The sequence below is a fragment of the Phoca vitulina genome, unplaced genomic scaffold, assembly GCF_004348235.1.
Source record: "Phoca vitulina isolate PV1807 unplaced genomic scaffold, GSC_HSeal_1.0 scaffold5, whole genome shotgun sequence".
Lineage (NCBI taxonomy): Eukaryota > Metazoa > Chordata > Mammalia > Carnivora > Phocidae > Phoca > Phoca vitulina.
Window position 1 is genome coordinate 55,258,062 of NW_022589708.1, and position 144,179 is coordinate 55,402,240.

The following is a 144,179-nucleotide window of genomic DNA, read 5'->3' on the forward strand; positions in this document are numbered from 1 at the left end:
GAGTGTAATCTTAAAGTTAACTGATTATGGATGGTACTCACATCTACAAAATATCTTCACAGCGACATCTAGTGTTTGCCATACGATGACACCATAGCCTAGCCAACTTGACACAAAATTTGACCATCATAGGGTAGAAAGAATTAGAAATATTTTCCTTATACATAATTATAGGTTTTGGTTTCTCAAAAGCCTGTATTTTGTAATTTAAAACAAGATATTAACCCAAAATGCAAAAAGGACTAGCTTGGGATACAGATGTCCGATTTATGGCAAGTGGGGGAAGTGGGAGTTGCAGTATATATAATACTTGATTTATATTTTAAGTATATAATGTTTCTAAAAGTATATTAAATGTCTGTCAAACTTAAAATTGAGCTAATAAGGATGATGGGAAACTTTTGCTGTTTACTTCAGTTTTTAACTACTTGCTTTCTATTCAACATACTGAATACTTCTGTGATTAAAAAACAATTTAGCCTTTTTTTTTTTTTGACAGTAGGGGGACACCTCTATAAAGAGTGCATCATGTGGGCTGTGGACTTAACCTCTAAACTCCTGGGTTATTTTACATAATTCTTAGTCTTTCTCTGACCATACTGACTTTCAAGTTACACTGTTTCATTGCATTATATGGTAGAGACAGCTACATTCTTAAGAGGTTTTGCTTCGTTAATTGTAATTAATTATTACAAATATATTGCAAATATTATTACAAATACATTGCAAATATATTTCTGAAACACTCTACAATTCTTTTTTTAAAAAAGATTTTATTTTTTAAAATATCTATTTATTCATTTTAGAGGTGGGGAGGGGCAGAGGAAGAGGGAGAAACTTAAGTAGACCCCTTGCTGAGCGCAGAGCCGGACACAGAGCTGAATCCCATGACCCCAATATCATGACCTGAGTGGAAATCGAGAGTCGGCCACTTAACGGGCTGCACCACCCAGGCACCCCTATTTATTTTATTTGAGAGAGAGAGAGTGTGTGTGTGTGAGCATGAGTTGGGGGAGGGGCAGAGGGAGAGAGAAAAATCTCAAGCCGACTCCCCGCTGAGCCCCAGTGGGAGCTCCATCCCTGGACCCTGAGATCATGACCTGAGCCCAAACCAAAAGTCAGTTGCTCAACTGACTAAGCCACCCGGGCGCCCCAGCATTCCACAGTACTTTATGGGAAGGGAAGCGACTGAATATAAGTTATTGCTTGTCTCCACTGAATGTGTGTGTGTGAGTGATGAATACTCTAGACTTAAAAGGTATCCACATCCTACAGTTAGGGCCAGAGTTCCAAACATCCAAGGACTGCTTAAGGCCGCTGGCAGACTTCATTCTTAATTATATCCCTGCTTTAATTTGCTGTACTACTGTGTGCTTTTTTAACCTGATAATTTGCCCATGGTAGATAATTCGGTAAATACTTGTTGTGTTAAATGGAAGCAACCTTCTAAGATTTGCTTATTACTTCTGGGATGCTTATGTGTGTTATCCCAAGGTCACCAAAGAGCCTGTGACAGTTGGGATAAGAACACAGTGGGTGGGGTTTCCTACGGATTGCTTTATTCACCGAGTCTCTCTGTGATGCTCAAAGAAATCAAAACCTCTGTCAGCTCGTGTTCCATTCAGGCTGAGATTAATATTTAAACATTATAGTAAAATACACATAAAATGAATTTACCATGTAAGTGTATAATTGTGTGGTATGAAGTACATTCATCTTGTCGTGCAACCATCACCACCGTCCCTCTCCAGAACTCTTTTCATCTTGAAGAATGGACACTCTATACCCATTAAATGAAACTCCCCTTCTCCTCTCCTCCCACCCTCCAGCAGACACGATTATACTTTGTTTTTGTGATTTTGACTACCCTAAGCACCTGATATGTGGAATCATACAGCATTTTTAAAAAAGATTATTTATTTATTTGAAAGAGAGAGAGTGTGCGCGCATGGGGGGAAGGGCAGAGGGAGAGGGAGAGAGAGTCTTAAGCAGACTCCGTGCCCAGAGCCCGATGACGAGAGGAGGCTCCATCTCATGGCCCTGAGATAGCGACCTGAGCCAAAACCAAGAGTCAGTTGCTTAACCGACTGCACCACACAGGTGCCCGAGTATTTGTTTTTTCGTGACTGACTTATTTCACTTAGCGTAATGTCTTCACGTTTCATCCACATCGTAGCATATTGCAGAATTTCCTTCCTTTTAATGACTGAATAATATTCCATTATGTGTGTAGACCACATTTTGTTTATCTTTTCATCTGTCAATGAACACTTGGGTTGCTTCCATGTTTTAGCTGTTGTGAGTAATGCTATGAACGTGAGTGTACAAATATCTCTTTGAGACCCTGCTTTCAATTTTTTTGGGTATACACCCAGAAGTAGAATTGCTGGATCATATGGTAATTCTGGTTTTTTTTTTTTGAGGAACTGCATATTGTTTTCCGTGGTGACTGTACCATTTTACATTCCTACCAGTAGTGCACAAGGGTCCTAATTTCTCCACATCCTGGCTAACACTTGTTATTTTTTGTGTTTTCAGGAGAAGCCATCCTACTGGGTATGGGCTGATATTTTTTGTGGTTGTGATGTGCATTTCCCTGCTGATTAGTGACGTCAAATATCTTTTCATGGCTTGCTCGCCATTTGTATATCCTCTTTGGAGAAATGTTTATTCAAATCCTTTACCCATTTTTGAATTAGGTTGTTTGTTTTTTGTTGTTGAGTTTTAGGAGTTCTTTATATACTCTGCATATTAATCTCTTATCAGATATATGATATGCAAATATTTTCTCCCATTCTGTGAGTTGCTTTTTTGCTCTGTTGCTAGTGTCTTTTGATACACAAATTTTTTTAAATTTTCATGAAATCCAATTTGGCTATTTTTGTTGTTGCTGACCTATCCAAGAAATCATTTCTGAATCCAGTGTGGTAAAGCTTTTGTACTATTTTTTTTTTAGTCTTATTGTTTTAGTCTTTATTGTGTTAGATTTAAGCCCTTGGTCCATTTTGAATTAATTTTTTTAAATTTTATTTTTAAACAATCTCTACACCCAATGTGGAACTCAAACTCACAACCCTGAGATCAAGCATGCGACTCCCACAACTGAGCCAGTCAGGTGCCCCATTTACTAGTCTCAATTTCATTTATCTCTGCTGTAGTCTTTATTATTTCCTTCATTCTCCTAGCTTTGAGTTTAGTTCTTTCTTCTTTTTCTAGTTCTTTAAGTTATAAAGTTAGGTTGTTGATCTGAGATTTTTCTTGTTTTTGAATGTGTTTATAGCTATAAATTTCTCCCTTTGCACTGCCTTCTCTGCATCCCATGTTTTGGCAAGTTGTATTTTCACTTTCATTTCTATCTGAGTCCTTCCCTCCCTCCCTCCCTCCTTCCTTCCTTCCTTCCTTCCTTCCTTCCTTCCTTCCTTCCTTCCTTCCTTCCTTCCGAGAGAAAGAGAGTGAACGTGCGCACAAGCAGGGGGAGGGGACAGAGGGAGAGAGAGAATCCAAAGCAGGCTCCCCCTTCAGCATGAAGCCCGACATAGGCCTTGATCCCATGACCCTGAGATCATGACCTGAGCCAAAATCAGGAGTCGGTTGCTTAACCAACTGAGCCCCTCATTTGTCTCTAAGTATTTCTAATTTCCCTTCTGAGTTCTTTGATCCATCGGTTGCTTAAAAGTGTGTTGTTTAATTTCTATAATTTTGTGGATTTTTCTGTTTTCCTTCCTTTTTTTTTTTTTTTTAAAGATTTTATTTATAAGTAATCTGTACACCCAGCTTGGGGCTTGAACTCACAACCCTGAGAGCAAGAGTCACACACTCACTGACTGAGCCAGCCAGGCGCCCCTTGTTATTGGTTCCTAATTTCATCCCACTGTGGCCAGAGAAGATACTTTGACATTTATTTTTTTTTAATCTATTGAGACTTGATTTGTGACCTACACTGGTTTTCCTGGAAAATGTTTCATGTGAACTTAAAGAGGATGTGTATTCTGTTGTTGTTGGGTAGTGTTCTGTATATGCCTGTTAGATCTAGTTGCGTTATTGTGTTAAGTCCTTCATTTCCTTATTTATCTTCTGTTTAGTTGTTTTATCCATTGTTGTGAGTGGGCTATTGAAGTCTCCAACTATTACTGTAGAACTGTCTCTCTCTCTTCAGTTATGTCAGTTTTTGCTTCAAACATTTTGATGGTTTGTCATTAGGTGTGTAAATGTTTGTAATTGTTATATATTGTCTTGTTGTATTGAACCTATTATTAATATTTAATGTTCTTCTTTCTCTCTTGTAAGTTCTTTTGACTTAAATCTATTTTGTCTGATGTTAATATAGCCATTCTTGCTCTCTTTTGGTTATTATTCCTATGGAATATCTTCTTTTTATTTTCAGCTTGTTTGGTCTTTGGATCTCAAGTGAGTCTCTTATATACAGCATATATTTAGATCTTGTGTTTTATTTTTTTAAGATTTATGGGCGCCTGGGTGGCTCAGTTGGTTGGGCGGCTGCCTTCGGCTCAGGTCATGATCCTGGAGTCCCGGGATCGAGTCCCGCATCGGGCTCCCTGCTCGGCAGGGAGCCTGCTTCTCCCTCTGACCCTCCCCCCTCTCATGCTCTCTCTCTCTATCTCATTCTCTCTCTCAAATAAATAAATAAAATATTATTTTTTTAAGATTTTATTTATTTATTTGACACAGAGAGTACAAGCACGGGGAGCAGCAGGTAGATGGAGAGGGAGAAGCAGGCTCCCCACTGAGTAGGGAGCCTGATGCGGCGCTCGATCCCAGGATGCTGGGATCATGACCTGAGCCGAAGGCAGATGCTTAACTGACTGAGCCACACAGGTGCCCTGGATTTTGTGTTTATAATCCATTCTTCCAGTCTTTGTCTTTTGAGTAGAGAGTTTAATCCATTTACATTTGAACCAATTATTAAGGAAGGACTTTGTCATTATGTTGTTTTCTTTATGCCTTATAATTTTTTGTCCGTCATTTCTTGCATTACTGTCTTCTTTTGTGTTTACTTGACTTTTTGTAGTAATATGTTCAAATTCTTATTTCCTTTTATGTATATTCTATAGAAATTTTCTTTGTGGTTACCATGGGGATTACATTTACATTCTAAAATTATAACACTTTAATTTGAATTTGTACCAGCTTAACTTCAATAATGTACAAAAACTCTGCTTCTTTACAGCTCTGTCCCGTCTTTTGGTCACAAATTACTTTATACTATGTGTGTCCAAAACAAACGCAAACTTTAAAAAAAAATTTTTTTTTAAGATTTTATTTATTTCTTTGTCAGAGAGAGAGAAAGAGAGTAAGTAACAGAGAGCACAAGCAGGGGAAGTGGCAGACAGAGGGAGAAGCAGGCTCCCCGCTGAGCAAGGAGCCCGATGCAGTACTTGATCCCAGGACCCTGGAATCATGACCTGAGCCAAAGTCAGATACTTAACTGACTGAGCCATCCAGGCATCCCAAACTAAAGACTTTTAAAATGCATTAGTCTCTTAAATCGTTTACAAAACATAATACAGAGTTATAAACCAAAGTTACAGTAATACTAGCTCTTACACTAATAATTAAAAAAATTTTTTTAATAACACTTGACTTTTAATTGCTCATGTATTACCTTTATTGAGATCTTATTTTTCCACATGGTTTTTTGTTTTTTTAAAGATTTTATTTATTTATTCATGAGAGACAGAGAGAGAGAGAGGCAGAGGGAGAAGCAGGCTCCCAAGGAGCAGGGAGCCCGATGCGGGACTCGATCCCAGGACCCTGAGATCATGACCTGAGCCAAAGGCAGACGCTTAACCATCTGAGCCACCCAGGCGCCTTCCATATGGTTTTGAGTTACTGTTCAGTGTCCTTTCATTTCACCTGTGGGACTCTCTTGAGCATTTCTTACAGGGAAGATCTAGTGGTCATGGCTCCCTCAGTTTTTGTTTATCTTGGAATATCTTCACTTATTCCTCACTTGGAGGACAACTAGTGTGATATTATAGTTGAATGCCATATACCATACTACCATACTCTTTATAGGTAGAAATCAATATTTTTACCTGGAGAATAAGAAAGAAGGATTAAATACAAGTTAATCTTTTTTTTTTTTTTTTTAGATTTATTTATTTGTTTGAGAGAGAGGGAGAGAGAGCGAGAGCATGCGCACGAGCAGGGTGAAGGGCAGAGGGAGAGAAGCAGACTCCCCACCGAGCAAGGAGTCCTTTGTGGGGCTCTATCCCTGGACTCTAGGATCATGACCTGAGCCAAAGGCAGACGCTTAGCCAACTGAGCCACCCAGGCACCCCCAAATAGAAGTTAATCTTGTCAAGGTTAATTTGTCTTTAATTCTCAATAATTGAAGTAATAACACTGAACAAACCTGATATTTATCTAGTGGGTGAGGGTGCAAAGAGTATTCTTCATAAAAATAAATCATTTTTGGTAATATATGTAGATGTCTAGATACCAAAAGTTATGCAATAAAAAATCCTTTTGCCCTGTGCTCCCTGCCCCTCACCATTTTTTTTTTCTGCAGAGGCAACTGGTTACCTTGTGTGTATGTGTGTGTGTGTGTGTGTATGTATCCTTCCAGAGCAATGGATTATTTCTTTTTTTGGTAAAGATTTTATTTATTTATTTGACAGAGAGACAGTGAGAGAGGGAGCACAAGCAGGGGGAGTGGGAGAGGGAGAAGCAGGCTTCCCACTGAGCAGGGAGCCTGATGTGGGGCTCGATCCCAGGACCCTGGGATCATGACCTGAGCCGAAGGCAGATGCTTAACGACTGAGCCACCCAGGCGCCTCCAATGGATTATTTCTAAAAACTAATAATAGCATACAATGTTCTGTGCCTTAGTCTCACTTAACAATATATCAACAATGTATCCATATTGACATTTTAAGAACTACCTATTCTTTTTGAAGACCAGTTTATAAATCACTCTGAGGTTGAGCCATATTTATTTAGCGAATTCTCTATTGATGAATATTTAGATTGTTTCCAATTCTTTTGCTACTTCAAAAACAATACATGAAGAATCTTTGTGTTTTTATCATTTTTCACATCCGTAAATATTTCCAAAGAATGAAGTCCTGGGTCAAAGTAATTGCAATTTTTAAAAAAAGATTCATTTATTTATTTGAGAGAGAGAGCAAGGAAGAGAGAATGAGCAGGGGCAGAGGGAGAGGGAGAGAGAATCCCAAGCAGACCCCAGCTGAGTATGGAGCCCCACATGGGGCTCGATCTCACCACCCTGAGATCATGACCCGAGCTGAAACCAAGAGGCAGACACTCAACCAACTGAGCCACCCACGTGCCCCACAGTGTTGTTTTTTTTTAAGATTTTATTTATTTATTTGAGAGAGAGAGAAAGCGTGAGTGGCAGGGAAGGGCAGAGGGAGCTTGCTAATACCACTTACTGTATTGAATATAGAAGGGTTAATTGGCCCAGGCTTTGTGGAGAGTAACTTAGTATCTATTAAAATTGCAATTAGGGACGCCTGGGTGGCTCAGTTGGTTAAGTGTCTGCCTTCAGCTCAGGTCGTGATCCTGGGACTGAGCCCTGCTTTGGGCTCTCTGCTTGGTGGGGAGTCTCCTTCTGTTCTAATATTTTTGACTTTGTATATCGTGTTTTTTTTTTAACCATGTAGAACTTTGTTTTATGTAGTCAAATTTATCAAATTTTTTTATTGCTTCTGTTTTTGTGATGTAGTAGATTAAGAACATGGATCGTGGAGCTCAACTGCTCAGATTCAGATCTTAGTGCTGCATGTTTCTGGGCGAGTTACTTAACCTCTCTGTGCTTCAATCTCTCATCTGGGAAGGTGGGGTAATAATAGGACTTGACTCCTAGAGTCCTTCTGAAAATTAAAAGAGTTAACATGTGTAAAGTGGTGGAGCACATAGGAAAAACTGTGTAAATGTTTACAGCTGTATCAGTCAGGATAGGTTAGGGGATGCCGCAGCAGCTAATAGCCCCGACACCTCAGTGGCTTGTAACAACATTTGTATCTTAAACACCCCACATGTGCATGAAAGGTCAACTACAGCTCCATTCTATATTGTCTTCCCTTGGACCCAAGCTGATGGAACTTACTTTGGTATATGGTCGGTCTGTGGCACAGAGAAGAGATCATAGTAAAGCACATACTGGCTCACGGTGTCTACCTGGAAGTGGTACACGTGGCTTCTCACATTTTATTGGCCAAAGCAAGTCCCATGGACGCTCTTGAGTTCAACAAGAGCAGCATGCATTTTCCTCCTGGGGCAGGAACATCCAGACAAGGCCATCATAGGCAAGGAAACTGGCATGTTTAAGAGACGATTACACAGTCTACTGCAGCCCTTCTCATTCTCTTGCATCCTGTGGGGGCCTCCACACCAAGATTGTAAAAACTTCTTCCCGACTGTGTCCCCCGAGGAGGGCCCAGAAGATACTCCCTTCAATGTGGTATTGTGAAATGTGCTGATGGGAACAGCCGCATCAGAAAGTTCAGAAGCTTTGCAGTGGGTGTCCTCTGCAGGCTGAAAATGACGATGATCAATGCTGCCACTGAAGTAGACTTCCTGATCTCAGAGGCCAAGTGGCAGTGTTTCATGCCAGAGACAATAGGCATGGTCACTGCAATTGGCGGCGGGCCCACAGTGGCAAATAGAACGCTTTGACTTGTGAGGATCTTCGATGGAGTCCCTAGCAATGAAATCGATGGTCAGCCTGCTAAAAACCTAATTTGATTTACATAATCGGAACTTGCCAGGTAAGCAGAGATCTAATTTGGGTCACAATCATAGAGTCCTGGCCTCTCACCCAGTTCCAAGGTCTGAGCTGGTTTACAGACCTGGAACCCTTTGACACTGCTCCAAGCATATACTCAGAATCTTTCTTAAAGCCCCAAGAGACCTACGGCCATGACCATGGGCTCCTTTGGAGAACAACAACCAGCACATTTGAATTTACTGCTCTGACTTACTTAGGAAGGAACTCGTAAGGCTGCCAGTTTGGAGTGAGGCCCAGAGCAAGAGAAGGTCTTTGGGTATCTGGGCTGTAGTACATGCTGCTCTATCACACGAACGCGCCTGAAGACAGACAGGGACAGACAGGGATGCTGTATGGGGAGTTCAGAAAACCCCAAACCCCCAGTAGAGAATTGCTGTGCACGCCCCTGGAGTTTGAGGGCAAAGCCAGACCCTTTGTTGCAAATAACTATTTTTTTCTGTGTGAAACAGCTCTTGAGTTGTTACTGGCCTCTGACAGAAACAATGTTTTGTTTTGTTTTTTTCTTTTAAGATTTTATTTATTTGAGAGAGAGAGAGAGAGAGCATGAGCAAGGGGAGGGGCAGAGGGAGAAGCAGGCTTCCCGCTGAGCAGGGAGCCAGACGCGGGGCTCGATCCCTGGACCTGGGATCATGACCTGAGCTGAAGGCAGACGCTTAACCAACGGAGCCACCCAGGCGCCCCAGAAACTGAGCATTTGATCATGTTGCTTGAGCTGCCCATCCTGAATGGCAGGGATGAGGATGGCTCATGATAGCCCAGAGAACAGAGGAAAACGATCTCTCGTTTTTTAAGTATGATGGGGGAAAATGGAACAATCCTCGAGTACTCCCAAGCCCTAGCAGTGTTAGACAATGGGGTGGAAAGAGCTGTGAAATCCTGGAGGCAGCTTCTCCTCCTCATAGTGACCCCTGCATGGTGCAGGGCAGGGGGCGTGGTGGGGGTGGTGTGCAATCGCAGATTCTGTATCCAATGGTTGTAGGAGCTACAGTTGGGCCTGGAGAGGGTCTGGCAGTTTGGATACAACTCCAAGCGACAGGGTGCCCCTCAGTGCTCAGCTATGCTATCTTGCCTGCGGAGGGCTTCTCTGCTCCCTGGGTGAAGTCCAGCTTGCCGTCATATGCTCCTGTGGCACCCTGTACTTCCTCTTCCTAAAGGATAATTTTCAGAGAAAGGTAACAGCATGTCTCTTATACAGATATATATTAATGAAATGGAAGTATACCAGACAGGGAAAGAAAAACTATGAAAAAGAACTAGGCAGATTATAAAAACAATCTGAGTTTTAAAAAATGATCATATTTAAAAAATATAATCTTTGGGGTGCCTGGGTGGCGCAGTCGGTTAAGTGTCTGACTCTTGATTTCAGCTCAGGTCATGATCTTGGAGTCGTGGGATCCAGCCCTGCCTTGGGCTCCAAGCTCAGTGCAGAGTCTGCTTGAGGATCCTCTCTCCCTCTCCCTGTGCCCTACCCCCTGCTCATGTGTGCTCTCGCTCTCTCTCAAATAAATACATAAAAATAATCTTTAAAAATATAATCCTTAAAACGGAAAAAATATTATTGGAATTAAAATAGAAAGCAAATAGTTGAAGAGAGAATTAGTACACTGGAAACCAGATCTAAAGACATTTCTTCAAATACAGCATGAGACAAGGGATGGAAAACATCTGGGGGACAAGTGAAGACTAACCACCTGGGCTGGGATCGTGGATTCAAGACTTCCAGGCCTGGCAGTACGGAGGTGCTGTTAGAAGTCTGAGTGGTCCGAAGATTTTCTTTCCCAGTTCTCTTCCAGTGATGCTCCTGATTGGGGTTGTCACACGGCAGCTGTTCACTTCTAGCTGGTGCCTGTGTATTGTTCAAACCGTCTGTTAACTGGCCTAAGTCTTCTCTTCCTCTGGCCACAGGGCAATCCCAGTGATGCCGTGGGTGTGGCTTGAGGGCGAGGCAGCCATGCAAGGGAGGCTGAGCCACCTCGTCCTACCTCCAGCAAGCACCTGCACGTGATCCTGTGTAAACCACAGCACCTCCACATACCTCGTTCCACTGCCAGGCACCCCACCGCCTGCTGTTCATCTTACTTCACACTCAGTTAAACCTCAAGCCCTGTGGATTTTATCCTACTGTCTCTTCCAGGCATCCTCCTTTCTCCATGGACTCTCCTGCATTCAGTCCTTCTAGACAACTGAAACAGTCTCTACTGCGTCCCCACCTCCCGACGGGCCTCCTGTCATTGCATGTGTCCTTCTGTCCAGGACCTTTCTCCATGGCCCATCTGGCAATGTCCTCCCTGCTCATTGTCTTCCTTAGCATGGCATCCAGGGTTTCATAGATTTGTCTCTATGCACTTCTTGGGCTTCATCTCTTGTCACTTTTCTAAACTCAACTCCAAATTCCAGCCATACTGGACAATTTTTGACTTCCTGAAAGTGTTCTATATTCTCGCTTCTAGGCATGAGCACATGATGTTTCCTTTGTCTTGAAAGGGTTTCTCCTACTCTATTTGCCCCACTGCCCTTCTGATACCAATTCATTCAAAATACATTTACTGAGCACCTACTGTATGCCAAGCACAGTGCTTAGATGTTCTTTCCTCCAGAAAATAAACCTTATCTTCCAAGAATGGATTAGATGCTTTTCTTCTGTGCTTTATGTAATACCATCTCATGGTACTCCAATGATATATTAGAATCATATATATGATCTATACAATCATATATTGTATTGTACTTTTCAGTACTTTGTTGTCTCTCTCACTAGATTGTAAGGTCCTTGAAGGCAGGGAATGTTCTTATTTAGTATTGACTACTCAGACTTGCTAGCACAACACATAGTAGGTACACACTAAATGTTTAATAAGTGGATGAGTTCATGAATGAATTGGTTCTGTTTTGAGATCCCTAACACTATAACACACACACACACACAACATGCATGCATAACAAAAATACATAGGAGTAATTAGTATATGCACACTGTGACAAATAATGCACACTCATTTAACAATATTAAAAAAACAGAAAATACAAGTAAAATGGAAAAAATTTAAGATGACTGTCTAATAGGCCATCAAACAAGTTTACCATGGTTCTAAACTTAAATTGCTTCCAAATGTTTGTTGGTATCCCATGATGAACATCTTTGTACATAAAGTTTTTTAAAATATTTAAGATTACCAATTTTTTAAAAAGCCCAGAAGAGGGATGCCTGGGTGTCTCAGTCAGTTGGGCAGCTGCCTTCATCTCAGATCATGGTCCCAGGGTCCTGGGATCGAGTCCCACATCGGGCTCCCTGCTCAGTGGGGAGTCTGCTTCTCCCTCTGCCTGTCGCTCCCCCTGCTTGTGCTCCCTCTCTCTCTCTGACAAATAAATACATAAAATCTTTAAAAAAATAAAAATAAAAAGCCCAGAAGAAGTAGTTCTAAAAAATTTAAAGACAACTGATAGATATTTTCAAAGATGTTTTACCAATGTTTGTTCTCCTCACCAGCATGTGATAATGATTTTTATTGCACTTGTTTTAATTTTATGACTAGCGAAGTTGCAGCTCATAGGTTTTTGAGGTTTAAATATTGAAGGCAATTATGTCTGTCTTCAAATATGACTTGACTCTAAATATTGATTCTAAATTCTAAGTGGGGGACTGTTTGGTCCAGGACAGCAATTCTTCTTTTAACATGAAATAAAGCCTTAGCTACTGTTTAAATAAATTATCAAAGTTTAAGGTGATTTATACAGTTCACTGATGTGTGAATGAGAAATTGATAAAGTGAGTAAGCAAGGAAATAACTTGCAAAAGCAAACAGATCTTCAAACACTTGATAAAGCTACAAATACCATCCCAAGAGAAGTGGTTCTAATAGGCTGGAGGATTATACATGAAGAAATTCAGCAATTCTAAATTAACAGGCTCTGAAAATTCAAGAAGGAGTTGCCGGTGTGCATAAGAAAATTTTCTTTTCAATGATTCCATTTTGCAACTTTATTGTAAATGAAGAAGTCAAATGGGGCATGATCTGAGAAGCCTGGTTTTTATCCTTCCTCCTCTTCAGTGTCATGGTTTAGTGTTTTAGCACTTGAACTACTCCTGCCTTATAGTAGATAGAACAGAACATACCAAAGCTTCAAGCCTTTCCCTCTTGGAGGTGTTTCTTTGAACTTGTAATGCTCACCCTTAAGACTCATCCTTGCTAAAATGTCCCATTACAGAAAAGGACTAACTGGTTCAAATGTATGTCCTCATGTCACTCACTTTCATAATGTTGGTGTAGAGGGGAGAGAAAAGGTCTTGTCAGGTATCCTGGTTGCAGTGATAGGTCTGCCCTCTACCAATCATTAGCTTAAGTAGGTCACAAACCTTGCTGGGGTTCAGTTCTTCATTCATTCATTGGAGATGATATCCACCAACTTTCTCCTAGAGTTAAAGTGAGAAGCAGATGAGAGGTACTTTGTAACTATAACATGGGCTAATTTTGCAATGTTGCGTTATGAGCAGGGGTCCTTTTCAGTGTTCAGATTTTAATAATTGAGTGGGGTTGACCAAGGTGAATCTTCGCAGTACCCACTTTAAGGAGGTCTTTGGATCCTATGTCCATCTCTTCTGCTTTCCCACCCCTTCCCTGACGTGGAAAAACCCTGCTGCTTGTCCCTTAGACATTTTTTCCATCATCCGCGGCCCATTCTAAGACACTAATGGATGAAAAGCCTGAAGAAGCAAAGGCATGGCTCTGGAATGTAGAGTTTCAGATTCTTGCAGCAGATGACAGGGAAGTTTCATCACTGTCTATGCCTTTAGGGCAGCAGGACATGGTGCAGCATTTCTCAAACTAGAGCCTGTGAACAAAATTTTAAAATGTGTGTTTTCATTTCATATATTTAAACAAATATATACATATTCTGGATCATCAACATGACTATTGTATAGCTTAGTGTTGCCACGTAATTTCAGCTTGCACCCTCCTTGTTTGTATATATAGACTATTATAGTTAAGCTACTAAAAAAGGGGGTGCCTGGGTGGCTCAGTGGGTTAAGCCTCTGCCTTCAGCTCAGGTCATGATCTCAGGGTCCTGGAATAGAGCCCCGCATCGGGCTCCCTTCTCAGTGGGGAGCCTGCTTCTCCCTCTCCCTCTGCCTCTCCCCTCTGCTTGTTCTCTTGCTTAAATAAATCAATACAATCTTAAAAAAAAAAAAAGCTACTAAAAAAACAGGGATTGAGTTCATATACACATGGTAGATACAAGCCAGTTAAGGGCACATGATATTAGGGATCTAGCCTGACTGAAGGCTTCTTGGTGATTCAGATGGCAGGGGAATGGAGCATGTTGCTGGTATGACGTAAGCACAGGGAACCCCAAAACAGCTGTGTGGCAGCAGTCCGCCCCATCTTCATGTTGCCAGGGGCAATTCAGTTTCCTGGGAGGACAATGGCATCCATGTCATTAGTGATGCTCCTTGGACTGTTACTGGTTTTATACTTTTATTGATATGAAACTTGTAAGTCTATTTTGATGTAAACATACAAAGCTCATGTCAGGTTTTCTTCTTGTACATACTTAAGAAACATCATACAACTATTTACATCAACGTTGGGAATCTAATTTTTTTAAAAGGGCTTTGCACATCACTCAACTTGGAGAAGCTCTGAGGTAGTACGGAGAGCATCAGCCACAGAAGTCAGGTTATCTAAGTTCTAGCTGGGCTGTGATGTTCGTTAGTTTCGTCAGTCACCTGGAGGACTTTGGGCTGCTCATCTCACCTCTGTACGCCTCAGTTTGCTCCTGTGTGGAACGGAGGGGTTTGATGATACGATTTTAGACTCTCTTCCAGCTGTAAATTCTGTTCTTTAAGAGGTCAAAGCCCTCATTCAGGAACGCGGCCAACTACTGGCTGGTGCTATTTGTACTCTGAGAATGAAGGCTGAAGTCGCTGTGCATTTAGCCAGAAACCGTGAAGACCATCAGGAGGCTGCTTCTGGCCACTCTGACCTCCATGGAGGAAGGAAGGGGCCTCCCTAACTGTTGTTGACTCAGGGGCAAGGCACACACCTTGGATCACCCTGTTGTACGACGATGATTCCTTGTGCGGGGGTTGGTCATCAGAATCAGGGCTTCTCAATCCAGTGAGCTTCCCTGTCCGGAGCCCCACCCCACTTGAGAACCGGGTTGAAATAGACCCTCCCCTTTGCTGTTGGACTGCATCAGATCTCTCCAGGGTGTGGCACAGAAAAATGGCTGGCAAGCAGCTGAGGAACTTATCCTTGGAATGTGCTCGGTGCATTTCTGGAAGATGCTCACAGGCAGAGGGACAGCTGTGACCAAGTCCTGGAGGCTTTGGAAGGTCAGCCTGGAGAATTCCAGAGGGATTAAAATCTAAACAACTTGAAAGTTTCTCCTCCCTCCTCCCTTTCTTCTTCCTTCTCTCCCCTCCCTTCTTCAACAACTAAACCTTACTGTGCACATCCTGTGTTTGAGTCTAAGGCTTTCATATATATATATATATATATATATATATATCTCTATATCTTTATTTCCTAAATTCCTGAGATATATATATATATATATATATATATATATATATGTATACACACATCTCATTTTATCCTCACCACACACCCTATGCAGCAAGTACTTTTATTATTTCATTTAGTGCACATTCTCCTATCAGAACACTGAGGCACAGAGGTTCAAGTTGCCCGTATTCATGTGTGGAAGAGATCCAGGGTACACCCTTTGGCGGTCGGGCTGTGGGCACAGAGGCAAGGACAGGCAAAAGCTGGCCCACACCCTGGCCCACAGACCCTGGGGTAGGCCTGGCAGCTCTGAATGGTTGGGCTCAAGCAACAATTGTGGAATCAAGAAAGAGACCGTAGGCCTGCGTTCTCCAGCAGGGAGCTGAGCCGTGGCTGCCTGGAATCGGCCAGAAATGGACAGGAGTGTCCCCAGGCAGCCCATTACCGATGTGCAAGGGCTACCTCAGCGCGCCTCACCCGGAGTTGGCGGGGTCGCCCTGGGCCGGAGTCGCAGTCGGGGTCCGGGGAGAGCGCGGGCTCTTCCCCGCGGCTGTCTGGAGTGGAAGGGCCGGCGGGCCCGGGCGCGCAAGCACCGGCGCCCGCGGATCATCAGCCGCCACCTGGGGGCGCCCCTGAGCCCGGGGCCACCGTCTCTGCCCGAGCCACTAACCCCAAGTACGCAGAATTGGGGCTTAGGAGCGCGCGAGGGAAGGGAAGCCGGGACCCAGCACCGCAGAAACCGCCGCGTCCCTGGCCCCGAGGGCCACGGGAATTTTCTTTAGTAAGCTCACATCCCAGTAAGGAAGTCAAAATAAATAAATACGTAAAAAGCTTAAAAAATGTTTTTCTCCTCCTTTCCCTGCTTAGGGTTGTCGGTTGTAGTCAACAAAATGCCAGCCACACGTAATGAAATTTGCAGACGAAAACGTAAAAATACAGGCTATAGATGAGGCTGTCTGCATGTTATGCCATGCTGTAATCATGAAAGTTCTTTAATTCGAAAAAGAGCACATATGTTTTAGCTTTTTGTTGTTTTGTTTTTATTCACACACAGAAAGGTTCACATAGCAGGCTGTTAGTTTTAAAATACTGAGAGCTCCAAACCCTGTCTCCACCCATAGGAGTCCTCCACAGATCATCAAGACCTCCCCTCCCCACTGTCCCCTGCAAGGAGGGGACCTGCTCTGGTGTGTGTTGGGGGAGGAGGGCCCCATTTCAGACCTTGGGCCAGGGCTCATTTATCTTAGATTTAGCACGGGTGCATGTTAACAACTTTTGCAGGTTTTACACCTATAATCGATCGGGTCCCTGGCAGTGGAAATGCAAGCTGAGTGAGTACGTGTGCGGAATTAATAGGAAAAGAGGCACACTAGGATGGGTTTCGAGCACTTGGTCAACCCCCACCCCCCACCCCAAGGCCTAACATGCCTCTAGTTCCTATCTTTCCCCTCCAGTTCCCCAGCTGTCGCTCGGTTCCCAGGCTGCTGTCATGTCTATGCCAATATTCTTCATGTCAGAGGACAGTTGTAAATCTCTTTTCCTCCACCCTTTTCTGTCTCACCCCCAGTCTGTGTTCATTCTTTAACAATTCTTTTTCAAAAAACAATCTTAAGGGGGCACCTGAGTGGCTCAATGGGTTAAGCGTCTGCCTTTGGCTCAGGTCATGGTCTCAAAGCCCTGGGATCGAGCCCCACATTGCGTTCTCTGCTTGGTAGCGAGTCTGCTTCTCCCTCTCCCTCTGCCTCTGTGATCTCTCTCTCTCTCTTTCTCTGTCAAATAAATAAAATCTTAAAAAAAAAATCTTAAAGTCATGAATACCCTTCTATTTGCTCTGCCAATCCAACTCATAGGAGATAGCTACTACTAACAATTTGCTATACTTATCTTTTCAAACCTTTTTTTTTTCTGTGCATGTGTGTGATTTTTTAACTAAATGTGGGATTATATTTATATTGTTCAGCAGCTTTCTTTCTTTCTTTTTTTTTAGAGAGGGAGAGAGAGAGTGGGTGGGGAGGGGCAGAGGGAGAGAGAGAATCCTTAAGCAGGCTCCACGCCCAGGGTGGAGCCCAACAGGGGGCTCGATCTCACAACCCTGAGATCATGGCCTGAGCTGAAATCCAGAGTCTGACGCTTAATTGACTGATCCACCCAGCTGCCCAGGCACTTGCTTTCTTAATTCAACAATACGTGATCAATCTTCTTCCATGTCATTGCTTACATATCTACTTCATTCTCCCTTGCCCCAATTTTATCGAGGTGTAATGAGTATGTTGCATGTGCATATGTATACTACACATGTTTAAACTGTGCAGTTTGACCTGTTCTGACATATGTGTACAGTTGTGAGACCACGCCCACAGCAGAGATGAAACATTTAGCAATAGGTAACAAGATAATGTTTGGTAAAACCAGGATATTTCCATCACTTTCAGAAGCTTCCTCATGCCTCTAGATAATCCATAGGTTGCATAGAATCAGAATTGATAAAACATTTCATTCTTTTTAATGGTTACCAAATTCGGACCCGTGTGGTAGATTCAAAATCCTGCCCGTTCTTTGCTACTCCTTCCATTGAGAAGCGGAGTCCATTTGCCTTCTAGACTCTGGCGTGCGCCTGACACAGAGTGCCGCAGAAGTGATCCGTGACTTCTGAGGTGAGGTCAGAAGCCTCTGGGAACAGTCTCTCCAAGCCTCAAGCCTCTGTAAGAAGTCCAAGTACTCTTCATGCTGGAGATGGCCCTTGGAGAGACATGTGAGGATGTAGAGACGTGTAGCCAGTCCCCAGCGGTCCAGCCAGTGGCCATTCGAGTCACCCCAGCTATGGCTCCAGACATGGTGAGCAGAGATAGGTCTTTTCTGATGTGCCCTGTAGACATTTCTGATGCACACAATTATGAAAGATAACAAAATGGTGGGTTTTTTTAGGGCACGATTTTTTTGGTTTGGTCTGCTAGGTAGCAATAGATAACAGGAAAAAACTATTCCTTTATCGAAAAATATTTAGGTTGTGTCCATTTTTCCTCCATTACCAACTACCCTCTATATGTACTTTTTTTTCTCATATGTAAAAATTTCTCTAGGATAGATTCTCAGAGATAGAATTGCTAGATCAAAGAGCTATCTTGGGGCACCTGGGTGGCTCAGTCGGGTTAAGTGTCCAACTCTTGATTTCAGCTCAGGTCATGATCTCATGGGTCATGGGATTGAGCCCTGTGTGTTCAGTGGGGAGTCTGCTTGGAGGTTCTCTCCCTCTGCCCCTCCCCCCACTCACAGGCACCCGCGCTCGCACGCATGCGCTCTCTCTCAAATAAATAATAAAAAAAAAAAGAGCTCTCTTCTTTCTCTCTCTCTCCATTTCTCTAGCCTCTGTTTTGATACGGGTTGGCAAATTTCCCTCTAGAAAGAGCATATAAAAGTGGCCTTTTCCCCTCACCCTCCCAAATGCCTTTGACAACTTTCTTCACCATCTTGTGTTTCATTTGCTTATCTCTAAATGAAAGAGAATAACTCCTATGCTGTCTTACTCATAGGATTTCAGTCAAGAGATCAAAAGTGAAATCTGAGTAACACAAAATGTCATCTATTGAGATGTGGGACCTTGGTCATTTGGGTATGAAATTCCTCTGACCTCATCTTTGTCCTTTTCCCAAGATAGCCGATGCAATCCTGTCTTCTTATTTTCTCTTGTACACACGTGCGTGCACGCACACACATGCACTATGAATACATATGTGTATCTTATATGTATATATGTATATATACATTCACTATTATCAATTTGAATGATTTATGGGAACGATTAGCAATTCTTGAATCAAATACATTGTAAGAATTATAAAACTGTAATTGTATTTGTCATGGCCTCTAGTGCTTCTGGGAATAAGCTAATCACCAGCTGAAAGCAGGAAATAACTTGACTTGTAATACAGAGTATAAAAGTTCATTCATTTTAGGAATTTTGTACTTTTTTTGGAGGGGGGACTAGACAATATTTGTCCATACAGAAAAGAGCACTATCGTCTGAAGCAGAAGAATTCAGTATATTGTATACCACATTTCTAGTATAGTTTGAGCGACCGCTGCATTGTTTACAAGTGTATATCTCTATGCTAGTGCTCTGCAAAATTAAAACACCCCATGCAAACTGCTGCTACTCTGTTTCCTTGCTCTTGTCTCCCTCCCACCCTTGCAGGGCCAGCTGGAGACTGCTGGGTCTTCCAGGCACTGCTTCCTCAGCTCTCTCAGTTCTTTGATTCAAGAATAGATCAAGCATTATTGTGTTGCATATCTATTTTCCTCTCCCCTCATTTGACCTCACAGCAGCTGATTAAACATTCAGCCTTGACCCAAATCTTTTCCATGGGTACCGTGACCTGCATTGCATCCCTTTATGTCGGTTTGAAGCCTCAGAAATTCCGCAGGTGAAATTAGAAACTGGCACCCACATTCAGAGGGTAATGAGAGACCGAAGACGGTGGCAGGCCACTCCAGGTCAGTAGGTGGCTGTCTCAATAAGCAAGGGAACTTACATGGGCCACCTGGGTGGCTCAGTTGTTAAGCGTCTGCCTTCAGCTCAGGTCATGATCCCTGGGTCCTGGGATCGAGCCTCGCATCAGGCTCCCTGCTCGGCGGGAAGCCTGCTTCTCCTTCCCCCACTCTCCCTGCTTGTGTTCCCTCTCTCACTGTGTCTCTCTCTGTCAAATAAATAAATAAAATAAAATAAAAAAAGAAAATTACTTTAAAAAAAAAAAGAAAGGGAACTTACATATGAGGCTTGTCTTAGGCAGCTGGGAGACGAGTAGATCTCTGCACCTGCCTGACAGAATCTTAAAGTTTATATAGAGACCTTCACTGGGTTCAGTCATGTATTCAGTCCAGGTGGTCTCAAAAACATATTGCTCTCTCAAGGCTGCATCCTTGAAAACAGCTCCCACTCTGGGAGTGGTGGGCAGAAGTTACAGTCCAAGGACAGGGGAAGAGGTGAGGAGCCTTTGATGACCTAAGTCCAGCTCTCAGGTCAACTGGTGGTCATGTCTTCTCGATGATCTCCTCCAACACTTAACATCACGAATCACCAGTTACTAAAAATATTTTAAGGAATTAAACATAATATTTAGAAGAAAGTAGAGTGATCATGGATTTAGGAAAATCTGCAATAGAAACACATTTGGGAGAAAAATATGCTTATATTTGGATGAATATAAAAGGATGATGTTTGGTGAAGAATTGACATCACAAAACTCAACAGAATTAATTTTATTTCTGAGATTTTTGGAACTAGAGGTCAGTCTGGCAAGAAGAGAGTGTGTGTTAGGTACTTTGATGAGTAGATCCACATGTCTCTATGTATCTACAAGATGATTTTCTTTAGGAAATAGTGGTGGAGTGGTTTGATGGGGCAACAATGCTCTGAAGCTGGGTTGAATGATAAAAAAAAAAGAAAAGAGGGGCGCCTGGGTGGCTCAGTTGGTTAAGCAGCTGCCTTTGGCTCAGATCATGATCCCAGGGTCCTGGGATCGAGCCCCGCATCGGGCTCCCTGCTCAGCAGAGAGCCTGCTTCTCCCTTTCCCTCTGTCTGACACTCTGCCTACTTGTGCTCTCTATCTCTCTGTCAAATAAATAAATAAATAAATCCTTTAAAAAAAAAAAGAAAAGAAAAAAAACATAATTAGTAATCCCAATCACCTACATTTAGGTAATTTTAGACTTCAGAAAAGTTGCAAAAGTAGTACAGAGTTCAGGTGTGCCCTTCATTCAGCTTCCCCCAATGTTATTATCTTACAAAATCATGTACAATAATCAAAACTGGGAAATTAACATTGGTACAATAGTGTAATCTAAACTGCAGACTTTATTCAAATATCTTTATTTTATTCTATAGTTTTCCCTTTTTCTGTCCCAGGATCTAATCTTGATTCCTACACTGCATCCAGCTGTCATGCCTCCCTCATCTCCTAATGTAACAGTTCCGTGGTTTTTCCGTGTCTTTTATGATCTTAACACTTTTGAAAAATACCGGTCACTTGCTTTATGGGATGTCCCTCAATTTGGGTTTGTCTGATGTTTTCTCATAATTAGAATGTAGTTTCGCATTTTTGGCAGGAATACCACAGAAGTGATACTGTGTCCTTCTCCTCAACTTATCATGTCAGGAGTTTCATGATGATGACGTTGACCTTTTTGGCTTGGTTAAGGTGATACTTGCCAGGTTTCTCCACTGTAAAGTATCCGACCCCCTCATTGCTATTAATAAATACCTTGGGGAGATCATTTGATACAATGTGAATTTGTTTCTCCTCAAACTTTCACCCACTAATTTTAGAACCCATTCTTAGATTTTGTCTGTCAATTATTACTATTTTCCTCATTCTATATTTATTGATAGGAATTCGTCTGTAGAATTATCCCTTCTCCCTCATTTACTTATCCAAGCATTTATTTATGTCAGTATGGACTCACAGATATTTATTCTATAAATTATAGAACTTTTATTTTACAAATTATCCAATACTATATTTGTTTTTAATTATTTGTCAAAACTACAACATGATTTAAAAGACAGAATAGTGTTTTTTTAAAGATTTATTTATTAGAGAGAGAGAGAGAGAGAGAGAGTGCATGAGAGCAGCGGGGAGGGGTAGAGGGAGAGGAGAGAGAGAATCCCAAGCCGACTCCAGGATGAGCATGGAGCCCTACCCCTGGACCCTGAGATCATGACTGCAGCCGAATTCAAGAGTCCAGGGCTTTCCTGGGCTTAACCGACTGAGCCACCCTTGGATTGAATAGTATTTCAATTACATGTCTGTGCCATGAATTAATCCAATTCTTCAATGTTGGACATAGATTTTATTTATTTATTTGAGAGAGAGAGAGAGAACAAGCAGAGAGCGGCGGGCAGAGGGAGAGGGACAAGCAGGCTCCACCGAGCAGAGAGCCCGACATAGGGCTTCATCCCAGGACCCCGGGATCATGACCTGAGCGGAAGGCAGCTGCTTAACGACTGAGCCACCCAGGCCCCCCGAGTTATTTGATACTATTAAAGATTTTTCATATACAGAAATCTTTGAGTTTTTATGTGTTTTCATAACTTGGTTTTCTAACAGCAGAATTATTGGATGTTGGAAAAGTTTATACTGGTGGTTGTGATCTAGGCGGTGAAAACTGTCAACATGTCTACACGGAAATCACACGGTCCACACACTCCACCCAGACTAGTCAGCTGTGAACTGAGGCTGGAGATCCTGGAGTTCAGGAGGACCTCTGCCGGCAGGATCAGGTAACTCAATTGTCAATAACCTGAAGAACACGTAACAATAAAGTTATTGAAGTTGAGAAAGAGACTTCCGGTAGGGGCATTCCTATTTCCGTCAGGGCCTATATTCTTTACCCGCTTCTTCTATATCCCAACCGGAAATATTTGTACCCCGTTTAGAGCCACGTCTATCCTTGCCTCGGTCCCGCCCACACACAGTAGAAGCATTTCCGGGGTCAGGTTATTCCGCTCCGCCCCGCCGCCGGTGCCTTGCTGGAAGCCCGGGCTCCCCCGGAAGTGGCCCGGGCCTCTCTGTCGGGGTCCCCACCACCCCGCTGCTGCTGAGGGCCACAGGGGCAGCGGCAATGGCAGAGGCGGCGCTCCTGCTGCCGCCTGAGGCGGCGGCAGAGCGCGACGCTCGGGAAAAGCTGGCTCTCTGGGATCGGAGACCCGACACGACGGCGCCGCTGACCGACAGGCAGATGGACTCGGTGCTGGAGCTGAAGGCGGCGGCAGAGAACCTGCCCATTCCGGCCGAGGTGAGGTGACCTGCTGGAACCGGGCTGGGGCGGCAAGGAGGCGGGGCTGGGCTGCCTCTCCGGCGCGCCCGCGGACCCCGGCCTTGCAGACTGTAGCCCGGGGGCTCTCCTCCCTCCTCCCGTTTCACGGTGGCGGCTCGGGTGGGAGAGGCCCCCTCACCTTCCCGGGCTGTCAGGCCTCGCACTGCCGGCGATCGCCGACTCTACTCTTGGGCGGGGACGGCTGCGGGGGCGTCCAGTGGCTGGTGTTGGCTGGCACCCAGCCCTTCACCTGCGGCGTGGGACGGTTGGCTGGGGGTGTCCCTGCTATCAGCTGAGGCATATTCCTGCTGCCCACCATCTCCCAGGAGAGGGCACCGAACCCGAAGAGCTTTGCTTCAGGACAACCTCCTTCCTATTGGTACTCGTTTACCACCTTAATGAGTAACCCAGCTTCCTTTTTCCATGGGGGCACTTGGAGAGACACAACTTGATCCTGAGTGACGGTTTCATTCATCGCACATTGAGCAATAAGCTCTCCATCAAGTACAGGTTATGGGAGATCGATTTATCTGACCTGTAACAGAGCCATAAAAATGAATTTTCTTTGAAAGCTGGGTCAGTACATTAGGTAACGCTGGTTTTCGGTGTTAGTGTCAACGTTTGTAATCTTAATTAAAATATTATGTATATTACCGCTTGTGTGATTCAGTTCAAGTAGTTACAATACCAAGAAGTACATATTATGAATTGTCAGATGTTTGGCAGGCTTTTTTCTGGTTTTGAGAGCCAGGTTTAGGATTACTATTTTATTAATAATGATGGCTATTTTTTATGTTGGAAGCGCTCCTTGTACACGATTTGGAATTGTGTCCAAAGGCAGATTGTTTTTAGAGACAAAGTTTTTTTTTTTTCTACCCTCAAATATTAGAGGTTGAGAACTTTGACTTGAAAGTTCACTTTCATTGTTATGTGCTCCACCGTAAAGTACAGGTGTTCTTTATTGTGTTTCTCTGTCCACCTGTAGGATGCTATGCTGAAATAAAGGAGGAAACGGGGAAATTTCTTTGGCTTGGCTATCAAAGTCTTTTATTCTCTGGATAATAGAAGTTGTTTGCTTTATAAACGTTCCAGTCTGTTTATAATTGATTTGGCCTGTTACCGAAGCAGGATGCTTGGACATTACAGCGCCTGTGGGGAACGTATCCACAAGAATAGTAACCCAATTTGCTTTTATTATCTTAGCTTATAAACTGTTATTGAGCATGAAGGAAAGGGGTTTGGAGGAAGTAAATGGAATCTTTCATTTTCACCCCATTTTTTTTTCATATTTATGCAGTATAATGCCCACATTCACCTCATGCAGTCGTTTAACATATATTATGTGCCTACTCTGGGCTAGGAATTGAGGATAGAAGGATAAGAAAATCAAGATCCCTAGTCTCATGGAGCTGACATAATTGTGATCAAGAACTTGTAAAAAAGAACAAGGTGAGTTCAGACAGTGATCCATGATATAAGGAAAACAAAAGATAGTGTGACACAAAGGGACAAGGAAGGAAGCCTAAGAAAGTGACAGTCTAATGTGAAAACTCATGATGGAAAACAAGATGCCAGCCTTGCAAAGGCTAGAGAAATAACCTTCCAGGTGGAGGAAAAAACAATGCAAAGTCATGGGTAGGAGATGAGCTTCACAAGTTCAGGGGTTCAGTGAGTGTGTTCTGGTACATGTAGCTTAGATCTTGGATTCCTATGAGAATGAAATGACCTTTATTTACCTGTCTGGGATCTTTCAGGGGAGTCATTGCTCTTTAGCTATCTACAGCCTTCATTTACCTTTACTAAAGTATTTATATGTCTGGTGGGAACATTGGAATTGAATTCTTTATCTGTTACCACTCTTAACACTGGTGCTGAAAAAGAATGCCTCAGTTTTTGTCTAGTGTATCTGTAAAGGATTTTCTGTAGTGTTTCACAATTTTCACAAGATTAATTACTTCCTGAACAACTGGAACTGAGCAGGTTAGTTGAATAGCAAAAGGCCAGCTAACGCTTCAGTAAATATCATAAAGCTGTTAAGGTCTGTAGAAAATAGCTTTCTCTTTTATGAAGGGGAACTGGTCTTACCTTGGAAAGAAGTTATATCTTTTTTTTTTTTTTTGGTGTTAGATAAAAGAATTTGCAGTAGAATATTAGGTAGACTGGTTTCTTGTAGCCAGGGCAAATTTTTTAGTAGTGAGGGCCTTTTTCTTTCTCCTGAACTTAGTAGTTCTTGATAAATGCTATAATAATTGATCCTGAAATTTACCTGAAATGTACTGTGACAGTGTTTTCCTTAAGGCTGTGTGTTCTTAATATATTTAACTTCTTTGAGCCTGTTTTCTTCTTTATAAAATGGGGTTCATAATAGTACCTTATTCGTCTGATGGGGAGTTGTGAGAATTCAGTGAAATCGTGTATGTAAAGTGCACATAGCAAGTGACCTGGTAGTATTATATTATATGCTTTTTTTCCCCCAAATGATTAATAACTTGAGAGAATAGGTTAGAATTTTGTGATCCTGAGCTGGTACAGGTGTCACTCAGACCAAAGGTAAGAAAAGAGGTTAAGTGCCTGGAGGAAGGTTCTGTGATTCCATCTATAACCTCTTCAATGATGTGCTCCAATGAGAGAAAGTAACATCAGGTTTCATTTAGGGAATGAATTGTTTAGATTATGAAAGTGATATTCTCTAACCCAGAACTATGCAAGAAATAAAGTTTGGGAAAGGAAGGTGTATTTGTTTTTTTCCTGGACCTGCTTAACTCGTCAGGTAAGGTTGATAGTTTATTGTAATTATTATTTAAGATGTTAACATACCATTTGCATAAACTATACAGTAGCTCTCTAGGACTGCCAATTAGGAACCTAGATCTGTGCTCTTCTTGCTCTGGTGGTAAATGTCTGCTCCATCTGGAAGCCAGCACAGTGTGAGTGAGCCAGGGGACCCAGGAGTGAATGAGTGAATGAGAGCCAGTTTATTTATTTTTTTAAAGTAATTTCTACACCCAGTGTGGGACTCGAACTCATGACTCCCAGAGGAAGAGTTGCGTGCTCTACCGACTGAGCCAGCCAGGAGAGCCAGGAGTGAATGAGAGGTCAGAACAGGAAAGTTTGTGACACCACCACACCTCTTCTTGATTTTCCTTTCTATTCCAGGTTCTTTGAGAAAAGAAGACAGCTGAGCAAATGTACCTAATGGGGGCATTTTCTCATACTCTTTTAAAAAGCAACTTGTTTTGTTTCTATAAAAAATTACTTCTTAGAAGTGGTCTGCGTGGCTTCTCTCTTGCTTGGTTTGAGAGTAAATGGTTTTGTATTAGTGAGAACGAGGGAACAGGACAGGAAGCCTCCTTCTATTTCTGTATTTAAAAGTCCTTATGCAGGGTGCCTGGGTGGCTCATTCGGCTCAGGTCATGATCTCAGGGTTCTGGGATCGAGCCCTACATGGGGCTCCCTGCTCAGTGGGGAACCCGCTTCTCCCTCTGCCTTCCACTCCCCCTGCTTGTGCTCGCTCGCTCTCTGTCAAATAAATAAATAAAATCTTTAAAAATAAGATAAAAGTCCTTATGCTTGAAAAGTAGTTAGTATTTATACGTAAAGTAATCAAATAGAATGCTTTTTCATATATTCAGATTATGTTTACTCACAACATGACTATAGACCATATCTGGAATATCTGCATTACCTTCTCAAGTATCTAGAGTTTTCATATGATTTGGTTTCCTAAAGTAAATTAGAAGATAAATATTTTTTGGTTCAAGATGACAGACTGACCACATGTGTATGACACCCTTGGTCCTTTTGACATGACAGTAATATTTGTGTGGCACCCCAGAAAGAAAGACAGTATCAGTAAATTTGTAGTTTTGGTAAATTTATGGAAGTCAGGAAGTATGTACAACCATTTTAAAAATCTAAAGACTTAATTACAGAATAAGGTATAAAATTAATTTTTTTTTTTTTTTTTTTTTTAAAGATTTTATTTATTTATTTGCGAGAGAGAGAATGAGAGACAGAGAGCATGAGAGGGAGGAGGGTCAGAGGGAGAAGCAGACTCCCCGCCGAGCAGGGAGCCCGATGCGGGACTCGATCCCGGGACTCCAGGATCATGACCTGAGCCGAAGGCAGTCGCCCAACCAACTGAGCCACCCAGGCGTCCCTATAAAATTAATTTTGAAGATCTAAAAAAAGAGATGGTATAGATGACAGGATTTGAGATTAAATGTAGAAGAAAATATTAGGGAGACTCATTTCTTCATTTTACTTAGTAGGGACCTCAGATTGATGAATTGAGTGAAGACTGCTGCAAATCTGTGTTTTAGAGTTATGGGGTAACCACCAAAAATATTGAAAATGGTTAAATTGGCTAAAAGTGGGAGTTGGGGGAAGGATTTTACTTTTCCGTTATAATTCTTTTGATGATTTAGAATAAAATTATGTTCATGTGTTTTGAATAATTTCTAAAGGAAGATTGATAAAAATTGCAAATTATCTCTTTCATTCCTTCTTAAGTTCTTCATTCTGCCCTCAAATTCCTTAGAAGAATTCCTCAATTATAAACACTGGTATTGGGATGCCTGGGTGGCTCAGTCTGTTAAGGGTCTGCCTTTGGCTCTGGTCATGATCCCAGGGTCCTGGGATTGAGTCCCACATCAGGCTCCTTGCTCAGCAGGGAGCCTGCTTCTCCCTCTGTCTGCTGTTCCCGCTGCTTGTGCTCTCTGGCAAATAAATAAATCTTTAAAACGAACAAACAAAACACTGGTATTGCCTTAGAGAAGAACAACTGGAAAGATGGAGGAGAAGAAGGAAGACTTGGTTTTTACTTAAATAATCATTCTGTACTCCTGGACTTCTAAAATAATGGGCCTGTTATAGTTTAATGACAGTTATGAATTTAAAGTGAGAGAGTAGGGGCGCCTGAGTGGCTCAGTCGTTAAGCGTCTGCCTTCGGCTCAGGTCGTGATCCCAGGGTCCTGGGATCCAGCCTGCATTGGGCTCCCTGCTCAGTGGGAGGCCTGCTTTTCCCTCTCCTTCTCCCCCTGCTTGTGTTCCCTCTCTCGCTGACTCTCTCTCTCTGTCAAATAAATAAATTATTTTAAAAAAATAAAAAAAATAATATAAAGTAAGAGAGTAAAATCCATACTCTTTTGAGAGACAATTGAAAATGATGCATATTAAATGAAAAAGGCAAAGTGTGTATAGCATACTATTAAAAGGTACACTTCCCTTGTCTATATATAGGCTATTACAGGAAAGAATCACGAGAAACTCGTAACTAATAGCTTCTGAGGAAGGAACTGGATGGTTGGAGAATGAGTCCAGGGGAAGGGGACTTTTACTGAATGTCCTTTAAATTTTGTGCCATGTGAATTTATTATCTTTTCAAGTAACTGTGTTTAAAAGACTGCTATGTATATTATAAATGATTCTGGAACAAGAGGAATTTTACTTTTTATCTGTAATTTGTGATATATTGTCAAGTGGTGTCAGAATTATGTGGTTTAAGACCTCATAAACTCTGATAGAATATGATTATTGCATTTTCACTTCGCAAAACCATGTATGTGGTATTACAACCAGAGTTTTGACATTGATTTATATGACTTTTAAAGATACATTTAAGATCTTTTTTCTCAAAGGGATTGAATTAAGGATAGATATAGGTTTTGGTGGTATTGAAGGACTGAATTTTGCTAGGTCCTCTATGCGTTTTCAATATTTCAAATGATTGCCCTAGTGTTTACAATATATTTCTTTAATTAGTCACAGTCTGCTTTTAAATATTATACTACTTCATGTGTGAATAAGGATCTCACATTAGTATGCTCCCAATTCTTCCTCTCTCTCTTTTGTGCTATTGTTAATGTATTTTACTTTTACATATGTTTTAAAACCATGATACATTGATACTATGTTTGCTTTTTACCTTTATCTTTCTGAGTGATTAAAAATTTTAAAAATTATCATATTTACCTTTAATTTAACCATTTCTGGAGCACTTTAGTTTTTTTTTGTTGTTGTTGTTTTGTTTTAAGATTGAGGTTCCCATCTGGTACTTATGTTCTATCTGCTTTTGAAGAATTGCCTTTAACATTTCTTGTAGTACAAGTCTGCTAGAAATGCATTCTCTCAGCTTTGTTTAAACAGTCTCTATTTCCCTTTCATTAAAAAAAAAAAAATTCTAGATCAAGAACTCTGGATTGACAGTTTTTTCCTTTTATCACTTAAAAGATTTGCATAATTTCTGATGAGAAGTCTGCTGTAATTCTTATCTTCATTCTTCTGCATGTAAAGTCTTTTCTCCTTCATCTGCCAAGATTTTCTTTTTAACTTTGTTTTTCAGGAGTTTGAATATCATGTGTCTAGATGTGCATTTGTGTGTGTGTGTGTTTGTGTGTGTATTCTGTTTGGGATTCGCTGAGCTCAGAACTGTAGTTTGGTGTCTTTTATTATTTTTGGAAAATTCTCAACTAAAATATTTTTTCTACCCTATTCTCTCTCCTTTTGGTATTCAAAGTATGCATATACTAGATGATTTGATACCATCCCACTCTTCTTGGATAGTGTGTTCAGTTTGTATTTTCTCACTCTGTTTCCCTGTGTGTGTTTGCTGTTGGGTTATTATATTGACTGTCTTCAATTTCACGGATTCTTTAGCTGTGTTGAGTGTACTGATGAATCCATTGCAGCAGCCCTCTGTCCAGCTTTCTTTTACCTTAGCCTAGTATCCCTGTGCTTTCTGGTATGTTCTTCAAATCTGAGCCTGATCCACATCTCCCTTCCCTTTTCCCTTTTAGGTATTGTGTAAACATTGACGATAGAATTATATGTTTGAATTTTTTGTTCTTTAAGATTTTATTTATTTGTCAGAGAGAGAGAGCATGAGCGCACAAGCAGGGGGAGTGGCAGGCAGAGCAGGCAGAGGGAGAAGCAGGCTCCCTACTGAGCAAGGAGCTTGATGTGGGGCTCAATCCCAGGACCCTGAGATCACGACCCGAGCCAACGGCAGACACCCAACTGACTGAGCCACCCAGGTGTCCCATATGTTTGAATTTTGTCACAGTCTGTTCATATAGAACTAAATTTTATTCGGTGAGATATAATTTTATAAAAATAGCTTATGGACTGTTCTGTTCCCAAGAAGCACTCTAGATTCTGATTTATAGATTTACTTACTCTGTTACTCATAAATAGGAATAATAAGAATAATATGGTAAATAGCAGTAGCTCAGATTTATTGAGTGTTTACTATCTGGCAGGCATTATGCTAAATACACATAGTATTGTCTCTGGGGGGTTACCTCCCCCTCTCCAAGGAGGCCGCTTTTGTTGGTAATTGGGCTGGTTGCACAGAGCAGGAACAGTGTGACTGCACGGCCTCTCCGCCTCCAGACTCAAAATTGGAATTGAAGTGAAGCAAAGGCCCTTTTACTTTCTGAACCCTTGGTGGCAGCACACAGTTGCTGGTGATACTTCAGACTCAAGATAGTTTCTCACTGGATTTGAGAAACTTAGTTTTTTACTGTGTCCTTTTATTACTGAGGTATTATGTCACCATTCAGGAAGAGTTTACATGAATAAGTGGTGCCGTTAATAGATGTATTTACACATACCCATGACCTCCTGGCTCTTGAGTCAGACTCATTTGTGGGGAGAAGGCAGACGAGGACCTTCTTGAGCATTTTGGTTTTTTTTTTTTCTTTTTTTTGGTCTGCAGCTTCCCAGCAGTTTAAGAAGCCTGTTTTGCCACACCTGTGTTTTCTTTTTTTCACAATGGCTTCATGATACAGATACTGGAATTCTTTTTTTCTTTCTTTTTTTTTAAAGATTTTATTTGAGAGAGAGAGAGCATGAGCTGGGGGGGGGGGGCACAGAGGGAGAGGGAGAAGCAGACTCCACCAGAGCAGGGAGCCCCATGTGGGGCTCAATCCCAGGATCCTGAGATCATGACCTGAGCCAGAGGCAGACACTTAACCGACTGAGCCACCCAGGCGCCCCAGATACTGTAATTCTTATTTTATAGAAAAGAAGTTGGGGATTAGAAGTAGTAAGTAATTTGCCCATGGTCACACAGTGTATACGTGAGCAGGAGCAGGGTTCAAACCAGGCTGCGTTATAAGGTGCTTTACCTTACCAGAAGGGATGGCTCCACTTGAACTCAGGTACAAAGGGTTGTATTTCTAAATTAGTGATGGTGCATTGTGCATCTAGCTTTTTTTTTTTTTTTTAGCTTTGAAGATCAAATACTATCTTCAGATGAAAGTTTTATATCTAGGAAAACAGATGGGAGCAATTTCTTAAGGCCCTGGGTCAAGGTTTTGTATAGGTGGGCTTTAAATGTTACGCCCTGAGGACTAAAAACTGGAACTGAAATGAAACAGGCCCTTTTACCTTACCCTGCATCCACACTCCATTTATTGTAGGTCTAAAAGTAGCATGTCTGTGTGACTATAGGTAAGTTAACACCTGGACTATCTTTAGTAGTGGAGAACTAGAAACTATTGTAGGTCTGATGGCCTCAAAGTGAGGCCTTGTAGGTGGGGCTCTTCTGAAACTGATGGGAAACTCTGAAATTCTTTCTACTCAGTTGTAATTTCAAAATTTGTCACCAAGAAGGTGTGTGTGAAGTGTGCCAGTGGTAGAAATGGCATAAGGAGATAATTGATAGTTATTGATAATTGATAACTATTGATAGTTAATTCTTGGGTGTGATTTATTTTCTGTTGGTGCTCATTAATCAGGCCAAGCTCTTTTGTTAGATCCTGGGAAAGGCAAGCTACTTTCCACAGCATACAGGTTTTTGCCTTTGGTGCCAGTTCATAAGAGGTTCAAGTAAGAAAATGTGTATTGATTAGCACAGATTCACGGCCAGTGTTAGAAATGTAACTCAAAAATCTTACTTTACTAGTGGTGTGATATCAGTATCACATTTATATTTTGAGACTAGCATTTAATAGAAAGAGCCTAGTTGTATTATTATGTGGCATTTATTAACCTCAAATGATTTAATAGAAAACATTTCTTTCTCTTTCAAAACAGTGAGATGGAATAACTTGTTTAGAGAGTTTTCAAGTTATTTAAATATTTTTGTGGCTCTTTTTTTTGAAGCTTCCAATTGAAGACTTATGTAGCATAACATCCCAGTCACTGCCCATTGCACAGACTTCAGTAGTACCCGAATCTACAGAAGACATTCTCTCGAAGGGTTTCACTTCCTTAGAAATGGAAGAAGAAAGAATTGAAACTGCGCAGCAGGTGAATGGCAGTGTTGTTGCTAAGGGCGTTTGATTATTCTAAGTATCTCAAGACAGGGCTAATAAAAATGCTCTAATTAAAAGTTCTGAACATTTGAAACTATAGTTAACATCAGATCTTTCTAGAACAATCTTGATTTTGTGTTAGCTATGGCTGTTTTGTTAAGTGTTTTAAATTAACCTATTGCCCAATTATACTTGAAATACAGATAAAGATACGATATTCTAAGTGTGGATGTTGATAGCTAGTCATTAGGGTTTTAATATTTCATGCACCTTTGACTTCCCCCAGTGTATATGTTAATGTGTCCCCCCCAGCATGCGTGTGTGTGTGCACAAAGTCGCACGTGTGCGCACACACCCCTCTGCTTGTTGCTATGTAATTTCTTTTTTTAAGAACCTAAGTGTTCTCTTTAGATGAATCCTTATAGTTATTTTTCAGTAGTTGACATGTGTAATCTTCCCTTGATTTTTATTTATTCCTAATTATAAACCTAAATGTATAGCAGTTTCTTCTGCCACTTCCCGTCTCTTCTTTCTGCCCTGTAAAAATCAAAGCCTAGGCATTTACCAAGTAAAACAAAAAGCAAGCATGCTGAATTGCATATGTAGTAAGTCAAGAGGCGGTGCTGCAGAGTGAAAAAGGGCTCCACCTCTTGAGATAGGCCACCGTGGATCTGAAAGTCACTTCCATCACTTACCATCCTTGTGAGTTTAGGCAAATTACTTATATCTTAGGCTTTTAGTTTTCTAATCTGTAAAACAAGGATGATTGTATACCCATCTCATGGGGTTTTCCTGAAAATTAGATAATGCATACCCTGTATGGCAGGCACACAGTGTCCGGTAAATGATGACTAAGGTGCTTGGCAAGCCTTGTATCTTGAGAGAATAAAGCATACCCTTGACTTCAAATCCCACTTGAGAATTATAGAAGATAATCTTACGCTGTGTCAATGACTTATTTGGACTATTTGGGAAAAAAAAGTCATCTGGGCTAAATTTGTACCTACGTATCTCTCTTTAAATTTTTAAAAAAGCTAGTATATTGAGTTATAATTTATACACAATAAAATATACTCGTTTTAAGTATTTTGCTTGATGAGTTTTGACAAGTTTAACTACCACTATGATCAAGATATAAAACATTTCCATTATCCTTCATGCTTCTGTGTCAGTCTTCTCCACCGCTTCTTAGTAATAGGTATTTTTCATGACTTATGATATAGGTGGCCGGGCCATAACTCAAACCCAGGTTTAGCTGATAAAAAAATTCATGTTCTTAATCCACTCTGTTATATTATTTTAGTTTATATTTTTATATTTCTTATTAGATAACATTAATATTAACATTTACCCAAAAACCCTAAGTTACCTATTCAAATTGAGCAAAGTAGCAAATGGGCATTAGCCTCTTAGGAAGAAATATATATTTTTTACATATTGTATCTTTAATACTGCTCCTTGTTTGACTCTGGATATGACCAATGTTTTTAATATCCTTTGCTTTTCCTAGCATGTAGATATTGATTATGGAATTAAATTATTATCTCCTGGTTAAAAGTAATTACTAATGTCTGATCCCCAAACAATAAGACTTAGATAGTGTATACCTTTTGACTTGCTGTTTAGCATGTAGCCACTTTTCATTTTGTCTGTTTTAGTTTTGTTGACAATATAATACTCTTTTATTTTTCCAGTTTTTCTCATGGTTTGCAAAGCTACAAACTCAGATGGATCAGGATGAAGAAACTAAGTACAGGTATGTGGTTCTTGAGTTTGTTGGCTATCTTGATTTTTAAATCGTACTCATCTGCAGCATTTCGTAATCTGTGTCTTCAAACAAAATTAAGGTACAAAGAAAGTTCCAATAGGAACATTTTCTTTAAAAAGAGCTAGAGAGAAATTGTGTGATTTAAAAAAAAATAGTTATATCATAATAGGTGAGGAGGTACAGACATTGGTTTTTAGATAATTCTAGAAAGGTTTGGGTTCAAGTGGGAATTTTACAGGAACTGTAAGAGATATTTGTTGCTTTTCTTTAGAAGTAGAGACCCAAGAGATTTTAGGGATGCCCACCTAGACTGGGTGTAACTGTGTTGTTCTGTTTGTTTATAGTGTTAGCGTGGAAGAAATGATGGTGCATAGTTTCTAGCTGATTTGGGGACTGTGGGTTGAATAACTGCATTTAATTAACATTTATTAAGTGTTATTGCTAGGCAATGTGTTAGGCTCTTTGATACATGATTCCACTTAATCTTTATAGCAGCTATGTGAGGAAAGGTATTATTTTTCCCATTTTACAAATGTGCAAACTGAGGCCTGAAAGTATTAAGTAACTTGCCTAATGTCATAGAGAGTTGGGCAGAGCTGGGACTTATACTCAGGTCTTCTAATTCCAAGTCCAAAATTCTTTCCATGACATTACTAATCATCATGGGATTTTTGCCATACGTGACCTAAGGGATTGACCTATTCCATACCTTGGATGGCCCTAGTGTCCTAGTTTTTGAAAGTTGGGCCGGTGATTTCTTGCCTTACGTGTGAAAAGCCAGCTTGTGGCTTCAAGGCTGACTCCTTTTGTTGCTTATAGTTGCAGTGATTTCCTTCTAAATTACTCGAAAAGGTGTTAACATAGTTTTTGAATATAATAAGCTTTAGTGAATGGTCAGACTTCTCTTCTGAAATTCAAGCATTTGGGGAAAAATGAGACTTTGTTGTTTATTGACTCTGCTTATTGGGGGAAAATATTATTGCCAATCCCCTTTTGGTTCTGTTTTCTAGACAGATGAGGGATTACTTGTCTGGGTTTCAGGAGCAGTGTGATGCTATATTGAATGATGTAAACAGTGCTCTACAGCATCTGGAATCATTGCAGAAACAGTATCTTTTTGTGTCCAATAAGACAGGAACCCTACATGAAGCCTGTGAACAGCTCCTAAAAGAACAGGTAATATGGAGTATGAGAAAGGGTTAGTGATTGTATTTAATATTTTATTTTTAAGTAGATGAATAGAGTTTAATTGTAATTTCTCTACTTTCTCCAAGTATATATTGAACTCTGCTCTGTATGAGGCCTTGTGCTAAGCATGCAAATTGTTATATTGTCAGACTTTTTTATTTTAAATAAGCTTACACGAGTGAACTAGGCAAGGCAAGCTTTCCTATGTTTTGAGCTGTTACATCTCAGCCCAATTTCAGAGTGAAGAGCATACATTAGTTTGCTCTGTGCATGCTTTACTATTGACACTTCAGACAAGCACAGTGATTGTAGTAATGGTGGGGTTTATGAAAAGATGAACTGATCTAGATTGCAGTTAAATTTATGATTTAAAGATAGAACACTTAAGTTACTTTATCTGAGTTTTCTCTGTGTATTTTGAGTTTTTTTAAAAGGCAATTATTTATTGTTTTATAAAAGATCATATGTAAGTTTCTGTACTAATCATTGCTTATTAGTCCATAATTGCAGAAATCTTTGAGCATTAGTCTGAAATCTTATGTCTAACATAAACCTATCTGTCTGGTATAAATCTATTCATGTAATTTTGAGACTGGAGTGTTGATTCTTACGTTCTTACGCTAATTTTTTTTTCTTTTAAAAAACGCAAGTCGGAACTTGTTGATCTGGCTGAAAACATTCAACAAAAGCTTTCCTATTTTAATGAGTTGGAAACTATTAACACAGTAAGCATGGTTTTTTACTTTTTGTAAAGTTAATGACCTTATTTTATATTTCCCTTTCTGAATATAATTTTTAAATTTATAAATTGGCCTGAGTGATATTTGAACTTAATAGTTTGCTTGCTGATAGATATTCCTCTTTGTACCTGATGGAGATATCATTACCAGTTCAGATTTTTTCAAATATGATTTAAGTAGTAGTTCTTAAGTTATATTATTGTTATTAAAATCTCTTTGTCAGTTACCACTTATAGTATCTTATTTGTAAGCTGTGAAGATTGTAAGAAGAAATATTAAATTTTAAATCTTGCTGTGGTGCTATTATTAGTAATCAAAACATTTTTTGAATTAATCTCATGTTTAATTTGAAGTATAGTCCTTATAATACATGTCTGTATCACAAAGTAATAGTCTCAATTAAAACTGCTGTGTAAATTATATTCCTCTGTCTTTCTGGCTCATAAATTAATCATAATTACTGCATATACATTATTAAAATCATTAAATTAATCATAATTATTATGGTTTACTACAGAGTTAGAAAACTAGGAGCTAGTTAACAATGGAATACAAGGAAATCGTTCATTGCCAAGCTATCAAGATAAATAATTGGCTGGTTTTTTTACATTTTAACATACATTACTTATATTTTTGTATATTTATATTATATTAAAGACATATGTTATATAGTTTTATATATTCTAATGTGTAGTTTTATATATTAAGTACTGAACGTTTATGTTATATATTACTCATATTTATACTTACATTATTATTGTATATATTTTTATAAATGCTTACTTATATTTTACTTACATATGTTTTACTTTTGTAATATGACTGCTAAACATAGGTATGACTGCTAGTTAATCCTTTAACCTTTAGAAAATCACCAGTGTTTGAAAGTAGGAAATTTGTATATGTTATAAAGTACTAGAAAATGGGAAATCTAGGTAGTTGATGTGTTATTTTAGTATAACATTGTACAGTGGGGTAATATAAATATTTGTTAATTTATGAAGAGCCCCCTTAAAGCTCATTAGGAATAAACTGAATTAAATCAGTATTGTTTTTTTGTCCTTTCTTTATTATTACATGTGGGCTATATTTGAGGATATTTTGGTGATTCTTAACCAACTGAGCCACCCAGGCGCCCTAAAGATTTATTTATTTATTTATTTGAGAGAGAGAGAGAAGGTGATTCTTAAAATGTAAAGATATTAGTATGACTGTGTTATAGCTTAATGGGAAATATGCTAAATCTAATACATAATTTTCAACTTTGCCTGTATATTTTTTGTGAATTAAGATTTTTTTTTTTCCTTAAAGAAATTGAATTCTCCTACGTTGTCTGTTAATAGTGAAGGATTCATACCTATGCTGGCCAAGTTAGATGACTGTATAACATATATCTCATCACATGTAAGTCATGGTATTTCTGTATGTTTTTAAGATATATTAACATCCCTATTTTATCATTTCTTATGCTTTAAAGTAATTATTTCTTCTGAAGGGAAAAATGTATCTGTAATATAGTTGAAGAAAGACTGTAGTAAATTCTTAATCATTGTCAGTAGTGATGTCAAAAAGTACTTTCAGCTGCTGAGGCAACCCCTGGAGTCGAAAGAGGTCCTGGCTGACGCAGTTTTATGCCGCCTGAAAGGATGAGTGATTTTTAGGCTGTTGACTTCCTAATGTTTTAGATATTTCTTTGACAAACAAAAAGCGTTACTTGGGAGGAAATAAAGGAACAGGCCCTTTGATTTAATCACCCTCTTTCTATCCCCCAAGGATTTATAGCTGTACAGGTTTCCCCCACTATCTGAAAGTAGAATGTTCCCATGAAAACTTTTGTAAGCCAAAATGGCATAGAGCGAAGAAGCAGTTACCATTTCAGAAAAGTGAAAATCCTCTTTGGATTTCTTTTGGTTAGTGAGAACAGGTACGATTATAAGTCTTTTGTAAAAGCCAAATGGCGTAAAGTAAGCTTTTGGTTGGGCGGGTGTGAGGGAGGGGCAGCCTGTATTCACCTTTGCCGAGCTTACCATCTGTATGAGACCATATAAAGGACAGGTTTGTTTTCATAGTTTACTCTGCCTATGTTTATTTTCTCTTTGTAAATCTTTCCCTCTCCTTTACAGCCAAATTTTAAAGATTATCCTGTATATTTGCTGAAATTTAAGCAATGTCTTTCTAAAGCTTTGCACCTTATGAAGACATACACTGTGAACACACTACAAAACCTCACAAATCAGTTACTAAAAAGGGTGAGTTAACTGGTGAAGTGTTTTTTCTTTTCTTTTTCTTTTTTTATTCATTTATCTTCCATAATCTAAGTGTGAGATGACTACTTAGTAACTCTAAAAACTTTTTTTTACCTTTTGTTAAGTAAGATTATGCATCAGTTTAATTATAATAGAAAAAAATGGCTGTATTATATCTGTCCATCAGAATCTTATTTTCAAAGAATATTTAATAGTGTGAGAAGTACTCAGTACTATATGGTAAGTACTAAGATTCAAACTGTTTGTCACTTAAAACATTTTCTTATCTAATTCATGAAAATATTGGAAGGAAATACACCAAAATGATAAAAGTGGTTCTGTGTTAGTGGTGGGATTACGTATGATGGATACTTTGAATTTTTTTCTTTATGTATGATAGATAATTTTCTATGTTTAGCAAATGTATTTTTATTGAGTGCCTTCTCAGTGCTTGGCATTGTACTGGGAACCGTACAGTAGCGATAAGGAGCCAGTAAGGTTCCTGGGCTCAGGGGGCTTATATTCAGGAGAAGTAATCATCGAAGAAGGAAACAAAAAAATTGATCAGTTACAGATGGAGCAAGCAAGCTAGGTGGAAATTGAGCAGAGTGTTATGTTAGAAAATTAAGAATACAGCTAGCTAAGATAGTCATTGAACACATTTCTTTCATAAAATAAAATCATAAAGATTATACATTTTATTTTGTAAGCTCACTTTCTAAAGAACATGGAATACCTTCTTAAATTTTCAGTTCGGTTCAAAGCCACTGATTTTGGGGTTGCAGTTTAGTGTTCACATTGCTCTTAGCTGATATGAAGGCCAGACTATATAATTTTTCTATTTTGTAAAATTTTTATTTTATTTAATTATTTTTTATTTTTTTAAAGATTTTATTTATTTGAGAGAGAGAGAGAGAGAGAGAAACAGCATGAGAGGGGAGAGGGTCAGAGGGAGAAGCAGGCTCCCCGCTGAGCCGGGAGCCCGACGCGGGACTCGATCCCAGGACTCCGGGATCATGACCTGAGCCGAAGGCAGTTGCTTAACCAACTGAGCCACCCAGGCGCCCTGTAAAATTTTTAATAAGTTTAGGAAATTAATACCTAATCAGTACTAGCACCTACTGTGTACTAGTAGCTAGTGCTTTAGTATTGAGCTGCATAAAAACTTTATGAGTATATATATATATTTTTTAAGATTTTATTTATTTATTTGACAGAGAAAGCACAAGCAGGGGGAGCGGGAGAGGGAGAAGCAGGCTCCTCGCTGAGTAGGGAGCCTGATGCAGGACTCAGTCCTAGGACCCTGGGATTATGACCTGAGCCGAAGGCAGATGCTTAACCAACTGAGTTACCCAGTAGCTCTTTATGAGAATATGTTATCACCATATAATGGATGCACTGAATCTCAGAGAGGTCCGGTAATTTGGCCAATATCCTACTGTCAGTAAGTGACTGAGTATGAATCTGAATTGAAGTCTGTTTACTACCAAAATTCATGTAACATAGGGTACATTTTAATTATAAGGAGGAAGGAGATGACAGCTCCACGTAAATATTTCTCATTTGTAGCAATAATACTAATATGTAATCTCTCTTTGAGATTTTTCTCTCTAAGCTTTTGGTTGGTATATAGGCCAAGTAGTAGCTGTTTGAAATAGTTGGTGTCACATTTTCTGAATAATTATTTGTTTGCTAATTATCTCCCTTCCCTCTCCTCCCCCATGTCTCTTTAGGATCCTGCATCTGTACCTAATGCAGACAATGCCTTCACATTATTTTATGTGAAATTTCGAGCTGCTGCTCCCAAAGTCAGAGTAAGTCTATTGACATAAATAGGATATTACTCTGAAGTTTATTTAGCCAGCCCTTTTGAAGTTCTGCTGTATGTTAGGCCCTTTGCTTATACCAGGAAATGAACACTAATGAAACGTAGGCACTGTCCTTCCACATTACAGCAGTGTACCTTTGTGATGTCTTAAGAGCCCAGAGCAGGAAACACCTAGCTCTTCCTATAATACTCAGGGAAGGATTCTAGATGGAAGTGACATTTGAGCTTAAAAAGCTCAGATGTATAGTGAACTTGAGGGGATTGATGAGGGTATTTTATACAGAGGGAACAGCATGTATAGGGATGGTTGTAGAGACATATATTTTGGGAGAACTTGTAACTTGTTATGATCAAAACACAGAGGACATTGATAGCATGCAGTTGGGAAAAAAGACAGGAAAGACTGCAGGGATCATTTCAGAGGGGTATCACATGTCGTGCTAATTGAGGAAAAGTAGACAGCTAGTGAAGTATTTTATTGTATTTATTTATTTTAAAGCTTTAGTTAGAGTGAGCAAGTGGGGGGAGGGGTAGAGGGAGAGAGAATCTCCAGCAGATTCCCTGCTGAGTGCGGAGCTTGACATGGGGCTCAAATTAATGAAGTATTTTAAACAGGAGAATGATTTGGTCAGATTTACCATTTCTTTCGAATAAGGATGCACTATGAAGAATGGAATATGGTGAAAAGAGATCTGAGACAGGGAGGCCTGATTAACAAGGAAGATTTTGCAGTAGTCCATGGGAAATAGGGGTTGATAAGGTGTTGGTAGTGTATTCTTGAGGTGGGGAACATGTGCCTTATTTATTCTCCTTAGCACAGTGCCTGGTACATAAAGGAATGCACTAAATATTTATCTTGATTGAGTGATTGGAAATGGAGGGTGCAGAAAGTAGATATATGTGTTAATATATATACGTTTAATATATCCAAGATACAGTTGACTGGAGCTGGTACACGTATCTTTTTACTACTCATTGTGAAGTTACTGTAAAGAGTAGTTTACTTTTGCTGCCTCTGACTCTCTTGCTGTTGCCCTCTTGAGAGTCAGTTGAAGGATTTTTTTTTTTTTTTTTAGTTAACATACAGTGCAATGTTGGTTTCTGGAGTAGAATTCAGTTATTCATCACTTACATACAACACAGTGCTCATCACAAGTGCCCTCTTTAATACCCATCACCCATCTAGCTCTTCCCCATCCACCTCCCTCTATCAACCCTCAGTTTGTTCACTGTCGTTAAAAATCTCTTATGGTGTGTTTCCCTCTCTCTTTTTTTTCTTTTTCCCCTTCCCATATGTTCATCTGTTTTCTTTCTTAAATTCCACATATGAGTGAGATTATACGGTATTTGTCTCTCTCTGACTTATTTCACTTAGCATTATTTCACTCTAGCTCCATCCATGTCATTGCAAGTGGCAAAATTTCATTTCTTTTGATGGCTGAGTAATATTCCATTGTATATATGTACCACATCTTGATCTCTTCATCAGTCGGTGAACATTTGGGCTCTCTCCATAGTTTGGCTATTGTTGATAATGCTGCTATAAACATCAGGGCGCATGTACCCCTTTGGATCTGTATTTTTGTATCCTTTAGGTAAATGCCTAGTAGTGCAATTGCTGGACCGGAGGGTACTTCTCTATTTTTAATTTTTTGAGGAACCTTCATACTGTTCTCCAGAGTGGCTGTACCAGTTTGCATTCCCACCAACAGTGTAAGAGGGTTCCCGTTCTCCACATCCTCACCAACACCTGTTGTTTCTTGTGTTTATGCTAATTTTAGCCATTCTGACAGGTGTGAGGTGATATCTCATTGTGGTTTTGGTTTGTATTTCCTTGATGATGAGTGATGTTGAACATCTTCTCCTGTGTCTGTTAGCAGTCTGGATGTCTTCTTTGGAAAAGTGTCTGTTCATGTCTTCTGCCCAGTTCTTAACTGGATTATTTGGTGTTTTTTGGGTGTTGAGTTTGGTAAGTTCTTTATAGATTTTAGGACTAACCCTTTATCAGATATGTGGTTTGCAAATATCTTTTCCCATTCTGCAGGCTGCCTTTTAGTTTTGTCAATTGTTTCCTTTGCTGTGCAGAAGCTTTTTATCTTGATGAAGTCCCATTAGTTCATTTTTGCTTTTGTTTCCCTTACCAGAGACATGTCTAGTAGGAAGTTGCTATGGCCGAGGTCAAAGAGGTTGCTGCCTGTGTTCTTTAGGATTTTGATGGTTTCCTATCTCACATTTAGGTCTTTCATCCATTTTGAATTTATTTTTGTATATGGTGTAAGAAAGTCGTCCAGTTTCATTCTTCTGCATGTTGCTCTCCAGTTTTCCTAGCACCATTTGTTGAGGAGACTGTCTTTTTTCCATTGGGTATTTCCTGTTTTGTCGAAGATTAGTTGACCATATAGTTGTGTATCCAGTTCTGGGTTCTCTTTTCCGTTCCAATGATCTGTGTCTGTTTTTGTGCCAGTCCCATACTGTCTTGATGACTACAGCATTGTAAGATAGCTTGAAATCCGGAATCGTGATGCCTCCAGTTTTGTTTTTCAGAATTGCTTTGGCTATTTGGGGTCTTTTGTGGTTTCATACAAATTTTAGGATTGTTTGTTCTAGCTTTGTGAAAAATGCTAGTGGAATTTTGATAGGGATTGCATTAAATGTGTAGATTCCTTTGGGTAGTAAAGACATCTTAACAATGTTTTTTCTTCTAATCCATGAGAATGGAATGCTTTTCCATTTCTTTGTGTCCTCTTCAGTTTCTTTTGTAAGTGTTCTATAGTTTTTAGAGTACAGATATTTTACGTCTTTAGTTAGGTTTATTCTTAGGTATTTTATTGTTTTTGGTCCAGTTGCAAATTGGATTGATTCCTTGATTTCTTTTTCTGCTGTTTCATTATTGGTGTATAGAAATGCAACAGATTTCTGCACATTGATTTTATATCCTGCAACTTTGCTGAATTCATGTATACTAGCAATTTTTTGGTGGAGTCTTTCGGATTTTCTACGTAGAGTATCATGTTGTCTGCAGATAGTGAAAGTTTAACTTCTTCCTTGCTGATTTGGATGCCTTTTATTTCTTTTTGTTGTCTGGTTGCTGAGACTAAGACTTTCAGTACTATGTTAAATAGTAATGGTGAGAGTGGACATCCTTGTCTTGTTCCTGACCGTAGGGGAAAGGCTCTCAGTTTTTCCCCATTGAGGATGATATTAGCTGTAGGTCTTTCATATATGGCCTTTATGATGTTGAGGTATGTTCCATCTATCCCTACTTTGTTGAGGTTTTTATCAGGAAAGGATGCTGTATTTTGTCAAATGCTTTTTCTGCATCTATTGACAGGATCATATGGTTCTTATCGTTTGTTTCATTAATGTGTATCACATTGATTCATTTGTGAATATTGAACCAGGAATAAATCCCACTTAATCATGGTGAATAGTTCTTTTAATGTACTGTTGAATTCAATTTGCTGGTATTTTATTGAAATTTTTTGCATCCATGTTCATCAGGGATATTGGGATCATCAGGGATAGTCTCCTTTTTAGTGGGATATTTGTCTGGTTTTAGAATCACACTAATGCTGGCTTTGTAGAATGAGTTTGGAAATTTTCCTTCCATTTCATTTTTTGGAAGAGTTTGAGAAGAATAGGTATTAGCTCTTCTTTAAATGCTTGGTAGAATTCCCCTGGGAAGCCATCTGGCCCAGGACTTTTGTTCGTTGGGAGAGTTTTGATTACAGATTCAATTTCTTTGCTGGTTATGGGTCTGTTCTAATTTTCTATTTCTTCCTCTTTCAGTTTTGGTAATTTGTAAGTGTCTAGGTATTTGTCCATTTCTTCCAGGTTACCCAGTTTGTTGGCATGTAATTTTTCATAGTATTCTCTTATAATTGTATTTCTGTGGTGTTGGTTGTGATCTCTTTCATTCATGATTTTATCTGTATGGGTCCTTTCTCTCTCTCTTTTTTTTTTTTTTTTTTGATAAGTCTGGCTAGGGATTTATCAATTTTCTTAATTAAGAACCAGCTCTTAGTTTCGTTCATCCATTCTACTTTTTTTGTTTGTTTGTTTCTATAGAATTGTTTATTTCTGCTCCAATCTTATTATTACCCTTCTTCTGCTGGCTTTAGGCTTTTTTTGCTGTTCCTTTTCTAGCTCCTTTAGGTGTAAGGTTAGGTTGTGTAATTGAGACTTTTCTTGCCTCTTGAGATAGGTCTGTATTGCAAATATACTTCCTGCTTAGTACTGCCTTTGCTGCATCTCAGAGGTTTTGGACTGTCATGTTTTCATTTTCATTTGCTTCCATGTACTTTTTTATTTCTTCTTTAATTTCCCAGGTAAGGCATTCATTCTTTAGTAGGATGTTCTTTAACCTCCATGTATTTGAGGTCTTTCCAGATTTTTCCTTGTGGTTGACTTCAAGTTTCATAATGTTGCGGTCTGAAAATATGCATGGTATGATATCGATCTTTTTGTACTTGTTGAGGGCTAATTTGTGACCCAGTATGTAATTTGTTTGGGAGAATGTTCCATGTGTACTTGAAAAGAATGTGTATTCTGCTGCTTTAGGATGAAATATTCTGAAAATATCTGTTAAGTCCATCTAGTCCATTGTGTCATTTAAAGCCCTTGTTGCTTGATCTTCTGGCTTAGATGATCTGTCCATTGCTGCAAGTGGGGTGTTAAAGTCCCCTACTGTTATTGTATTATTATCAAAGAGTTTCTTTATATTTATTAATTGATTTATATATTTGGGTGCTCCCAAGTTGGGGGCATAAATATTTACAATTGTTAGATCTTCTTGCTGGATAGACCTTTTAATTATGATATAATGCCCTTCTTCATCTCTTGTTATGTGTTAAAATCTAGTTTGTTTGATGTAAGTATGGCTATTCTGGCTTTCTTTCGATGTCCATTAGCATGATAGATGGGTCTCCATCCCCCACTTTCAAACTGCATGTGTCTTTAGGTCTAAAATGAGTCTCTTGGAGGCAGCAAATAGATAGGTCTTGTTTTTTTACCCGTTCTGATACCCTGTGTCTTTTGATTGGAGCATTTAGTCCATTTACATTCAGAGTGATTATTTTTTTATTTTTTATTTATTTTTAAAGATTTTATTTGAGAGAGAGCAAAAACAAGAGGTGGGGAGGGAAGAGGGAGAGAGAGAGAGAGGCAGACTCCCTGCTGAGCAGGAAGCCCGACACCGGCCTTGATTCCAGGTCCTGGAGATCATGACCCGAGCTAAAGGCAGATGCTCAGCCAACTGAGCCACCCAGGCGCCCCTAAATTCACAGTGATTATTGAAAGATATGAATTTAGTGCCATTGTGTTACTTGTAGAGTTGGTATTTCTGGTGATGTTCTCTGGTCCTTTCTAGAATTTGTCGCTTTTGTTTTTTTTTTCCTCCATTCAAAGAGTCCCCCTTAAACTTTCCTGCGGGGCTGGTTTAGTCATCATGAACTCCTTTAGTTTTTGTTTGCCTGGGAAACTCTATCTCTCCTGTTGTGAATGACAGTCTTGCTGGATAAAGAATTCTTGGCTGCATATTTTTCCCATTCAGCACATTGAATATTTCTTGCCACTCTCTTCCAGCCTGCTAAGTTTCTGTGGACAGATCTGCTGTGAACTTTATCTGTCATCCCTTGTAGGTTAAGGACTTTTTTTTCCCCCTTGCTGCTTTCGGGATTCTTTCCTTGTCTGTATATTTTGTGAATTTGACTATAATATGCCTTGGCAATGGCCAGCTTTTGTTGAATTTAATGGGAGTTCTCTGTGCTGCTTGGATTTTGATGTCTGTGTCCTTCCCAAGATTAGGGAAGTTTTCAGCTATAATTTGTTTAAATAAACCTCCTACTCCTTTTTATCCCTCTTCATCTTCTGTGACTCCTATGATATGAATGTTAATACGTTTTAATAAGTCGCTGAGTTTCCTAAGTCTACCTTCTTTTCAGCTTCATTATTTTTCATAATTTTATCTTTTCTATCACTGATTCACTCCTCTGATTCGCCCGTCCTTGTTTTTACGGCCTCCATTTGGGTTTGTATCTTGGTTATAGCATTTTTAATTTTGGCCTGACTAGATTTTAGTTCTCTTATCTCTGCAGTAAGGGATCTCTAGTGTCTTCTGTGCTTTTTTCAAGGCCAGCTAGTATTCTTATAATTGTAGTTTCAAATTCTAGTTCGGACATCTTACTTATATCTGTATTGATTAAATCCCTGGCCATGAGTTCTATTTCCTGTTCTTTTGGGGTGAATTTCTCCCATCTTGTCATTTGTCCAGAAAAGAAAAGAAGAAAGAAAAAAAAATAAAAAACGCCCAAAACAAAGAAAAAAAAACCGAATAAACTAGATCCTTGGTGTGTTTTGGTCTGCTTGTTAAAAGAATCTATATCCCAAAATAAAAAAAAAAAACAAAACAAAGAATAAAAGTAAAAAAGAAGCTAGATTCTGTTTCCCCAAGAGCTGAAGCTTTGCAGCACTCTATGATCAGTAGACTTGGTAGGAGTGAATTGTTTGTGCTTGTCTTCTGGGGGAGGGGCCTGCTGCCCTGATTCTCAGGCCTACTTGTTTCAGTGGAAATGTGCCTCCAGGGTGCAGCAGGGTGGGCCTGGTGTATGCTGCTTGGACCTCCGCTAGGTGGTGCTGTTTTGCTCCCTGAAGGCATTCAGCACTGACCAGCAGGATGAATACGGTGGTGCCCTGGTCTTAGCTGAAAGTTTGTGCCCCTGCTCTTCAGTGAGCCCTCACAGAAGAGCAATCAGTCACCACTCTTTGTACTCAGTTTCCGTCTGAACCCTGTGTTCACCGTGCCTGTGTCTGAGCTTTTTTATCTCAGGGGCATGTTCAAAACTCCAAAATTTTAGGAATTCCCCTGGTACAGACCTGTTCTGTTCCTCCCGGGGAGGGTCTTGTTTCACTTTTGCCATTTGCTGGCAGGTTCCAGGAAAGTGGTCACATGACCATGCAGCCGTTCGCAATTTATGGCAAAACAGAGTAGAAAGCTGGTACTGAGACCTGCTGCTCTCAGCTGGTTTCCACACTCCTATGCCTGGGAACAGTGGCACCACCCCTTCTTGTGACCCAGGGGATCCTCAGACCACGATGTTACTCCTGGGCTTCTGCCATACTTTCCCACCTGGGCACCTTGAAGCCAGGCACGTCCCCCATGGTAGAGGACTTCTAAAAGTTCAGATTTTGTGCTCTGCTGCTTCTAATACTTTACAGTAGGCTCGGTAGGCAGGCCTCCCTCCCCGCCTCCTTACCAACAGTAATATCTCCCCTAAGTCAACTCTCTGCACCTCCTACCTTCCAAAAGGTGGTTGCTTTTTACTTGTAGATCTGCAGTTTTTGTTCTCTCAGACCTCCAGTTGATTTCTTGGGTGTTCAGAATGACTTGGTAGCTATCCAGCTGTGTTTTGAGGGTCGAGACAAGCGTAGGGTCTCCCTACTCCTCTGCCATCTTAACTCCTCCCTCAGCTTTTTGTTTTTTGAAATAAGAAAAACTTGGTCTTATTTATAGAAGATACAGGAGAAGAGTGGTTCATTGATGGTATAAGGTTTAGATTGTGCCTGATTGGTTGCTTTTGCTTAGTAGTCAAATACCAATGGTAAAAATTTGATTAGAAATGGTATAGATAAGTGTGATATAGCTCAGTGTGGTAAATGAATATAAAATGATTATATAATTATCAGTGGCTTTCCTACATGCCATTTACCAATGGTAGCCAGTTAATATACGTGATGGAGTCCTATTTATATTAGTGACAGCATGAAATACTTACCTAGAAACAACTTTAATGGAAATACAACGATGAAGAAAATGACAAAACTAGACAGAAAATTATGAGATTGAGTAAATGGTAAGCCTCTCTTGTCCCTGGTTAAGGAGACTTAATTTTTTATTTTTTTTAAAGGTTTTATTTATTTATTTGTCAGAAAGAGAGAGCACAAGCAGGGGGAGTGGCAGGCTGAGGGAGAAGCAGGCTCCCCGCTGACCAAGGAGCCCAGTACGGGGCTCGATCCCAGGACCCTGGGGTCATGACCTGAGCTGAAGGCAGACGCTTAACTGACAGCGCCACCCATTAATTTTTTAAATGTCAATTCCTTTTAATATTATTTATGGGTCAAATATAATCTTAACAAAATTCCAATGGAATTTCTTTTTGGATGATGCTAAAATTAATCTAGTATACTAAATAAGTAAGACTAATTACACAAGTAAATTTGAAAAATACATTGATACTGATCAAGAATTTATTGGTGGATCATTGGAATGAGAAATTCTAGAACTTAGTATATAAAGAAATCAATCTTAAAGAGGAAAGGTTAGAGTTTTCTATATAGTATTGGGAAGATTTGCTAAGTATTCGGGGGGAAAAAAGTAAGCTCTTCACTTTATATAACATTACCAAAATACATTCTAAATGAACTAAAGAGTTAAATGTAAAAATAAGCAGGAAAAAAAAAAACCTAGCAGAAATTATTGGGAAAAAAATTACAGAGTAAAAGATACAGGATATAAAAATTACATTTTCTGAATTTTAAACAGCCAAAGAAAAGCAGAAACTAGCATGTTTGCAACAGATAAGTAAGAAGGTTAATATTTTTTAATATGCTAAGAGTGCTTCTAACTCAGTAAGAAAGATGAATATCTGATATATAAATGACCAGATTACGCAAAGAAAATGCAAATGGTTCATTAACTGTGAGTGCATCTGTAGCCTCAGTGGAGAATACATGTAGTTTAAGGTTAGATGGCATTTTTTTTTTTGTTAAGACAATGGCAGATTAAGGTGTATCAGTCAGTGCTTTTGAGAATTTGATGAGGCAGACAATACTGCTGATAGAGATGTAAATCAATTCCTTCCTCAAAAAACATTTTAGGAGAATGAGCAAAAGCCCCTTTAGGTATTTTGACCCAGTGTTGGGGTCCCCAGCTGGGAAGTACATACTGTTATTATACCTGCTTTATGTGGTAGGAAGTGGAAACTCAGAAGTGAGCCCGCTCTCCTGGGCTCAGACAGCTCCTGGGGAGCTGGCACCCAGACCCTCTAAGTTTCATTCCAGGCCCAGAGCTCCTAACCACTAGACTTTTCTTTTCAGGAAACAGTCTAGAAGTCTAACACAATATTTGACTTATGGTACATTTGCCTAAGGGGATATTATGTGGCCATTTAAAATAATGTTTTTTTAAAATAATAATAATAACAATTATTATTATTATGCATCGAGTGTTTACTAGGTGCCAGGCACTATGCTAAGGCATTCCATATGTTTTCATTTGATGTTGAGTAGGATGATGTTTTGAAATGTAATTTTTTGAAAGCAGATTATCATGTTGAATGTATAATTCCAGGGTTTTTTTTTTTTAATATAATAACTATAGTGTGTGTATACAAAAACCTGAAAGAATATTCTAAAATATTAGTTGTGGTTATTTTGTGGTATTTATAAGTGATTTTATGTTTCAGCTTTTTTGTATTTATAGATTTTCTAACATTAGCATGTATTTGTTAAAATCAGAAAGTAATTAAAAGTATATCTAAAACAGATGTATTTTTAATATATATTTATTTTGCAGACTCTTATTGAACAAATAGAACAGCGATCTGAAAAAATACCTGAGTGAGTACCTGGAAGTTCTTTAAATTACCTTCTTCATGATGTGCCATTTTTCCAAATCTGTTATGTTTCTGATATTTTCTGAGCAATTACCTTCCATACTATGCAAGCTTTTTCTTGTAGCACATAACTTACTTTGGGGAAAGGTTGTAGACCTGACTTTTGAGTTTGCAAGGAATCTCTTTTTCCCATAGCAGGATTTGCTTTTAATTTCAAAGATGTAAGGTCTTTCTCTACTCTTGGGAGATACATCTTTTTTTAAAAGAATAAAAATTATAGTTTTTGAACCACAGTTCATTATGGTTTATTTTATCTCTTTTCATACATAAATATTTCTAGTATTTAATGTGGGCAAATGAGAGGTGACCTTATTGCTTTAGAGGTTTTGAAACCTGGGATTTAAGATCAGATTTAATTTACATATCTGAAATCAGAAGTTTGTACTCCAATCTCATTTGCTTTTCATCAGATACCAACAACTGCTAAATGACATCCATCAGTGTTACCTTGACCAGCGGGAGCTCCTTTTGGGCCCTAGCATCACTTGTACTGTAACAGAGTTAACAAGCCAGAATAATAGAGATCATTGTGCCTTGGTAAGCGTCTGCTAGTTTTGATTGATAGTTAAACCTTCCTCTGAAATATTTTGATGTTCGAAGCTGTATTTAGGTAAATAAGTTTTGGATCCTATATCAACAAGCTTAAAGAATTTTTCTTTCAGTTATGAGAAATCTAGGTTATAATTAGCATTCAGCTTGTTAAAATATTCTCATTTTGATCTGTTTTTTGAAGAATGAAGACTCATAAACAAGTATTACTCCTTGAAAGATGAAGCTTCAGAGTTTGTGGATTTATACTGACGATTTAGTTTAATTTTTGCTGTAGGAAGTGCCTTTTGTTTAGCGATTTTAATTCATATTATGGAAAAATACATAAACATTCTTTTATTAAATACCCCCTCTTCAACTAGAAGAGTAATTTATTTTCATTGTCAAAAGTTTAGAAAAGAAAATAAAAATGAGCCATATTCACATTATGCAGTAAACCATTGAAAACCAGCCACTTTCTGATCTTGAATGAGTTATTTTGTGAATATATGTGCATAACCTCAGTGCAAATAAAATATTTGTTTTACTCATAAATGCTGGGATCATTGTGTGTCTTTAACTGTAGGTAATGTGTGTTTATTTTCTGCAGATTCGCAGTGGCTGTGCCTTTATGGTCCACGTATGCCAGGATGAGCACCAGCTTTACAATGAATTTTTCACAAAACCAACATCAAAATTAGAGTGGGTGGTACACAAACTCTTAACTCTTGTTTTTAAGATTTAATTTGCTAATGACCATCATGACTTACTATATTATAGGAGTATTTTAAAGTCAACTGCAGAGTGTTTTAACTTTTGTGAGTGTGTGAACAGAATATTATTGGATGGAACAGTGGTTATTTTAAAATAAATGTGCAATTTATTTTATTTATTTATTTTTTAAAGATTTTATTTATTTATTTGAGAGAGAGAATGAGAGAGAGAAAGCATGAGAGGGGGGAGGGTCAGAGGGAGAAGCAGACTCCCTGCCGAGCAGGGAGCCCGATGCGGGACTTGATCCCGGGACTCCAGGATCATGACCTGAGCCGAAGGCAATCGCCCAACCAACTGAGCCACCCAGGCGCCCCAATAAATGTGCAATTTAAAGGCCAACATGCTTTTACATTATTTGTAATATATCTGTGGAGACAATATGGTATGATAATAAGAAGCCTATATCCCTTTATCTCTGCTAAGTATAATAATTCCTTCTAGTTAAAAAATTCTGTGGTTCTAACCAATGAAAGACACTTAAAAATACAGACACTATTTAATACCTTTTCCTTATTTTTCTCAAAGTGTCTTTCAGCTCCTGTGTTAGTCACTTTTGGTTTCTTCATATTGATGATTTGACTCTTAAAAGTTTCTAAGATTATGACTTTTGTAATGAGGAAGAGACAGATGTATCTTATAGTTTTGATACTTCTGATGAAATGCTATGTATAGAAGAGTACTGTTGACAGTTTGAAGAATATAGACAACTTAAGTTTTTCCTTTCAAATGTTTAAAATTGTCAAAAATACTTTTATGTCCAAGTACTTTGAATTTTGTTAATCTAAATCCAAGTATTCAAGAATTTTCAATTCATCTTTCCTAGGGAAAATGTTACATTTGACTCACAAATGATGTAGAATATAAAAGGGTAATTAAATCAAAATATTTGTTATTGTGGACATATATAAAGTATTGCTAAAATAAAGTTGTAATGAATTGACATTAGGCTGGGGACAGCTACTTTGGAGTGGCTGCTGAAGACTGCTTATGGATTTTGAGCTTTTTAAAGCAAAGAAAAATCTACAGTATTACTTTCACCCTTTGAGTTCTCATTATATAATGTTCCCATGCACTATTTTCCAGTAGATTTTTATTTTTATTGGCTAGAAGAAATCAGTGATACCTTTTAAACTATGAGAAAATTCTGAAAAGATTACTACTTATAGCCATGTTTTATTCTTTCGTTTTAGTGAACTTTTGGAGAAACTGTGTGTGTCATTGTATGACGTCTTCAGGCCTTTGATCATTCATGTTATTCACTTAGAGACTCTATCGGAACTTTGTGGGATTCTTAAAAATGAGGTGCTTGAAGATCATGTACAGAACAATGGTAAATGATAGTTAGAAATGATAATTTCAAAAGTCTTTTTAATTATATTTGTGGCTCAGTGAATTTGAAAACCTCCTATCCTCTACCCCACTCACCTATATAAATTTATTATTTTTATAGCTTGGGTTGATGACTTGTCCCTTTTAAAATCAAGATGCACCCTATTTTTTGACTAAAGGTACAAATTAAATGGGGAAAGAATTTTAAAATCTGGGTAAAATTATTAATAAAATAATTATAGTTAATTTTTCTTTTTGGCATCTGAAATCCAGAGAGAACTGTCAGTTTTGGATTAGACATTTCTTAATAACATTCTTAACCAAAATACCTAGAGTCATTGACTATATTGTATACTCTTGATTTAAAAACGGAAATTATTTTAGTGTACATACATAATAATGACTTATCTTTTTTGAAATTACAAATAAAAGCAATTCTCTGGAAAAACTCTAACCATCTGATACATTCTTTAATATTTGATTTGATTGTCATAGAAAACATGACTTAAATAACTTAAAAAAAAAACCCTTCAAGTAATTATTTTATTGGCAGAAATTACTGTTTTCACTTTGACTTTCCTTAGGAGACACTATAGGTTTGTTATGGTTCCAAAGTTTCTTCTGCTGCATTTAGTTCATTCTAAGATGTGTATTTTCTTACACATTAATGCTTCTTAATTAAATTAACTTGAATATTTATGTTATTATGTAGTGTCTACAACTCCCCAGCCCTTGGAAAGCTGTTACGGAATTAATGGTTTGTCTTAACACTGAAAGCGTCTTAGGAATGCACAAATTCTATATAAACTCACATTTCATTTTAGTTTTTTACTCTTTTTTTTTTTGTGTGTGTGTGTGTGGAAACCTTAACAAGTCATTTAATATCTGTGGGACTCAATTTATTTGTAAAATTGGAATGATGACCCAACTAATAAGCTGCCCTAGCTGTCTCTCAGGATTGGTCTGACGCTGAATGAGATAACTTTTAAAAAGCACAAAACACTTTAAAATTCAGACTTTAGTATTTATATTAATAATAGAAATAATATCACAGAGTCTCAGAAAGAAGGTATAAGGGCAAATTTATTTCCCAATTTTAAATTTGAGGAAATTGAAAGACATTTATTAAATTTTTCTGAGGTCATTGAGTCATACTGAAATAGAATGCAACCACAGTCCCCGAGGCAAAAATGCTTCCTACTACTACTGGACACTTGAGTAATATTTTTGCTTGTTTAAAGAAAGTATTTTTCTAAATATAAAGGAATGGATGATTACACTTTTTTATCAGCTGAACAACTGGGAGCATTTGCAGCTGGAGTAAAGCAGATGTTAGAAGATGTACAAGAGCGCCTCGTCTACAGAACCCACATCTACATTCAGACAGACATCACGGGGTACAAACCTGCTCCTGGAGATCTGGCATATCCTGATAAGTTGGTGATGATGGAGGTAGGGTTCCCTTATTTGATCTTGATCTCTCCCTCAGCCCCATATACCTTTTGGATGTTTGGTACTAGTGAAAATAGGATTTTTCTTTTTAATTCCCATTCAAGATGTAATATCAAGATAAACTTGCCATAAAGTCACAGGAAATAAAAATTTTTTTTTAAGGAAATAAAATTTTAAAAAATTGAACAAAATGATCTGTTACGTTGTTTTTCCTTCAAGTTATATTTTATAATTAGTTCCCCTCCCCTTTTCTAGGAAATAAGCGTTCTCAATTTATTTTAAAAAGATTTATTTACTTTAGAGAGAGAGAGAGAGTGTGCTCATGCACAAGTATGGTGAGGGGCAGAGGGAGAGAGAAAGGGAGAATCTCAAGCAGACTCCCTCCTGAGCATGGAGCCCAACATGGGGCTTGATCCCACGACCCTGAGATCACAACCTGAGCTGAAATCCAGAGTAGGACGCTTAACCAACTAAGCCACCCAGGTGCCCTGTGTTCTCAGTTTTTAAATTGAATTTGTGCTTCCTGTGATTTCTCTTATTTTTAAATAAATGGCAAAAAGAGGGTTGATAACATAGGAGCCACCATAGTTGATTGTCGCGTAACCACGTGTCCTGCTGTCTCATAAAAACCCTGAAGGCCATCTCCTCAAAATTCTACAGTACCTAAGGCCAGTTTATGGTTTGAAGAGTTAGATTTACCTCACTGATCATTTATCTCACTGATTTAGTTACATATGAATCTTTATTTTCTTTGAGTGCTGGACAGAGTTTAAATAATGCTGAGGATATTAGTGCTAAACCAAAATTAGAACGTAGAACTTTTTTTTCTTTTTAAGTATGCTTCATGCCCAGTGTGGAGCTCAACGTGGGTCTTGAATTCATAACCCTGAGATCAAGACCTGAGCTCATATCAAGAATCAACTTAACCAGCTAAACTACCCAGGCACCCCAGAACCTAGAACTTTTTTAAAGGAAGTTTCAAATATAAGCAAAAGGTAGAGAGAATAATATAATGAGCTCTTACATATCATTACCCCAGCTTCCACATGGCCAGTCTTATTTCACTTAGAGCTCCATTACTCCTTTCCACACCATTAGTTATTTTGGAGCAAATTCTAAACATTTCATCAGTAAATACTTCAGTAGGTAGCTTTAAAAGGTAAGGCACATTTTATTTTTTGCAGTGAAGTCTTTTTTCCAGTTTTATTGAGAAGTAATTGACATATATCAGTAAGTTTAAGGCATAGAGCATGATGATTTGATTTACATACATTGTAAAATGATTACCCCAATAGGTTTAGTTAACAGCCATCATCTTATATAGATAATAATACAAAGAAAAGAAATTTCTCTTTGTGATGAGCTGTTAGATCTACCTCTGAACAACTTTTCTATCTATATACAGTATTTATTGTTAACTATAGTCATCATATATATCACATTCCTAGTATTTATCTTGTAACTGAAAGTTTGTACTTTTGTTTTTTTTTTATTTTTTAGATTCACATATAAGTGAGATCATACAGTATTTGTCTTTCTCTGGCTTATGTCACTTAGCATAATGTCTTCAGGGTCCATCCATGTTGTTGCAAATGGTAGGATTTCCTTGTTTTGTTTTTTTTTTAATATGGACAAATAATATTTCACTGTCTGTATACACAACTTCTTTATCCATTCATTCATTTGTGGACACTTAGGTTGTTTCCGTGTCTTAGCTATTGTGAGTGAACGTGGGGGTGCAGATATCCTTTTTAGTTAGTGTTTTCATTTCCTTTGGATATATTCCCAGAAGTGGAATTGCTGGATCATATGGTAGTTCTATTTTTAATTTTTTGAAGATCCTCCATACTGTTTTCCAGAGCGGCTGCATCAATTTACAGTCCTGCCAATAGAGCACAAGGGTTCCCTTTTCTCCACATCCTTGCCAACACTTGTTAACCTTTTTTTTAAAAAAGATTTTATTTATTCATTTGTCAGAGCATACAAGTGCACACGCACACGAGTGGAGGAGGGGCAGAAGGAGAAGCAGGCTTCCTGCTGAGCAGAGAGCCCGATGTGGGGGGTCTCTATCCCAGGACCCTGGGATCATGACCTGAGCTGAGGGCAGAGGCTTAACTGACTGAGCCACCCAGCATCCCAACACTTGTTATCTCTTGTCTTTTTAATAGTAGCCATTCTAACAGGCTTGAGATGGTATCTCATTCTGGTTTGAATTTGCATTTCCCTGATGGTTGTTGATGTTGAGCATCTTTTCATTATCTGTTGGCCATTTGTATATCCTCTTCGGAAAAAATGTTGATTTAGGTCCTTCATCCATTTTTAATTGGGTTATTTGGTTTTTATGCTACTGAGTTGTATGAGTTTTTTATACATTTTGGATATTAACTCCTTATCAGATACGTGGCTTGTAAATATTTTTCCCCATTCTGTAAGTCATGTTTTCACTTTGTTGATGGTTTCTTTTTTTTTTTTTTATTTTAAAGATTTTTTTTATTTATTTGACAGAGAGCGAGAGCAGGAACACAGCAGGGGGAGTGGGAGAGGGAGAAGCAGGCTTCCTGCTGAGCAGGGAGCCCAATGCGGGGCTCAATCCCAGGACCCTGGGATCATGACCTGAGCCGAAGGCAGACGCTAAATGACTGAACCACCTAGGCGCCCCTGTTGATGGTTTCTTTTGCTGTGCAGAAGCTTTTTAGTTTGATGGTAGTCCTACTTGTTTATTTTGGTGAGGGCACTTTTCATTTTAACATGACCGTGATAACTATCACACCTAAAAACATTATTATAGTTCCTATCTTGATATCATTGAATATTCAGTTGAATCTGGAATTTTTTCAGATTTACTATGTGTTAGTGTTTTGTCCCAGTTACTTTATCTTTTTGTGTATAAGTTTTATTGCTGAACCATTTGAAAGTAAATTATAGATATGGTGATACTTCACTTCTGAATACTTCAACTCTTACTCTCCTAAGAATAAAAACATTCTTCACATAATCACATGCTATTTTTACATATATAAAAATTAACATTAATTGAACATATTATTTATATGCAGTACATATTCAAATTTCTCCAGTTGTCCTTCAGCTGTCTTTAAAACAGGATCAAAAAATTTAAAAAGTAGGATCCAGTCAAGGTTAATGTTTCTCCCCACCTGTTTTTTTGTTTTGTTTTTGTTTTTTGTTTTTATGACATTGGTTTTTTTGAAGAGACCAAGCCAGTTTTATTGTAGAATGTGCCACATTCTGGATTTGTCTGATTGTTTTCCTCATACTTAGATTCAGATTAAACTTTTTTCTTTCTTTCTTTTTTTTTTTTGCAAGAATACTACACAGCTGATGTGTACTTATCTCATCACATCAAAGGCACATAATGTCAGGATGTTCCACAATTGGTTAAGGTAGTAATTGGTAATTTTCTTCATTATAAAAGTACATTCCCCTCTTTGTAATTAGTGAGTACTGATGAAATGATACTTTGGGATTATGTGAGTTACCCAGCATCTTTTTACCCAGTGGTTACTGCAACCATTAATGATCTGTGCCTGAATCTGTTATTATGTTGGGAGTAGCAAATTTCCTATCTGCCATTTCTTCTGCATTTATTAGTTGGCATTCTGCTGCAAAGAATTAATTTCTCTTTCTCCCTTCCTTTTTTTCCTACCCTCGACCCTTGTAGACTAGTGGAATTTTTTAAAAAGTCATTATCTATTGCCATTACTCTTTTTGAAGCTCAGAATTGTCCCAGATTTGACTAATGGAAGATGGCTTCTTTGTCCTTTAGATAGCTTTAGATGGCTTCATTGTCATTTTGACATGTCCCTGTAATCTTTGAGGACTTATTTCTTTTTTCTTAAACAGTTTTATTGAGTTATAGTTTATAAACCCCACAATTCACCCATTTAGAGTTTATAATTTAGTGGGTTTTAATATATTCATGGATAGGTGCAACCGTCACCACAGTTGGTTTTAGATCACTTTCACCATCTCAGAAAGCAGCCTTGTACCTTTCGCCGTCACCCTCCGACCCCAGTCTGAGGCAGACATTAATTTCTGTCTATAGATTGCCCTGTTTTAAACATTTCGTATGAATAGAATTATATAACATATGGTCTTTTGTGATGTCTTTCACTTAGCATGTTTTCACAGTTCATCCAAATTATAGCATGTATTAGACTTCATTCCTTTTTATGCCTGGATAATATGCCATTGTATGGATAGATCACATTTCGTTTATTCATTCGTCTGCTGATGGACACTTGGGTTGCTTTCACCTGTTGGGTGTTATAAATAATACTGCTGCAAACATTCATGCACACATTTTTGTGTGGACATGTGTTTTCATTTCTCTTGTGTATATACCTAGGAGTGGAATTGCTGCATTGTATAGTAACTCTGTGTTTAATCATTTGAGGAATGGCCAGATTGTTTTCCAAAGTGGCTGTACCAGTTTACATTCTCACCAGCAGTGTATGAGGGTTCTGATTTCTCCACCTACTTGCCAACTCTTGTTAGTATTTGACTTTTTGCTTTCAGGCATCTAGTGGGTATGAAGTAATATCTCATTGTGATTTTGATTTGCATATTGTCCTTGCATCATTTGTTATCCCAGCATTCTGTCCAGTTGTCCCAGCATCATTTGTTGAAAGGCTATTCTTTCCTACTGGATGGTCTTGGCACCCTTGTTGAAGTCAGTTGCTCATAGATTTTTGGGTTGGTTCCTTCCTTCCTTCCTTCCTATTTATTTATATGAGAGAGAGAACATGAGTGGGAGGAGGAGCAGAGGGAGAGAGAACATCCTTAAGCAGACTCCCCACTGAACACAGAACCTGACTCGGGGCTCAATCCCAGGACCCCAAGATCATGACCTGAGCCGAAATCAAGAGTCAGATGCTCAACTGACTGAGCCAGCCAGGCGCCCCGGGTTTATTTCTGAACTCTCAGTTTTATTACACTGATCTTTATGTCTGTTTTTATGTCAATATCAGACTGATTTGATTATTGTTTTGTAATAAATTTTGCAATCAGGAAGTTTGAATTCTAATTTCTTCTTCCTTTTTAAGATTGTTTTGACTATTCTTGGTCCCTTGAAATTCCATATGAATTTTAGAATCAGCTTGTCAATTTCTACAAAGAAGTCAGCTGGGATTTGTTAGGGATTGTATTATATCTGTCGATCAATTTGGGGAGCATTGCTATCTTAACAATATTAAGTCTTCCAATTCATGAACATGGGATATTTTGAAATTATTTAAATCTTTTTCAATTTCTTTCAGTGATATTTTGTAGTTTTCAGAGAATAAATTTTATACTTAATTTGTTAAATTTATTCCTAAGTATTTTATTCTTTTTGAAGCTAATGTAAATGGAACTATTTTCTTAATTGTTTTTTGATTGTTCATTGCAAGTGTATAGAAATATACTTGATTGTTATATACTGATCTTGTATTATGTAACCTTGTTGGACTAACTTATTCTAATAGATTTTAGTGGAGTCCTTAGGATTTTCTATGTATGTATGTGTAAATATATATGTATGTATGTACGTAAGATCACGTTGTCTGCAAATAGAGATAGTTTTAATTTCCAACTTAAATGCCTCTTATGTATCTCTCTTGCCCATTTGCCCTAGCTAGAACCTCCAATACAGTGTTGAATAGAAATGATGAGACCTTAATTATTCCTGATATTAAGGGGAAAGCATCTAGCCTTTTCCATTTTATATAATGTTAGCTGTGAGTTATTCATATAATGCCCTTTATCAGGTTGAGGAAGTTCCCATCTATTCCTAGTTTGTTGAGTGCTTTTATCATGAAATGATGTTTGTTTTTGTTAGATGCTTTTTCTGCATCTTTTGGGATGATCTAGTGATTTTATTCTATTGATACATTACATTAATCAGTTTTTCAAATTAAACCAACCTTACATTCCTGAGATAAATCTCATTTGTTGTGGTATATCAATCTTTTTATATGTTTCTGGATTCAGTTTGCTAGTATTTTGTTAAAGACTTGTATCCATATTCATAAGAGATACTGGTAGATGTCTTTTGTCTTGATATCTGGTTTTGATATCAGGGTAATACTGGCTTTATGAAGTAAGTTGGGGAGTATTCCCTCCTCTTCTATATTTTGGGAGAGTTTGTGAAGAATATTAGTTAATTCTTTAAATGTTTGATGGAATTCAGTGGTGAAGCAGTCTGGGTCTTGACATTTCTTTGTGGGTGGTTTTTTATTATTCAGTCTTTTCACTTGTTATAGGCCTATTCATATTGTCTCTTTCTTCTTGAGTCAGTTTCAGTAGTTTATATTTTTCTAGGAAATTTTCCATTTCATCTAAGTTATCTAACTTGTTGGTATATTGTTCATTGTTGTTACATTTGTGTTTTTTATTTCTGTAAGGTTGGTATTACTATTCCCTCTTTATATGTGATTCTAGTAATTCGAGTCTTTTTCTCTTTTTATCTTGGTCAAACTAGATTTCTTTGCTTTCTTGCACAAGATGATCCACGTACTTACCCTTTACATTCTTTGCCCTAGGTCTGGAGTCACCTGTTTCTCCAAGAAGTTTTGATTCCCTTAACACGGAAGAGAGTGGTATTTAGAAACCAACATCTGAGTGTTAGGTGTTTTCATTGCTAGCAGTGGATGTCGTTACTTCTAACCCCTAAAGGGCGGAGGTAGAAAAAATATAACTTTAAATATCATGAATTTATACTGAAACCTCTAATTCAAATCCATTTCTATAGGGTTCTTCCTTATTTTCCCCCATTCCATATTTGTATGTCTCTTCTCTCACAAAAGAAACCCTGGCTTCCAGTACCTTCTGTTTATTTATTCATTTGCTCCAGGTTACAACATACTTAAAAATAGTTTCAAAGTTAACACCATAACTAGCAGCAAACTTCCTGAATTCAAGATCTTTTGTACTTCTTTTTGTCCTTAGATCATATCCTACTAAGATATACAGATTATTGTCAAACTTCAACCTTTGATTCTAACTACAGATCTGAAGATTTTAAACTAAGAGCTAATCCCTTTAGACTGGGGATTTTTCCCATGTAAGTTTGCCATTTGTATGGCATGGGGAAAGTGTAGAGTCAGACCTAGGTTCAAGTCCTGGCTCTGTCAGTCGGTAGCTGTTACCTAGTTTCTATGAATATGTGTCATTATTTGTAAAGTAGGTGTAACAGTACTGACCATTGGGGGTTGCTGTGAGAGTAGAGATAATGGCTAGAAAGCACTTGACTTTCTAGTCATATAGTAGACCGTGGCTGTTATTGTTTAGCCCCTGAAATATTTAAAAACAATATTTGACTTTTTAAAACTGTCTTTAAATTTAAGTAATGAGTGAAATATATTACCAGTTAAAAATTGTTTTTTAATTTTAGTTTTTTCCCACCTTTATTGAGATATAATTGACATATAACATTGTATAAGTTTAAGGTATACAATATAGTGATTCGATATACATATATGTTGTGAAATGTTTATCACAATATATTCATTAACATCCATCATTTCATATGGTTGCATTTTTTGTGTGTGTTATGGTAAGACCTTGAAAAAAATCTACTCTCTTAGCAACTTTCAAATATACAAACAGTATTGTGGGTTTTTAAAATTTCTTTAATTTTATTTTTTAAAGACTTTATTTATTTTGAGAGTGTGTGCGAGCAGGGAAAGGGGCAGAGGGAGAGGGAGAGAGAGAATCCTCAAGCAGACTCCCTGCTGAGTGTGGAGCTTGACGCCGGGCTCGATCCCCTGACCCTGAGATCGTGACCTGAGTCCAAATCAAGAGTTCGATGCCTAACTGACTGAGCCACCCAGGTGCCCCATACAGTACAGTACTATTAACTGTCATTACCATTCCTGTATATTAGGTCCCCAGGACTTATCTCCTACTGGAAGTTTGTACTCTTTGACCACCTTCCTCCCTTTTCCCACAACCACCAATCTGTTCTCAGTTTCTATTTAATATTTTTTTAAAAACAAGACATTTGGGTTGTTAGTAAAGGTGAGTTTTGATGTGTCTGTCTGCTTTTTTTTTAATTTAAATTTAATATGAAGGGTGTTGTCCTTTTATTTTCCCTTACCTATAAGAATGTGACTATTTTTAACTTATTAAACAAATTACTTGATCTAGTTTGTTTGGAAAATATCTAAAGTATTTAAAATAAAAGTACATTTTAAGAGCAGTTATCAGTAGCCTGATTATTTTATTTGAAAAGTTCCAAAGGAAATTTTGATACTAGTGAATTTGAAAATATCCCCTGAAATAATATTGCTAAGACATTACACGTTCCTAATGTATTTTCAAAAATGTAGTCTAATTTTTGCAAGGTTTGCAGACTATCCTTGCTTAATTATCATTGGCTTCCAGCAGGAGTGCTGACTTAAATTTATTTGTCTATGAAAAATAGGTTTAAAGTCCATTTCTTCATAAATGTATCCTATATTCATCAACACACCTTTTGATATCAAGTGGGAATCTTTTTTGTTAAGTTATAAATATGGCTCAGATAGCATCCTGTTTCTGTTTAGACTGCTTCTCCTGGATGTCACACATCCTGATTTTCTTTTCTTTTTTTTTTTTTTAAATAGATTTTATTTTTTAGAACAGTTTTAGATTTATAGAAAAACTGAAAAGATCTTACAGAGTTCCCATGTACCCCACATCCAGTTTTCTCTGTTATTTAATATCTTATATTAGTGTGGTACACTTGTTGTGGTTAATGAGCCAGTAATGATACATTGGTATTAACTAAAGGCCATAGTTGATTCACATTTCCTTAGCTTTTATAAAATGTCTTTTTCTATTCCAGGATCCCATTATCCATTTATAGTTACTACATTGCATTTGTTTTTCATATCTTCTTAGGCTCTGCTTGGCTCTGACAGTTTCTCACACTTTCCTTGTTTTTGCTGATTTTAATTTAACATTTTTGAGGAGAATTGGTTAAGAGTTTTATAGGGTGCCTCCCAATAGGAATTTGTCTGATGTTTTTCTCAAGATTAGACTGGTGTTACGTATTTTTGGAGGAAAACCCAAAGTACCATTTTTATCACATCATATCTAGGGTAGATACTCTCAGTATGACTTACACTGTTGATACTGACCTTGATCACCTAGCTGAGGTAGCATTGTCAGATTTCTTCACTGGGAAGTTGCTCTTTTCCCCAAGCTATGCTGCTTCCTTGAGACAAAGTATTTACATACATTATTTGGAATTTTTCTGTGAGGGGATCGTTTTCCTTCTATATATATATGTATGTATGTATGTATGTATGTATTTATTCACTTACTGATATCAGTATGAACTCATGGATATTTATTTCATACTTTGGGTTATTGTCCACTGCTATTTATTTGTTGTTCAAATAGTTCCAACTTTGACCATTGGGAGCTCTTTCAGTTGGTTCCTGGGTCCCTTTGAACATATCCCTCGCTTGTAGGTGTGTTTATGTTTTATGAGCACTTCCTTATCTCTTGGCTCTGTAAGATGGTCTAGGCTTATTTTGTCTATTTCCAGTCTTAGTCCTAGAATCAGCCATTTCTCCAAGGAGTCCTGGCTTCTTTTATTGGAGAATGGTATTAGAAAATAAGGTCTAGGTGCTTAAGTGTGCTCATAGCTATAGAGTGTTCTTGCTTTTGGGTCCTCTCAGCTGACAGAGCAAATAAATATATGTATGTATAACCTATTCCTGTTGCTACACATCCTCAGCAGCATTTTAACTTAACCTATTTTAATGCCTGAACTGATAAATGTGTTGTAATAAGTGTGTTTGTTTTAAAGCTAACAGGCTTGAAATATACCAGGCTATTTAGTTTACTGCCCTTACCTATTGTAAGAATGTTCTCCTCAACTTTCATCCCTTCTCCTGACTTCTATTTATATTTATATTTTGGGTAGTTATATTAATTATTTGTATAGTACTTTTTTTTTTTTTTTTTAGTAATACATAAAATCAACCTTGTAGGAATCAGATACATGGTATGTAGGGCATATAGTTTTGGGGCAGTTTGTTTATTGCCCAGCTTTCATTATTCTGCAGGCTTATAGTAGGAATATTGCTAATAATTCCAGGGAACAGATAGATAATCCATTTGTAGGAGTTACCTTGGCTTTAAGGCCACAAATGCATTTGCAGGAGTTACCTTGGCTTTAAAAGTGGATATGATGAAGACTAGATTTATTTCTCAGTCCAGTCTGGGGAATTGTGTTCTCCTTCCTTCTTCCCTTTCTTTCTTTGTCTTCTTTATGAATATTAGTTTTATATTATAGACAGAATACCTGTTTTAATAGTTCTGATAGGATGTTAGGTGATGAAGTTTACTAGAAGTCGCTCTCCCAGTGTAATTTAGTGATATATTTAATATGTTTATTTAGTCATCACATGGCCAGTATCCTGATACTTTCTTGTGTGGACCTTTTGGTTTAAGGATACCACTTTCAGTAAATATGCTTGCTTTGTTTTTCTTTTGGTGAGGGGTAGGGGCATCAGGTGATCCTGCTGTGACATTTGTGTGCTATTTAGGGGTTGGCTGTACTTTCTGGTTTCTGCATACAGAGTGAGAGGACTGGCCTGAGTGATAATGGAGTCTGTCTCCCAAACAGTTCTCTGGCCATTCCTTTTGGCAGTAGTTATGTGTGTGTTAGTCCTTCATTTTTGTGTATTTCCACCTTTATAAAACTGTAAGTGTAAATTAGTGAGATTTTCATTACTAACTTAGTAATTAGTGACCTGTGTGTATTTGATGTTATTCTTTAGGCAGCGAAGAAGGGTTTCAAAAATAGCTTACTGTAGCTGTTCTCACGTAAAGAGAAAACCAGTTGTTTATATTGGCCGGTTACTTGTAAAAAGCCTTTCTGACATTCAGAATGTATCCTATTCAGTCTTAAATTTTGTTTCTAAATATAAAGTTGAAAATTAGCTTCCTCTAGGAGCCTTGTGTATTATATGACCCTGCAGCAGATACCTGGTAATAGTTCTGAAATTAATGGTTCACAAAAGGCTATGTATGTATTTATGGGACTAGGGACACTCTTTTTTTTTTTTTTTTTAAGATTTTATTTATTTATTTGATAGATAGCGAGAGCAGGAACACAAGCAGGGGGGAGTGGGAGTGGGAGAGGGAGAAGCAGGCTTCCCACAGAGCAGGGAGCCCAGTGTGGGGCTCGATCCCAGAACCCCGGGATCATGACCTAGCTGAAGGCAGACGCCTAACGACTGAGCCACCCAGATGTCCAAGAGTAGGGACACTCTATACTAATTTAACTTTTTCATTTCCATGGGTTGTTTTGCTGTGGTTCTCTTAATTGGTCCATTTATTAACTAGTTTTTTTTTTTTTAACTTTATGGAAAGAATATGTTCATATAGCAAACACAGCTGAAAACTACACTTTCATCTTTTTTCTGATTTCTTTATATAGCAAATTGCACAGAGTTTAAAAGATGAACAGAAGAAGGTACCTTCAGAAGCTTCGTTTTCAGATGTTCGGTTAGAGGAAACAGAGTCTAATAATCTAAGAAAATCCGGTATGTTATGATGTTCAACCCCAGCTTTTATTCATTTGTTTAAACTTTTATTGAGGACTCGCCATGTTCTGGGCATGAGAAACACCTTGTGCCTTTGAGGAGCCCACACTTGGGTGGGGGGAGATTGATAAGCCACAGATATAATTGAGTGGTGACATGCTAAAGGTATGGGCAGTACACTCTTGGACCATGGTAGAAGGGCATCAGAATTATGAAGGGAGATGAGCTTTGAGTGCAGGAAGGTGGGTTCAGTGAGAGTTGGGGTGTCTGAAAGCTATATGGTTTATAAAAGCAAAAATGAGAGAGCCAGATGAAGTAAGGTTGTTTAAGATAGAAGAGCATGGAGGAGGGCAGGCAGGAATGGAAGACCATGGTTGCTTTGGGGAAGTCAAGTGGTTTGGTATATTTGGGCATAGGTTATTTGGAGGGAAGAGCAGATAAAACAGGCCAGATAGGTGTCAGTGATAGTCTCATGGACTTTTATTGGCATAATTGTACCACCAGATTTGCATTTTGTAAATACATGGAGTGCCTGAGACTGGGGTAAGATACTGATAAAAATGTTTGGGATAGCTTGGACTAGGGTGCACATTATGCAAGGAGCAAAATTGTCCAAAAGAATCCTGGATATTTATGTGTTATGTAGACAACAAGCTAGATGGGAAGCAGGATATCCCTTCCCCTCTCCTCCTAGCTGTAAGGGAGACACTGAAGCTCAGCTCCTCATGGAGCTGGGACTGACTAGGAGTTGGGGTAGTGAGAATGGGAGGCTTTAAAGAGCCCCAGTTGTCCCTAAATCCCCAGGTTTAGGGCACCATCAGGTATTGTGTGTTATTCTATGAATAATTGATACCTCAAAGCCAGACTGCCAAGCAACCTGAGTATTCCCTGTCTGGCAAAGCCATTTTATCACACTTGCCCCATAGGGGGTTAAAATTTCCTCCTTTGAAATAGAACCTGTGCCATGTCTTCGTATACCTTTTGTTTCTAGTATACACCTTGGTCCTAATAAACCTCTTCAAGAGTTATTGGAGAGACTAGAGTACATTTCTGTCTTATTGACCCTGGTCTTATACATTTTCCCTTTCCCCAGTAAAGTCTATTCTTTCACCCATGTTTGGCCTTAATATAAATAAGGTATTGTTGGCAGAACTGTAGAGACTAGTTAGGAGATTGTTTTCCATTTGAAAGATAAAGGTTTGAGCCAGGGCACTGACGGGGATGGAGAGAAGTGAATAGATGAGGCATCTATTTAAAAGCTTGAATCAATAGAATTTGATGACACACTAGATGTGGGGGCTAAGAAAGACTTAGCAGGGTCCATGTGGAAAAACTGAGAGGATCTGTGTGTATCCATCTAGAGCTATGCTGTTCAATATGGTAGCCACCTGCCATTGAACATGTGAAATGTGGCTCATCTGAATATGCTTTAGCATATAAAGTACACACCAAATTTCAAAGACTTAATATGAAATAAAGAATGAAAAAAACCTTATTAGTAATTTGTCTTGATTACATGTTAAAATGGTGATATTTGAGATATATTGGGTTAAATACATTAAAACTCATTCCATTTGTTTCTTCTTACTTTTTTAATGTGGCATTATAATGTGTTACATTTATGGCTCATGTTGTATTTCTGTTGGACAGTACCACTCTAGAACTATAAAGAGGACTGATTTAGACATAAAGATTGTGGAGTAATTGACACTTCGGGCTTGTGTAGGATCACCCCAGGACAGAGAGTAGAGTGACAATAGCAGAAATCTGGGGAGAGAACCTCAGCAGATGCTGACATTAAAGAGCAAATGGAGGTAGAGGAGTGTCCTGGGCCAACAACGAGAGAGGTCAGAAGCAAGCAAGGGGATAGGGTGTGATTAAAGTCAGAGGTGGAGGGGTTGGCAGTATAGTTTTGGGTAAAGGTTGAGAAATAGGAAATCACAAAGCTATTGTGGTTGGAGAGTGGGATGCTAAGATCTAATAATTAAGAGGTGAAATAGTTTGGAGTACTAAGAAAGTGTAGAAAGTAATAAAGTAGTTCTGAAAGAAGGTCATGAGAAAATCTGTGTGGTAGGGAGCGAAGGTCTTTGGAATTGACAACCATGTGGTTGTCCATATGGTTATTGATGCTACTTAGAGTGGTGATAGAATTTGGGATGGAAAACAAGACTGAGTCAAGTGGCAAGGGGAGCAAAAAAAGAGTGTAATCACTTTTCTTGATTCTTGTTTTCTTGGTATGTTGGAAGTGAAAATAGAAGCCTCCAAAGTGAGGACTTTAAACAACATGGTGTTCATGTAGTAGAACTCGGTGCCAGGGCAAATTAGTGGAGGGACCATTGTGTGAAGAGGCTGGTTATCAGTATCTTCAAAAGCAGAGGCCCTGTTCCATACATAGAGCAGGTAAGGGGAGGGCGGGGCTCACGGAGGATGCTGGAGGAAGACTGCAGGAGGGAGGAGCCCTGCTCTTCAAGAGAGGCAGCCGGTAGGCACTCGCCTCTTGATGGATTGTCATGTAAGTAAACTTTCCCTCTGTCAATTGTTTTAACTGTTAACTATTTTTAACAGGAAAGTGAAAAAAAAAAAAATAAGCCAACTTCTGGTTTTACTTAAATAGATTTGTTTCACTAAGCTTTTATTTGGGGGTACCTTTTGGCTCTTTATATTGAAGGAGGGATCCTGCGGATATCATAATCTTAGTACAACCATAGATACTTCATCTCCTAAATATTCTTTGATATAATTTGTCTAGTTTATTCTTTCTAAGGAGCTTCATATAAAGTAGATATTTTAGTTTAAAGTAAGGCTTTATAGAAGAGTTTTTAAAATTACACAAATATTACATGCTTTTGAAAAAATTAAGCTTACAGAATTATAAATTAAAAGCACTAACCCACAACATTCTCCTCTCTCTTTTTCCCCATAAATCTATACCACAACCTCCAGACCTCCTCCTAAGCAGAGGCCATTCTCTTTTTTTTTTTTTTAAGAATTATGCTTTGCTTGGCTATACTTTTGTTTTTTTATTATTGAAAAGATTTCAAATATACAGAAAGGTAGAAAGAACGATGCAATGAACAGTGAACACCACTACCCAGCATCTGGATTCAAGACTTAATATTTTATCACATTATATATATATACATTATATATACGTATATTCTTTTGCTAATAATTTTATTTTATTTTTTTAAAGTTTATTTATTTATTTAAGTAATCTTTACACCCAATACGGGGCTCGAACTCACGACCCCAAGATCAAGAGCCAGCCAGGCGCCCCAATCTTTGCTAATCATTGTAAATTATTGACATCATTGCCAGTTTACTCTTGAGTATTTCATCATCTCCAAAAAGTAAGGACATCTGTTATATAACCCTAAAACTTTATTGCACTAAAACATTTAATAGTTTCCTAATGTCCTCTAATACCCAATCCATATTTCATTATCCCCTCTTGTTCTAAAGTATTATTTTAGGTCTGCTGTTGTGGCTCATTTGAACTCTGGTCCGTTGAGCCGAAGTGATTGTGCTTCCCTTACAAAGATGTCTCTGCTCAACCAAGCTCCCCACCTGCTCCTCCTCACCCTCACCAGAGTGTCTGCTCTGTCTCGGAGAAAGGGGGGACAATTCTCCCCACTTGGGAATTGGATAGACTAAGTAGGCCTACAAGTAATACAGCTAAGAGCATGGAAGGAAGGCTGGCAAGCAAACCAGCTTTGATTAATTTTCCTGTTTAACATTGCTTTATTTTCTTGTCACTTCCTCACTTCCATTGGCTCCCACTTGCTTCCACATGACTACGTACAGATCTACCTCCTTTTTGTGTATACTGTCCATTCATTCCATAAAGATTATTTTGTTTGTTTATTTTAAAGATTTTCATTTATTATGATTTTATTTATTTGAGAGAGAGGGAAAGAACGAGCAATGGGGAGAGGCAGAAGGAGAGAGCAGGAGAAGCAGACTCCCCTCTTAGCAGGAAGCCCAGTGCGGGGCTCCATCCCAGGACTGGGAGATCATGACCTGAGCTGAAGGCAGATGCTTAACCGACTGAGCCACCCAGGCACCCCAGATTTTATTTATTTGAGAGAGAGAGAGAGAGCGAGCATGAGGGGGGAGGCAGAGGGAGAGGCAGGAGCAGACTCCCTGCTGAGCAGGGAGCCCAATGCGGGGCTCAATCCCAGGACCCTGGGACCATGACCAGAGCTGATGGCAGACACTTAACCTACTGAGCCACCCAGGCGCCCCCATTCCATAAAGATTAATCACAATTTTGGAGTAGCTATTTGAGTTAAGCATATATATATGAGGCTGGAATGTATATATGTATTTATGTGTAGTCTCACTTATTGTGTTAAATATCAGCTGTCATGATTCCTATGGGTTCCTGTGGCACTATTGATTAAAGGGGAAAAAAACCTGGAAAAAATGGATGCCTCCAGCTAGTGATAACAAGAACAAACAGTTTATGTTTACCATGCAAATAAGACAAACCTCCATGTGTGTGAAATGTGTCTTTTTTTCCATTTGGGTTTTTAGGTTCAACAGAATCCCTCAATCCTAGAGCGCAGACCACAATTTCTCCAGCAGATCTTCACGGAATGTGGTATCCTACAGTTCGAAGAACTCTTGTGTGTCTTTCCAAATTGTACAGATGTATAGATGTACGTGTATCATTTGTTATATCTTTACTGTAAATTGCTCTTTCATGGGAAATTTTTATTTTTTTTAAAGATTTTATTTATTTGACAGACACAGTGAGAGAGGGAACACAAGCAGGGGGAGTGGGAGAGGGAGAAACAGGCTTCCCACAGAGCAGGGAGCCCGATGTGGGGCTCGATCCCAGGACCCTGGGATCATGACCTGAGCCGAAGGCAGACGCTTAATGACTGGGGCACCAGGCGCCCCTCATGTGAAATTTTTTAATTTTAAGTTTAAGATCTTGATGTAGTATTTTGTTTGGTATTAAATTAGAATCATATGATTTTTAGATACAGAGGTAAGTTTAAGATCAATCTAATTTAGGGATTCTTTTTTTTTAAAGATTTTATTTATTTATTAGAGGGAGAGAGAGAGAGCAAGAGAGAGAGAAAGCACAAGCTGGGGGGAGGGGCAGAGGGAGAAGCAGATTCTCCACTGAGCAGGGAGCCCGATGAGGGGCTCTATCCCAGGACCCTGGGATTATGACCCAAGCTGAAGGCAGACGCTTAACCGACTGAGCCACGCAGGCGCCCCTAATATAGGGATTCTTACCCTGTGCATTCTGTAGAACCTTAGAATTCACTAGCGGCCTTTGGGGAGTCTGTGAACACCTTGAAATTGTGAGTAAAATTGTGTTTGTATGTTTATATTTGTGTCTTTCTGAGGGGAAGGATTATAGCTTTCATTGCTTCTCAGAGGGATCTATGACCACATAAAAGTTTAAAACTGCTGGTTAATCCATCTATTTTAGTTTATAGGTAAGGAAAAAGACATGCAGAAAGGTTAAGTGATAATGTCCAGTGTCACATGGCTATAATACATTGTTTAGTATTAAATTTATTATTAAATGCATATACTTTAGTTTTTTTTTTTTTTTTAGAGAAAGGGTGCGTTTGTGCGAGTGATGGGAGGGGCAGAGGGAGAGGAAGAAGGAGAGGAAGAGAATCTCAAGCTGAGTCCCTGCTGAGCCCGACATGGGGCTTGATCTCACGACCCTGAGATCATGACCTAAGGAGAAACCAAGAGTCGGATGCTTAACCAGCTGAGCCACCTGGGCTTTAGTTTTGTACTCCATTTAAATCAACATTCTTTTTTTTTTTTTTTTTAAGGATTTATTTGAGAGTGAAAGTGTGGGGCAGGGAGGCAGGGAGAGGGGCAGAGGGAGAGAGAGAATTTCAAGCAAGACTCCCCACTGAGCTCAGAGCCCAGCATGGGGCTCCATCTCACAACTCTGAAATCATGACTTGAGCTGAAATCAAGAGTCGGTTGCTTAAGTGACTGAACCACCCAGGTACCCCTAAGTCAACATTCTTAATAAGTAGTATTAAGATTACATGTGTTTCTTAGACTAAGAAACCACGGACTAATTTTATTTATTTGCTGAAATTAGCAGTACCTCTTTTTTTTTTTTTTGAAGCACTACCTTAAACATTATGCATTGATTTTAGGTCAGAGTTATTATAAGCATTCCAGAATGTTTAATGATATGATTATCAATCTTGAAAGATTAGAGTTGTCTATACTTACTTACTGTTAGGAGTTTGCTGCTGAAATAGTAAGATACAATTTTTTTAAGTTTTATTTATTTAAGTATGGGGCTTGAACTTACAACCCCAAGATCAAGAGTTATATGCTCCTCCAACTGAGCCAGCCAGGCACCCCTAAAACTCAGTGGTTTTAATTTAAAATTTGATTGTTACAACTCGAATAGCATATAAAGAGAAAAGTGACTAAATACAACAGCAATGTAATTAATTGTCCAGATGCTACTGTTTCTTAAGAATAGAGTTCAAAGGGGGTGTGTTACCCCCCCCCCACCCCCCCGCATAGAGATGGTTCCATATCTCAGAGGCCTAGGGGCTGAACAAGGTTGCACAGTTGTTTGATTGGTCCAGTACAGTGCACAGTACTTAGTCTCTATTTTAAGCTACATAGTTATTGGAGTTTGTGCTTAGAGAGATTTTGAAATTCAACCAGAAAATACCTTTTGGCCTGTTCTGGGACTTTTAGGATGAGGCCACATCACCTCTACAGTTAGATGTCTTAGCCCTTTTGCCTAGCTAATGAGCTGTCTTCCAGAGGGAGGTTTGGACATTGGCATCTCCTCTTCCCCAGGTTCCCTAGTAGGTGTACTGAATGATGGTATGAGGCTGGGATTCAGAAACTCCCTAGAGGGGGCGCCTGGGTGGCTCAGTCAGTTAAGCGTCTGCCTTCGGCTCGGGTCATGATTCCAGGGTCCTGGGATCGAGCCCCGTATCGGGCTCCCTGCTCAGCGGGGAGCCTGCTTCTCCCTCTCCCTCTGATCCTTCTCCCTGCTTGTGCTCTCTCTCTGTGTCTCAAATAAATAAATAAAATCTTAAAAAAAAATTAAAAAAAGAAAAGAAACTCCCTAGAGTAGAGCCAGGATCCTAAGGGGACACTTGGGGGCATATTCCACATAGAACCTGTTATCATCACAGACCCTAGTGAGGCCTTTTAGGTGCTTAACAGGGATTTGAGCCAAACAGTAGGGTAGACGTGAGGACACAACTCTGCCTGTTTTTTTTTTTTTTATGTTCTGGGACTGCTTGTTCCTTTTTTTTTTTTTTTTTTAACCTAGCTTATGTCTGAATCCTTTCCCTCTCTATTTTAACCAGCTAAGGCGAAGAAAGCCAAGTCTAGTGAAAAATGCATTAAGACTGAGCAGGAGGAAGAGAGGGTCTTAGTCTAAGCTGCACATCTTCAGTCTTCTTCAGGCAGGGGCAGTGACCTAGCAAGAGGCATCCCTAATCTTTTCTTACTACAGAAGCCTCATGGGAGACAAATGAGAGGGAAGCAGTACAAAAAGAGAGTAACATCAAGTAGAGATCAGGACCTGGGACTGTGGCCTCATAATAAATATTTTGCTCATATTCCTCCATATCAATTCCGTCTCAGGTGGAATGGAGGCGGGGAGGGGAAGCAAGGGACTGGCAGGCGACACTGCCCAGACCAACATGCCACACCTCTGGCAAGATATAGAAATGGCAGAATTAAATTAAGAATCATACTTCACATGCTATTTGTAACCCGATTATTTTGTTTTTACCTAATTACATTTTACAAAAATTTTACCACGTCCTTCAGCCATCCTGTATTTCATGCACAGTATCCTATAATTTATATTTACTAATATTTTATTTGTCGACTCCCCTATCATTGAACATTTTTTTTTTTTGCTGTTTTAAATAATGTAGTAAGAGCCATGTGCATGAATTTTATAATACAATACTGATTAATTGTTTGGGATACATTTTTAGAAGTGAGTTTACTGGGACGCCTGGGTAGCTCAGTTGGTTAAGCGTCTGCCTTCGGCTCAGGTCATGATCCCAGGGTCCTGGGATCGAATCCTGCATTGGGCTCCCTGCTCAGCGGGGAGCCTGCTTCTCCCTCTCCCTCTGCTGTTGCTCTTGCTCTCTCTCTCTCTCTCTCTCTGTCAAATAAACAAATAAAATCATAAAAAAAAAAAAAAAACAAAAAAAAGAAGTGGGTTTACTGAGGCTTTGTCTTAAAGTTGGTTTTATTGATTTAAAAAACAGCCTACAACATGAGGCCATATTGGAGTCAGGGCTCCGTGGGGTCAGAACCACATCTGCCTTGTCCACCCACCCCTGTGCATCCAGCATTTGAGAGATGCAAATTACAAAACTGTGTGTTGGTCTAGACAGGTTGCATGGGAATAGGAAACTCCAGGAGAAATATTGCCAGTAATATAAGTTCATCCAGTGGATGAGGGCAAGCAAGCATTCATTGTTCCTTGTACCCCGTTTACAATTTCTTTTTCCTGTGTTGTGAAGCACTTCAGGGTAATGTTTTTCTTTTATTTCACCAGAGGGCAGTGTTCCAAGGATTATCACAGGAAGCCTTGTCTGCCTGCATTCAGTCGTTACTTGGAGCATCAGAGTCTATCAGCAAAAACAAGGTTTGATGAAGTGTTAGGTGAATAATATTGTGGAATACAGCATTTATTTTTAGGCACAGAAATTTAAAGCCGTTTTGGCAGTAGGATTTGTTTAATATGATTTAATTGAGGCCCTTTAAGAGATGCTAGAACAGTTGACCCTTGAACAACACAGGAATTGGGCTCAGTTCCCCCCCACCTAAAAGTTGAAAATCCTTATAGAACTTTTGATTCCTCGAACACTTAACTACTAATAGCCTGTTGTTGACTGGAAGCTTTACCGATAACATAAACAGTCAATTAACACCTATATTATCTGTTATATGTATTATGTACTATATTCTTACAATAAAGTAAGCTAGAGAAAAGAAAATGTTATTAAGAAAATCATAGGGAAGTGGGCGCCTGGGTGGCTCAGTTGGTTAAGCGACTGCCTTCGGCTCAGGTCATGATCCTGGAGTCCTGGGATCGAGTCCCGCATCGGGCTCCCTGCTCAGCAGGGGGTCTGCTTCTCCCTCTGACCCTCTTCCCTCTCGTGCTGTCTCTCATTCTCTCTCTCAAATAAATAAATAAAATCTTTAAAAAAAAAAAAAAAGAAAGAAAATCATAGGGAAGAGAAAATACATTTATAGTACTGTACTGTAAAAAATTAACATATAAGTGGACCAGTACAGTTCAAACCATGTTGTTCAAGGCTCAGTTGTATTTTATTATAGTGCTAAATAAAGACTACACTGTAAAAGGAGTGCCAGCTTTGCTAAAAAGTGCTGAAAGTGGTACTTTGGTTATAAATTCTATAGGGTAAAGGTTTCTTATTATAGCCTTAGCAACTGGGAAGGTAGTAGACTCCTGTTTCCCTGAAAGACCAAAGCAGTGTTTATAAGGGAACATAGCAATTTATAATCATCCCTTCAGTGATGGTTTTAAATAGTTGAATGGCCTCACTTGGAGGAAATCAGCCAAGTCAATCTGGAAGACAGACAATTGTGGCCCATGGGTTGCGTGGCTAGAAGTAGTTGCCATGACTTTGTGACTTACAGTTTTTAATCAAGAAGGGATCTGGGGCTGAAGGCTGCTCTCAGGGCCCCTGAGAATTTTTTATAGCATGGTCAAAAGTGTTGCTTTGTTTAACTTTCCATTAAAATATGTGTTGCCTAAAAGGAGGAAGCTGTGGGGGCTATTTCCAGGGAAACTTTTTTTGCTGTTTGGAGTATTCAAACCTTGTGAACCTTTCTGGACTTCCAGATTTACAAACTTGATTTCTTACTTCAAGGCTTTAGATAAATTAGGGTAAGACAAAACAAAACAAAACAAGAACAAATGACAAAAAAAACTTCCTGCAAAAGAATTTGGGATTCTGTTGCTAGGAAAGCTGTACCTCTGATTGCGACCACTGCATTCTCCCAGTCATGGAATGGAAGGTTGCAATGAAATTTTCGTATGCTGGAAAGAGGATGGAAAGTTATTTGTAGACAGGCAGATTTAATTTTTAAAAAATATTTCTAAGCCTGAGCTCTCACATTTCTTATAATACATGAAATCAGGAAGCATGTCTAATGTTAGGCAAATGATTAAGTAAATTGTGGCATACTCATAGAGTAGACTATTACACAGGCATTAATTTTTTTTAATGAAGCAAAAACATTTAACTTAAATATGTTAAGGCAAAAAAAAAAAAAGGATACAAACCAGATGTGCATTATGACTTTATGTAATGAAAACACACAATAAAACAAGAACATTGAAAGCTTTTGGGTGAATATGGATATTTTCCCTTCTTTTCTCTATAATCTTCTTTATTTTCCAGATTTTCTAGAGTAAGCCTGTATTTCTTAGCGGATAAGGAGGAAAAAATGATCTAATTTAAAAATAAGTTTATATGCTTATGTCTTCTTGTACCACCTCCTTTTTTTTAAAGGGAGGAGTGAAGGGCTCTTTGATTATTTTGTCCTTACCCTGTGAGGCTATCCTATTTTACGTAACTCTGCTTCCTACATATTACAAGGGGTTTAAGTTTGTGTGAGGAAGTCCTCGATTTTGCAAGCATTAGCTCATTTATTTTTGTTGCTGAGTTTGTGTACTTTTGCCTTTCAAGAAAAAAGTGATTAATGAAAATGACCGCTTAATGTCTTAGCTTCTTTAGGCAAGAAGATTATTGCCATACTTAATTGAAGACCTAATATATTAGTAAACTAACAGTTATGGTACTGTTTGCTGGATTATAACAGCTTTAGTAAAGTAAATCTATATTATACTATTTTTGCCCCTTGGAGTTGTTAGTTTTTTAAAAAATAGAGCAAGTATTCAAAATGTGTAGTGCTTCCTACTTATTTAATGCTCTGTGTTCCAGAGTGCAAAGTGAGTTTCCATCAAATAAATCATACTTATATATTGATTATATGTTTATTTAGAAGGAGGGAGGAGAGAGAGAGAGACAGACAGACACCGGAGAGGAGTTACTTTGTTTAATAACCCCTTTAAAATTGTTTTTTGTTTTTTTTTTTTTTAATTTGACAGACACAGCAAGGGAACACAAGCAGGGGGAGTGGGGGAGGGAGAGGCAGGCTTCCTGCTGAGCAGGGAGCCTGATGTGGAGCTCGATCCCAGGACCCTGGGACCATGACCTGAGCCGAAGGCAGATGCTTAATGACTGAGCCACCCAGGCGCCCCTAAAATTGTTGTTGTTTACTGAAGGACAATTTTATTCTTTTCCTAATACAGTGTAACGTTGTAAGAAATATTTTCAAAGTAAGATTCTGTCTTGATTAAGCAGCAAGAATTAGTGGATGCAGCCTTGCTCTTGTTAATATACAGACTTTTTTTGGAAGTGAAAGTTATGATTATTCACTGTTTTAGGATTGGAACAGAGCTTTGAGAACTAAGCTTGACTCATAAGACTCTTCTAGATGGGTCCTGCCAGGGCAGATGCAAGTATAGTGACTCTCAGGGTATAGACAGTCAGTGCTCTCTTGGTGGCAGGATAATCCAAAATGGTAACCCCAAATCATTTTTGCATTTGGAAGCTCCTTTTGTGTAAATATGAATATTTCTGATATTCTGGATATTGAAACCACTTTGGCCAAACAGAGTCATGTTACTTGAAGAGAAACTGGAAAGCCACGAGAAGTCAGAGTTGTGCTCATGCTTTGACCTTTTCTTTATTTCCTGCTCCATGCTGAGGTTAGGTCACTTTATCTCTTCTGTTTTTAAACCAAGTTAAAATAGATTTGATTTCTTTTTCTAAATGTGTTACTTTATAGCCTTTTGTCTGATTTACTTTCTTGGATTGATGAAGGAGAGTGGGTGACAATGTTAGAGTTTGCAGCAAGATTTTTCCAGATAATTCTAACATGGGTAATATGGGGAGAGTTCATTGTACCACAAAGGAGTATTGGTACATATGGTTAGGTTAAGGGCCATAAACCTAGGTAGATTAATGTTGATTAATAACACTGTGTGTTTTATATGTTTTTATTTAATCTGTGATAATACCCATTTTTCTGTCTTATAATTTAGACTCAGATTGATGGACAACTTTTCTTAATTAAGCACCTTTTGATTCTTCGTGAACAAATTGCTCCATTTCATACTGAATTCACCATTAAGGAAATTTCCCTGGACCTCAAGAAAACTAGAGGTACTTCATTGTTCTGGCTGGCACATTTGGGTGTGTTTAACCTGTCCAAATGTGTCAGCAAAGGTTATAGGTTTATTTTATGTTCATCTGCAATTTTTTTTGCATGCTGTGCTTGCTAAGCATGTTACTTGTTCATACTAAGCTGAGCTGTCAACATCCTAATTACATCTTACTTGCTGTATTTTCTTTATGAAGTGAACTGTTTCTGAGCATTTCAATTTGTAATATAGCATTACTTCTCTTAGACTCTGCCACATGTTACCATAACCGGTTAAAAAATGAAAAATCAGTGTAACAGCTACTTACAGTGTCAGCCAATTGGGGTGATTTTAAACATCGAGTAGAGTTTGTCAGTTCATGAAAATTCAGGAAGCCAGCTGGGTAAAATGGTAAAATGGGAGTATTTATCTAAGAGTGAAAGATTTGGGTTCTGTTCCTGGACCATCATTTCCTGGCTCTTGTGTGATCTTGGATGGGTGTTTTAGCTTTCCTATCCCATGTGAAATGAGCAGAATCAACTTGTCATGATAACTTCACCAGGTTATTGAGATCATTAAGCATGAAAATGTATGTTAAAGTGCTTTGTAAGCTTTAGGTGCTTAAATAAGCCTAATTGGTATTATTAAATCAGCTGGTTGTTACGTAATCATGTGGATAGGGTCTTTGAGTTGTTAATAGACACTGAATCATCTTGTGAAAGATGATTCATCCGTCCTAATGATTTGCCTCTGACTAAATTAATAAGAGATGATTTCTAAAAGATCAAAATAGTTATTTTCTAAGATGTTGATCTTAAGCACTTAAGGATATACTATGAATATCCCTAGTTTCCCTTACTTACAAATTTATCTAAACTTTATCTTTTCTTAACCATTTCCAAGAGAATTAAGCTCTAATGCCTTAAGCCTTTGTTTATAAAATGGAACTTCTCTCTTAAGTATTGGGGGAATTGAGAAAATAGTCACTCAAATTATTTCCTGTACTCTGGTTCAGAGGAACTCCAAATACAGGATTCCCAAGGGTAGCCGGTTGTTAGTTCCCTAGTGACTGTGCTTATAAAATAGTAGGCTTGACTTAACTCACCTGAGAACCAAAGTGGTCTCATCATGAGTCATATTAGAACAGTTTACTCTCTCTTTTCCTAATGCTCTCTCCTTTCCACCATAGAGAATACCTTTTGGTTCTGTTGGAATTTGAATAGTGACCCTGTGTGTTACTCATATATTTTGTGATTTATTTTTATTTTTTATTTTTTAAAAGATTTTATTTATTTATCTTAGAGGGTGGGGGAAAAGCAGAGGGGGAGGGAGAGGGACAAGCAGACTCCTTGCTGAGTGTGGAGCCCGAGAATGAGGGGCTCGGTCTTGATCTCAGGACCCAGAGATCACAACCTGAGCTGTAACCAAGAGTCAGATCCTCAACTGACTGTGCCACCCAGGCGCCCCTGTGATTTCTTTTTTTTTTTAAACAGCAGCCAGATTTCCTCGCTTTTGCCTTTATAGAATGCATAATGTTTTTTAGAGCTTATTCTCATCAGAGGCTTCCATCCCCCAACCAGTCTAGTTAATTTCCTTCTGTCCTTTCAGTGTGAGGTATGGGAGTAGTGCTCTAACCTTGAAGAGTGCCAGGGGCTGATAGTCCTTAACTTTATTTAAGTGTTGGGACAAAGTAAGGCTGATCTACTTCATTTTTTTCTAATTCATAATTTGTTGCTGCTTACTTAGTTCTCATATAGATCCACTGAAGTGTGAGAAAATAAAATGCCCTAAAATTTTGGCAAATACTGGTTTGTTTTCTCTAAAACATTATAAAGCCTATATAATCCTACTGTATGCTGTCACAGACAGTCTTTTAGGTTATCTTGTAGAAAAGACAGCAGAAACAAAGCTTTACTCTCAATACTGAATCTGATAGATCTCTTTGAGTAAGATCAGGGTCAAGGCAGTAAGTACTGTTGTGGTACGTGTACTTGGAAAAACCAGGGCTGGAAGCATTTCATGCTTTGCTTCTGCAGTGTGGCAAAGCAAAGAAATGGTCTTTTCTGACTATCACTTAAAAGTACTTGCTCTCTTTACTTTTAAACCTCTAATCTCTCATGACTAACATTATATCTTAATTGCATTTGAACATCAATGAGACCTCAGTTGGTACTTTGCATGGATTCTAGTTAGTCTGGAGGTTAAGGGATAAATATGTCCTTTTGGTGTTTTCTTTCTGGCTGACACATTAGTTTATTCATTCTGCTTCAAATGAATAAGTTTCTGTGCCAGCCAGGATCTTAACAAATGAAGCTGGGTAAGTATCTGATTTTTTTTTTTTTTCTGAAAGATCTATTTAGCAGCATAAAAGTAAAGCAGTGAAATTTTAAGGTATCAGTTACCATTTATCTTTTTTTTTTCTGTAAATGGATAACTGAGATTAATAGTCATTTCTCAAGTTTGACTTCTAGAAAATAACTGTGTGTGGGTACTACAGCCATGGTTGGCCCTAATCCCACCCTCTTCCATTCATGGCGGTGAGTTGGTGGAAATGAAACCGCTCTTGCTTTGTGGTAACAGATAACTGGTGTATGTTAACACACTGAAACAGTAACTCGTCTTTTCTTTTAAAACTATACCTGTTCACTGGATGAGTAATTTTGTTTCACAGATGCAGCATTTAAAATCCTGAACCCTATGACTGTTCCAAGATTTTTTAGGCTGAATAGCAACAATGCCTTGATAGAGTTCTTGTTGGAGGTGAGAAGGAGTCTGTTTCATTGGTGGTGGGAGATAAACGGCATTCTTTACATATCTGGTAATTTCTAGGCACATAAAAACAGGAGGAAATTGTCATCTTCTTTTTAAGGGTACGCCTGAGATAAGAGAACATTATCTTGACTCTAAAAAAGATGTAGACCGTCATCTGAAATCGGCCTGTGAGCAGTTTATTCAGCAGCAGACCAAGCTGTTTGTAGAGCAGCTGGAGGAGTTCCTGACAAAGGTATAGACCTTGGTGCATATTTGGTAAAGTAATTTTCAATTCTTCCTTCAATTTCCTTTTGAATTACCCTCTTGTGAAAACTCTGGCAGGAGCTAGTAAATAGTAAGCCCAAATCTTAATGATTCCGTCTAGGAAATCACCGTGTTTCCTATTATGGAAGCTTTCTGGTTTGGACTTTTAGATATGCTTGCACAGTTTTCAGTTTTTAAGAGAAAAAGTGCAAATATTGTCTCCTCACTAACATCCATCCAGCTGGCTAATGCCAGGAATGAAAAAATCACATCATGGCTATTTTGACTTTCCTGTTTCAGCCTAATTTTTTTTGTTTTTTAAATGCTTAAGTACCGTTACTAAGGACTTTACTTCATAAAAATTTTTAAAAAGTCTTGAAATTTAAAAAAACAGTCTTGAGATGAGCTTTCATTTATTAAAGCCTCTACTGCCTGTCCGGACTTGTATTAGAGTACATTATAAAAAGGATAAAAATATGACAGCCTTTTCTCTCAACTTTACTTACCTAAGTCCTGACTGGGGAGACAGGTTGTATCTCTGAAATGACCAGGGGACAGCTAAGCAAATTGTCTGTTAGTATTTGGAGTGTGTGTGTGTGTGTGTTTTTCTTCCCCTGCCACATAAATTTAAAAGGGGGGAGTGGTGGTAGAAAGGTTTCCTGCTGGGTTTTGATTTTTAAAAAATGGCACAAGTTATCGATACTTTGTAATTTACAGGTAAGTCCATTACAGTTTTTACTGAAATTGTCCTTACAGGAAATCTGTAGATTGTGGTATGTATTTTTGGGAGAGCATCCACATTAGTGCTGGTGGGAAATATTGTAGATGAGTATTCTGCAATAGCAGAGCTGCAGAATGAATCATCTGACATAAGCAAGTTGATTATAATGAAATCTAGGATTAAAGGTTTTTTCTGGAAAAGCACAGTCAAGAAGTCAAGAGAATGAAAATTCACTGATGTAGCTGTCCAAATTGATGGTAGTGTAAGTTTGGTAAATCTGGTATAACTCTATAATTATGCATTTTGGAAGGCTCTGGACACTATGAACATTTTTTAAAAATTAGAGATTTATGTAGAAAACATGTATTCCGGGGCGCTTGGGTGGCTCAGTCGGTTGGGCATCTGCCTTCGGCTCAGGGCATGATTCCAGGGTCCTGGGATCGAGCCCTGCATCAGGCTCCCTGCTCAGCGGGGAGGCCTGCTTCTCCCTCTGCCTCTGCCTGCCGCTCCCCCTGCTTGTGCTCTCTCCCTCTCTGTCAAATAAATAAATAAAATCTTTAAAAAAACAAAAAACAAAACACGTATTCCAAGTCTGAATTATATAGTGGTTCTCCCTGGAATGCTACACATCTATAGCGCGGACTCTTGTATAGCTGTTCACGCATCTCTCTTTACACCACTCCTCCCTGAGGGGTCGGAGAGGGAAAGACCCTGCCTCTTGACATCATTGAGAAGTCAGTCCTGTCCCCCCTGCTTAGTCTGTGTTGTCTTTGCTCAGATCATTCACTGTTGCCTCGTTTTCTTTTTTCAAACTTGGTCCCTAAGTGCTCTTCAGAGTCCAGTCAAAATATTTAGTAGATAGTACAGCTTAGACGACTGAGCATCCCTTTCACATTATCTTATTCCAAATTCAGTCCCTTCCCCCATCCTGTTGGAGTAGAGTGAGTCAGAGACAAAGACGCGCACACATCCCCAGGGCATACAGCGTAAGCACTAGAGTTCACACAGATGTATGTGATCGTTTAAGATACTGCTTGTTAGAATTTGTGGACCAAGCCATTTTTCACTTTTTATCTGGTGGATGTTACTAGTATTCTGAATAGCAGAGACAGAATAAATGATTTTAAAACTTTAAAATGATTTTCTTTAAAGGTAAATCTGCAAGTGCAGAATCTTGTGCGTCTTTTATTATAGTTGGCATCTTACAAGGCGGCCCGTGATTGTACCTTGATAAATGATTGCAAGAGAAGCGGCATCCATAGGTGCAGAAAGGGAACAGTTTTTCATCTTCGATTTGGATGTATGCTTGTAGGTCTCAGTATTTTAACATTTGGATATGAGCCTCATCAACAAATGTTCTCAGCTGAGAACAATTTGGGCTCATTTTTAAAATATATGTGGGTTTGCATAATAAAACAAACTGTGTGAGTGTAGAGAACATTCTTAGGCTGTCTGAAGACTTGTTTTTGAGCCTAAAGACTCGGGGTGTGATTTTAGTCCCTTTTTACCTGCTGTAAATTGGCCTTTTGGTTATGTAGCTCCTTCCTGGACTCTCCTTGTTGAGATGCCTTGTTTTCATTAATTCTCATTATATCCCTGGCACCTAGAGTAAGTAAAACATCTTCATTTCAAGTTGGAGACACTAAAGTTATACAGAGTGACCCAATATACACAAGACAGTCATTTCTACAAACTTAATCTGACTAGTGTAAACATCTTCCCTGATTTTTTGGTACAATTAATGAAGTTTCTTCAGAAAAATAAAATAAATTCTAGAAGAATATATATGCTCTATTGTCCTGTTTCCTGCTCCTTGAAAAATAACCTTTTCTCTAAGTATTTGACCCTAGGGAGTATAATACTGTTCTAAGTGTTGGGGGTAGAAGTTCATACGAAAATAATTTGGATCAAATATCTTCTGTTAAACTCAAAAACTGTTGATACTTTCTTTTCTTTCTTTTTTTAAAGATTTTATTTATTAATTTGACAGAGAGAGCACAAGCAGGGGGAGTGGGAGAGGGAGAAGCAGACTCCCTGCCGAGCAAGAAGCCCAATGCGGGACTTGATCCCAGGACTCTGGGATCATGAGCTGAGCCAAAGGCAGATGCTTAACTGACTGAGCCACCCAGGCACCCGAAAAACTGTTGATACTTTCTATTGTTTTAGAATTTCATTATATTGACCGTTGCTTGAAACAAACCCTGAAGTAGGGGTTGGACTGGTCATGGGTGTGGTAGAAAGAGCATAGAATTTTGACTCAGGAAAGCTGAGCTCTAGCCCCCCTTTGCCACCTCCTGAGTAAAATGGTAGCAAGGTAGATTCTCCAAGCCTTGCTTTTCTAATCTCTACAGCAGAGATAGCTACTGTATCCCTCTTCCCAACTTAAGGTTATTATGAGGCCCAAAAGAAGATCATACATGTAATAGTACTTTAAATGCTGCAGAAATGTTATAGGAAAATACGACAAATTTGAAGTGCAGGTTTTGCTTTAACAAAAAATCTGAATGAAAGCATTTTAAAGGAAGTACATTTCAAGTTTATAACTAAGCTAAAAGTGTTTCCCCCAGTTTATGCTGAAAAACTCAAGACTTGTATTTAGCAATATTCATTTTTTCCCAAGCAATTTACTGAAGTATTGCGAGTTTATTTGGGTTGGGGGTGGGGGCGGAGTGGAGGGAAAGGGGGAGAGAGAATCTCAAGCAGGCTCAGGGCTCTATCTCACAACCCTGACATGACCTGAACCGAAAATCAAGAGTTGGACGCTTAACCAGCTGAGCCACCCAGGTGCCCTACAAGTTTGTTCTTAATATTCCCTCTGAAGTGTTATTAATTTCCTCAGCAACACTATAAATTTAAATTTTTTCTTGATTGTAGTGCATGTAAGAGAATTTGACCTCTAAATTTAATTTTTGTTCTCAAGGACTTTAATGGGAAATCAGGATAGAAAATATGTAAACATTATGAAGTGTACAGCAATGTCATCATGAGACAGTGGGTCTACTATGTTCATCTCGTAGGGTTTTTGAAAAAGATAGGGCTAATTGGGGAAAACTTTTGAAGAAAATGCTCCTTGCAGTTTGACTTAAAGGTAAGTATGTTACATAGATAGTAAATAGAGATGGATATGTAAGTTTGTCTTTGTTCTTAATATAAAAATAATTAATACAGCCTAAACCTACAGCATATATATCATTATGATATTGGTTAAATTCTGGAACAATCAGTGGAGTAATAGGCAACCATTACTAATAAAACATAACTGTTGGACACAGAAAAATGTCCAGAATTTAGGGTTAGGTGGCGAAAAAAGATGTCAGAGCACTGTGTTCCTATTTTTGTAAACGTAGACACATTAGTATGTTTATATATTTATGTTGGAAAAGATTTTGGATAATACATACTAAATGAACATGTTTTTCTTTTAGCATTGCCTAATCTATAATCATATAAATGATTTGTTTTTAAAAGCTGCATCTCACAATACAAAGTAAAGCTATCGAGAGGGATAGACAATAGGAAAGGGGTGATTTTATACACATGGCAGCATGAGCAAAGGCCTAGGGTAGTCCAGGAATGTGAGCTTACTTAACATTGTGTTCTGTCTGTGCCCGTCTTCTGCCTAAATATTTTTGTGGCCTTCTTTAATCGGAAAGTGTTCTCAAATTTTTCTAATGAGACTATCTAGTGAGGCCAAGGTCACAGTTGGGACCTTTGGCACCTAACAATCCATTTAAAAAATGTTTTATGCAGTTTCTATCCTTCACCTTCCCCAGCTACACCTTAGTTACCACCTACCCCACCATGATTTGCCATCTTGAGAACATCTTAAGAACAGACTTGTCCAAGCAGCCAAATGTACTTTTTTATGTTTGCTTCTCTGTACTGATGGCTGAGGAATGAAAGGGAGATGAATAAAAGGTGGGCATCTGAGTCTACCTGTAGCACTGGTTGGTCAAGTGTGCCTTTTGATGCTGTTTGAAAATCTCGTTTTCATAACATTCTCTCTGCCTGAAATATAATAAAGAAAAGGAATCTCTAGGTATGTAAAGGAGATTTGTCCTGCTGGGGTGACATTTTTCTAACAGCATACGATAACAATTTAATGTTGACATAACAGTCCACTTAAAAAGGGACCTGTTTTGTCTCCGTATTTTTCCTAGGTCCTCAGTTTTGTCTTCCTTCTCTAAAATGTTTCAGGCAGAATATCTCAGGACATTGGTGGTGTTTTTTTGCAAGACAGCAGATGCCTTGAAATCACAAAAGAAGTTTTGCTAAAATATGTTATTAGTTGGAAGGATTATGAGTTACGACGCATTTTTTTAGGATTGCACATTTGACTATCATTATGTTTTAATAGGTTCAGATGGTGGTGTGTCCTTGGAGAGACGTGAAATGAAAAGAAACGTGTTTCTTTTTGTCTTGTCTAACAGGTTTCAGCATTAAAGACGATGGCCAGTCAGGGAGGACCCAAGTATACTCTTTCACAGCAGCCTTGGGCACAGCCAGGTATTCACATTTTACTATCAGGGATTTCTTTTTTTAGGATGTTGATTAATTTGCATTTATATAGTCTCTGACAGCTTGGAGTTGGTTTCCTACTTCTGTGGTTTGTGTTGATGCAAGGTGCAATTTGGAGCTGACAGGTCTTAATGGGCCAGCACTACTTGCATTTCAAAAAGCATTCCAAGGAAACAAGAATTAAAAAGAAAAAATACAGAGTTAAAAATAAACGGTGATTAGATGGAAACAGTTTGTTTCTGTACACCTGCTTTTCATTGTATTAGAGCTTTGATGAAAGTACTGTTTTTGGTAGTCTGCAATTAGGGAGGGAACGCTACTGTTCTCAAGTATTCAGTGAAGGATGTTGGTCATTAGTTTGTTTCACGTTTTATGTAAGTTACATCCTCAGTTTGTTAACATTTTCAGAGTGTTCAAAAAAGTTATAAAAATTGTGGTGTAAGTGGGGAGTTGGCAGACATGCTTGAGATGTTCCCAGTTTTACTCTTTCTTAAATATAAATTTTTTTGTGCCAGAGGGTTTTTTTCTTTTTTTTATCTTTAGCATTAGACCTCGGACATTTAGAATCACAACTTTGTGGGTTACTTTTGGTTCATTTTATGGCATTTTAAGTTGCCATTAAGCCAGAATAAATCATTTTGGAGGATTAGTATTTCTGGCTGGTCCCTGGCCCACATCAGGAAAGAGATCTTTTGGAACCTAAAAGGGCAAAATGGTAAAAGAATCATGTTTTAATTATGGAGAAGCTGTATCCAAGTTGGTAGGGCAGCTTTTAGCTGAAAGTGAGATCCAAATTCACCTTTAGCATCCATAAAAAATTGACTGTCTACCGGCACCTAATCTAACGTTAGGTTTTTAATATGATTGGTTTTCCATATTGAAAGAATGATATATTTGTCAGGTATTTTTTCTTTTGGGGAAAAGAATTGAGGGCATTCTAAAAATTTTCAGTTACTCTTAATAATGGCTCAGGTTAATTTGAAGTTGAACTAGAACTGAGAAGCTAAAAGAGTAGCTGTGCATCTCATAGGATTTGTAAGTGTACAGAATTATCAGTTGTATTTGAATGGAAGATAGGATTTTATTTCAAAAATTTGTCATATGAACTTTGATGATATCAGTATAGGTTTGCATTGATTTGCTTTATTGCATATGAACTTTTTGACTGCTTTCGGTCTTTTGTTTACCTGTGTTGGAGACAGTAAATATTTTACTGTCTTCATTATTTTAAACCTTTGTTTCATGTGAGGTTGAAATCTTCACCATCTGACCAAAGGGCAGAGATCATACTTGATGGAGTAGTACATTCTGTCAGAAGACAGAAGATCTGGAAACTCTTTTTAAAATTTATTTTATTTATTTATTTTTAGAGCGAGAGCATGAAAGCGTGGGGGTGGGGAGAGGCCGGAGGAGAGGGAGAGAGAGCATCTTGGGCAGGCTCCACACGGAGCCCGATGCAGGGCTTGATCTCAGGGCCCTGCGTCCCCCAGGTGCCACAGCGCTGGGAATTCTCATCACAGCTGGCTGTGGTAGTAGCGCCTGCTCTGACCCCCCACAGTCAGGAGCAGTCTTGCCACTCCATAACTCAGCACAATGCTAGAAGGAAGTCTGACCACCTGTGGATTAACTGGGACTTTGGGTCAAGGCTTCAGTGTTTCATAGGGCTTATTTAGAAATAGAAGCTGATTTTATTTTGAATGTTTATGTAAATGAAACTCTTGGGTGCAATAAATCTTTCTTAAAATAGGTAGAAACCAACAAACAGGCATAGGCGTATTTAATACAACTAAGCCCAGGGGCTTGATGCATAATTAACGTATTTTTCTTTCCTCTTTGGAAGGATCCTCTTTCACTCAAAACGGGCTGTCATTTTCTCAAGTGGAATCTGAGTGGAGCTTGCAGTGTTAGGTGTGCTGTGCTCTGCAGCATTAGTAAAGCAGGAGTGGATGAAAGGAAGCTGACAACAGGACAGATTGCAGTGGGGCTTGCTGCTTTGTCGTTAACCCATTCTCTGTCTTTTAAGGGAGGAGGTCTTGGCAGATAGAGCAGTGGCACTCCAGTTCACTTAGCTGTTGTATCTTCTGTCCCATGTAGCCGTGCAGAGCTGTGGAATTGCTTTTTCTTCATCTGTAGTACAAGAAGCCTACACTGAAATGTCAGGGATGTTTGGGCCTTTGGCTGGGAGCATCAAGAACAATCTAGGGACTTGTCTAGGGCCCTAGAAACCCAAGGTGACTGGTTCATGCAGTCTTGATTAGGTTCCTGGGGATCATTTCATGATAAACTCAGAGGAGATTGAGTTGTAAATTAGGGTGCCAATTTGTTAATTTACTCTGAGAAATATACCTTTATAAAGAGCCCTCAGGGGCGCGTGGGTGGCTCAGATGGTTAAGCGTCTGCCTTCGGCTCAGGTCATGATCCCAAGGTCCTGGGATCGAGCCCCGCATTGAGCTCCCTGCTTGGCGGGGAGCCTGCTTCTCCCTCTCCCTCTACTGTTCCCCCTGCTTGTGCTCTCTCACTCTCTCTATCAAATAAATAAATAAAATCTTTAAAAAAAAAAAAGAGCCCTCAGAGGGCTCTGTTCAGTAGGCTTCACACCCACCATTTGGTTATCAAGGGCTCTGAAAACTGACTTAGGGATTCTTGAAGTGTGTTGGTGAGGATAGAACCAGAGCCCATGGAATTAAGTGCCCTAAAGGAGCTTTCATCTATTTTATGAGAAAATAAGCAATTCCTGGATTGTTTTCTTCTTGAGAGCGTTGATACTTTCTTACCCTGCTCTACCACAACCCTTCTCAATTTAAAGAAAAATGTTTTTAATATATAGTACAAAATTTGGGCTGTGACAAAGTATAAAATGAAAAGTAATTCTATTTTTCATCTCCAAACCAGTCCTCTCAAAGGTAGCAACTATTAATAGTCTCTTTCCCCCAATTGTTATATATGTACTAGCATATCTGGACTTTAAAAATACTGTACAAATAAGATTATACCGTATTCCTTGCCTTCTTTCTTTTTTTTTTTTTTTAACCTTATTCTGTGTCTTGGAGCCCTCTCTGTCCTGGCATATCCAGCTCTGTGCATTCTCTTCAGTGATGCATGGAATGCGTCACTCTAGCATAATTTCTTTAATGATTCTGTTAATAGTTAAAAGTATTTTTAGGTTTTTTTCCTCATCCAGTCTTTAATAAATGTCCCTGTATACACGTATCTTGGTATTTTATTAGTATATCCATAAGGTAAATTTCTAGCAGTGGCAGTGTTAAGTGATAGAGTATATGTGTATTTTCAGTTTTGCTAGACATTGCCCAGTTTACGCTCCCCACGGCAGTGGATGAGAAGGCCTGTTTCTGCACACCCTTACCAAATGTGGATATTCACAGTCTTAGTAACTTTTACCAATCTGAAAATATCTCAGTTGTTTTAATATACATTTCTTAAATTATGAGTGAAGTTGAATGTCTTTGAAATTATTAATCAGTCTTTTTCTTCATACCTTTCTAGGTAGTTTCCCTCTTTTAAATGACCTCATAAAGATTACTACTCTTCTTTTCCATTTGTACTTCTTTTCAGACACTACACTTAGGCTACGTAATTGTTTCAGTTACAGTCTTCTGGAATTCTGTAGCCTTTCTGATAATACAGTATAAGATTATAACAGATGGGGGCACCTGGGTGGCTCAGTCAGTTGAGTGTCTGATCTTGGTTTCCCCTAGGTCATGATCTCAGCTCAGGTCATGGTCTCAGGGTCCTGGGATAGAGCCCTGTGTTGGGCTTCATACTCAGGTGCAGAGTCTGCTTGTCCTTCTCCTTCCCCTTCTGTTCTTCCCCTCACGCGCGTGCTCTCTCTCTCTCAAATACATAAAATCTTAAAAAAAAAAAAAGAATGGAACAGATGGATTTTTAGTTATTGTTAAATATGTGTGGATGTTTTCAGAATGATTTCACAAGCCAAGAGAGCATCTCTTGCTGTGAGTCAGTTCTGTAAATGAGTAAGCTCATTCATAATGAAGTAATTCTTATTAGTGTGTCTCTGCAAATAATTTTTTATTTTATCTTAACTATCTCTGAATTCCAAAGGCACAATAGTATAGCCCCTATGAATGTCCTGAAGGGTGTTGGAGGAGTTCTTTTACTGCCTTTGCCTTTGGGAGTAAAATTTTGTATGTAGTAGATAATGAATGTTTATAGGGCTTGTGATTAAACTTGGTAAACAGGAAAAGTGAAAGAAAATTTTGGGGGAAATGGAGTCCTTTCTTCTGCCGTTTTTTTCTCTCCATTTATTCCCCTCTGAATAAAAATGGAAGTGTTTCTTCTCTTTTTCTTTGTAACACTAATGAGGTTAATTCTTTCCAGCAAAGGTCAGTGACCTTGTAGCAAGTGCCTACAAGGCAATAAAAGCGAAGCTGCCTCTGACATTGAGAAGCATGTCATTGTACCTATCCAATAAAGACACAGAGTTCATCTTGTTTAAACCTGTTAGGGTGAGTATCATGGTATGTTATTTGAATGTTGTCCAGTCTCTTCAGGTTTTCTTGCCTTGTCTACCATTTTCCTCTTCCTGTAGACATTTAAAAGTGTAGGTATACTGTTCTAGTAAAGTTGATTAATAATCACTGTAATTCTTGGGAGGCTTACAAAACCAGCACCGGCCTGATTATATCCACCCCTGCCTTTGTCTTAAGTTCTTTATGTTACCTTTGGCAGCAAGGTAATTTTGACCTTAAAGTACCAATTAGTAAATAAATAAGCCAGCAGATCTAACATTGAATGTGGCCCAATACTTGAGAAAGCGGCATTTCAGGAATTATGCTTCATTTTACTGGTGAGTAGTGGAAATAAATGGCTTGCCGTGGCTGCCAAGGGATTAAATGTCAGAGCAAATTTAGTGCTCATAACTTCCAGCTCTTGTTGAGCTCACATCTTTACCGAAGGCATTGGTTGATTTTTAAAGTACGTTTTATGTGTCTGGGAACTTTATTATCTTTTGTGTAAGAAATTGCTCCTGAAGGCCTTACTATTCTCTGGGGGGACGGGGCTTACTAGAGTTTAGCTTTTCCAGGAAGTATTATCTGATAAGGCTTAGTTGGGTTGTACTAGCATGTGAATCATTAAGTGTAAATTATATGTCTTTGGTAATCCAGTGAAAGATACATTTCCTCCATTTGTTTGGCAAACATCATTAAGATTTAACATTCTGAGAGAGAGAGAGAGGCAAACCAAGAAACAGACTCTTAACTATAGAGAATAAACTGATGGTTACCAGAGGGGCAGTGGGTTGGGGGGATGGGTGAAATTGGTGATGGGATTAAGGAGTGTACTTTTTGTGTTGAGCACAGGGTAATGTATGGAAGTACTAAATAACTATACTGTACACCTGAAACTAATATAACACTGTATGTTAACTAACTGGAATTTAAATGAAAACTTAACAATCTTAATGTTTCATGTTTAAGATGACCACATATGTTTCTAGTGACTCATTTAATGGGATTGCCTCTTCTTCTTTCTAAGAATAATATTCAGCAAGTCTTCCAGAAGTTCCATGTTTTGTTAAAGGAAGAGTTTAGCCCTGAAGATGTCCAGATCATTGCTTGTCCTTCTATGGAACAGGTAATCCATCATCTGAAGATCCTTGTACTTTTATTCCTCTTCGTTATTTTACTTGAGTAGGTAATGTCTTTGAGTAACCATGTTTTTAATTTTAATTTTAAAAATTTACATAATTTTATTCTGATGAGCAATAATTCAAACTTTGAATTGCTGTCTCAAATTTTTAGAGATGACTTTATAATTTTTAATTGCTTTTTTAAATCCTTTCTGGTATTGAAAATTGCTGTGTTTAACATGAATGAACTATTTGTGAAAAGTTCAAATAATGGTGTTTACGATGCTGAGTAATTTTACTTGCAGTATGCATGATAAGAGGCCCACATTTCACATGAAAAAAAGTTACTGTAGGGATTTGATGTTAGAAGTGTTTCTGTTTTCTCTCTTCTTCCTAAGTTGGAAAAACTAAATACAGAGCTAGGTCTGTATTTATCATTCATGTATTCAGTTCAGCCAGCAAGTTTTTATTGAGCACATATTATGTATTAGGAGTAGGCTGGTGCTATGGTGGGTATTTTATTTCTGGTTTTAAGTTTGGTATAGCTTAGGAGTTTTACATATGTAAGGACTGGAGGGTGTGGGAGAGAGTAGTAAGGTATGGGAGCCTGATCAGAGAGGGTGGAGAGTTGGGGAAGGGACTGGAGGCATTGAGTATGGGTGAGTCTTTTGGGAGTTTTACCACATTGGGAGAGAAAAGGTGTAGCTGGAAGGGAAATGGGGTCTTTTTTTTTTTTTTTTAATTGAGATAGAACTCCTATGCCATAAAATTCACCCTTTTAAAGTGGACAGTTCATTGGTTTTTAGTATGTTCACTAAGTTGTGCAACATCACCACCATCTAATTCCAGAACATTTTCATGTCCCCCCAAAAGAAACCTCATAGCCATTAGCAGATTCCCCATTCCTCCATCTTCTATAATTTACTTTTTGTCTCTATGGATTTGTCCATTCTGGATATTTCATTAAATGGAATAATACAGGGGCGCCTGGGTGGCTCAGTCAGTTAAGTGTCTGCCTTCGGCTTAGGTCATGATCCCAGGGTCCTGGGATCGAGCCCCGCATAGGGCTCTCTGCTCCGCGGGAAGCCTGCTTCTTTCTCTCCCACTCCCTGCTGTCTCTCTCTCTGTCAAATAAATAAAATCTTTAAAAAAATAAAATAAAATAAATGGAATCATACAATACATGGCCTTTTATGACTGGCTTCTTTCTCTTATCAGAATGTTTTTAAGGCTCTTCCATGTTGTAGCATGTATCAGAACTTTATTCTTTTTTATGGCTTTATATATTCCTTTGTATGGATAGATGGGTCATATATATATATTTTTTAAATGAGTTCATTTTCTTTCTTTTTTTTTTTTAAAGATTTTATTTATTCATTTGAGACAGATACAGAGAGAGAGAGAGCATGAGCAGGGGAGAGGCAGAGGGTGAGGGAGAAGCAGGCTCCCCACCGAGCCAGGAGCCAGGAGCCAGGAGCCAGACGTGGGGCTCGATCCCAGAACCCTGGGATCATGACCTGAGCCGAAGGCAGATGCTTAACAATCTGAGCCACCCAAGCGCCCCTAGATGGGTCATATTTTAAAAAGATGTGTCTGTGGTTCCAGGATTGTAGTTAAAATACTTTTTTTTAATAAGTCACTTGAAGTAATTATATTCTATGTGATTATACCACTAACTTGATATATAGTTAGGTTTGTTTCAGTGTTTAGAAATTTTTTTTCCCCATCATTTTGATTTAATTTTGTTTTTTTATTATATAAAGTATTAACCTGGTTCTCAAGTCAGAATTCTAGAACAAGGTAGAATTGGAGGTGTCTTGCTTCCCTTTCAGTCCCCTCCAGCCTTTTCCTTCCTTTGTCCTATAAATAACTTACTTTTATTTGTTATTGGGTTATCTTTCCTTTTTTTTTTTTCCTTTTAAAGATAGAGGAAAATGCATGTTTTTATATTCATGAGGAGGATCCAGAGAGAGGGAAAAATTGATGCTGGAAAGATGTCCTGGAGTAGCAAAGGGGGGATGGAATCTCAGGAACAGTTGGAGGGTGGAGCCTTCGTTAGGTGCATGGGGGTGGGGGTGCTCAGTCGCAAAAGGTAAGAAAGCCCAGTGTTTGGGCACACGTGGGGAGGCGGTGGACACGATAGGACGATGGAAGCTCTCATCTGATTGCTTCATGCTTGTGAGTGAAACAGGAAGACGGTTAGCACTAAAAGGGAGGGGGCACTAAAGATTTGGGGAGCAAGGCTCAGTTGAGTTCAGTGGTTATGAATCCAAGAGAGCATGGTTGTCTATTTTTTCTCCAGTTATATATAGTCAGTTGCAAGAGTGTAGATGTGGAGTAGCCAGGTGAGCTTGCCAAGAACATGCAGGGTTCCCGGGCTCCTGCTCACTCCTGCTAGCAAGATACATGTTTTAGTGTGTGTGTGTATGTTTGTAACTTAAAATTTGACAGTAATCACTCACATTATGTACAACTGAAATTGCTTTGCTCTGCCTCTCTTCCCTGTTCATCTGATGAACCACTGCATTGTTCTCATGTACCAGTGGGCTGCAGCCTAGTTTGAAAAGCACTGATTGAGACCATCATTCTGTGCAACTTGGTGTTGTCTGTTTCATCATGATTAGACTGAGGTTTTGTATTTTTGGCAGGAAAAACAGAGGTGATGGTGTGTTCCTTTCCCTGGGAGTACAAATTTATAGAAGAGATTAGGGGGCCATTATTATTTTGATTGCCAAAACAGTTCGTACTGTGTAGAAGGGTTCACTGCCAGGTTCATTTAACCGCATGTCTTCTAGGGCTCGGGTGCCAGATTGGCCGTGTGGAGACTGCAGTTCCCTTCCCTGTCCCGTGGTGGGTTTCTCCGCTTCTGGGGGCGGCTCCGTGTCCCACCCTCCTCTACAGAGTGGGCAGGGTGCTCTAGGGCTCAGTCAGAGTTAGCGTGTGAGCTGAAATTCACTCCTCACGCCTGTTCTTTTGCCTTTAAAGTGGTCATTCAAGGAATTCATCTTACACAAGGTTCTTCCCACAACACACTCTGCACAGAGGAAGGTGAAATTGATAATTTAGATCTATTTCTATCCCTTGTCAGGGTTGGTATGTAGGTTTTTTTTTCCCCCTCCTGTCATTTTCATTGGATTCTAAATAAGTTGAGGGCCTCGATTCAGTGATAGAGTGTGACCCCCTCCCAGACCTGCCACAAAGCCCGCCCGCCCAGCGGCCGCTTCGCGAATCACACCAGCATTGCAGGTCCAGCTGTGTCCATTTGGCTTCTTAAAAATCTTAGACTTTTTCTGTCATTCTGTGTTTGAGGATTGGTATTCCACTGCAGAACTAACATAGCCTTTCACTTTGCTTTTCAGCTGAACCTCCTACTGTCCGTTTCTAAATAACTGGGCCGGCCGGGCTGTGCACGTCGGTGTCTGTGCGGTCCGAGCGGGCTGGGAAGTCTGGCAGCCTGCAGGACGCCGAGGAACCGGATGTGGGGGTGTCCCCGAGAACCACACAGGCGTGCTGCTCAGTGCTGACTGCAGAATGAAATACAAGCCAAGTGTTTGGAAGATTGGTGTTTCCCTTTTAAAAACATCAAAATGCCAAAGATTAATCTGGGAGCGTGAGAACTGCCTTCTTGAAAAGGTCACGAGAAATGTGAGTTTTTTAGAGGTAGCTATGGTGGGCACACAGGGAAATGGTTCTTAGCAAAAGATGTGCAATTTGAAACTAGGTTACAATAAGTAGTGTGAAGAAGAACTTTACAGAAGTACTGTTAATTAGAAAGCTTCTACGAGGAGGGTGTGTTAAAGCGTGAAACACTGCAACACTTTGAGCCGCAGAGATTCCACGGCGGCTCTTTTTTACTTCCAGAAATCTTATTTCTGCACTCTATTTAATGTAATGTTTCTCCTATCACTTTGAAGTTTTGTTTGGAGTAGATTGGGTGCATCTGAGAACACATTCTGCTTTCCTGGGAATTTGGGGTGTTCTCTTTCTGTGTGTTTGATGTGAGGTAGTTTCAAGGTGCAAGGAGCCTGTGTAAGGTCCCAGCGTCTGTACTCCTTGAATTGCTTAGGTGCAGAACATTTAAACACAGGGGCTGGAGCCTCCTCATAATAGATGTGTGCAGTATCTTTAATGAGAATCTTCATGGTACAATAGTCCGTGTTTGTGAATGGGAAGCACCAATTAAGATGTCTTAAATCTGGCCCGTAAGGGAGAGGAGGCAGCCTGCTCAATAGTGTATCTCACGCAGGAAGGTTAGGGTTACCAGCTTTCTGTACACTGCCTTCGGTTTTAGTAGTTCTTTGAACAGTGAACATTTTCATGTCCCATATATTCGTTCATTGGCTGTGCTGTGTACCAACGTCGTGGGGCTCTAGCCCTGTCACAGCAGGATACATTTAACTAACAAAGACGAGGAGGATGAAGATGGCCCACCCCTTAAAATCTACCGTATTATATCAGGGAATCATCAGATAAATTATGCACATCTTTGAGTTTGCCCACAAAAAACTATTTCCTGAGTGGATTGGTTTCGCCTCACATAAGCTGCTTTTTGGTTCAGAAGGAATTTTGAGTTACTCAAACACTATCCAGAGATGGAACACTGAAGAGGGTTCTGGAATGTAGCCAGCGGACCTCATTCTACAGGACTCGTCCCCTTGCAGCAGCCTCTTGCAGTGTGTAGATAGGTTATATATCCTGATGTCTGTCACTTTAAACAGGTCACTTGTTCCTCAACTCCATTTAAATTGGTGATGAATGTGGCTTGAGAGAGCTTAATAGTCTATTTTGGGAAGGTAGAAGGGAAAGAGGGTCCATATTCATTCTTTGACATGAAATGAATGAATCAGGATGATTGTATTTACTTCCACTTACTATTTTAAATACATAAACTGTTTAATGAAATAAACTGTAAAATATCCTGTTTTCTGTATTATATGTACATTTGATTTTTTTAATAGCCTTTCCAAAGAAATGAGGGCATGATTATTGTACAGTACTGTGACTGATTTAATTGGATGTACAGAGCAGGCTGCATTCTTAAGGATAAAAATATTTGATGGCACTCATCCCTGTGTTTTGAATCTTTTCTTTCTGAAACACTCAAACATCTTACAAAGTGCTGAGTAGGTGATAGTGATCCAACTTGTTGGCTAAATGAATATTTGTTTAAAATCTGTACAGTTTCAAGTGTTTACTTATACAAAACATGTACATACTTTCAAATAATTTAAAATGCTTTATATTATTTGGCTAGAAATTGCTGTTTTTAATAAATGTGAATTTTTTAAAAAATAAAGATTTTTGCTTCCTACTTTGTCCTCACATGTCTGTTGTGTGTATGGATTCTTTTTAAAAAATAATTTTTTAATTGAAATTTTTATTGAGCTAGCTTGTGATTCACATGCGGTTGTAAGAATACAGGGAGACCCTCTGTACCTTTCCCCCGATTTCTCCCAGTGGGAACATCCTGTGAAAGTAGAATACATTATCACAAGCAGGATATGGACATTGGTACACTCCACCAGTCTGTTCACATTTCCTCGGTTTTACTTGTATCGTGTGGATTTTTTGGTAAGATAATTATTGTGGGAAGACATTTTTGAAGCCTCTTAATGCTTCGTTAGTTGAAAGATAATTTAATTTTTCTTTGTTTGCAAAACTGCCAATTTCCTGAGTACTGTCAGCACAGAGTTGTGTTGAAATTTAATGTTACGGAAGTAGCAATAAAAACGAGTTTGTATTTTCACCCTGGTTTAACAATCCCATATCTTTAAATTCTCTTCTGCTATTTATTACCTTGCAAGAAAGAATAGTCAACCTTCGTTTTTGAAAGGGGGCCGTTTGGTAGAGAAGCCTCAGTGCGTTGGTAAGAGAATGTTGCTTCTCAGCAAGGAGGAACTTCATTGCTTCCTCTCTGGAGCACTTCTCTCCCCGTGGCCGCTTGTCCCCCAGCTTGTCCGTCCTCTGACGGCCCGTGGGGCTCCCGCGCATCTGTGCGTCTGGCCTCGGCTCCTCACTGCTCACCCTCCGCGTCGGTCCGGGTCTGTGAGTGCACGCGCCAGGCTTCGTCACAGTCTCGCTTGGGCAGGAAAGGGCTTTGTCACCGGGCGGGGGGGGGGGGGGGGACAGACCAGAGGCTAGAGAAACAGAGGGATAAGCGCAGGAAGTATCACCGATGTAGATAGTTCTTGAACGCAGAAGGCGTTGGTGCGGACTCTGCTGTGGCAGGTCCTGGACTGAGCGTCACCACAACCGCGTTCATCTCGGGCAGGCTCGGGAGGACGGTCTCTGCGCCAGCTACCGATTTATGGCCTCGCAGCTCCAAATCCACCTTTTTGGGCCCTCCTGGGAGACTCTGGAGCTGGACCCAGAGAACATTCCTCCTTTGCCAGCGGGTGCAGACTTAGGCTTTGTAGGGTGCTGGAGGTACACTGCACGGCACGGGGGAAAGGGGCCTCCTGTTGCCGGTATGTCTCTTTTTCCTTCTACATGGCCGCTGTGGCAGCGTGGGGGGCTCTGGAGTGAGTTCTCCTGCCATCCAAGTAGGAAGTTGGCGGCTCCCCAGCACTCCAATGAAATCCCGCGCCCCCCTCGCCCCCAGTCAGCGGGCCACGGTTCCATCCTTGGCCTTGGTGCTGGTGGGGGCTCTTGGAGGTTCTTTGTTCCCTCCTGGGTACTCCCAGCCCGCGCCCTCACCCCCACTCTTCACTCCGTGACCTTCCCTCTCACCCAGGGGGCTCTGCTGTGCTGTGCTCCTCCACAAAGCCACAGTTGCTTTGTTTTGCTATCGCTGGCTTCTCTGAGCCCCAGCCTAATCTCCCCAGGGGCACCTTGAGCACATGGCGGAAGCTCAGTGTGTATTTGTTGCATGGCCTAATTAGTTACTGAATTCATTAGTAATTTTGTGGGCACTGCACGAGGCTCCATTTGCCTTGGGGCAGTCACTAATTGTTACCCATCAGGGAACCCTTGTGTGTAACTGAACAGGTTGGTATTCATAAACAGCCCAACTTCGTTCGTTTTCATTTCCAGGAGAAGCACCTTTTCCTGCCAAGTCATTGAAGATAGAATGGTGGTCAGTCAGAATTTGTCCCCTCAGGAAGGTGAGGACCTGGGAAGGGCCCAGGACGGGAGGCAGAGAGTGTTACAGGTTGAATTCGTGCCCCCACCCCCCACATTCCTGTGTTGGCGTCCTAACCCCCAGGGCCTGGAAGTGTGACCTTATTTGGAAATCGGTTGTTGCAGGTGTAGTCAAGATGAGGCCATACCCCCTCCTATGTGACTGGTGTCCATATAAAAAGGGGGACTGTGACTCAGAGACACACACGCAGGGAGAAGGCCTGGCGAGGTCTGCCTCAAGCCCAGGACCCACCAGAAGCGGCCGGGGCCCGGAACACACGCTCCCCTCGCGCCTCCAGAGGGAAGCCCTGGATCTCGGACCTCCAGGCTCCGGAAGCCCGACAGTAAGTTTCTGCTGTGGACGGCACCCGGTGTGGGGCCTCCAGCAAACGCACGGAGTGGGGGGAATCTAGATCTGTGCAGTTCCTGGCCATCTGGTTGGCGGCTTTATTTCCTTCCCGGTCTGTGAGGTGATCGGCTTTCCCTTGTGAGAACAGTCCCTGATTCCTGTGTGATTCTGTCCAGTCTCTGGCGACCCTGGCACAGAGCCGCGGGTCCCAGGGGACCTGGAACCCCGTGCCTCTATGTGAAATCTCTGGGCCTTTAAATGTCGGCAACAAAAGATTTTCAAACGGGGCTGACCAAACAGAACCCCTCTGCGCAGCCGCCTGTTGACAGGCTCTGCGTGAGTGGAAGAACGATTTCGGGTCCGTGCAAGGAGGACTCCCGGGGAGGGGAGCGGGCTGACGGTCGTGAGAGCGCGCTCAGGAAGCTCGGCGCGCAGTGCTTTATCGACGCCACTTTAACCCCCAGGGTGTAACCGTGGGAGGCGAGCTCCAGGATGGCCCTCCTGTGCCGGGGGAGGACACGGGCTCACCAGGGTGCCCGAGTTTGCGCAGCGAGCACGCCGTGGTGCCAGGACCCCGAGCCAGGGCCGGCTGGTCCTTCAGTCCTGGAGGAGACGTGAGCGCTGGCTCTGAGCCAGCCACGAGCTTGGGGGGAGCTTGTTTGTTGCTGGGACCAACCTGGAAGCTTCTGCTTCTCGTGGCGGGTAAGAAAAAAGGGCTTCTAGGCCCTCGGCACGAGTGCGGACCAAACAGGGCCCACTGAGACTCTGACGTGGGCTTGGGAGGGGGAGGCTGCTCCGGCGGTCGTCTGTGTCATTTAGGGCTCATTGCCTTGCGCCACAGGGACTGTTGTTCTAGCTGAGGGTACCGTCGGCCAGCAATGTGGCAAATAGTGGGCATGACCGCGTCCGCCCCCCACTGCCCACCTCTGCCCACCTCCAGTGCTGCCTCAGCTGCTGGGCTGTCGTGGCTCGGGGCCATGATGACGTCGGTGAAGGTCGCTGGCAGGCCATGTGAGATCAGCAAGGGGGCAGGGCCACGAAGGGGGTCTCTGGTGTCATTGTCGTGGCAGGGAATGGCCAGTTGCCAGGCTGGCTGGGAGGAAGGGGTTTCCTATCCCGGCTTGGTTTAGGCTGCAGTGGAGATCATCCCGGAAAGTGGCCGTGTCCCGGGATGTAGAAGAGGCACACTGTAGGGGGCTGCCCACCTCCTGAGTCCCCCTTTTCTAGAAACTCCCGCCCATCCCTGTGCACGGGCATCAAGACATAACCCCACCCTCCCTACCACGTGGGGCTGGACCAAGAGTGGCCTCCTGATCAAGCCAGGCCAATCAGGGACCCCTGGGGGCTTTTGAGAGAGATCAGGAGGCAGAGCCCCGTGAAGTGAGGCGCATAGACAACATGTCTTCAGGACAAGAGATCAGGACTGTCACAGAGATGAGGACGGAAGTCCTCTGGCTTCTGGGGGCTTCCCATGCTCTGATCCTTTTCTCAGACCCACTGCACCTTCCGTCCAGATGACTCATTCCCATTTTGCTTTACCTACTTGGATGAGTGACTGTTACCAGTGAGCAGAAGTGTCCCAGCTAGTGGAGGGGGTTTGAATGTGTGTCCCTTCAGGCTCCTGACCAGCTCCTGGGTTAGGGGACCTGCAGCAATCTGGCGTTGGTTCGCTGTCTGGGTCTCCCTCTGCCTTGGCAGGGGTGGCAGAGGGGTGTTTGTGATGATGTTAGGGTTAGTGAGAACCTCTGGGGATATCTAGACCCATCTGGCTGACAAGGAAACTGAGGCACAAAGCTACTTGCCCAGGGTCGCATAGCCAACAACGGGCAGAGGTACGCTTTGAGACCGGCTGTGTCCTGAGTCAACCCGAGTACAGGAAGGCTGCAAAAGGACTGCATTCAAGTGACCGGTGGGGGCACGCAGGACAGGGGTTGACCGGTATCGCCTACTGAAACAACCTGCTCCTCGTGCTGTCGGGTGAGGGTTTTTCCGTGCCCAGCCACAGATTCTTTTTTCAAACCAAGGAGCTGTGATAAGTCCCAAACGACAAATCAACTCTCAAGAGACATACATAGGGCTCTGGGGTTTTCCTTGGCGCTCCTGATAACTCTCCGGAGACAGTTCATGGTGGCTGGAGAGGGCCCTGGCACAATGTGGTGACTGCCCTACTCTTGGAAGTAAGAGTTCCCCTTGTGCTCCAGGTTGTTGGTTCGCAAGATCCTGGCAGCCTCTATGAAGTTTTCCAAATCAGGGATGGTCAGGAAATTCAGGATTCTACTCATTTTCCCCAGGAGGACCTGCATCTTCTGAGCTGTTGAACCAAATTCTACCTCCAGGATGGCCTTCTGCTTCATTTCACTCAGCACCTCCGGGGTTATGAACTGTGGGAATTCACAGAAGGCTAGGTGAGGACAAATGCTGTCCAGACACCGTGCTTTCCACCCCAGGATTAGGCCCCTTGGACCAGGACCAGGTCTCCCCTGGAAACTCACTCCAGGGCAAATCTGTGCTCCTAGTCTTGTCACCAGCAATGCTCCCCTCATTTGGCCCGGGCCTGCGACCACACAGCTACAGAGACGGGGGCTGAGGCCACCCTCCAGCCTGACCCCAAACCAAGGACCCCAACCGGCTCCTGAGCCCTTGTGTGGCCTGCCTTGCAAAGGCTGTGTCTTTCTAGGGGTGTCTGGCTCCTCCCCATGAATTCCCACCATGGGAGCAGGGTTGGGGAGACTGGAGCTCTACCACAGCCGGGAAACCGTCCACAGCGTCTGCCTGTCTGTCCACTTCCAGCTCGGCCTCCCCTGGAGCGTGTCTGGGTTTTGCTGGGATGAGGCACTGCCCCAGGGAAGCCACCTCTAGGCCGACTCCTGCCTTGGTTTGTGGCCTACAGAGGCTGAGCAGAGGGTCTCCCGGAGGGAGAAATAATGAAGGATCACACCAGGATGTTCTATCTCGGTGACGTATCCAGCTTATGAAATGCTTTCACCCAAGTATCTTATTTAAGCCTTACAACAAGGTGGTGTCCATTTCACAGACAGTAATGGGCACAGAAGGTGCATGAGGTCGGCCTGGTGTCTCAGAGGAAGAGGAGGGCTAGTATGTTCTTCCTAGGGTGCCTGGCTGCCCGGCCTCGGTGGACCTGCTGCCTAGTCAGTCACACGTGTGCTATTTGCTTCGTTTGCCCCCCCCCCCCCCCTTGCACTGGCCCCGCTCCTGGGGCTGCCAGGCCTCCTGGGGTTTCTGCCTGTACCAGCCCTCACCTGCCCTTCCTGGCCACTGGCTTCCCCTCCTGGCCCCCTCCATCAGTGGGACCCCACCGTCATCCAAAGCCCAGGGGCCCGGGTCCTCGTACCCTCTCTACCCCCAGCTGCTCCCTTAGCGCGTCACCGCTGTGCGGGGGGTGACCAGCGGATGGTACCGTGTGGCTCCTCTCTACTGGGTTGGCTGCTCTGGGAAATCCGGGGTAGGTAAGGAGGTTTGGACGTGATTTTTCGGGATATAAAATGGCAGGCCTTCCCAGGCCAGGGGACCAGCTGTCCAGATCCACTTGGAACTTTCCCAGTTTGAGCACTCAGAGTCCTGGGTCCCGGAAAACACCTCCGTCCTGGGCAAGCTAAACCTAGCATGTTCCCTACTCTCCTTCCCAGAATTTCATATGGTGTAATTTTGCCTGAGTCTGCTGTTTGGTTGCTTCCTCCATCAACCTACTTCTCTGCTCACCTCCCAGGAAACATGTCTGTCTGTCTGTCTGTCTGTCTCCCCAGGCGGCAGTCCTACTTTCAGAGACCTCGAATGTCTCTCTGGTGGGTCTGTAAACAGAGCCTTCCGAGGAGCCAAAGCAGGAGCAGGGTCTTGTGCGGGTCTCAGCGGGGGGCCAAGGACACCCTATTCCTCTCCTGAACTCTGGGCCTAGGGAAGGGTCTCAGGAGCCCACCTTCTTGCCCTCTCACAGAACTCCCAGGTGCAGACTCCCCATTTGCAGGGGGTTGAAGAGAGGATTTTTGCAGATGTAATTAAGTGAAGGATCTCAGGATGAGGTCATCCTGGACTTAGGGTGGGCCCTAAATCCGCTGTCTGGTGTCCTTATAAGAGAAAAGAGGGGGACATTGGACACACGGAGACACAGAGAAGAAAGCTGCGTGAAGGTAGAAGGTCGGAGCGACGCTGCCACCAGCCAACGGACGCCTAGGGACCCCAGAAGCTGGGAGAGGCAAGGAAGGATTCTCCCCAGAGCCCTTTGGAGGGAGTGTGGCCCTGCTGACACCTGGAGTTCAGACTTCTAGCCTCCAGAGCTGTGAGAGTTTCTGTTTAAGCCAGCCGGGTTGCGGTCATTAGTCATGGCAGCCCTAGGACGTGAACACATCTTTGCTACTTTCTTGTCCAGCCCAGGCAGAGCCCCCTGAACTTCCAGGTGCTCCTTTACTCGGAGATGAGTGTGTTGGGGGAGGAGAGAAGAGGACACCAATGGCAGGCCTGGGGACACAGATTTCCCCCTGGTTTCTGTCCCTGCCTACTGACAAGGCTGATGTGAGCATCAGGTGAGAAAACGTATGTTGACGTCTTTGCTTTTTTGGTCTGGCTTGCAGCTGGGCTCTTTGAGGCTGTCTGTTTCATCAGCTCCACATCTCGAGGTGCTCGGGGTCTCGAGGTGCTCGGATGGTAAATGAATGCCTCTGTCAAGCGTCAGGTCAACGAAGGTGGCCGTGTCTCTCTCTGGGTAGCAGTGATGCAGAACATGGCCCAGAGAGAGGCCCGTGGCATGGCCCAGTGGGCACCTGCCTGGCAGAGGGAGTTGAGACCTTACCTTGTACTTGGTGCCCAGGTTTAAGCAGATGTGCTTCTTTTGGTGGCTGAAGCAGAAAGCGATCTTATCCTGGCTCCTTATTTGTACCTTGATGTACCGGTTGATTTTCAAGGAGATGGACTGGAAAGGGGGCGCATGGACGTGGAGGCTCAGATCCCACCAGTTCCAGGCCTTCTGGTGTTTGCCTTTGGGGAAGTAGTAGCCCAGGTTTTGGCTCAGGCTCAACCTAGACCGAGAAAGGATCAGGCAAGCATGGGGCTTGGCCTGTGTGCAAAGGGCAGAGCCTTCCCTGGGGTGAATGCAGGCCTGCCGCCATCCCTGCCTCCTTCCCTTTCTCTTTCCTCCTGGCCTGGGTTCCTACCCCCGCTGACCTGCACAAACACCTGGGAAGCTTTTAAAGAACGTAGATCTCCAGGCCCCACACCAGACCGACAGAAGGGGAATCAGGAAGGTGGGGGTCAGCCCTTCCCCAGTCGGAGCATCATTCTTCCCCTTGGGTTTTTTTTTTTTTAATTTTTTTATTGTTATGTTAATCCCCATACATTACATCATTAGTTTTAGATATAGTGTTCCATGATTCATTGTTTGTGCATAACACCCAGTGCTCCATGCAGAACGTGCCCTCCTCAATACCCATCACCAGGCTAACCCATCCTCCCACCCCCCTCCCCTTGGGTTTTGATGGGTTGAGATTCAGGGGTAAGATGGGATATCTCTTTGTATGCCTTATTTGAGAAATTTTTTTTAAGTGCTTTATTTTAGGCTAAGTCCAATGTCATAAAACTTTTGGCCCTTAATTTTTTTTTAAGATTTATTTATTTATTTATTTGAGAGAGAGAGAGAGAGCGCGCGCGTGCGTGCAAGCAGGGGGAGGGGCAAGGCAGAGGGAGAAGCAGACTCCCCGCCGAGCAGTGAGCCCCATGCAGGGCTCGATCCCAGGACCCTGGGATCATGACCTGAGCCGAAGGCAGATGCTTAACTGACTGAGCCACCCAGGCGCCTCTTTTGCCTGTAATTTTATGTATGACTCTGGGTAAGTCACTTGTATCCTCTAAGAAAATAAAAGTAGTTCCTAGATTTCCCTAAGTTCTCTTCTGGCCCTAAAAGTAAGTGCCATTATGGAGAAGAGGCCCCACAGAATGTAGCGTTACTATTTGAGATAATTGGCTGAGTTTCTTGCCTCCACCGGCTACCTGGTACTTCCTGCATCTTTCAGACATGTTTCTATACAAAAGGCCCTCAGGGCAGGGCAGATACCCCTGAGAACAAAGTTGTCAACAAGGAAATAGTGTTTTAAAAGCTCAAAGAAAAAAAATGAAAAAGAAAAAAAAAAGAAAAATTAAAGAAAAAACAAAAAACACAGAAAAATAATAAAACACAAAAAATATTTAAGAAAATATTCTTAAAGGGCGCTTGGGCGGCACAGTCGGTTAAGTGTCTGACTCTGGGTTTCAGGTCGTGGTCTCAGGGTTGTGGGATCAAGCCCCGCTGCTTAAGACTTGCTCTTCCTCTGTCCCAGCCAACCCTCCCCCACCACTCTCAAATAAACAAATCTTAAAAAAAAAAAAAAGGAAAGAAAATATTCTTAAAAACCAAGGCTGGCAGAGTCAAAATATTTTTTTTGAATTAAAAGCATAAATCTGGTTTTGACAATCAAGAAGAAAGGAAGTATAAAGTTGATGCAAGATGGTAGGCATTGCCCACTCCATGACCACTTAGTAGGGAAGGGAAGGGGGAAATTTTGGGGAAAAAAAAAAAAAAAAGGAATACTTACCCCCAAAAAGATGGAGAAAGATTTTGAAGTGGCCAGATTACCTTGATTTTGTAAGATGAAGTTTCCCACCATGGCCAGAAATGGGAACTTAAGAACTAAGTTCAGCGATCACAAAATATTTAGAAGTTTGGTTTTTGTGCACAATACATGTGTCTCCAAAGCCCTGACCACACCCTGCTCTCTGAGGCACCTGGGACAGAGGGGTACTGGGTTTTTCTCAGGTAATTCTCAACTTGACTCTCAGCAAGTGTAGAAAACATGGAGCCAAGAGAAGTGGTCACCGTGAGTCTTTGCTTGCTCTTTCACCCTTGCGGAAGCAATGGCGACAAGGACAGAGTGCCTTCCCTGAGGTCAGGGACCTGCCTTGCTGCCACATGATACCCATCTCTCCATGTGCAACATGTGTGGGTGGGAGAAAGAAATTCACAAGCGAATGAGGGAGAGAGAGACCTAACCCAGTGAGGGAGGAGGGCTGTGCGGACTGGGGATCAACCCTTAACCACACTGCCACTCCGTAGGGAAGGGTGTTTGGGACTCACGACCCAAACTTACCAGATTTCTCTGTTTTCATCATAGAAGGTGGCATGGCCAGAGTTGTTGATAAGGGCCTGGACACACCTTTCTTCACTGTCTTCCAGAATGATGTATGTGAACTCTCTCTGTTTTGTACTGAGGATGAGCATAGCCAGGTTTCCTGACGGGTAGCTGGAAGACAGTTAAGGCACACGCAGCTCCTTGGGGTCCCTGGGAAAGGCAGAGCCCTGCAGAGGATGCGGGCCTCAGGAAAACCCACACCCCAGCCCTGACCCACCCACTTTTGAGGCGCCGAATGTGTCAATATGTGTCAATGTGAGCGTCCCTGGGCTTCAGTGGATACTGTATCTGGCCTGATCCATCAGGAAAGAGGATTTGGAAGACAGTCTCACTGGGGTAGAGAGTTAATTTAACATCATGGTGATGCACCTGGGAAGAAAAGATGAGCTTATTATAAAGAGTGCACAGGGGCTGATTGTCCCAATTCAGAGTACGGTGTCACGAGAGTGCTCGGGCTGGGTTTACTCTCCGAATGCCCACGCTGCCACTCCACCCATCACTACCCCACCCATCACTACCACCACCTTGCTGAGGATCCGGGATAGGAAACCTCTCAGGGCCTCCTCAGTTTATTCATCTATATGCCCAGGAGCCAGAGAGGGATCACTCTGTGTGTGTGTACGTGCGCATGTATATTTTAAACTGTCATTGTCATTTCAATCCTCTAATGGTTATTGGTTGTTTTTCTTTCTTTTTTCTTTTTTTTATTTTTATGTTTTTTTTTTTAAAGATTTTATTTATTTATTTGACAGAGAAAGACACAGCGAGAGAGGGAACACAAGCAGGGGGAGTGGGAGAGGGAGAAGCAGGCTTCCCACAGAGCAGGGAGCCCGATGCGGGGCTCCATCCCAGGACCCTGGGATCATGACCTGAGCCGAAGGCAGACGCTTAACGACTGAGCCACCCAGGTGCCCCTCTTTCTTTTTTCTTTAAAAGATTTTATTTATCTGAGAGAGAGAAGAGAGAGAGAGAGAGAGAGAGAACATGAATGGGGGAGGGGCAAAGGGACAAGCAGGCTCCCTGTTGAGGGGGGGACATGGGACTCGATCCCAGGACCCTAGGATCATACCTGAGCCAAAGTCAGACACTTAACCAACTGAGCCACCCAGGCACCCAGGTTGTTGGTTGTTTTAGTTTTCTAGGGTTGCTGTAACAAAGTAACACCAATGGAGCACTTCAAAACTACAGAAATTTATTTTCTCATAGAGGTGGAGGCCAGAAATCTGAAATCAAGGTGTTGGTAGAGTCAGTTCTTTCTGGAGGCTCCGAGGAAGAATTTCTTATGTGCCTCTCTCCTGGGTTTTGGTGATGACCTGTGATCCTTGTTGTTCCTTGGCCTGTCTATTCAGTGTCTACCTCCATCTTCATGTGCTGTCCTCCCTGGGTCTCTGTGTCTTCACATGGCCATCTTCTTGAAAGAATACCAGTCACACCGGATTAGGGGCCTGTCCTGCTTCAGCATAACCTCCTCTTAACTACATCCTTAAAGACCAATTTTCCAAAGAAGGGTCCATTCTTAGGCACCGGGGCTTAGGACTTAAATATATCTTTTTAGGGGGATACAATTCAACCCATAACTTTGGCATTGTATTCAGGGTTTTTAAAATCTCTTCTTGATTCAGTTTTAGTGAATTATATTTTTCTAGGACATTGTTCATTTTAGGTAAATTTTCAAATTTATTGTCCTAAAACTGTTGTCATATGGTGTTTAAAAAAAAAAAAACAACCCTCTACTGCCTCTGTAGTTATGACCTTGTCTTCATTTTTTTTTTTTTTTTTATTACGACTATCTTCTCTCTCTCTCTCTCTTTTTTTTCCTGGATAAACCTCACCTGAAGATTTGCTTTTTTAACTAGTCTTTTCAGAGAGCCAGCTTTTGGTTTGTTTATTCTATTTGTTTCCCATTGTATCAATTTTTAGTCTTATTATTATCATGTATATACTTCTACCTTCTGTAGATTTTCTATATTACTCTATTTTATTTTTCTAATTCCTCAAATTGAATATTGAGCGCATTGTTTTCATCTTTCTTCTTCTTGATCCTCCTCCTCTTTCTTAATATAAGCATTTAAAGCTATAGCATTGCTCTCAAAATACCATTTTAGCTGTTTCCCATGCATAGAGATGTTTACCTTTCATTCCATTCTAAATATTTTTGAATTTCCAATATGATCTCTTCTTTGACACACAAGTTATTTGCAAGTGTGTTTTTAAATTTGCAAATGCACAAGTTGCTTTGGGTGATGTTATTATGACTAATTAAAACTCACTGGGGTAAGAGAGCATAGTCTGTGATATCAGCTGTTGAGCGTTTGCTGAGACTTGTTTTGTGGCTCAGTATGTCATTGATTATTGGAGCTGTTTCACGTGTGGCTATTTCCTTGTGAAGGACACATGTCCTTGTCTTGTGTTCCCATCTGGGCATGAACACCCAAGCGCCTGGATTATCAGGATGAGCTGGTCTCCTTCTGGCCCTCCGCTCCCCAGCACACCGCCCCACCTCACCCACCCCCTGCTCACATGCTCGCTCTTCTGGTGTCTCGGTTTCTATCTCTTTCTGGTGTTGATTATGTCCCTCACTTTCTTACACACTCTGCTCTACATTTCTGATGCTTTTTACATGCCATCTACATTTCCCAGGTGTTTGCAGTAGGAAGGCTTTTTGGGTCATCTAGTGTCCCACATCGCTCTAAATGGGTCAGCAGTTCTCCAGCTATTATTTTTAACCGTTGAAGACCCCTTTGTTCAAGAAAGCTTACAGCAGAATGCTTAAATCTAAGACAATCAAAGAAAAAGATGCAGCCATCTGAGGAGCTGGGGCTGCGGGCTTCTCAGGGCATGCCTTGGAATGCCCAGGAACCTGGGCATCTGGGTAAAACCCACTCGAGGTGACAAAGGTCCGCAAACGGACTCCATCCCCACACCCAGCACTGCGCCGACCACTTTCTTCCACAGCACAAGGACCCTACAATGTAGGCACGGTCACCGGCCCCCCTGCAGATGAGGATAAATGATGAACACCAAGTTGTCTAGGGAGAGGAGAGTCAGAGGCCAGCCATCTGCCCCTCGCCTGGAGGCTTGTCCATGGGACACGCTGCCTCCAACCATTAAGCTCCCGGCTACTTCCCACATTCAGTCTGCACATCACTGCTTTTTTCTTTTTTAACCTAAAAAAGGGCTTTGTAAAGACATCCGGGGCTGGTTTGTTCCTGATGGCCTGGAAGGAGCTTCTAGCTATTACTCACGGGAGAGGATATTTGTATTTTAGGTCTTCTGTTCACACAGTCCATGAAAGCCCGACTTACTCCGAGACGCTGTCTGCCTGTCAAATTCAATTGTCATGGAATGACATTTTCCTGGCGATGAGGACCCCACAGGCAAAGCAAAATCTCTGACCTGGAGGTGGAGTTGTCACATTTTCCCTCACTGGGAATTATATAACAAGTGGCTTATCTAAAAGCTGACATCTCATCACCATTCGTGTGGGGAAGCTGAAGATCTCTGAAGGCTTCCAACACCCTCACCATTCCACGTCTGGTACAATCTAGAGAGTCCCCCGGCTTTCCCTTGATTACTCCATCTGCAGGAGTTCTGGCTGGTCCACTGACTTCCCTTCTTCATACAGGCCCAAGAGATGAAGGGATACCAAACTTTCCATTCCTTTCTGGAGGCTGAAAGAGTCATACCTTGGTTGACAGTGTTGGTTTCCGGTTCTCTCCTACTTTTGTCACAAGGTGAGGCCAGCCTCATCACTTTAGGATGTTTGGTTGCTTTTCCACTTAGTGCAAACTGTTTTCATTTTCCTCTGGACACACAGCAGAAATCCACTTCCCAGCTCTCTTGCATCTAGGAGGCGTCATGTGACTTCTTTTGGTTGATAGATTTAAGCCTAGACCATGACTTCACTTCCTGTCCATGCCACGGGACACAAAGGACTCCAAGATGGCAGAGACCCGTAATGAAAGAGCCCAGATTCCCAGGAGCCAGCCTCAAGGAGAGCCACTCAAGAGAGCTAGGAGACTCAAGTCAGATGTGACATGAGCAAGAAACATACATCTGGTTATTAAACCTCTTAGCTTTGGGAACTGTTTCAAGAGGAGGCTCTATGTCCGTGTGACAGTCATTTTAAGATTTTTTAGGTCTCACTCTCTTCAACTGTAAAATGTTGATAGCAATACCATACCCCATGAGATTGTTGGGAAAAGCTCAGCTGACATTACATGTAGAAGTGCTTTATCACTTGCATGGTGTTACACAATGTGAGGTTACATTAGGCTTCTTGTGTTCTCCAATTTAGTAAATAGTTACATAGCATTTACTCAGCTGCTCAGGCCAAAATTCTTAGATTCGTCCTTTCATCTTCTCTTTCTCTCACATGTATTGAATTTAAGAGAAAGCCTTTTTGATTCTTCCTTCAAAAAAATAGAGGTGGTGCTTTCCACCACCTCTGCTGCCCCCGCCCTAGTTGCGATGCCCCTCATCTTTCACCTGAATTGATGCCCCGGCTCTCAGCTGAACTTCCTGCCTCCATTCTTGTCTCATTAAATCTATTCTCTGCACATAGCCAGAAAAGTTCTTCTAGAGCATAAATCAGATGATGTTCCTCCCCTGCTCCAGATCCTTGTGACTTCATATCATCCTTTGGATAAAATCTAAAGTCTTACTAAGATTACCCACGAGGCTCTACCTGACCAGGGTATCTGAGCTCATTCCCTATCCATCTCTCACTTGCCCACAGCTGTCCTTGACCTGTTTGCTCTGCCCCTCATTTCATTCGTGCCTAGACTCAAAGGGCACTTCCCCACCTGCCCTATGGGTATGAGAGCAACTCTCCTCTCGGGCCAACAACTCACGAGCCCCTTATGCTGCTTTGTCCATGGCTCCTAACAATACCTGACGGGGCACTCAACAGTTTGTTATACATTGGCTGTCTCCTTATCTGGAATATAAATTCCATGGGCACAGGGGCTTTGTCCACCCTTGTATCTCCAGCACCTGGAAGAGGCCCTGGGGCATAGTTGGTTCTTACTTTATGTATTCAGAAGGCATAAAGCCTATCACATCTTCCTCATTCCCACTTCAGTGACTCTTTTTGAGCTTCAGACCTGGTTGTTAGCTCACTGTGAATGACTCTAACACTTTGAGATGTTTTCACTTATGTATAGTATCCAAATATTACAATATACATTTTTATAAATTTACCATGTAAGTGTTTTTCTTTAAAAGGCTTTATTTTTTAGAGCAGGTCCCAGCAAAATTGAGCAGGAAGTACAGAGATTCCCATACATCTTTTTTCCCTACACCCATGCACAGACTCGCTCACTTTCTACACCTTGCACCACAGTGTCCATTATAGTCCATGAACCTACAATGGCACATCATTATCACCCAGACTCCATAGGTTGCATTAGGGTCCCCTCTTGGTGTTTTATATTCTATGGGTTTGGAAAATGTATAATGGCATGTGTCCACCATTACTGTTTCATACAGAGTATTTTTACTGCCCTAAAATTCCTCCATGCTCTACCTATTCATCCCTCCTTTATATTGTTTCCATAGTTTTGTCTTATAGTTGGAATGACTCAAGGACTTACGTCATATAGTAGGAATCCTACAATATGTAGACTTTTCAGATTAGCCTCCTTGACTTAGTAATATGAATTTAAGTTTCCTCCATATCTTTCTATGGCTTGATAGCTCATTTCTTTTTAGCACTGAGTAATATTCCATTGTATGGATGTACCACAGTTTATTTATCCATTCACTATGTGATCAATTTTTGATATAGATTTTAAATTTATTAGGGGATGGAACTATATATTGTATAGTTCCCTTATTCTCCTCCCAGTGCCATCCTGTTGCCTAAGTCAAGCCCTTCAGGGAGAGGAGTCTCAATGAACCCTAGCAAAAGCCCCAGTTAATCTGCCCTTAACCCACACACTCAAGTGTGCCTCTCTATGTGGAGCACATTTTTCTTGCTTGTATTCATGTTGTATATTCTGACAGCTCCCTGATGGTGTGTGTGTATGTCTCACCTGAGCAAAAACCCAGCACAAAAAACACCAACACACTGCCCTACCTACCTCAGTCTTGCTCTGTACCCAGTCTGTATCTATTTCTAATTTCTTCTTATGACGAACAACATGACGGGTTTTTTTGACTTCTGTCACAGACTCCTTGACTGGTGGTGGTTGATTCCATAAATGAAATGTGAAAGTAGATATATCTGGGGCTGCTCCTGCAGTTCTGGGGTTGAGTAAGTCTGGTAGAGAAGAGAAAGAAAGTTTAGACCTATCTTTCTCAGGGCATCAAAGAGAGTGCGAGGGTTTGAGATACTGGCCATATTCCCCCAAGTAGCAAAGGCTGCCCAGTAAGTAGAAAGAGCAAACCTTTGGAGAGAAATGTAGGCGTTGAATTTCCAGCTTTCTCATTTTCTGCATTCATTCATTCGACATATATTTATCAAGAGCCTACAATGTGCCAGCCCAGTGCTAGCTGCCAGACACCATGGTGAAGACCACCTAGGCCAGACTTGGGGATGCTGGGGGTGATCTACCAGCCACATGCCAATAACCAGTGTGGCTGCTAACTCTGTTCGTTTAAAAAATAGGTGAAAGTGGGGAATCATTAAAAAAAAAAGGAAACATACTTTAAACATGTTATTTTAACTTAAAACATAAATGTGTATTAGCACACCATTTTAAAATGTAGGGCAAGATCTTTGTGGGTGGGTCTGACGACGGGCTGTCTGGTCACGTTCATAACTAATTATCTATAATTTTCAGTTTTGGTAGTTTCTAAATAGTCTGAATGCAGAATCACGGACTTAAAAAAAAATTCTATCTATTCCCCAATCTTTAATGTTTGTTTTGTCTGCATCTAATTTAAAGCAGTTTTTTTAGGGGAGGGGGGTGGGGGAATGGGTTAGCCCAGTGATGGGTATCAAGGAGGGCACGTATTGCATGGAGCACTCGGTGTTATATGAAAACAATGAGTCATGGAACACTACATCAAAAACTAATGATGTAATGTATGGTGATTAACGTAACATAATAAAATAAAATTAAAAAAATAAATTTCTTTATAACTTGTTATATTAAAAAAATAAAGCCTTTTTTTTAAAAGCTATTTTCTTATTGAGTTTTTTAAAAAACATTCAACTTAGTTTTCACAGCAACAAGTTTCCTTTTATCATCATTTCCGTCCATTTTGATAATAGTTGAATTTTGGAACTAAATGAGGAGGGCAGCTGAGGAAAAATCCCTGCTCCCAGTGACTGCCCGTGGGCCTCAGACAAATAGCCAGAACAGAGGGGCCAGAACAGCTCGATTCCCTTGGCAACTAACTGGGTCCGGGGGAAATCAGTTAAGAGAGCTTACTCGGCCCACCACTGGGGTTACCACTGTTGGAGGAGGTCAAATGGGAGCACGTGACCACTGGTTGACCTCTGACCTAGAGCCAGGTGATCAGAGGCTCCTCACCTGCTCCCCATCCTTGGAATGCACCTTCCGCCCCGCCGGCCCTTCCCACAGCCGGAGCCATTTTCAAGGACGCCGCCTTGAGAGAGCCGTGTGTAGTCGAGACCGTCTGGCCCACATACTGGGACTGAACCCAGTGCAGGCCTCTAGGTAAACTCTCAAGACCTGGCGGGCAGATGTGGACATCTGCTTGTCTCTCGGCTGCCCAAGATGAGCCTCGGAAGTAAGTTCTCTTGCTTATGGAGACGGCCACCTACTGGTCTGGAGAGGCCTTTCTGGAGTCTCTCCTTGCCCTCCAGGTTCTAATTTCACCCGGGGCCCTTGGCCGGGAGAGCTCGCAGGAAGGGACCCGAGCAGGCCTGGAGGCTGAGGAGACGGCGGGGAGGGTAAGCTTCCAACAGGTGACGGGAATTCCCAGCATCAGCACGGTGCTGTCGAAGGCCACAGTGGGACCGGGTTAGAGGTGACCGGTGACTCCGGGGAGGCAGGCAGGGCATTCCCTTGTTCACTCATTTAGTAAAGATCTGCTGTGTACCTGGGTGCCCAGAACTGTCCTCCGTATCGGGGATTGCTGTAGTCCCTGCTCTCCATTCTAGTAGAGGAGGTAGATGCTAAACAAGTGAACGGATACAGCTTACCATGCCGAATGGCTAGGAGTGCTTTGAAGGAAAGCTAAGCAGGGTGAGAAGGGTGGAAAATGATGTGTGTGTGTGTGTGTGTGTGTGTGTGTGCGCGTGTGCACTGGCTCATAAAGGGTAGCCAAGGAAACTATTTCTGAGAAGGTGACAGTTAAGCAGAGACCTGAATAAAGTGAGGGAGCAAGCCACAGGGATATTGGAGTGAAGAGTGCTCTGGGCAGAGGAACAGCAAGTACAAAGGTCCTGTGGTAGGGGATGCCTGGCCTATTCCATGAAGAACGAAAAAACCAGTGTGTCTGGAGGGGAAAAAGTGAGAACCTTCTAAGCCACATGAGGAAGGTGGGCATTTTCCGGGAGGCAATGGAGGGCCAATGAGGAGTATTAAAAAGATTATTTGGGAAACAATGCAAAGGAAGGACTGAGAGAGGAGAAGAAGGGAGTCAGGGAGACTAGGGAGAGCTCCTTCCAGGGGAGAGATGAAGGTGCCTGAGGCAGAGTCAGTGAGAATGGGGAGGGGCGGTGGGAGATGGGAAAAGGAGAATCTAGGACTATGGCATGTCTAAGGAACTAGAGCTCAGAGAGGAAGCTTTTCCTCAGGAAAGTGACGAGACAGAGGTGGCAGGGCAGGGTCATTTGGAGACCCGTGTAGGACTGTGAGGAGCACCGTCCTGCTGCAGGGCTTGCTTATGACTGATAACGATTTGTCAGAGGGAAAGAGCTGACGGGAGCCCAGCCACAGTTCCTGAGTGTCCATTAGAAATTAATAGAAGACATTTCTGAAAAGGTAAAGATAAAAGAGGACATTTATATGCTCATTTTGTTTCCCTGTCAGAAAGCTAAAATCATGGACACCCGGGTCTGTGCTGTACATCGAGCTCTGCCATTATGAGGGCGAGGCTTAGGCCACCTTTCTGAGCCTCGGTTTCCTTAAAATGGGATTCTGCTGTCTACACAGACCTATGGAGTTACTGTGAATAATGCCCGCACGGCGCCGGCCACCGGGAGAGGGTCCATAGATCTGTAGCCTTCACGCAGGGAGCTTTGAATTGTGACGGCTCATGATTCAGGCTGTGTAGTGTTCTCTCACCTCTTTTCCCAGATGAGATGGTTCTGAACAGGAAGGGCTACCTAATTCGAGAGGCCCTGTTGCAAAGTGAAAATGCAGGGGTCCTTGTTCTAAAATTATTAAGAATTTCAAGCAGTGACAGCAGCAGGGCATTAAGCCAAGCACGGCCTCTCTAAGTGTAGAGCCCCAAGTGACTGATCATAGGTCCCACACCCATGCAGCCAGCCTGCGCTCGGGAAGCGGAGTGTGCAGAGACATGGGTCTGTGTGCCTGGAATGGGGAATGGTCTGCATATCGGAAGTAAATGAGTTTGTATCTCAAAAGAGGCTGGGAGATTTCTTTGGGACTGGTAACAACCAGGACGTGGAGGGGTTGCCTTTTATCTATTTGAAATGTTGCTTTTTTTGTATAAAAAAGCTCAAACCTTCGAGGCTTCAGTTATCCAGAGGAGCAGGGAGTTCGCAGGGGTGGGGGTGCGGCACTATGGGAATCCGGCCATTATCAAGTCTCATTTTCCAATTGGAAGTCATACCCTGGCCATGTGACAGCAGAGTATCCTGGTAGGCCTTAATTTCCCAAAGGAGAAAAAAATCATGCATGCCTACACCCATCAAACAAAACAAAACAAAACACTTATTGAGTGCCTACTGGGTGCTTTGCTTGAGGTGCCAAGGGATGAAAGACACAGGTGTCTACAGCCCAGAGGGAACAGAACTATGAGCAGTAGACAAATACAGCATCACAAGTGGAATAGATGTTTGTTGTGTTTTGGCAGCTGAGCATCTGAACCCCCCTCCTTGTTTTGGGGGCACCCCATTGTGTGAGTATTGGTGGAAGGCAGGGCCTTTCCATTATGGAAACTGAAGGTAGCCATTCCTTCTTCTCCTTGCCTCCTAACTCCAGTGAGGACACGAGACCTAGGGTTAGAAGGCCCCCACTTTTTCTTCTCCAGACACACTGGCCTTTTGTTGTTCATTGAACATGCCAAGGGGATGAGCCCCAGGTTTGGCCTGAGAGGTATTGGGCAGAATGTGGCTTGTGCCCACACAATGGCTAGATGATCTCAGGTAAGTCTCCTTGCCTCCCTGAGCCTTAGCTTCTTTATCCTGCTTCACGTGGTTAGGAAGATTCGTTTGAATCAGAGAGAGTATGTGAGAGTACCTAGTCCACAGCAGTTACTCCCAAAGAGTGAGGTCAGGGGCATGAATCAGTACTGGGGCACTGGAACATGATCTTAGGAAGGAATCTGAGGATCCGCGAGAAAAAGCACCAGGACTGGTTAGCTATGTCTGCTGTGGGTAGTCTCGCCATTTCTGTGTTAGTTGGATTTAGTCATCTGAAAGATATGTGGTGGCTTTGAGTTTCTGAACGAAGTAGCCTCATGGCTTAGGCTCGTGGTCCAAGTTTTCCACAATTAGACTTAAAAACACTGGCAACCTCCATGATTGGCAAATCTTAACAGCTGGACCTCAGATGTCTTCAGTGTCTGGTAAAGGGGCTAATTCTTCCCCAAACTGTGTGTTAAGAATCTAGATAGCCCCTCAAATCTAGGTTAGATGCCTTCCTGTGGGGCTCCACAGCCTCCTCTTCCTACTATAGCACTTAACCCTTGTGTACGTGCATCCCCTTGCTTTCTTATCTATCCTCATCCACACCCCCCAAAAAAGGATAAGGTGGCCCCAGGCTGTGTCCATCTTGCTTGATATTTTATCCCTGGCAGCTAGGACCTTGCTAACCCAGCAGGTGCGCAAGCTAGGCGAGGAGCATTTCTGCCTCCTTTAGGGTACATGGCAGAAGGTGAGAGGCAGCCAGATGCCCACAGGAGAGCCGATCACGGGATGGAAAATGGGAAAGCAGTCCTTACTTTCACGTTTCTTCAGAATCCAGAGGATTGTTGTCTTGTATTTTTCAAAGTTTTTCTTCAACCTAAAAGGAATGTGAATTACTTTTAAAAGCTGGGACTAAATTCATGTGTACACGTCATGCTACACAGTGTAGACAATGCTAGAGCCTGCTGGGTGTTTCTCATAGTTGAAAAATCAGGCCCATTGCTCTGCTTTTGGACTCTGTTTTTCTTCCAGTCAGTACTCAGGAATAAAGGGACAGCACATGGTATTCACTCAGTGCTTGCCTCCTGGACTCTAAGCTGACTCCCAAACCCTTCAAAATGAATTCAACAAGGGTCATCTCGGGAGCTAGACAGGGCTGGGAGGTCCAAATGCAAGCCTGGGTCTATGAGTTAAGCTTGTGCAGCTTGATCTTTCAATGGCTTGTACATATCCCAGTGAAGGTTGCATTTGGAAATAGCTGGGAGGAATAGCACTGGACAGTCAACTCGAGACCCCTTTGCATGTAGTGGAAACATTTCAAATAATCTTATTCAAAATGACTTATCATGAAAGCCACACTGAGGCACAGCTCTTCAAAATGATCAAACCCTTACCCCCCCCCCTTGAATGTCAATATACAAAGCAAGTCATCTTGGGACTTCAATGGCTTGGGCTGTTTTACTTGCAAATAAGGGTGGTCTCCAGCATGCTTCCTGGTTCTCAGATCACAGCTCCTTTGAAAGGGAATGTGCTGGAAGGAGTGAGGTTCCCAGGCTTAACTGGATCTGAGAAGAAGGCTTTTGACAGGACAGATTTTAAGTTCTCAGTTCTGCAATAGACGTACAGGAGGCCTGAATGTGCACCTTGCTTGCTAAGGTTTCTGGTAGTTGGATAAAAGAAAATCCAAGTTTCCACGCACCACAGACTGGATGTACAAACGGAGTTCAGGAGCATTTTGTGACCTGGGACCATGACAGCTAGAAAGACTTGGTGCCAGCAAGTCTCCAATAACCTTATTGTTCCCCACTCCAGTTGGGGATTCTGGCCATGACCCCCACTTCGGTGCAGCACATGGTTTTTCCCACTCCGGGGAGCATGGAAGAGCATTAGCTAACCTATGATGAAGCTAGGAATTTCTTGGCAGATGCCTAGGACCTTGATCCCCCATTGTCCCCTCTCCTACAAGGCCAGGGCTCTGAGCCTTGCTCCCCAGACTTCTGTATAATCTCATGGTCCCTCCAAGACTTTTCTTGCCCTGGATTTCCAACCTCTGTCACTGTCAGCCTTTGATACTATCCCGAACCTCCCATGCTTGTAGATTTCCTTGCTCTTGACTTTTGGCAGCCAGATCATTCTGTTCACCTGCCCGCTGCGCTTGCCCTTGCTCTTGCACCTGCTCTTTTGACTCAGACCCGCCTGGCCCTGGCCTTGCTCTTTTCTCTGTGATGGCCCAATTTAGACTTCCCCTGCTGTTACTGCTAGCCTGCCTGAACCCACTGACCAATAGCTTGATATCTCCTGTCACTTACAGAATTCCCAGTTTCCTTCTGGTTTCACTCTCCAGAATTCCGGTCATGGGGACGTCAATATCCTCTTCCTGTTCTTTGCGAGCCGCCATTTCTTTGAGCATGGTCCTAAACACTGCCTGATAGGAGCTGCTGAGAAGCTACAAAAGGAACAGAATGAAACACCCAGAAAAGGGGACTTAACGGCTTACCACTGAAGCACTTTTCTGACTCCCAAAGGTGCCAGGTGAGATTTCACCATGCTATTAGAAAAACAGAAACAGTGGGAACAGTACTGTGGCTAGCAAGATTTGTTTTAAAGAGTATTTCCATTATCCTCATACTCCTCACTCCCCAGTTCGCTCAAGGTTTGTTTGTTTAACAGCCGTATGCCAACAAATCTTTTCAGAGCATGAAACTACCCTTTTTCCAAATGTGGAGGTGGTTATAGAGCATAAAGACGCTTCCACGATTTAAGAGCACACCAGGCTTTCTGAGTTGCAGGAAAGGCCTGGCAGGAACGGTTGCTTATTTAGTGAAGGATGGCAGTCTTCAGGAAGGCGGGGTAGCACCTAATATGATATAGAAGTGGGCAATTCTGTATTTAGAGATTCTTCCAAAGTAATCATGTTGCAAGCTGCCTTTTGATTTTGTAAGTTGGAGCATTCTATCCCAGGTCTGTGAAGCTAATAACCACAACTGACTCATAGGTGGGTCCTCACGGAAGTTTCTTTTCTGGATCCCTTTTGACAGAAGGTGAAATTTGGCTTGCTGTCAAAGAAAACCATGGCACTTTCATGTTGCCCTGCTCACCTACAAGTTGAGGTTGTTATGGTGGTTGGTCAACACCTGATCAGGTATAGCATGCCATTAACGTATTAGCCTCCTATAGTAAGTGGAAGGCTGACATATCCAAAGTTGCGTGTGGGCTGGGACAAATATAAGAATGTAGCTTGTGGTTGGCCAGATTTTCTAGGTTGGGGGACAAGCTGGGGTGCCCCTGTCTGGCTTGCCCAATTCCCAGCCTCTGCATACCCCTGTCCCATTGCTGGTGCTAATTAAACGAGCAGGCTATTACAGGAGGTGGCTCTGATGTGGTGGGGCTTAGGTGAGCAAACCAGAATCTTAGCCTATATGAGATGTCTCAACGTTATGCATCGAAAACTAAGGACAACCGATCACAAACAGCCAATTGGGTGTTAAGTGATGGCTAATCAAAAATGTCCTTGCTCTGCTTCTGCCTCTTCTTTATAGAAGCCTCTCCCCAACTCCAACCAGTGGAGTGCTCCTGTCACATGGAGCCCTCCCAGTGCGCTGTGTGCAACCACACGGGCGAGGTCTCCCTTCTTCCTGTGACTGCAGCTCCGTCCGGCTGGCACGGAGAACCTCAGCTGACGGGTGTGCTGACGGGTTCTGAATAATTCAAGTTTCTAATTAAAACAATTCCTTGAGATTTCAGCTCTTGCTGAAAAATCTTCCTAAAATGCCTGAGCTTACTTTCCTGTCTTAGTAAGTCCAATGAGGTGAATTTGAGTTCCAGAAATTGTGTTTTCTCCCTTTAATGTGGTTTTTCAGTATTTGAAAACCAATTCTCATTAATATAATGTATACAGAAGCAAGTGTGGACAGCAAGAAATTTAGGGCTAAATATGAACTGAGACCAGAAAATTTCCCAATTAAATAATTAAAAAAGAACCCAACCTATCTTTTTTTTTTTTTCACTTTTTCTATTGTAAATTTAGAAAAATATATCTGCTTAATTTTGAGTTCTGGGGACACACGATTTCACTCTTGTGATTGTAGTTAGTACCTGGAATCCTGAGAAAGTTTCTTAGCCATAATGGAAAGGATGCATACTAATGTTTTCACCCGCATCAACATGCACTGTAAGCCTTAGAAGTAAGTTGACACAGGAAGTTAGAGGCACCAGGCTGTACCAGCCGGTAAAATATTCATGCAGGAAAGACAACGTAGCAAACTGTAGAGGTAAGGCTTACTCAAACTCTTATGACTTCCCATCTTCTGTCTGGTTACGGGCTCCAGCCGGGGAAAGGACGTCCCTTGATGCTCGGGGCTGGTTCTGCACCCCTCTGCGGGTGGTGGCAGCAGGCGACAGATCTGGGGAGGGTCATCTGCTGCTGGTTGCCGTGGTGTTTGCTTGCGTGGCAGAGGCTGATGTCTACGGTGTCTGTCTTGCCAGGCTGCCCCGTTCTTGGTTTCCTGGTCAGAGATAGCAGGTGTTTCTTGAGGCTTTTGTTGTCTGTGCCTGTTGGGGTTTCTGAGTTGCTGTCTTTCAACACTTCATCGCCAGGAATAGATGAAGCAGAACGAAAACTCAGGGAACTCACCGCAATGACATTCCTTGGGTCCTGCGTTTCCTAGCCAGTCTGACTTCTGTCCACCTTTCAGAAGCTTCTTCTGTTTGTTTTATAGATGACGTCTAGGGTTTTAAGCTGTGCTAAGTGGGAAAAGTACATCTACTCCATCTTTCTGGAATTGAACTTCATTTTTCTTGAAGGTTTCTACAAAGACTGACTTGCCTTGATATCTAGATAAATGAAATGTTTTGTTTTGTGCTCTGCCGCCTTTAAAAGTGATCTGGAGGGTGTTTATATTACCAGCAGGGCTCTGAAAGTAGGGCCGTGGAATGCTACATTTGGTTTTCTTCTGACCCACTTTGATGTAATATGTGTCATTCATACCTACTTCTGTTTTAAGAAAAGCTTTCTTGGGCTGTGCGAACAATGGAGTGAAGCTAGGAATCCCTGCGCTCTAGAGGCAGTTCCTGGCTGGCCTCGGGCCACCCTGCTCCAACATTTGGAGGAAGGTGGTCTTGAGTTTTTTACTTACCTTGTCATCTATGTCCTCAGCTTCCAGTGAGTCAATGGGCTCATTTAATAAATCGTTCCAAAAGTTCTCTTTGGTAACAAAATCCAAGACTTTTGATTTTGGAAGGCACAGCAGAAGGAAAGGCATTTGGAAAAAGAACCATAACAAGGAACAGACAAAAACAAAACCGAAAGGAAACAGAGTTATGGCATTTATCCTTGCCTGTTTAAATAAAAATGCATGCATCATTGTTAAGACTTGAAGTAAATTCACCAAATTACCCAAAATTCAACTTGGGGATATTAATAAAATAGGAATCAAAGGGTCAGTTTCAGTGGCTGACTTGAGAAAGTATGTGTTCCTGATGGATGGCAAAGGTTTACCTGACAAAGTGACATCTGAGTGGGTCCCGAATGAAGGAAATGAGCAAGCAGGCAGATAACTGGGAAAGAACATTCCTGGCAAGAGGCTAGGAGGTGCAAAGGCCCGGCGGTGACAGTGGGTGGGAGTGCGGTTGACATAATTGACAAACTGTAAGAGGCACAATATGTCTGGAGAGGAGTGAGTGTGGAGGGTAGCAGGAGCAGAAATGGGGTGGGGTCCAGGATCAGCTCACAGAGGACCCTGCAGGCTGTGGGAAGGATTTTAGTTTTATTATGGGAGACATCTATTCCGAGTGTGATTTTCTCTTGGAAATCCTGAGAAATATTCCTATCTCTTGCCAGTTTTGTAAAAAAATTGCCGATTTCTACACTTGCATATGGTTCATAATTGCGAGTTAAAGCACGTGAGATGTATTCTCAAGCCAGTAAGCTCATAAAAAGTCCTCCAGAGAGCAAATGCCTTTGTTCTCAAGGTCAGCTACAGCCTGCTGACTCTGGGCTAGGAGAGGGGCTTAGAGCCTCCAGTGTTGACGGGCTGCACATTGAATCAAGGAATTGATCATTACAACTTGGGCCCCATCTCCTGCTCCCGGGAAGCTGTGGCTCTTGAGGCGGGAGCTCAGAGGACTGGCTCTCACAGAGTCATTGGGCCCCTGGGGAAATGAGAGCAGCCCCTTCAAGCTGGCCCATCCAGACAGCCCTGAAAATCTACCAGGTTGGTGCAGGGCTGACTTAGTCTGGCTGATTTTGTGTCTCTAGGACACCTTTGGAGGTGGAGAAGCGACATTCTTCGTGATCTCTATACACGTGAACTTCGCACTCCTTCCCAATTTTGGTTCAGTGATAAAAACTCTGTTGGGATAGAGAATGCTACTCGGCTGGATCTGCCCACCGACAACGGGCTCAGGGGCCTTTCTGCCTGCACACCCCCTACCCCAGCTTCGGTTCATTTCTGACAAAAACCTGACACATCTTTGATAGACCCTGTGCTGAGAGGACTTTCCAGCAATTCGTTTTGTTAGTTCTTGCACACACCCTGGGGTCCTCCGAACTGGCAAGGCACCGGGGCCCTTTCAGCTCGATTCCAAAAACACTGTTTGTCCCCAGACTGCCTGCCTGCCACGGAAACAGTGGAGAAAAGTTTTGAAAAGATGTTCAGGAAAACCTGATAAGAATCCACGGGAATTCCAGCAAGCTCTGAGGAGGACGGTCCTTTTGGGTGTCACTGGGGAGGAGAGGGGAAGGAACTGGGAGAACGGGTCGGGACAGACTGAGGGGCAGCACCTCCCACATGAGATTCTTTGAGTAAGTGCCTGCCCTACGTTGAGGACAAGAGTCTGGCTGTGGCCCTAAGAGCTCAGCAAATCCCCATCATTTGTGATTGCCCTATTTTAATACGGCTTTCTTGAATAATACATAGTTAATTGGAGGGAACCCAAACTAGGTGTTTATCAAGGGAAGAAGGTGACAGGGCAGTCCTGAATACTGAATGGCACTGTTCAGAAGTGTTCGATTCAACATAATAATTAACCTTATTAACATCAATGGGCACTGTCTACATGTCAAGACAAGCACAGTAAATATGCAGTAACAGCCATAACTGGGGCTGAATGAGAAGGAAAAGCTTTCTGCCTAATTAACTTTTCCTTTGCGGATTTCTGTCAACTTCTACCTTTGTTCTAGTGAGATCATTATCTTCCCCTGAAGTGGCTCTACCCGAGGGCTGGTGTGGGCAGGGGAAGTGACAGGCCCTTGAGTGGTGTCACCCAGCCCCTTGGCACTCTGGGCCCCTCATCTGTGTAATGGGAACAATAGACTTGTCTTCAGGGTGGCCCACCAGAGTGCTACCGTAAGTAAATGCCAGGCATACAGGATTCCCTCAAGTAGGGTGTGTCTTCTCTGCATCTGATCAAGAACAAATCTTAATTTTTCTCCATCCAATCAGTGCCTCTCTTCTAATGGTTTTTCCTGACAGAACCACAGTTCCTGAATGTGGGAGAGATGTTTGAGCTGTGTGTATCTGCCCTGTAGGGCAGATCCCCACATTGCAGATGAGGAAAGGGAGGGGAGAAGCAGTAAAGGACTAGCCCCGGGGCCAGCTCTGAAGAACGAGCAAGCCAGCTCCGCTGACAAATAGGCACATAGAGGAGGCTGTCCAGTTTTCACCTCCTCGACCTCTCCTGTAGTAAATTCCTTTTTAGCCTCCACAGGTGGGTGGAGGGATTGGCTCTGGTCTGGTGATTGTTATGGGCACAAATCTATAAGCTTTTCTCAAACCTTGCTACTCAAAATGTGGTCCATGTGATGATCAGCAGCAGTAGCTGCTGCTGGGAGCTTGTGAGAAATACAGACCTACTGAATCAGAATCTGCATTTTAACAAGATCCCCAGCTGGTCATTCTTTTATTTATTTATTTGACAGAGAGAGAGAGAGAGAGAGCACAAGCAGGGGGAGCCGAAGGCAAAGGGAGAAGCAGGCTCCTCATTGAGCAGGGAGCCCGATGCGGGACTTGATCCCAGGACCCTGAGCCAAAGGCAGATGCTTAACTGACTGAGCCACCCAGATGTCCCCCCCAGGTGATGATTCTGTACATTAAAGTTTGAGCAGCATGGCTCTAAACTCTCCGTGGGAATGGAATAAGATGAAGAAAATTCTATCGGTCAGTACTCTTCTGGGGGTGGTGGGGCGGTGGGTGGGATGCTTTGTCTAGAATCTGAGAGTTCATTTGATAAGCCACCATGTTTGTAAGCCCCCACCATGCTGAAAGACAAGAGATTGCAGTCCCTAAATTGTTTTCTAATAGGATGGGCCTGGTTAATTGTGGGGCTTTTGTTTTATGGAGTGATAGGTGTAAGATGGGATTTTGCCACCATAAGGATTCTCTCCTTTCTCTTCATAGGATTCAATTAACCCCTCCTTAATAAAGAATTAAAAGTCTTTAAAGGTACCATTTGTAGGGCTCCAATTTATTCCCTACCAAGGTGCTGCTGGATAAGTCTCTTTGGAGGGGCCCATGCATCTCAATCAAGCCCTGCTGTCTAGACCTCAGGTAGCCCAGCAATTGACTGGACCCTCTTTAAATGTGGGGGTCCCTAGACCAGAGCTCTTGAGTATAGAGATGGACTTCTGTCCCAGGTCATTCTGTCTCACTCCAGAGACCCTTTCTCTACTTCTTATTCTATCCCTCTTCTTCAGGAAAGGACATCGAAGCCCATCCAAGTTCAGGGGCTGTGTGCCCAGCATGTCCCTAATTCCTCTCTAGGACTTGGTGCAAGCTGGACCAACAAGGGACCCACTCTCCTGGGGCACTATCCCCAGCCCAGGACACTCTGCAGGGAACAGGGATCTTTGGATATGTTATGTTGGGTGCTTACCATTTTCTTCCCCGTGAGAAAAATCAGGGATAACATACACTGAAAAAGAATAAGAACAATTATTAATAGGATGTGGTATGGTGAACTTATGTGGACTTTTTTTTTTTTTTAAGATTTTATTTATTTGTCAGAGAGAAAGAGCACAAGCGGGGTGGGGGGGAAGGGGCAGAGGGAAAGGGAGAAGCATGTTCCTCACTGCGCAAGGAGCCCAATGTGGGACTACATCCCAGGACCCTGGGATCATGACCTGAGCCGAAGGCAGACGCTTAATTGACTGAGCCACCCAGGCATTCCTTATCCACACCTTTTCGTCCCTGAGGGAATCAATTTAAAAAGCACCTCCTAATAGCTGGGGGAGACAAGGTGGAGATCATGTGTTTTGGGATAAGTAGCTTCCATAAACTTCAGCAGTTTGAGACATGTTGCTTACGCTCAACAAATATTGATTTCCCTCCCTTTGTTCGTATTTCATCTTGCGCATTAGAATTTAAGTTCTGAATACAACATAGTGATTCAACAACTCTATATGTTCTGCTCTGCTCACCACAAGCGTGGCTACCATCTGTCAGAGGGTGTGATGGTTTTGTCCATCTTATATCCTGCCCAGTATGCAGTAGGTGTACAATAAATGTAGGTATACAGTAAGTGTCATGGAATGGGCTGAGTATGGGTAACCTATTATCTTTCCTTCAATAATTCCAGTGGTAAATACTATTTCCTCCCTCTTCAAAATTCAATTTTAATTCAAATTTGAAAGCATTTTGACCCTTTGGCTCAGTTTCTTCCCTGGGCCCTAAGCCTTGCGTCAAGCCCTGGAAATAACGCCTTAGCCACAGGACTTAATTAAGATTGCTTTAGTCTAAAATGGTCAAAAGAGGTCTCTCTTTGGCTGGGGGCAGGCTAATTCTGTTTTTCTTACCTTCCCGTGGATGGATCTGTAACTCCTGCAAGTCATTTAAAATCATCATAAAATTATAAAATTTAAATACCTTCTGAACCCGACTTTAAAGAGGATAGCGTGGTTATTGACATTTCTTGTCCTGCTTTCACTTTTGATTTTCCAGGTGCTGTTAGAAGACAGAAGAAGGTGACCATTTAGCGATTTTAACCTCACCCTTTGCAGGGGCTTAATATCAGACATTTAGGGCCTCAGGTTCTTCCTTGGTGCCCAAGGCTGATCCGCAGAGGGGAGGAGCGGCTTGGAGGGCACTGAGGCCATGTCTGGATGCGTCCCCTGCCTCGCCTCCTGTCTAGTTTCGCTAACTTACCGCAGGACAGCAGTAAAGCAGTGGTCGGGAGATGCAGCCCTCTGCGGCCCTCTCCTCTGGTCACCATGGGCCAGCTGGGCTCCTCAGGATCGACGGAATGGCTGGGGTTTGGGGGGTAGATTTTAGAGCTCCAAGTGGCTCCGAGGCCATGTGGAGACTTGAATGGGGCTATGCCCGTCCCTACAGGAAGCGGGTATCTCCGCTCTTCAATCAGTGGTTGCTGGCTGGGAAGCCAGGGGGCTGCAGCACAGATCCGCTAAGATAGGCAGCGGGAGGCTACTGTATTTTTTGAGAATTTTGTAAGTTCTTGGCTACCGTTATTTTATGTCTTTTGGAATTCTGCAGCCCCTGTTCCTTTTTTGCACCTTCCCCCACCGCTCCCTCTCCCTAAATGCATGTGTGCACACACACCCTGGATATACCAGTCTTCAGAGCAGAGCGTGGCAGACACCAGTGGTGAAAAAGCAGAGGCAAACTGCTCCATCCGCTCCCGGGGGTGGCAGGATTCGAGCCTGGCCTGAGGTGCCCGGATGAGAAGCCTCCCGCTTCTGTGTTGGGGCCTGCTCGTTCTTCAGCCGACACGGAGCCCCGTGCGGACAAGCAGCTCTCCGGCTTGTAAGAAAACTCATGCCACTGTGGCGTAGCTCTGCCTGGTAGGAACCATTTCGTTTTCTTAACATGCTTCCCTTCAGGGCACACGCAGAGAGGCAGGTCTCATCTTTGTGTGGCAGGTGGTCAGATATTTGAAGGCAATCCTAGCTCAGAGCCATGGGTCCTCCAGCCTAACCATCGCCCTTCACTTCAACAGTTCTGGGCATGACGTAGTGCCCAGGTCCGCCTCCCGCCACTCTCTTCCCCCAGTCTGCTTCGAGCTCTCCTGGAGGGCGGCAGCCCCCACACTGAACAGGTGTCCTGGGGCTGGCCCTCCAATGCAGGCTAAAGCACGACTGATTTCCCTTCATGTAAACGTTAGCTTTTCTGGCACTCACCTTGGTCATACCGCTGACTTACTGAACTTGTGGATGAGTGAAGTATCTACAACAAACAGGGCTTCCCCACCCTGTACTTTTCTACCCTATTATTTCTGTGGGCCCAAGAGCAGGATCTAATATAAGTTGACCTTATCTAGTATCTAGCTATTTCCCGTTCAATGTTTCCGCCTGTCAAGCTCTTTTAGGATCTGATTATGTTATTCCCATCAAGCAACAGCTTCAGGTAATCTGCAAACATAAATATTCCTCCTATGTCTGTGTCCAGGTCTATGATAAAATGTTGTGCCGGTCAGAGCCCTATGGCTCCCCACTGGAAATGGGGTTGACTCTCATCTTTAAGCAGTGTCTCTGGGTGGTTATTCAACAGTTATCATTCTATCATCTTTCGTGAGCACCCACCTGATATTTCTCTATCTTGTCCACAGGAACATCAGGAAGGCTTTGAAAATGAAACCCATTGTGGAATTTGGGTCTACTGGGTTATCACTGTTCCCTTATCTACACTTTGTCCAAAAAAGTGACCTAAACCCAGTGTTACTTGATTTGTTCTTATTGATCTTACGCTGGTTTCTTGTGGTCATTCTGCTCTCAATATTTGCCCTGGATTGGTCACAGACTCATTTCCCATTTCCTCAGAAACTATAAACGTGATTAAGATACTCTCACTCTATAGACACTCTGGTGGATATTTTATCCAGGGCAGGACACAGCAGTTACCATTCCCTTCTGATCTTTTCACCAGTCTTTGGTTTCTGCTATTTTTTGCCAAATTTTGTTGCATCCATTTCAATCTGGAGATCATTTTCCTTCACAGTGACGTCAAAATTAAATAGCAATTGAAGAACCTGACTTTCTCTGAATCATTCCTCCGCATTGCACTAAACAGTGGACCTGTCTACCTTAATCTTCTTTTTGCCCCAACCACATTTTAAAAGGGCCCCTCCTTTTGTGGCTGCCTGCGTGATGATGGTGATGGTGATGACAACGATGATCTTCTGGTAAGAATAAGTTTATCCTGGGCTTCAGCTCTGCTGGCACTATTCCTGTTTTTTTTTTTTAAGATTTTGTTTGTTTAGAGAGCATGCATGAGCAGGGGGAGGGGCAGAAGGAGAGGGAGAGAGAGAATTCCAAGGAGTCTGCCGTGGGGCTCAATCTCACGACCCCGGGATCACGACCTAAGCCGAAATCAAGAGTTGGATGCTTAACTGACTGAGCCACACAGGCGTCCCTCTCCTGGCACTATTCTTAAGGTTTGAGCCATTTTCCTACCTTTATCATAGGGAACTTTGTCATTTTTTCTTTAACCTCTGTGTGCGATCTTTCAAAATCTGAGTCCATGGCAGGAAACTGCACGAACGCTTGTTTGCACTTCTGGGAGTTCTCCAACGCTCTTCTCCATCTGGCCAGGTGGCTCGAAGCAGACTACGCTACTGAAGGCACTTGCTCCCTCTGTTTATCCGAGAGACAAATAGTGTCTCTTTCTGTATCTATTTCTGTATGCAGCCCCCTTCCCAACCAGACTGTTTTCTTGGGAGTAGGATACACCCTCTCGTCACCATGTCTGATCTCGAATTAGATGAGGATTCAACAACAATTTTGCAAGTGTTTAATAAATATTTATAGGTGCTCACTATGTGCCAGGCACTAAGTCTTGAGGATTTTTACAATCATGGGTAGAATGCTCTGTGTTAGAACTCCTGCAGTTCTTTATGGCCCTGCTCTGTGCCTGGACAGGTAGACACCTGAGGCCATAAATAGTCTTTCTGGTCCCCCTTCGGAATACCTCCTTACATGGCTCATGAGGCATTTCTGGTGCCTTTAGCATTCCTTCCCTATCAGACCTGCCACTCTCTGTAGTAATAGGTTTCAAGGATTTATCTGGGTGTTTTCCCTCCAGATTTAGTTCAAAGTCTTATTTGTTGAGAAGGACCCTGCCATGTGAAATGCTGTTTCTGGCCCCCTGGGGTTGAACAATCCCATAATTTACAAATGCTCTAAAAGTAGGAAACTAGGACCCATGAAATTCATCCTACACTTGAGGTTCTCCGGTTCTCCGATGCTCCGGTGCCTATGAGTCCTCTGGGGATCGTGTTAAGCATACAGACAGGGATCCTGGTAAGGCTGGAAATCTGCATCCTTACAGGCAACCGGGAACGGGGATGCACGGCAATATCTCTGCCTGCTCTCATCTCTGCTGTTCCTACTGGCCCTCAACCCCCCACAGCCAGCATTTTGGATTGCTTTTGCCTTGATCATCTGTGTTTCTCCACCAACTGGATGGGTCGCTTCTGCCCTGGGCTGAAAGCAGATTCTCTTTTGCATCTGCCATGCTTGGGAATCCTCAGGGTTCTGTATTCCAGCTGCAGAAGGACTAGCTTTCCTCCATGGCATGGGCCCCATCCCCAACCCCCCACACATCGCTTTCCCCGTGTCACCTTCTCTCGCCTCTGGATGTGGTTTCAAGCCCTTCTGCCTTCCTGGAGCTCCATTCTTCCTGGGTTTTTCCTGCACCCTGTCACTTTCTCTTACAACTTCTTAACCCTCAGACGGAAGTATCTTTGTCATCTATTTGCCCCATTCTGTTGCCCAGACACAATCATGTATATATTACAGGCAAGGTTTGCCCGACCATTACCAATGCTCTCCAAAGGACAGATTGCAAACCAAAGGCAGAAGGGGAAAGAAAAACCTCTGTGAATTTTAGAGAATCGATTGCTTTTCCTTGTGTTTCAATCTCTGCTCTACCCACCATCCCCTCCCATAACTGCAGGAACCTGGGCTGTGTCACTGATGGAGGCTCAGAGGCTCCAACACCCAGCACACCTTTGGTCCAGGCCACCCCTGTCGCAGTATTTGATCAGTAGGCATTTACTGTGGGCGGCTAGACTTTTACTAAGCACTGACCTGACCATATGTCGGCTGTAAGGATCTCAGTCCTAGAAAGACACTTAGCTGCAAAACACGCCCCTACAGGCCAAATATGCAGAGTGCTTAAAACCCCAATTAGATGCAGACATCACTAGTTCTGTAAATTAAGCCTAGGGGCCAAAAGGATTGAGAATGAACAGGTCAAATGAAACTATGACCGCAGGAGGCTCCCTCTCTGGAGGTGGGTCCACAGTGGGATGAACTGGCTCTGGGGCCCCCCTTCCCTCACTCCAGCCTTCTTCTATCTCTTGTCTCCCCTTCTCACATCCTTTCAAGCTTAGCACCGGCACTTTACAGGCTATTACCCAGTAAATGACTTTTAGAATCCTGCTTATGAATATTCAGATAAATGCTCAGATTTTTCCCAGCTGTCATGCTTATTGACTTCGAAATGGTTCCAGTTCTCAGGGCCCCACTGGAGTGCACATGCTGACAAAAGTCCCACATGAACTGATTTCACCTGTAAAAATCCTCCTCCTCTGGAGCTGCTTGTGCCGATGAGCTCCTGGCTTGTGCTGGCCTGCCCTCTGCCTCTCCACCCTCCCTCATAGGGTTTCTGGTGCCTAATTCCATTTAACCACATTTGAGCTACAAAATAGAGCAGGCATGGATGCGGGCAGGGAAGAGGTGAGCAGGGAATCTAATTTACCGCTGCCATGACGACAGCTGTGAAATGAATCTGTGAACCCATGATGGATCAATCTCATGAAGGCGGGATTTAAATTATTAATAATGGCAAGCAATGCTGCTCCGTCTTCCATGCCAGGATCCTAGGGTGAGGGGACTTTGGGCTTAATTGGGCAGGGGATTAAGATTCTCAATGCAGTCTTGCCAAACTCTCTCTTGAGCGTCTCCCAGTTGTGGCTATGGAAGTTGATGCTGCAGCTGGTTTTGGCCGGCTGGGAATCAGGGCCGGCTCTGACTGCCTGCTGAGACACAGTGCCATTGCCACCGTCCACGTGATCATCCGGGTACAGCCCATCACCCCAAGGAGCCCGTCTGTAATCTGGGAAGGTAATGGCCTGTGTCCCTGAGGGAAATAGGGCCTGAGTTCATGTAGAGCAGGAACAAGAAGACTAATGAAAAGAGAGGGAAAGATTGAAAAAGGTATTTGTTTCAGCACTTTGCTGATGTTTCTCTGAGGGGGGCTCTGGGATGGAGGAAAGGGGAAGTGGGGCTAGTAGAGCAGTTTAACTTCTTACCTAAACCTCCACTTCGAATGGCACGGGAAGCAGGTGTATGTCATTAGCGTGACGGGCAATAGTTGAGCCACGATATCTCACACCCATGGAATGCACTTCCCCCTGCCGCCCCCCACGTGTTGGCCAGCAGGGTGCAGTCCCCCGTCCCCTGCTTACTCTTATAGATCCATTCTGTCTGCGTGCTCCGGTCTTGCCAGGCCAGAAGTTCTCCATCTTGCTGCACGTACGAGGTAGAAGGCGTTATGTTATCGAATGGAGACTCATGGGGAAGTTCAGAGATGGAAGGCGGGACAGAGAAGAGGATATTCCCCTTAGAAGGGCTAGTCGCTGAGCTCCTGTCAGAGGGGAGCACAGAGGCAGGTCAACTTGCGCCCAGAGGCCAGGTCAGGCACTGGGGGCGATGGCCTGCTGGGCAGATGGGGTGGCTACTCTCCGGCTCCTGCAGACTCTGCCCGTCCCAGATGGTGGATGTCACAGGTGAGAAGGGACCAGCTAGTAGATGATGGTAAATAGGCCCGTGTGCCATTCCGGGCAGCAGAGCCCTATACGGCTGACCGCTGCTTCGTGTTCAGTAAAAGGCTCTGTGGATGCCTTCAAAGGCCAATGGGCCAGGCTTCCATAACTGACAGTCTAATGTTCCAGAACATTCTCCATCCTTCCTGGCACACAACACTGCCCATTCCGGTGGCCCTTCCTGCCTTGCTGCTGTCTCAGGTAGAGTGGGAAAAATACCAAAGTAGATGCTGTAGCAGCTTAAAATCAAGCACCGAGGTCTGTCCCCTCTAGTCTGCCCACTACAAGTACCACCATTATCAAGAAAGGTTTCCACAGGGCCTGATGACAGAGCATGGGCTCTGAGGCAGAGTCCCTGCCATCTGGTACCTTAGGCTCAAAAGGGACCCCCCCAACACACGGACCCACACTGTGTTCTTCCTCAGAGACCTCTGGCTTTTAGCTGGGGACAAAAAACTGTCATTCAAAGGGATGAGAGCGGTCTTTGGGGTGTTTCAGCCCTGAACTCACCTCACGAAATCTGGCTGAAATGGCAAAGACAAGTGTAGGGAAAATGCCCAACATATAAATGGGCAGTGACTATGGTTGGTAGAGAAAACAGACTTTGGTGTCAAACGACCCAAGCTTGAATCTTGGCTCCTGCACTAGAGAAGAGTAACTTTGGGTAACTTATTTAACGTCTCTGGGCTTCAGTTTCTGCACCTTTTTGATAATCATACCTGTCACAGGTCCCTGCCGGGGGAGGGGGGCCAAGGGAGTGTGGGCCACTGCTGTTCTTACTGGCGAGGGAAGCAGTTCGGTGGCCCCTCAGAGACGGGCCTGTTCCCTGCCTGGGTCAGCGCCTGCCACCCCCCTCCCCCCAGGCACAGAGGGACAGGGAGGCTGAGGTCTGAGACTTGAGGGCGAAGAGGCTGAGGGAGAGAAGAGGCCCAGCGTCTGTGGGAGTTACGGCAGATCTTGTTTCACTTCCAAGGGACCCATGGGAAGGCCTGGGTTTGTGCCAGCCTGTGGTGAGGGCATCGCACCACTGAAAAGGGGGAATGGGGTCAAGTGGGCAAGATAGCAGATCCTAGATCAGGTGACCACAGGGATCAAGAACAAGTGGACAAAGGTAAGCTCTTTAGGCAACTGTCAACTCTTGTCCCGTTCCAGGCCTCAAGGCCAGATCAGGAGACTCTCCTGGGCTTTATTCTTTTAAGGGGATAATGCAAGTCCTACTTCACTTACCAGGTGCTCCCTAGGACCCAAGGAGGTAATGCAAGTCCCCACGAAAGGACTTTGAGAAGTCAGAGCTGCCAAACACACAGAGGGATCATACTTAAGGTAATGGTGGGCCCATCTGGTCATTGCCATCTTCATGTACATTTACTCAGCATCCTCCCTGCCACACCTGCCCTGGGCTGCGACGTGGCGGGGTCTTCTGGGGGCACCTATGGAAGCAGGACTGGGGTTCTGGCCTACCTGGGCCAAATACCAGCTCCCTGCCCCGTCTGCAATAGAAGGGCACAGGAGGACCCACTAGATCCTAGATCCTGGGGACAGTGGATGGTTCTAGGCCTGCTGCTTCAGCTGTTTCAGAGTGGGGAAGGGGCCTGTGTGTGCCGGGGGGGTAGCTTCAGGGCATGCGTAGGAGTGGGAGAGGGAACCTTCCTGTTTATAAGGGACCCATGAAACACCTGACCTGACCTTTCCCGGCTCCCCGCCTTAACAAACAAATAGGAGTGTGACACTTCCTGCCTAAAGTGGTTTGTAGGTTCAGTCTCCCAGCAACCTGGTGTCAGGAAAACCCAGGGCCTCTCTGATCCCCACGAACTCCTCCGTGACAGGAAAGCCACTCAGCTGGAATGTGGATAAAGGACTGGATGGGTGCATATGTTTGGAATAAAGCCGACCGGGAATCACGACTCTTGTTCTGGGCGTGCTAAGTTTCCATGCGGTGGCTTGCGGGGAGCAGGACGGGGAATGACAGCGACCCGTAGCACGTACTGAGCCCCTGCGCTCAGGGAGCCCTGTGCGATAATACTCATCGAGTCCGCACCACAGCCTCATGAGGCGGAAACTCCTCCTGGGCCCATGTCACAAATGAAGAACCCGGGGCACAAGGAGAGTGCGTGGCTACCCGATGGCACACGGCTCCGAGCCCCTGTCCTCAGTGCCAGGCCTTCCCGTGCTCACGGCCACAGTGCTTCCGATGCTGTGGCGTCTGTAACGGAGGTGAAGGGGCCTCCAAAGAGCCACTGCCTCTTATGCGTTGCCTTAGTGGGGGTGATGCTGTCCCATCCACGTTGCTGAGCCCCCTGGGACGTGAAGCGTGGAGCTCAGGGGCCAGTGGAGAGCAGCAATGGGGGCCGGCCTCCCCGGGCTGAGGGGCAGCCCTCAAGTTGTAGCCTGTAGCTTCCCTGGGCCGCAGAGCAGGGATCTCATCCCAGCTTCTCACCATAACCAAACTGGCCTTGTGCTTCCTTTGTATCCAGTGCCAACCCACCTGACCAGCGGACACAGACGTCCTGCAGTCATCCTTGGGGGACGGAGTGTAGGGGAGGAGACCCAAGGACGAGGACTGGGAGACGGAAGTCTGGGGTACCGCCCCCACCTTGGTTTCTCCGGAGCTGAGCACATAGGAGGCATTTACTCATTCATTCCATAGGTATGTTAGTGACCGTCTTGCATGCGTCAAGCCCTGTGGCAGTTTAATGACTGCCCACCGAAGGGTGACTGAGACCTTGGGAACCTGCCTGAGGAAGGAAAATGGCGACTCTCTTTTGGGCATTCATCCATCCATTCACCGTGAGCATGGCCACAAGCCCCTTGCTATCTTTTCCTGGTTGAGACCTTCTCTGCAGACTCAGATGGCTCTTACCTTTTCATCTCTGTAGTTCTGGGCGCCCAGGACTCGGATCTTGGGACCCGTCCCTCGCCCTGTGAGTGGCTGAGTGGCAGAGGGGGCAGTGGTGGGAGGTCCTTTACGTGTGACTCCCAGAGATACCCTCCCCTCTGCCTGGATTCCTCCTTCCTCAGGGGGCCTGAACCCTGCACCTCCACACCACCTGCCCCCGCCATTCCTGTCTTTGGGACTGCAGAGGCTCCTGACTCATCATCCCTAAGTCTGAATTTCCACCTGATTTATCCAAAAAGAAAACTATTACCTTGTGGTAGGATGAGGCAGGGTTTGATATGAAGAAGTAATCTTTAATTCTATTGGAAAAAGAACAGAAAGACAATATTGAAAAAAAAAGAAGGCATCATTTTTTCAATTTGAGAGTGCGTTGTTAAGTATGTGATGCTGGGTTTGGGGTGGAGAGGTCCCGGTTTATAGAATTCTTCTATTTTTACTTTTCACTGGTGTTGTCTCTCTTAATGGTTTCCCTTGGAAATTACAAGGTTAAATTTTATAAAGTCATTGAGAACTCAAGAAGATAATTTTCATGAAATCAGGGATTTTGGAAATTCAAGTTTGCTTTGTTAATCTTTGGGTTATCAAAGAGGCCTTGCTCTATCATGAGATGAGGGATATCTGCACAGAAGAGGTGATGGAGGTTCAGAGGATCTAAATATTTTAAAAATGAGTTTTAATTTCAAAGAAATTGTTTGCATTGTTTAATCACCCATTTGCCTTGAATGATACATCAAGAATTTCACATACGATTGGGATAGAATAGGCCATCAATTCTAATAATAGAGACTGGCCCAGTGGAAGTAGTAAAGAAATGAGAACCAGAACTTGAAATTTAAACTTAAATGTTCAACACTTATACTTATCCACAGTTTACCCATGACACAGACTATTATTGAGGAATATTAGTTGGCCGTTAAAATGATATCTACAAAGGTTAACCAATACGGGCAAATATTGAAGTCACAATTCTGTTACAAAAATGAAATATAAACTTGTACATACAGTATGTTTAAAACAGTAAAAACACAACAGAACAAAGCTACAAACCAAGGACCACTACCACCCAACATAGACAAAATAAGAGCGGGAAGGACAGAATAAAAATCACTAAAGAGTGAATCAGCTTTATTTATATTTGGATGTTGGTAGATGGGGTGATGCTTTTCCACTTTCTGCTTTTCAAATTTCCCATTAAAAAATGAACAAAAGTAGATTTTATTTTTTTATGTCATTCTCTTAAAGTATGTACAAAATTTATTAAAAAGCCCAAACAAAGAAGGACAGGAGGAAGGAAAGGAGAAAAGAAAGAGAGGTGATTACAAGAGGGAGAAGGGACGCCTGTTGATTTCCCATGACCTTGGAGTAGTCACCTACCCTCTCTTGGACTCCAGGTTCTTCATTTGTGACAATGGGATAAGTAATGGCTGGGAGAATTTAAGGAGACAAGGATCACGAAATATACAACACACGCCCTATGCCCCCCGACTGCGCTCCTGACCGTCTGGGCAAGACACGTACAGAAATTGATGCTGTTTGCTCAGGAGCAGAGTGGAGGCTGCGAGCGACCGGCCCCAGGGCTCGGCATCTCCCCCACCAGTTGCACCCGGGGCACCCTGGTTGTGGAGCTCTCTCACCATCTGTGAAGTTTCCTGCCTGACAAATTGGCTGGCTCTCCGTCCCTGCCTTATCGATATATTGCACACCTTTCTTCTTAAATACACAGAAAACTGCTAGGTGCTCTGTGGGAAAGGGTTATTGGGGTAGCAACTCTCAACTGGAAAAGGCAAAAGAATTATAATAGCATTTAGGCCAAACAGCATTTGGAGCTATGGAAGAGGGGGTAGCGAGGGTAAAGAAAATCAAATCCAGCAGATTATGCGTATCAAAATACTATGGAGCAAAACCATTATAAATCAAAATATCCTGTGACATCTCTGGCATTATTTGCCACAGAACAGAATTCATCTTTAGGAAGGTCTTGGGTTCTAAAAAAAAAAAAAAAAATCCCAAAGGGGCCTCATTATGAGGTGGTTTCATGTTCTATGACAGCGTGATATAACATAGATGGTCCCTCCTTCTAGCACCTCCTGCCCATGTGAGAGCAGAAGAGCGTTTTCACACCTTACAATTGTATGGTGTGGGAGAGCTTTCAAAGCATTTCAAGATACATTTATTTTATGTAAATATTGCAACCACACTGTGAAGAAAGGTATTTTTATACAAAGGGAAACTGAAACTTTGAGAAAGTGACATGCCCAAGGCCGAAGGCCCCACCATGTGCTGGATCTTCGGACTCTGACACCGCAGTGTGGACACCCACATTTTACAAAAACTATTTGGAACCTCTCAGGGAGATCAGTCATATGGAGCTATGGGTTATTCAGTGGGGATTGATGCTGCATTTGTATTCAAGTTGCTCATCTAATTTTATTGGATTTCCCTGCAAACCATGGGGAAAATCATTTCTTTAAAGAAGAGAAAGGGGGGAGTAGGTTGTAAGTGTGACCCTACCCTGATTTGTCCCAGGCAGTGGGAGTCTCTGATATTGACCTGCCTGCAGAGTATTTAGGTGGGGGCACAGATTCCTCCCATACCCCAGCTGGTCGCATCTTCTTTTTTTGTTATGTCCAATCCATAAATTGGGACGGGGTGTGTGGTGGTGGGGAGTGTAAACGACCCTTCACAAGTCAACGGTCGGGGAATCATAAAACACAAAACAACGATAATAATAGCTAACATTGGAAAGCCTTCAAATGCTTTACATGATTGAATCTCTCTCATCTTCACAAATATCCTATAAAGTATGTCTACTGTTATTCCTAATTTATAGTTAAGAAAGCCAGGATGCAGAGGGGTTAAGTGACTTGCCCAAGTTCGTGCCCTAAGAAGTGGGAGAGAATTGACCCTCAAACTCAGGCAGTTAAGGTCCTGAACGAGGAAGGAAACAGTGTTCTTAGCGATAGACTCACACCTACCCCCAAGCGGACAAATAAATGGCCCTCCTGATCCTCCGTCCCCATCTGATTCTGTGGCAGACATCACTAGTCCCTCACAGCACTCTCTCCTGCTGAGCCCAAATGGGCCCTCAGAATCTTCCTCGACGTAGTGCTCCCCCACTAGTCTCCAGCAATTAATCCATCAACCCGAGCGAGAGAAGCCCATTTGTCATTTCTAGGGCCCACGTTCAATTAATTTCTAAAAGGTGTTTCTAAGAATAAATGCAGGTGCGTGCATGTGAGTGCGTACGTATGCGCCTGACTTTATGAAATGGATGAAATTGAACTTGACTCCATCTGCATGTCCTGAGCATTTCCTAGGGGTCAGGAAGGCACCTTTGTGCCAAGGGCTCGACAAATTTCTCTTAAGGGTATTGGCAAAATATTCCACATTAAGAAATCTTGATGCAAATTCTTTTGGAAAGTTCCGAGTCCTCTTGTAGACCCCTTCTTAATTTAGTGCTTAATTTAATGTTTTGTGCAGTGTGGCTTGGTACCCTGGGTTTTCACACACCAAGACATTCTTCCCTATATGTGCCTTTTAAGGCATTTTAGCATTCCTCTACAGTTTTTTCAGTGCCTCTCCAAATTTTGCTAGCAGGGCATTTATTTTCAAAGCTTTTGTTTTATACACAGTTCCATTCACTTGACAGCATTGTATTTGTCCTACTGTAGTGGGTAATATATTTACAAAGGCCCAGTGCATTCAGGGGACATGTTAAGAATGCTTGATTCATACTGTGCAAAAGAAATGGCCCGAATGTTATTATTCAGAATTAGAATTACACTTGGTATTTCAACTGCAGGGATATTAGGATTCTGAGAGGGAGCTTCATGGCAGAGGCACACACAAAAGAGAGTTTCCCAGCAATAGAGGTATTACCTCTCCAGTGCCCCAGTGAAACTTCTACGAGCGTAGGAGGAACCTAGGATGATGCATCTGATCTGAGGAAGAGAGACGTCACTGCTTGTGTCGGCTGCTAAGAACACCCAGCACTTAGGATGCAGGCGGTGTGTAATCAGATTGGGATTTAAAAATTCAAGCTGCCTGAGTGGCTCGCAGTTGGTAACAGAATCAGATCCAGAAAAATAAAGTAGTCCTCTTTCTAGGTCAACATTAAGATGATGCAGATGACCTGGATTTTTAACTTTCTGCACCTGGTTGGATATGGCCATGTAGTCACGACAGCAAGGGAAGGCACCACATGGGCCTCAGAGGAAGTGGGAATCCACCACCTCTAGCAACGGCACAAGGAGGCCACTGCCAAATAATAAAACCTGACTTCAGGAAAAGGTGCCAATCGCAGGAGCGCTATTGGAAAAATGTCAGCCCCAGGGTGAGAGAGATCACTCCAAAGTTAAATACTCACAAGTAGGGTAAGACGAGGCCTTCCAGGGGCCTAGTGGGCACTGTGAGAAGCATACTAGTGTCTGTGGACCTAGCAACAGATTGCGGGATGGCTTCTAGGAAATAATTAGAGGTCATTGATAAAACTGAGCTCTAAGGATGTTTAGTAAAGTGCTGTTTGAAAAAGTAACCAAAAAAAAATCAGAAGCAATGAATGATTAATAATAATCAGGAATCGATTAAAAATATTACGGCTTGAAAATACAACACAGTGTGATGTAACTATCAAAAGGATTTGTAGAAAATTTAATAACATGAAATGTATTCATATAAGTATGAATACTTACATGTGTTCATGTAAGTATGTAAGTATTATATGTCACCTGCTTTTTAAGGTATATTTATTTATAATTTTATATATATATGTAAATTATTATATATAAAGCATAATACCTTAGAAAGCAGGTGACACACACTTTATAAAGCCTGGGGAGGCTATGACCAAAGTGTAAAAGTGATTGTTCCCCTCTGGATGGTAGTGATGTTTGCTTTCTTCGTTTTTCTAACATATAGTTTCTCAAACATCTACAATAAACATGTATTACTTGTGCAATAAGGAAAAGACACAAATTATAGGGTCTGTTTTGTTTGTTTTGTTTATGAATAGGGGCTTTATGTTCACTAAGCCTCTCTGCTCTGTGGGCACGGGGCTGGGGGCATGGCCACTGAGGCTGGGCGGAGAACTCCTCAGTCCTGAGCGAGTCGGTCAGCACCGTGGGCGGGGTTGACAGACTGAGCTATGGCTCTATCCCAAGTTTGACCTTTTTTCCTGGGCGTTGCAGTGAACTAGCATTGCTTTCTTTTAGGGGGCCCCCCTCCCGATACCCCCTCCCTGATACACTTCTTCATACACATCCTCTTTTCTTTTTAGCTACTCTCCCATATCCAGATACTCACCGTCTTCCAGATACTTTTCCAACAGATCCTCTTTTTCTTCCAGATGCTTTTTCTTCTGTAGATGCTTTCTCTGCTTCACATACTCTGGAGTCTCATATAGATATGTGTTCTCTTTCAGAAACGTTTCTTCCTCCAGGTACTCATCTTCTTCAGGATAGATTTCCTCTTCCAGATACTCATTGTCTTCAGGAGATAGATATTCTCTCTCTGAATTCTCATCTTCCTCTTTATTTCCTTCCTCCAAATATAAGGTCTGTGTGGAATACTGGGATGTTGCGGGACGGGAAAGAGGGGATGTTCCTCCTGAGGACTGATTATTTTCGGCAGACATGTTGGGGCAGCATTAAGCAGATGAAACCCTTCAGCAAGCAGCATGCAGTCGCTTTACCATCCTGGTAACCAAGAAAGGAATAAAATCCCATTAGTCAGTAATTGCCCACTGCCTATTGATTTAAATCCATTTTTGTTCACTCATTTCGTTTCGTAGTCTTTGGATGGCCCTTTGAGTGTGCAGATCGGTGCATGGTGGCCCGTGAAAAGGCCCAAACAAGGGGGAACAGAGGTTTTACCCTCAAGGAGCTGGTAGGAGAGACCACACCTTGCAATTACTGCACACTGTGAAGTGAAGGAGTGACTCAGTGTCTGGTGGTAGCGTCACCAGGGGAGACTTTTAGTGATCCGTGGAGAACTATTTACTGCCACAGTAAACAAGACAGAGGATGTCTCGCAGGAGCTTGAAATCTGGTGAGGAAAACAGGCATGCAAGCAGGTTGCTATACACAGAGTGCCAGGCGCATCGGGAGAGGTACCGGGCTGGGTGGTACAGGCGCGGGGCCTGGGACCTCGGGCCGCGCTCAGCGAGGGGCCTCGTCGGTGGCGGTCTGCCAGGCGCATGCTCGACGCGCCCAGGCCCCGCCCCCTCTGCCAGAAGCACTACCCACCGTTCGTTCCCTCAACAAACACTTACTTTTACCTCCGAGCTCCAATAAAGCTGGGAGCGCCTTAGCTCCCCCGGAAGTCTTCCGTGCTCCATCCTAAGCTCCCTCTGTACCTTCTATATTTTCGGGAAAGTAACTATTTTGCCATATGACATGGTTTGCTTGCACATCTGTCTTTCCAACAGAGTGTGAACGTTCTGAGGGCCGGAAGGATGGATTCTTGTTTAATAATATACTTGATTCCTTCTACTCTTCTCCATCGCCACTGACTACCCGCAGTGAGCCGTGTCATCGGCCGGCGGGATTCCTGCAGCTCTCTTTCGAGGGGCCTTCCTGTGAGCACGGCTGCCACGCCCCTGGCATTCTGCATGGAGAGTGTTCGTGGGAACGTGGAAATCAGATCATGATCTCCAGTGCTTAAACATCCCCCTGTGGCTTTCCCCTGTACCTGGAATAAACCGTAAACACCATTCCATGTGAGATCTGGCGCCTGCCAGGCTCTCGGACTTTCTCTCTTGCCATCCCTCCCCTATTCTCCCACCCCGTGAGTCTCTCCTGTAGCACTTACACTATTTCTGATTATGTTTTTCTGTTTACTTGTCCAATCTTTCTTTTCCACTGGACTATCAGTGCTTCAGTGACAGTGACTTTATGTGACCTGTTCCCCACTCTGTCTCCAGTGGTTAGCTTGGTGCCTGATGCTTAATAAATATCCAATAAATCTATGATCAGTGACTGAGTGAAGGGCAGGAATAGATGGCTCTAGAGCCCTGTGTCCCAAAGTTTAAAAAGGATAATACTTATTCAGCACAAGGGGATAAGCTGAAGAGGCTGCTCATTGTGGAGGCAAACTGTCCAGAATCTTCCTATTTGCTCCAAGGACTTCATGGGTCAATATCGTGGCCTGCCTTTTTTCAGATCTTAGACCAGGCAGCTCTGTTTTAGGGAACCGGCCAGATGAGATCATAGGATCTCTTGCCAGCATGTGTGCAACATGATGCCCACCATGAGAAGTGTGATGCGTGAACACGTTCATAGTGGGCCAGTGGGCTTATCTGTCCACCTGCAGGGGTGCTAGAACCCTTGGATTATCTCATTCTGATACGATTAGCCTGGGGGAGTGTGGTGAACTGAGGGGGTGCTGCCCCACTGTGGAGGCTGTGGTCTACAGCCTCCAGCCACCAGGTCCTTCAGGAACTGCCCTGGCTGCACAGCCACCTTCCACAAGTTGCGCCCTTCTCCGGGCAGCGGGCATCTGCTGACTGAACAAGGTGGGGGCAGGGCGGGGACGGGGTATGAAAGTCTCAGGCAGGTCAGCTTTGCCAGGCAGGCCTGCTGAGCCTGTTCCACAAGACCGTTCCCTCCGCCAGTCCTTCCCGGCCTTTCTCGGGCGTCGGTCCCTAATACACATCTTATATTGCCACTGGTTGCATCTCACGGTCTGCATCTTTGAGTCCATTTGCTGACGACCCACCCTGTGACAGGCAGCTTCACAAAGCATAGACTGACTGCAGGATTGGGGAAAGCGGAGGGGAAAGGCCTCAGAGGTAGTTTGGTGTTTTAGAAGGTGAGAGGGTGGGGAGTACGCAGAGCTCCTGGGGCAGGGGAAAGTAACCTGGCAGAGAGAGGACTGGGTAGGAAAAGTCAAGGCAGAGCCAGTGGGAGCGCTTTAGAACCCATTATGAAGCATTTTGTGCTGGGTGCTAACTGGGAAGGTGAGAAGATTAAAAAATGCGGAGCACAGGGCTCTTGCAGCCATTTACCAGAAACAGCAGAGACCCTTTCCTCTGTCACTCACAGCTCTGTGGTCTGTGTGTGTCTTTTCAGTAGGCTACCTGCTACCGCCAGTGGAGGACGGTGAGCTGTAAATCACACACGTGAGGAGGGAGGAGATTGCCTCTGAACACCATCTTGGAGATTTAGAGCTATGTAACCCCTTCCACATTGCACTGTAAGTGACACGTGAGCATGGGCAAGCGTCGGGGCCTACATCTATGTCTACGGGAGCCTCCTCTGCTTTAAAGGAGCCCTTCCAGGCTTATTTCGACTTAAAATCTGAACGTGCCAGTTACTATAGCTGTCCACGTCTGACCCCTGCTCGCTCCTGAGCCCAGCTCCCTAGGCGGTGACAAAGCACGGGTAGGCGCCGGCCACTCCATCAAAGGCATGCTTACACTTCAGGGATCTCCTATCTTTCAAAATTTGTAGCTGCTTGAGATAAAAGGTCAGAATCACCCGGTCCCCTGGACGGCCCCGAATGCATTTACCAACGGCATGCTGTCATTCAGGGTTAGGGATCTTTTCTTTCCATTTTCTCACCAGGCCTTGTAAAAAGGCTCAGTCCGCTGCGTTCTCATTTCAAAGATCAGAAAAGAAACGGCACTCTTGACATTCTCCCTTTAATTCTGCTAGAAACTTATGAGAAAAGCCATTGGGCAGAAATAAATAAATATCGAGGCAACTTGATACCCTGTGTCTGAGGCAAACATCCAGGTTGTGACTTGTGATTCGGATCTCGACTCATTTTGACCCTGGTTTCTGACACATTGCGGCTTAATTTCTGTGGTCACAACATGAAACATCCACTTTATAATGGTCGGTTATAGGTCCTTAAATTTTAGACTGGCTTCACAAAAGGGCTGCGTCAATCAAAGCAGGCCAGCAGACGTATTTTATTCAGCTTAAGTAATTAAAAAAAAAATTTGGAGTGAATATGTTAGAATTCACAGAATTCACAAAAAATCGTGAGTTCCAGCTTCTCTTGGAAACAGGACTCTCGGGCAAGCCTGCACTGGCTTTCCCACGCGGAGGCGGTGATGCTGAGGTGAGGCTGCCTTTCCCCAGTGGGGCTGCACGCTCCTTTTCTGCTTCCGTCCCCACCACTACCTGT

The 144,179-nt window shown here is 41.9% G+C and overlaps 2 protein-coding genes across 4 annotated transcripts in view; one reads left to right on the forward strand and one right to left on the reverse strand.

Annotated features, from left to right (window-relative positions):
* The first annotated feature begins 22,776 nt into the window (after nucleotides 1–22,776).
* Nucleotides 22,777–96,781, forward strand: COG3 (component of oligomeric golgi complex 3). 3 transcript variants are annotated; one of them, XM_032402990.1, is made up of 23 exons: nucleotides 22,777–23,070; nucleotides 32,200–32,346; nucleotides 34,046–34,107; nucleotides 35,130–35,295; nucleotides 35,958–36,032; nucleotides 37,359–37,451; nucleotides 38,171–38,296; nucleotides 40,027–40,107; nucleotides 49,693–49,736; nucleotides 50,203–50,329; nucleotides 50,931–51,022; nucleotides 52,285–52,424; nucleotides 53,715–53,875; nucleotides 65,310–65,415; nucleotides 69,952–70,076; nucleotides 73,964–74,053; nucleotides 77,549–77,669; nucleotides 80,319–80,407; nucleotides 80,517–80,651; nucleotides 85,814–85,889; nucleotides 90,258–90,385; nucleotides 91,416–91,514; nucleotides 94,869–96,781. In XM_032402990.1, exons 1-23 carry the CDS (start codon nucleotides 22,897–22,899, stop codon nucleotides 94,896–94,898), a joined length of 2,487 nt encoding a protein of 828 aa, XP_032258881.1. In that variant the 5' UTR covers nucleotides 22,777–22,896; the 3' UTR covers nucleotides 94,899–96,781. The 3 variants fall into 3 exon arrangements, with proteins under 3 accessions (XP_032258881.1, XP_032258882.1, XP_032258883.1); XM_032402991.1 differs by lacking the exon at nucleotides 32,200–32,346; XM_032402992.1 differs by lacking the exons at nucleotides 22,777–23,070; nucleotides 32,200–32,346 and having other exon boundaries at nucleotides 34,047–34,107; nucleotides 35,134–35,295.
* Nucleotides 96,782–101,142: 4,361 nt separating this feature from the next.
* The window catches only part of ERICH6B (glutamate rich 6B), a 49,116-nt gene continuing 6,079 nt past the window's right edge, over nucleotides 101,143–144,179 (reverse strand). The window contains exons 2-17 of the mRNA XM_032402542.1: nucleotides 140,330–140,743; nucleotides 135,301–135,349; nucleotides 132,665–132,678; nucleotides 131,798–131,976; nucleotides 131,272–131,469; nucleotides 126,241–126,318; nucleotides 125,252–125,290; nucleotides 121,516–121,604; nucleotides 118,690–118,826; nucleotides 117,196–117,257; nucleotides 113,587–113,601; nucleotides 112,233–112,375; nucleotides 106,433–106,518; nucleotides 106,108–106,260; nucleotides 103,782–104,007; nucleotides 101,143–101,358 (exon numbers count right to left, since the gene is read on the reverse strand). Coding sequence (XP_032258433.1) covers nucleotides 101,143–101,358; nucleotides 103,782–104,007; nucleotides 106,108–106,260; nucleotides 106,433–106,518; nucleotides 112,233–112,375; nucleotides 113,587–113,601; nucleotides 117,196–117,257; nucleotides 118,690–118,826; nucleotides 121,516–121,604; nucleotides 125,252–125,290; nucleotides 126,241–126,318; nucleotides 131,272–131,469; nucleotides 131,798–131,976; nucleotides 132,665–132,678; nucleotides 135,301–135,349; nucleotides 140,330–140,682 — 2,037 coding nt within the window. The 5' untranslated portion in view covers nucleotides 140,683–140,743. The remainder of the gene's footprint in view (nucleotides 101,359–103,781; nucleotides 104,008–106,107; nucleotides 106,261–106,432; nucleotides 106,519–112,232; nucleotides 112,376–113,586; nucleotides 113,602–117,195; nucleotides 117,258–118,689; nucleotides 118,827–121,515; nucleotides 121,605–125,251; nucleotides 125,291–126,240; nucleotides 126,319–131,271; nucleotides 131,470–131,797; nucleotides 131,977–132,664; nucleotides 132,679–135,300; nucleotides 135,350–140,329; nucleotides 140,744–144,179) is intronic.

Coding starts and splice junctions, on each gene's coding strand:
- COG3 (XM_032402990.1), top strand. CDS start 22,897: ATGGCAGAGGCGGCGCTCCTGCTGCCGCCTGAGGCGGCGGCAGAGCGC. Junction 34,108..35,129: donor GATGAAGAAACTAAGTACAG/GTATGTGGTTCT, acceptor TCTGTTTTCTAG/ACAGATGAGGGATTACTTGT. Junction 36,033..37,358: donor AGTTGGAAACTATTAACACA/GTAAGCATGGTT, acceptor TTTTCCTTAAAG/AAATTGAATTCTCCTACGTT.